Below are 119,128 nucleotides of genomic sequence, written 5' to 3' on the forward strand. Positions count from 1 at the left end.
AAAAGGTGCTTTAGCCTAAATCTAATTACTCAAGGGTAGCTGAAGAAGCTAACCAAACATTCTCAGTAAATATTCTGTCTACCTGAGAAGGCAGAAATGTTCACCATAGTTGAATTTTTAAAATTATTTATTTGTTTATTTTACAAAAATTCAAATGTGACTTTAAAAAAATGTTCTTAATGTTCTGGTTAAGAAGCTCAGCTTGCTAGCAAGCTTTAGCATGAGCGTTTTGGAACAAACTGGTCAGAGCCAAAAACAGTATATTTATTTCAATTTTATCTAATTCTATTAAAATACTTCATTTATACCACAATAAAATGAAATGTCAAAACTCATATCATCCATAGATCTTTAAAAAGACAAGCGTTAATATTTTATGCAACTTTCACTACCTGTCTGGCAGCCATATTGGAAAGAGAACCTTTGACTGCTCAGCAAGCTCTGACTTTTCCAGTCACAATTCAAGTTTCATGGAGCGTTCTTTTCCCACTGGGAAGAAGGAAAATCCGACTTTCAAGTGCAACGCAGTGGCGCCATTAGGACGGTTCTTAATTATTTTTACTGAATTTATCCATTCATCCTTGATAGAATCAATGTGGGCAGGTTATTTGCTTTTACATTTTCTGCTGGACACCACAGCTAACAGCAGACTGAAGTAATTAATATCTCCAGTTGAATTCCAGCAACAAATGTTGATTTGTTGCCTCAACAGAGCAGCTAAGGTTGTTAGAATTTAACAATTTTTGAACACTTCATTTATTAACCATATGCTCAATTCACATTTTAACCAATTTACTGTCAACCTGAGTATTTAATACAAATTTAGAACTTCTTGGTTGCTGAAAATATTAGTCTGCAGCTCCATGAAAAGCTGCTGGGGCCCAAAATTTTTAAGCTACTTTTTAGAATAACAAAACTAGCATGTGTGATGTGGCATACTTTAAAATCTTATTTTTCAACAAACTAAACTGAACATATGAGATTGTAATTCTAGATAGATAGATAGATAGATAGATAGATAGATAGATAGATAGATAGATAGACTTCTCTGAATTTGCTTATATGCGCGCTGCGACTTTAAGACCCGTCCCCTGTATCTTTTACTTTTCCTTTTTTTTCTCTCCCGTCCTCGCACAAGGGGCTCTTTAAGCCCTGGCACGGTCACACAGAGCCAGCATTCATTCTCGGGCTGCGAGCGAGGGGGCTGGGGAGCGAGCGTCACTTTGGAGACTCGGGAACTCACGGATCTTCGTGCTAAACCGGCGACCTCCTTTTCTTATTCCCGAAGTAAGGCGCTTAGCATTTCCAACTCTTTGCTCTCTGCTGACGGCGGCTGCTCTGGCTCCGCGATTTGATCGTTTTCTCTTCTTCACAAATAGAAATGTAATGTGATCGCTTTTGATTACAGATAAAGAGTTATGGAGTAGTTTTGTTTTGTTTTGTGTTTTTGACGTTTTATCAATTTTGCTCTGAATGGCTTTAAGTCCTGTTTCATTATTGTTAAGATTCCTGGAATCATTAGAGCGACAAGTGCTGCTGTTGCAGACGGATTTCTTGATTACAACGTCGACCATTTATTTTATTTATTAATTAATTTACTTATAAAAACTTTGCGCACTTTTTAAAATCATATTTTGTTTTTTTATCGTGGTATGTTGCAGCTCGGATGAACCTGGCATAGGAAACAAAACAAAACAAAAAAAAGTTTTGCAGCGAGCAAATTAAGGCCAATTTATTGGCCAGTCAGGCGGTGATAATGAGATGCCGTCGCCCAAATTCATTATGCCCAGTAAATGTGCTTAATAGCCTAATGAAAACTAGCAGCAGATTCTAAAGTTGTTCTGTTTTTTTCTCTCCCGAACACAGTGTTGACTATCTGACAATAAAGTCGGACATAAATAAGAGACATAAACTGCGGCGCTATAAATGTCGTTTGGTACCTTTTACGCACGGCTTTTACGCACTGACATCTCTTGGGACCTGATGACAGCCTGCTAATTGGGACTTGTAGCCCAGGTGGTGAGCGAGTTTCAAGAAGTTGGACAGGTGGTGGAGCTTCATCCACCCGTTTTCTGGAAACGAACACCGCCGACACCCGTTAATTAAATGCTAGTTTTTCAAACACGTTTATCGAAAGATACGGTTAATGCATCCACTTAGGTTAACGAGAGGAGTCCATTTCACTGAGAAAACGACTGTAGACCTTTATCTCGTTTTACAAAAGCGCTGTCTAGTTTGCTAACACGTAAAGAAAACGCACGCGCACGAGGTTTATGTTTCCAGCCCCAGTCGGTCCCAATCTTTTCCGCTTCCTGTAAGTAATAATAGATAGCGAAAAAAAAACGAGAACCATTTTGTGACTTAATTAAAGGCGTCTTGCTATGCAAAAATGCTCACATTATTTAATAATAATAATAATAATAATCCATCTTAGGAACTTTTAAAAAAAAACTTTGAACTCCCTGTGGTTTGTGCTTTCAAGTCAGCTCATTTTAGTCCCTAAAAGCAGTGTCCATTTAAAATGCTAGAACAAAGACCATTTCTCATTTATTAATTTCAGCTGTTAATTTCATATTTTTTTCTTCATGGTTGGCTAAAAGATTGAGCGGAAAAAACGAGAAATGAATGAATAAGCAAATAAGTCAAGGGATTACATTCTAAATTCTTCTAAATCATGAAATTCATTTTTGTAAAGAACATTGTGCATACTTTCTGAAAAGTTATGCAAATTTAAAGGGGCCATGGCATCCACTAGGTGGCGCAGCAGCTTGTTTGCGGGGTTGGCAGCAACATTTTATGTAGAATAATGTAGAACATTGTTGTATAGCTTTATCTAACTGTGTCGGAATGAAGATAATTTTTCAGTCATTTCAAATTGGCTTTAAAATGTAGGCAACGGAGAAGCGCCTAAAATCAGTACACATAGGCATAATATTTTTATTATTATGAATTTAAGAGTGGAAAGGGCAAGTTTTAATTAACTTTACTATTTATTTATGTGGTTATTCCGCTGTGATAATTTTTCTCTCTTTTTTTGCGTCAATTTAAGATTATCAGTGCCCCCCCGCCCCATTAGGCAACTTTTTTTCGAAATTTTTCGGAGACGCCCATGTTCAAGTCACACAAACACTAGTGAAATATTAATAATAATAATAATAATAATAATAATAATAATAATAATAATAATAATAATAATAAAAGATAACTTTTTCCATATGTGGTGGAATATTGCACGATAAACCAGCGGGATTTGCTTAGTTGATGTTAAACTCAAACATTTTCTGTTCCAGGTCCTCGCTGTTGGATTTCGACCGCAGGACACCCGCAGGAGAGAGAGAACGGGAAGTCAGGAAGGAAGTGGGACTAGGTGAGTTTGGCACGGACCGCTGTCCATTAGCAGGTAAACTGGGGTCCAAGGTGCGCACTGAGCCGCCTATGATACCAACAACACGGATGGAAAGAACTTTAATGTGGAACCCTCACAGAGTTTTGCAACGCAGGCTCAGAGTAGAGACAGACTGGCAGTTTATATTATAATTTCATTGGAGGCCAAAGAGACAGAAAGCAGAGCTGCCGCTCGGTGAGTCATTCTAAGGTAAAGAGGGAGAAGCCGGAGCCTGACAGGTAGAGCTGAGCTTTCAGGAACAGAGTTTGGTACTCCGGAGGAAAGAGTGTGTGTGTCTGAGAGAGAGAAATAGAGAGGGACAGAAAGAGAAAGAGGGGCAAAGAAGATGTCCAGAGAGGAGCAGAGCTTTTCAGAGGTGGAGCTCAGTCCCGGCATGTCGGACGACAGTCGCTCCCTGTCCCCGGGTCATTCCTCCAGCGCGGCGGGGGGAATCGACTCGCCCCTCCGCGGGCAGCAGCCGCAGCTGGCGGCTCTGGACGACGCCTCGGCGGGCTGCTCCTCCGTCAGGTCCGACGACGAGGACGAGCGCTTCCCCGCCGGCATCCGCGAGGCGGTGAGTCAGGTGCTCAACTGCTACGACTGGACCATCGTGCCGATGCCCGTGCGCGTGAGCGCCGGAAGCAAGAGCAAGTCGCACGTGAAGAGGCCAATGAACGCCTTCATGGTGTGGGCGCAGGCCGCGCGGAGGAAACTGGCCGACCAGCATCCCCACCTGCACAACGCGGAGCTCAGCAAGACCCTGGGGAAGCTGTGGAGGTGAGGGCCCCACACCGCGCTGCTGGTGTCTTATGCTACCGTGTTGAGTTTTTGCGGAATCCCATGAACTTCTCAATATTTTTCAGATCTCACTAGGTGCTACTTATATGGAACGTTTTCTGTTTACTTTCCCCGAACTACTTTCTCTGGACTTAGGCTACTTTCCAGATGTTTCTATATATTCTCTATTATCAGCAAAGTGACAGTCCTAATTGCTAAAAACAAACTGGACTTCTTTTCTTAATTCGAAAAATGTTTCACATCTAACCTGGAAGCCTTCTTCAGTTCTAGCTATAGGCTCATAAGTTGTATTTAAGTAAATAAATAAAATAGATTAATCCTGAACGGAAGTTAAATGTTGTAACTTATCCAAGGGTTTTCAAAGAGTTGTTGTAGATGCTGATGACAGTGGAAAGGAAGAAACTCCTGTAGCGGTCTGTGTTACAGGAAATGTGACGTAGCTGCTCTCCAACATGCTGCCAGCTTGAGGTGTGCAATTCTGGAATACTCTAGAATTGTAATAGATGAAAGTCTATTAAAAAGCTGATGAAAGTCGCTAGTAAGTTTCTGGAAAGCAACCACAAGGTTAAAAGTTCCTGCAAGTTGCCCAAAAGCAAACTCTTAAGTTCTAGGAAGCTACAGGAGCTGTTAACATAGTGCCACCAGCAAAAACCCCCAAACATTATTAAAAAAAGCTACGTGAAGCATTGAAACGGAAATGTGCATGAAGCATTTGCATTCGCCAGTTATCAGGAAAAGGGATGATCTACGTGTTTTTTAATATCCCATCGTAAAAGCTGTTTTTACATGTCACACACTCTATTTACATTTGGACAAACAAAGACACTGAAAGTGTGACTTGGTCAGTCCTGTTGATCATCTCCAATCACTCATCAAATACCTTTAGATTTAATTTTCTGGATATTTTTTTTTACTATTCACTTTTTTAACATTATTAGGTTGTTTAGATGGAAGGCCACCTTGTGTTTTCTGTCTGTTCGACAATTTTTTTGCTTTGGAGAGAGGTTACAAATATTTATTATTTTTCCTCTTGGTACATGAAGATACCTGCTATGCTTATTTAAGAAAAAAAGAAATAGTCCAACACTCACTTTTTTCTATTTACCTTGTATTATCCCAAAGCATCACTTAGAAACACAGCTCTGCCGTTAGCATTTTGTTGGCCTCGTTTGGTCACAGCTCACCAACTTACATCTATCGTGATCACATGGCCACGGCAAAACATTGTTGAGGGTTTATCCTCTGTCAAAAAACTACATGTTTATTTCAAAACTTTGAACTGAAACCAAAAGTTATCCCCAGAAATCTTATTCTAAATTTCATGCTGTGTCCAGTAGCTGAGAATGACCCATCTTCACATGTAAACAGCTAACATCTAAAGTTTCATTTAGGCAGCTAAGTGTGATAGCAATACTCAATCCAAGGCATAAAGGTCACCAAAGTTAAAGGAATCAAACTTGATCGGATCAAATATTAATCAGATAAAAGCTGACCTTGGGCTCAGTCAGGATGAGTTAATTGGTCCTGGAACACGATAAACAGGGAGGCTCAGGGAGGTCAGGGGTTTCTCATGCCAGTCGTAGTAAAAGAAGGAGCTCAGTTCCGTGTTCGCAGACAGGATGCGACCTTGGCCTTTTTATTTCATTACTGTCCAGCAGTCAAAAGCCCCCTGGCAGGCAGCTCAGTGGTGCACTTGGATTAAATTAAGCTATCTGGGGGGAAAAAACAAAGAGAAAACGATACGCGGCACAGTTTGTTAAAATGCAAAAACACATTAAATTTATCTGAAGTAGATCATATTTGAATTGACTTGTCCTTATGGTATACAGGGATTTGCAAAAGTGATTCTAATAAAGCGAAACAAAGTACTGCATAACTGTGTGTTTATACTTTTTATGTTAAGGCTCACCTTCCAGACAAACACTGACCCTAAATGCCCTGACCTACAAAGTGACGGCTTAATTAAAGCCGTCACTTTGGAATTAAAGTTTTATCACAATAAAGTTTTACCACGATATTTTGACAATAAGAAATATTTATTACATAGTTTTTAGGTAACCATATGACTGTAACTGTGTGTCACAGCAATTATAGCCCCACAAACACAAATACAGCTCTTGAAAAACTTCTATATTTCTAATGTGTTTCTTTAGGACACCAGTCACATAAAGAAGTTTAATTTGTATCACTAATCTTCACATGGTATCTGAATTTTCAAATTTATTGGTATAAATTTATTGGTATCCCTTTAAATCTCTTCTTCTTGTCCAAGGCTTCTCAATGAGAGTGACAAGCGACCGTTCATCGAAGAAGCCGAGAGGCTGAGGAAGCAGCACAAGAAGGATTACCCGGACTACAAATACCAGCCGCGACGCCGCAAAAACGGAAAGCTCGGCTCCGGGTCAGGAAGTGAGGCCGATGGCCATTTGGAGGGTGAGGTCAGCCACAGCCAATCCCACTACAAGGGCCTCCACCTGGAAGTGACCCACAGCGGGGGAGCCGAGTCCCCTCTGGCTGATGGGCAACACCCTCATGCTGCAGGTGGGCTGCAGGCTCCCTCCTGTTGATACCCCCCAGATACTGTCTCTGTAACACTGTTAGAGTGTTTTCACACCTGATAGTTCGGTAGATTCGGCTCAATTGGGGAATAAAATTACAATATTTGTTACATTTTCAACTGGTCAAATGAAACAAACATTTAGAAAAACCTGTTCCCCTCCCCACCTGTGGGGGCACTGCACCGAGAACCACTAGAGGAAACGGTATGAAAACATCTGAAGAAGACAACAAGTACAACAAGTACAACTTCCTTCTTTGTGAAATGTAAACAAAAACGGAGTAGCATTGGATTCTAGCAGTTGTAGGATTTCTCTTTTAACTTTTGTAAAAGAACACAAACCATTTCACCCACTAGCGATAGACACATTTGTTTTGGTTGTATTTACCAAGAATACCCTGCGTTATAATCTACTTCCTGCTTTTGGAGGTCCGATTGCATCCACCCATGCAATCGGACCAGATTTCATTTTTTTGGTTTTTATCAGAGTTCACTTGTGTATACATCCCCAAATGAATTGAACTTTCTAGGCCAACTAGAACTGGAACTGGATTCCAATAAAAATGGACTGAACAGGGATTGTGTGAATTCACCCTTAGATTCAACTGCAAAAGAAGGCACAGTGAATGTTTTTAGTCTGCAAAGCTAAAAATGCGGTAACAACCTTACTGTGTCTTTACAGGTCAGAGCCACAGTCCTCCCACACCTCCCACCACTCCCAAAACCGAACTTCAGTCTGGAAAGACAGGAGATGGTAAGAGGGAGGGAGCTGGGAATGGCGGCACGCGGAGCACAATGGCAGCAGAAGGAGTTCCTGGATCTGGCAAACCTCACATTGACTTTGGTAATGTGGACATCGGTGAGATAAGCCATGAGGTGATGGCCAACATGGAGCCATTTGATGTCAATGAGTTTGACCAGTACCTTCCCCCCAACGGGCATCCAGGGGTTGGTGCAGCACCAGGAGGAGCTGCAGCAGCAGGAGGAGCTGCAGCAGCCTCTCCGGCCTCTCCGTATGCCTATGGCATTTCATCGGCTTTGGCTGCAGCCAGCGGTCACTCCGCAGCCTGGCTCTCCAAGCAGCAGCAGCAGCCGCCGCAGCAACATCACAGCTCCCCACTGGGCTCAGATCCATCCAAGGCGCAGATCAAGAGCGAGGCCGGAGGTTCTGGGTCTCACTTTGCGGAAGCAGCCTCAGTAGGTGCCCACGTCACCTACACGCCGCTCAGCCTTCCCCACTATAGCTCTGCTTTCCCCTCATTGGCCTCAAGGGCTCAGTTTGCGGAATACGCCGACCACCAGCCTTCGGGGACGTACTACGGCCACTCCGGCCAGGCTTCGGGGTTGTACTCTGCCTTCTCTTACATGGGGCCTTCGCAGAGGCCTCTGTACACCGCCATCACTGACCCAACCAGTGCATCGCAGTCGCACAGCCCCACGCACTGGGAGCAGCCCGTCTACACAACATTGTCGCGGCCATGACAGACGGCCAGAGCAGAATGCGCCGGTGCAGGTTCAGCCCCAGTGTCAGACCAAAGCAGGAGAGGCGACTCCGTTTGCTACGACAGAGATAGAAGTGCTTTGGTCTGGGGGGAGTGGACCGGCACTGGGGAAGTCGGCTGGAGACCCAGAGGGGGAAACACCTTCTGATCTCGGCCAGGTGGAGCGCATGCTGTTACAGCACATGACTGAGTACCGAGTGTGGAGCTTTTGAATCGAATTTTAGTTGCCGCCGGCACTCGGTGTAGGAGTCTGGGATTGTAATGCCTTGGGTAATGCAAAGAAAAACACCCACCCAATACGACTGCAGCAGAGTTTCTGACTCTTCAAACATCGAAACTAAGCATGGGGATCAGGTTCCCGTTAGTGTGGAGACTTTACGTGAATTACAGCGGGCACATTGTCTTTTACAAGCCTCTTCCACAGTAATAAGGTCTTTATCAGGGTTTGAATGGTGTGACTAAATGCAAGCCAAATTCCTTTTGTTACGAAACACATCAAATGCCACACAAACCGAGGGCCAATTCCTTCGTTGGCTTTCCACTCTAACTCAGGATTGACCTTTAATTACACAGAAAACCTAGAAAGCAGGATTTTATTCAGCTTAGACGTTAAGATATGTTAATCTGACGTCTCTTTGTAAACAAAATGAACAGTTAGACAAAGTGCATTGTGTATCTACACAAAACCAACTTTACAACTTCGCACTATCATCGAGAAAGACGACGCAGTGCATGTGAAGTTATAAATGCAAATGTCATTTATTTATGTAAACTTTATGTAAGCTGACCAAAGTTTTATGACCAAAACTTTTGATGTTTTCTAAAGAAGAAACTGAATTTTTTTAGATGTTTCTCCCAACGTGACATCCAGAACTACCTAAGTAGACCTTTCTTGTTTGTTTTACTGTATAATTTTACTTGTGTCAAAATCAACTTTTGCCTCATTATTTGTCCATTAGCACTAATTTTGATGACAAATTTTTTTCTCAGCATGTCGATGAACTATTTTTATTGGTGGTGGAGGTGGGCCATCGAGAACACATTTCTAGCTCTAACTGTTGAATTTATGTTGAATTTATGACTAACTACACTGGAAGCCTTCACTGCTGTCTTTGCTTTTTGCTAAGAGCGTTATTATTCATTGTTTATGTAAAAGTTCAGTATTCAGTGTTTGACAGGCCAATGCTAAGTCGCAGCTGCCACTTGTGTTTTAATGCAGTCTGATATCTAAAAAAAAAAAAAGTGTTGTCCTTAATAATGCATGCTAATAATTGGTATAGAGGGGTAACACCTTCTAGACTATGTCACGTTTTTGTCATTGAGTTTTTAAATTATAACTTTTATGTCTCTCTTTCAGTTCATGCCTAATGTTTCTCTTCATTACAAATGTTTCTTTTTGTAATTCTGACATATCTGCATTTTCTGAGGACCTAATTAACCTTAAACAAAGGTCAAATAATAATAATAATGATAATAAATAATTTGCCATGTGTTGTTTGTATCACCATTGGACAACATATCCAAGCTGTTTATTTTCATTCTCTATCTAACCTGTTTGTGCTTAATTGAACATTTGCCTTTGTTTTCTGAGTGCTGCACTTCTTATTTATGTGTTTCATATTATTTTTGCACTGCTTTTTCTCTTTTTTTATGACCCATATTACTAACATGGTTTGTGTTTTATGTTTTTTAGAAGCAGAGTATGGCTCAACTACATAAAAACAGGAACTAAAAGCCTTAACATGTAAAAATGTGCTGTGCTCCTTTACTTTCTATTGGAATAAAGCTATTTGTCTGCTTGAACATAACACAGCCTCTTTAATTATTTATGTAAGAAGATAAAACCTGTTTAACTGACCATAAACTAAAAAAAAAAAAATCAAATAAAACTAATACCACAGCTACATGGTATCAGTATTTGCACAATTGTTTGTTGCCTGATCTAAATGCCATTATTTGAAACATAAAATTAACCAGCCAGGATTAGGTTACCTTTTGCAAAATACACATTTTAGACATGCCTTTGAACACTATTTACATAAAAAAAACAAAGACACACGGTAAAACACCGCTGATGCCATGATTCATCTGCAGTCTGGACACCAAGGCGTCTAGAGAGGCTACCGGCTGAGAACTGCGTCATCTGTGAGCGCTTTGGGACGGGGGAGGTGTCCATGGCAACACCCGCGATTTATTTAGATGAGTTACGGCGATATCTTCTTTTACGTTACACTTTCCAGGAGCAGAAGATTAAGTTATCAACCTATTTGCTTTGTTTGTATAAGTAAAACCAATGTGTTCGATACATTTGAAATCAGATTTTACTCACGATTCTAGTGATCTTGGGGGCCCCCTGCTGGTGTGGAGACCCATAGCAGCTGCTTAGTTTACTTGAAAGTTAAAGTATTACGTTTTCCAGGCACATAATGCTATTTCATAGCATAATCGAGTAGCTCTGTTACATTCAGTTGTAATAAAAAATGCTCTATATATGAAATATGATTTAAAATAAATTGTACATTTTGATTTAATGCTTTGAAATCAGGCCTCTGCCACTTTAAAAAAATCCTGCTCTTTCTGAAACCAAGTTATCTGTTTTTCAATGAATAATTGTATTGAATTTCTACAACAGAATGACACTAAAAGTACCAATGATATATTTTAGATCTATTTTTCTGATTTATTTTTCCCACAACTATCAACTCTCCATAGCAGAAAATGCATAAGTTTATGCAAAAGTTTTGTTATTCTTCATTTGAACACCCAAGAATAGAAATATGTCATGTTTGAAATCCTATAGCAAATATTTACCAAAAATAATGAATTGTCTTTTAAGAAAAAAAGAAAGTCATTAAACATTAACTGTTTTGAGTTTTATGTAGCTGAACTGAGGGATAAAAATGTTCCACATCCTATTCCACTGAGTTAATAGGAGCCACCTGAGCTGTGAATCGCTGCAGCTCTTCCAAAGTTAACATGGGCCTTTTGGCTATTTCTCTGTTTATTGCTCTCCCTAAGTTGAAACTACTGTGATAAAAGAAGGAAGTATAAATATTAATCCCAAAATTTCCTCCAAGTTGACTCACATGGGAGATTCAATAAAGTCAAGACCCTTATTGCAATCATTGTAATTTTATCAGGGTTTTTTTTATTGAAGGTATAAAAGCTGGCGATAAATAGCCAGTTTACTCCAGCTGATAAACAGGTTTGCTAACTGAGACTCCCTGCTCTTCCCTCGTACAACCACCACGCACATGCAAAGTAGCCAAACAGTCCCTGTATTGTTTTTTTGTTTTTTTTTGTGGGAATGAGTTTGTTGTTTGGGTGGAAACATGCAAGCTGAGGTGTGTGTGGGGGGGGGGTAGAGGAGGTTTTAGAGTTTGCAAGAATCAGGATTACCAGCTTTGTTGTAGAAAAGACTATTTGTGACTCCGGAGAAAAGATGGAGGAATCATCTGCAGTGGCGTGAAAACTGTTCCGTCACAAAATGTCTGCTGTTTTTGCTTTGTGGTCACGTTTGAAATCAGACGGGAGTTTTTAATTTTACTTTCTTACTTCTGTCAACAGATTTTCAGGGCTTTGTGTCGGCCAATGTAAAATACTTTTTGTCCCTTTGTAATTAATGTGGAGGTGTGACTAGGACTCCATTTGGAAGACCCAATTTTAGGATTCAGAAGCGTTTCTGGAGTCGTTGCCTCAGGCTGACGCTTTGCTCGTCTCATGAGAGGGCAGCCCATGTGACGCTCACCCTACCAACCACCATGAGGTCGTCGGGCCACCTTAAAGCCAGCAAACAAGATGATTTTGTAGCCGAATATTCATGTTTTGATCATTAGTTTTCTCAGTTATGGTTGCTACGTTCTCTCTGTTTGGTTTGTTCAGATCAATCACGTTTTCTCTTGTTGACTTGTTGCACTTTAGGAAACAGGTTTTTATGGTTTCTGACCAATTGGCCCAAAGACAATTAAACTCATTGAAAATGGCGGACTCGTAATATTCTGGGTTTTAAGTGAAGTTGTTGGACTACATTGTTGTCGCTCTGTTCCGCGTCAGATTTTGTCTTTCAACTCAGTACATTTCCTTGGTGCGATCCAAATTCTGCTTCTTTGGGTTTCTGACAATGATTAGATACTTAAATCAAAAAATTATTTTAAAAAAAGGTTGCCGGCCTAAATATCCCTTCTCCAGTGTTGCAAACTTTACTAAACGTTTTGCGTCTTTCACTCCATCACAGAGTGAACCTGACAAGCAAATTGGGCTTATTTCGTAGGTAAGCACTGGAGAAAGCGACGGGGAGGGAGAGAGCAGGGAGGACCGCAGAGAGTAATGGTCCCTTTGTGTCCCAGTGAAGCTACAGGCGAGGTAGTTAGTTGGGTAAGGCTCCCTCTTTCCTTCCCTCCTCCCCCAACGTTCCCATCAATGGCCCTCTTTGTCTTTCCAAAGTATCACACAGCCGATTAAACGGAGGGAATTAGGAGTCGGGCTTAACCCGCAGTACATCGAGAAACACTAACAAATGTGCAAAACACCAGAAATCTAAAATATCGATCCAGGAATCCAAAGCCAATCATACGTCCACAAACAAAATACGTCAAAGTCTTCAAATTCACAAGAGCCAACTTAAGGGGGCGGTATCGTGTAAAATCAATTTTTTTCTTTACATCATGATGTAATGTTATTCCCTCATCAACAACACACCTGGAGTGTTGTTTTGATTCTTTCACGAATGTTTGACAAATCTTTTGATCTCCATGGCAACCATTCAGGGACCTAGCGCCACCTTGATTAGTGTAGTTCCTCCTCGGAGCGGCAATTTCCAAACTTCTGTAGCTTCCAGCTCACAGAGCAGCCGTCTTCCTCTATTACTACCTCACTCAACTCCTTCAGACTAGCCAGCAGCAATTAGCAAATACATGTGCATCTGTTCAACTTATTATATGAGCTACTTCTCATTGGAATGCTGGGGGGGGGGAAAAACATTGTTAAAGGGTTAATAGAGGTTCATAGTGGCTCTTTGGATGATTCAAAGTTGAAGATTCAGGATATTTTGTGACAATATGGCTAATCCTGTCATATTTATTGTGATTAACCCAAATCTTTCTTATTAAACTCTTCTTTTTTCCTGTTGTAAAAAAGTTGGCACCATTAACTCAGAGCTTTAAGACACCTACTGCAATTGAGTCTGTTAGATTAAATCATATTTATATGTCAAATAAAAAGACTCAAGAACTGATGGTCCCAGAACGTCTCCATCCACTTTATAATCATCTTGCTGTTTTGTGACACAAAACAAAATAAACTGAAGTTTGTGGTCGCAACAGGAAATAATGTGTTCAGTGGGTGTGAATGGTCCACCGTGGAAAAACACAAACGTGACACGGTCACTGCCTAACTGCATATTTATGCAGTCAAATCGTAGACAAATAACTGATATTTCATGTGCAAACTGGAATCCGCAACAAGCCTGCGTGACACGCCGCGGTGTAGTTAAAGCAAACCAGAAACCGCATCTTATAGAAAAGAGTTTATTCATAACAATAATAATAAAACATTTATTTTACACAAATTATGTCTCTGGGAGAAAACAACTAATGGAATCTTACAACACAGCACCACTACATGAATAATAAAAAAAAGCTATGTTTCCCTCTTGTGGTGCTTCCTGGCACTACAGCTGTTAAAATGGTGAGGATAAATAAATTCTTCTACTAGTGTCCACTCAGGTCAGTGTGAACACGTGACAAAATGCAGCGCAGAAGCTCGTGAGACGCCGGACGTGACGCGAGGAGCTGAGAGGCGATCGGTCCGATCTCTAGTCGGTTACGATGAGCTCGTCGCAGCCCCAGTCCTCGTAGCTGCCGTCAGGAAGGTACCGGCGGATGATGATGGGGATCTTTCTGCTTCTGTTGGAACGGAGGGATAAAAAGACTTTAAACAAAAAAAAGAGGAATTTGGTTCTCAAATGTTGTGAGAAAAAAAAAGTGAAATAGGACTTTACTTAAGCTCCTTCATGGCTATCTGCAGGGGGTCCGTTTCTCCTTCCAACTCCACCATGACTGGAGCACACATGCTGCCGAAACAAGACGTCAGGATGAGCTTTTATTATGAGAATTTAGTGGATCATAATTTCAGTATCACGTTGAGACGGCGAATGTAAACACAGAACTAGGAATGTAGCGTACTTCCCAATAAGCACGATGGAGCCTGGGAGTTCCCCTACCGTGTATAGCAAGCAGGAAAACTTCCAGAGAGAAGGTCATTGTCTGGGCCAAACTTTAAAAAGGGCAGTAGTCCAGGAGAACAATTTTGTGGGGAAATTCCCCACAAGATTTTCTTTTTTTTTTTTTTTAAATAAATGGATGTTTTGCATTACTCTTTATAAAAAGCTAGTAGGCCCATATCAGATGGATTGTGTTGACATTCTGGGATTTTTATGAATATAAATAATATTAAAGTATTTGAAAATTATGACATTTTAATTGTTGAGGAACAACATGGCGCTACAGCTCGGTATTAAACTTATCATTCATCAATTCATGTATAGGACTACCTATTTATGCACTGCAATTTGCATTAGTAGGAGAGGGAACCAAAGCTGGCTCCAGCCCAGGGTGATGTCTTTGTGCATCCGGCCCTGGTCATGGTTTAAATGAGTCCTGGGGCTGTAGAACTGTCCTAGATATGGCTAAGTCAGTTCCATAAGCTCATCTCAGGTTTGTTGACAAAAATTCTTAGAAAAAATGACTAGGATTAATGAAACGAAAGGGAAACTTTAGAAAGGTTTTGAAGGCGTGCATCGTTTTACGTCTGGCATAAAACTAATATTGCGTTTCAGAAAAACTAAGGTCCTCCAGGATAAGTTTCCATAAGGGGAATAATAATTTAAAAACGATTTTTTTCTATTTACTCAGGTTATCTCAGTTGGACAATATTCGTTTGATAACCTGAAATATATTAGATTTATATGGCATAAATGTAATATATATTGGAGACGCTGTGCTGCCTGCATATGTGCAAACACTCACGCTATCTGCAGAGCTCGGGTCCCCAGCACTCTGGCCCTCTCATACTTGGTCATGTACGGCGTGGTGATTCTCTTCTGGTTTGCCTGCTGACCCTCTCCTGCAGGAAGGATCTGCACATTCTCCTGATCTTCCTGTTCGACAGAGAGAAATCACACAGATTCAGACTGAACTTGATCACAAATATAATAACAGCCAGGTTGGAAATAGCCTTAGTATTTATCTAGATGTTTCTTTTTTGTTGTTGTGGTTTTTTTATCGGTACTTACGTCTTCAACGTTCTCGAGGTCGTCTAATCCTTCATCCTCCTCGGCGTAATCAAAATCCCCATCATCGAAGCTACAAATGTATTAACATGTTAGCTAAATTGCTAACAGCCTGTTAGCATCAAAGTTAGGTCATATACAATATTTCCGAAAACACCAAGCTTAATGTTCACTGTTTGTGCTGAGTGAGTACTTACTTATCTTCGTTGTCGGACATGTTTTATTTGGAGACGTTTGTGTATTCCTGTGTTATTCTATTCTCCTTCAGGTACTCGTTTTGTTGTCAACATTGGCCCACATGAGCGGTATGTGTAACATCCGGTTGAATGGTACGCCGGGAAATATTCCGTGCGCAATGACGAGGACGTTTTGAGTTCCGTTTATTTTTGAAATCTCATTTACCATAAAGTTCGATAGTCTTTACACATTTCTTGTCCGTATTATGAATAGTTTTGCTCAAAATTATTAATACCCCTTGCGAATTTAGACTGAATCTTAATTTTGTTCCAATCAAGCCAAAAAAGTTTATTTGTTTAAAAAAAAAACAAAAAAAAAAAAAACTCGTGCATTGTTTTAAAATAAATGAAAAATCTTTTAAATTATTAGTCGTCTCCTATATGTCAGCTAAACGTTATTGTGGATAAAGATATGTATTCACAATTTCTGTATTTTATTTCTTGTTGACTTGTTTTTCTGGATAACTTTTGCTCATTATCTCGTTTAGATCAGAGTATAACCGAAAAGTACATGAATTTTGAGTGATTCAATTCCTAAGGTGAATCTTTTATTTACTAATTATTTATTATTAACCTTTTCAGTTAATTAAGACTACTTGACTTAGTTAACAGAATTTTTTTTCTTCAGAAATTGCAAGTTATAGTAAACATATAATTATCCCTTTCATTATTGACCTCTCTTGATACCTTGATTCCATGTTTCAACACAACATAGGACACCAAAACTGTAAAAAGTGCATATATTTATCATTGTAGATCGATGAGAGAATACAGATGGAAACACATCATAATATGAACTGGGGAAAAAAAACATATGAAATGTGAAGCAGCAGACAAAATGTAATTATGAAGCCAGTCGAACGAAGCTGAATCATTTCATGAATTAAAATATTACTGACCAAAAAAATATGAATGACATCACACCATCGGGTATCAACGGGCTTAAATGGTGAGGCAGATACTTTGACAAAAAAAAGAAAAAAAAGTGATATTTTACAAAAATAAAGAGCTTAACTACATAAATGTAGCACACTGATGTTGCATGTTTTTATGACAAACTTGAGATGAACATGGATTACGGGTTGTAATTGCGGTGGGAATGTTTTTTCAGCTCTTTTTCTCGGCGGGCTCCTTGCTGCTTTCCTGTTTGTGGTTCAGCATTTTAAAGACTTTTGGGGCCTTCAGCTTTCCTTTGGTCTTCTTCAGCCCGTCCTTCTGAAAGCCTGATGAGAATCCAGGAAAGATATCAATTTATTCACAAGCTAACGCAAAACAAGTGACTGAATATTAAAAAAAAAAGCTTTTTATCTGACTCACTCTTATTTCTTGTGCTTTCCATGTCTTCATCTCTTTCTCTAATGACAAAAAAAAAAAAGTTTTCAAGCTGTTACTATAAAACACTTTTTATTTGTCTCCATATACCTGTCCTGATCCAAGCTGCTGATGATCTGGTTCCTCTGTTCAATGATGGTGACCAGCTCAGCCATCAGCTGCTGCTCCTGGCCTCGGTCCTCCTGATCCCAGTCTTTCTCTGATTAGAAAACAACAAAAGGAAAAACGCGAAAAGTCAACAGAGACCCAAATCGATCGTGTTTCCATTGCCAAGACGGCCGATGTTGAGCAGAAAGGACTCAAACCTACCGGGCTTATTGAGGAGACATCTGAGCTTGTACTCCACATCCGCTTGTCGGTCCTCTAATATTTGCTGTTTTGTGCTGAAAAAACAAAACGAAACGAAAAATTTGATCACCAAACAATTACAAGTAACTTTTAAGCAAGAAATAGCAGCTTGTTTAAAGTAAATTATTCCATAATATTGATGAAAAAGTATCAGTTAATCAGAAGTACATTAGTCACGATAACAAATTTTGTTGGACGATATATATCGTCCCTGAAATTATCGCGATAAATAACGTGCTAGCTGCAGGCTGTTTCACTCGTAGCTAACATTTCTTCATCAATATTAAGGAAATATTAAATTAAAACAAGATTCTGTTTCTTGCTCAAAAGCTACTTGTAAGTTAGCTTTGTCTTAATTTAGAAACGAGACCGAAAATACTCAGTAAGGTTTTGTGTTTTTGCAGTGCGAGTCGGGAATTCAGTCAATCCACCAACACAAAGTAGCGCAGAAGTTGTGAAATGGAAGGACGACAAAACACGATCGGCAACATTTTCACTGATAAATATATGGAAACGGTTTTTATAGGATCGTCGTTACAGATTCAGATGCAGCTGTTTTGATGGGCGTTTACATCAATCTGACCACTGAATGTTTCTCCTGTTCTTCCTTGCAAAATGCTCTTCGCAGAAAAAGAACTGAAATTAGTTTTTGGGTGTGTTTGGGTAGCTTATTTTTTTTCTTTATTGTCACAATATTTTTGGAGGCAATAATCGGTTTTACCAGAGGAAGATCCCGAGAAGGTTTAACGGTGTTTGTGTTTTTAATGTGGGCACCGCATCTCACAGCCGGAACCTCCGTCTGCTCCACTTACAGGTAGACCAGTTCTTTGTTTCTGCGCAGCAGAGTGTGTTGCTCCTGGACGAGGCCGAACCACTCGGTCAGCATCTGATCTTCTTTACCTGAGACAGAAACAAACACATTTGCCAGAAACCACGGGAAGCGAAGTTCACGTAGAAACCCTGACGGTACGGAGCGTCAGCCGAACCCGTCCTGCCGTCTCGGATGCTCCTCTCCAGCTCCACTCCTCGTTGCTCCAGCGCCTCCAGGTCGCCGTCCAGGCTCGTCATCTGCCTCTGCAGGTCTTCCGTGGAAACGTCCCGGTCCGTCCGCACCTGTGGCGGCGACAGCAGGTCGTCCGTTTTGCTGCGGGAAAGCGTCGATTACGTAACACATGGAAGGTTTTTTCTGTACCTGCCTCCTGATGAGAGGGAAACCGTGTCCAGGCGCCGACCCACGACCGGACGACAGGTTCTGAACCGTCTGCGACCGGGTCATCTCGGGTTGCTCCGAGAATGGATTTTCTTTACAGGCAGACTGAAAATAGGGAGAAAAAACTTCAACAGGGATGAATGATGTATGTGTCAGAGCTTACGGTGGAAAAAGAGCAGCAGCGTTTGGTAGGATGTAATATTTCAAGTGACATTTTGCATGCAAATAATGTGTCACTATCACACATTTCACTGACGATAAATCATTCCAGGAATTATTGCTATAAATGATAATTTTGTCATTTTGAGACCATTTTCAACTAATGTAATAATAATCATAACATCATATTAATGCAATTATGCCCAATCAAAAATACCTTAAAAAAAAAAAACACCTTTAATTTCTGACGAATATTTGACACCGTAACTGGAAAACATTTTAAATATCCAAAATTAAAAAATAACTATAATGTATTATGAAGTCTCTGTAACCAAAATTTAAAGAGAAAAAGAAAAAACAGGCAAAATTGGAAATTAGGATTGTCGTAAAAAAAAAACAACAAAAACAAGCCAACTGCTTCGTACTGCATGTCAAATGTTTGCAGTGTTTCACAAAACGCCGCCTTTTCAACGACGTTAAAGGGGAGCATCTCTTTAACGACTGCAAATGATCAGGTTCATTTTGATTTATCATGCCATTAATTGACTTATTGCAGACATGACTCAGGTTTTGCTTGCAGAAAGGGAACTAATGTCAGACAGTGAGGAGAAAAAAAGGTTGTGTGTCATTTTGTAGAGCGGGTGTGAAACACAGGAAGCCTGACAGTCGCTGCTGAAACTGATGCTACTGGGCAACTTGTTTATAGAAATGGAGAAGAAAACGGGGCCTAAAATAGATCCCTGAGGAACACCTTCATGCAACGTGAGAAGGCAACGGAACTTACTGCAAGAAAAGTTTCTTAACATAAAACCTTCTGAAACCAAGCAAACAAGTACTAATAATACATATTCACTTCTTCCCTGTAGTAGTTCTGTGTCGTACCTTCCCTTCACACTTTGAAGCCGACCAGTCGGCGTCACGCAGCCCTGCGGCTGCTGCGTTGGTCTCGGAGCGCTCAGACGGGATCGCTGGCACGGACAGACTCCTGGGTAGAGCGGCGCTCCTCCGTGCTTCAGAGGACCCCGGCTCTGTCGCGTGTGACGGACCGTTCTGACCCCCGTCTGCGGGTTCTCCGCCAACGGTTCCCGCCGAGTTACCGCCGGTGGTCGCTGCCCAAGCCGTGTCAGGCTGCGTTCCTTCACGTTCCTTCGTAGAGACGCACGCGCGCCCGTCATGTCCTCCGTCGGCGTTCCGCTCAGACTCGCCGCCAGGTTCTTCTCGAGCGATGCCGCTGTCCTCCAACGGACCAGCAGAAGGCCCAGTTGGACTGGTCGCCTCCTGCTTAGGAGCTTCATCGACCTCCTCCTCCTCCTCGTCTTCCTCGAATGGATTAAGAGAGGGCATCCTGGGTCTGTTCCACAGCGTCTGCGTGTTGGAGACGGGTTTGGACCGAGGGACGGGTACCGGAGGTGGGGCCGGAGGCAGCTGGGTCCAGGGTCCAGGATGGACGATGGCCATCCAAGGATGGTTGGTTTTCACTTTAGAGCTGGAGCCACCAGGAAACAGAAAACAGGGAATATTAGAGGTTCCTCATCTCCTTCACTGCAAAAAACAGAAAACCACACCAGGTATTTCTGGTCCAGTCTTAGTTCACTTGAAATGAGACAAAACTAACTCAAAAGTAGTTTTTCATCAACATATAGGAGCTTCTTTTAAATCATTAAAACAAGCATATTGTTTCACTTGTAACATTGGAAAGATGATTTGTTAGAAGTGAAATAATCTTTCGATGAAACAAATACTTTTTCTTCAATATTAAGGAATTATTGACTTAAAACAAACTCATACATCTTGCTGAAAAGCTACTTGTAAGTTAGTTTTGTCTCATTTCAAGTGGATGAAGATATTTACAGACCAAAAATACTTGGTAAGATTTTGTGTTTTTGAAGCCATTGTTCATTTACACATTTCCTGTTTGACCCGTGAACTCTCGCTCAATATGATCGTTTCACTTCTTTAGTCACACTCTGTGACTTTGTGACCTTTTAGGCTGTTTACATAAAAAGCAGCTGGAGCTCCGCTGAGCTCTTAAATGAGACAAAAAACCCCCCAAAAAAACAACAACAACAAGCGATCATGAATGAAATCTCTTTTCATCATTTTTAGTAAAATACTTCAGGGATGTTTGTAAGCTTCACTCCTGAAGTTCTGATTGTGAAACCAGAACGGTTCCAGGTTCAACAGACCTCGACTGAGGAAGAGGACAAGTTAAACTCTCACACCTGAAACTCTGAAGCTCTCGTGTCAGTTGTCCGTCTTTCAATTCCCTTTGGCTGTAAAGTCGAGCTCTGATTGGTGGAAACACTTCTGGCTGACCTGGGTAAACCCTGGCGGTCCGGTTCTGGACCGAACGCTAAGAACAGCTTTGGTTTATGTGACTGAGCCACACAGCACCGATCAGCCTGTTTGAGCTGTGATTACGATAAATGTTGAGTTTGAATTGTACTTTACGTGTCATTTATATTTTTTTGTACATTTTAAGCCTCTTTTTGATTTTGTGCTTTGCCTCACGGCCTGTTTACACATAAGATAGGCACATATCATAGCACATTCTCGTCATAGTAACAATTTTGACTCATCGTTGTCACAATAAATTTCGGTTAATAATAAAAAATAAAAAAAAACAGACTGAAATGTGAATTTTACTATTTTCTCCCTGTTTTTTTCCACAGGAGGATCAATAAATTTGTAAATATGATTAAATGAATTCTGTCTGTGCAGATGATTTTTTTTAAATAAATCAGACTTCTTTAAGAAGCATATTTCAAGTAGGAATGTTTTATAATAGCATCATTTATGTTTGTGGTGCTACGAATGCTGTTGCCTCAGAAAATACAAAATATTGTGATAAAATTCACTCCACCCAGGTTTTGCTCTTTAACAATTTTTATTTTTACAAAAACCAAAGTGTCAAAGTGAAATACTGTTTTTTTTTGTTTTTTTTTTACAAAATAATTACAATTAAATCAAAATATAATGCATATAATAAGAGACGGCATGAATATGGCTTTGTAGTTTCATACGTACTTTGTTTCTAGTTTTCTATCTTCCATTCTGCAAATACTTTTCATCAGTTCTTTGGTTTTTATCACAGTTTTGATTCATCATTATTGTTTTATTTACTTAAGTTTATTTAGTTACTTGCTGCACTTAGTTTTCAGCCAAAGCTCTTTGAGTTGCATTTAACTGAAGATCTCTAAATAAGATCTGACAAACTGTAATCAGATAGAGATTTTACCAAAAGTTAAGTTATCAAAAGTTTTAAGCATTTAATCCAAACTAATTCAGATGATATAAAAAAAGGGGGCAACTTTTAGATTTCTCTTTCTGCACATTTTAGATCCTTATATTGAAGAACGCTCCGGCTGACGCATTTTTTTTTCAAATCTCTTTTGGGTCTTTTTAAGATTTGATAAACCAGCCGCTGTACCACTGGTAACTTAATTAGAAGGTAAAAATGTGCTTTATGTCTCTGTCATTTGTAAATAATAATAATAATAATAATAAAATGTTCAGTACACTTACAGGCTAGGAGGTTGAGGTGAAGATTCACGCACAGCTTCTGATATCCATGCACAGAAAAAAGAGAAAAAAAAATAAATGTATTCGTTTTAATTTCTGAATGCAGACGCGCGGCGTCATTTAGAGAACAATAATTGAAGCAAAAACTCGCATACCTCCAGCGGGGGAGTCGCTCATTGTCTGAGCGGTGCTGGACCTGGCCGCGGGAACAGGAACCACAGAGGAGTCCAGGCTTCTCCTGGGAGCCGGGACGGGAAGCGCGCTTCCCTCCGAGGCTCGGCGCGGCTCGGCGTAGCGAGGCACGCTGCAGATGGCCGACCCGCTCAGAGAGTAGAAACCCGTCTGGATGGGACGACCGGGCCGATGACCGGCAGGCCTGAGTTGCTGCTTGCTGTAGACGCCGGCAGCTTTTCTGTCCGTTGCATGATGAGAGCAGACGAAGGACGTCTGATCACGTCCTGGAGTGTAGGAGCCTGGTAAGAGAGCGCAGCGGCACACCATGCACCTGCAAGACGACGGATCAAATACAAAAAAATCTGATGTAACATTAAAGGTGTTGCAGACTTTACCGTTCAAATGTGCTGCTAGTACCGAGTCACTCAGCGCAAAAACACAAAACATCAACAAGGAGTTTTGGTCTATTTTCTAGACTAATAACTATAAAAGTAACTTTTCAGAAAGATGTTTTAACTCAATATTTCCTTAATTTTGGCGTTAAAAAAGTACCGGTGCTACTGGTAAACTATTTCACTTTTAACTAGTAATTTTTCATCAATATTAAGGAATTATAAACTTAAAACAAGCTCCAATGTCTTCCTGAAAAGTTACTTTTAAGTTAGTTTTGTCCTTTTTTCAAGTGTAATAAGATATTTGCACAAGAAACTAGAGCAGAAATTACTTGGTAAGGTTTTGCCCATGACTGAAAAGGACGCATGTCACATGAACTTTTTTTCAGCAAACCTTGGTGTATTTTATTGTGATTTTATGAAAAAACACACAAACAAAAAAAAACCAACAACACAGATTAGTGCAAAGATTCTAACAAGGAAAGGAAAAGAACAAGATTTTTCACAAATCATCTGAAAAATGTATTGGTTGTTCACTCCACAAACGGAGGACAGGCTGTAAGAAACCCGTCGCTGAATGGTCAACATTAAAGTTTTCACGAGAAGCAAATGATGCATAACCTGTGCTAAAACGGCCTAATCAAATTCCAGAGCTAAAAAAATCAAAGTCCACACGCGCCCTATGTCCAATCTGACTGATCTTGATCTACTTTGCAATAAAAGAATGAAAAAAAGAACTTCAGTCTCTCCAGATGATTTTTTTCCAACTGCTTAATAAAAAGCAATTCCAAAAAAAAAAAAGAAAAACAAAAATCCCAAAGAACTTGGCAGATAAATCACAAAACGCATCAAGAGGTTTGGACACTTCAACAAGGCACTGCCTAATCACAGCCAGGTGTGGAGGTCAAATGTCACCAGAGGTGAACTGAGGCGCATTAGAGACAAACGTCGAGTTCGTTCCAACCAGGAGAGATGAGCGTCTCTCACCTGAAGCAGCCGCGGTGGTAAACCTTCCCGTCGCTCAGACGCTTCTGTATGAGGTGAACCGGCTTGGAGCAGAGGGAACACAGCGGCCTGGGCCTCGGGCCGGCATGACCGTCCTCTTTACTGGTTTCCAGTTCAGTCAGGCTCTGAAAGCAGAAGAGAAACCAGGCAGTCGGACGCGAGGCGAGCAACAGAGAGAGAGAGAGAGAGAGTGAGAGAGAGAGAGAGAGAGAGAGAGAAGCGAGGAGCCGCCGTACCTTCTGGCTTCTCAGAGTTTTTTGCACCTTCGTGACGTTCAAGACCTGCGACGACCACGACCTGCAGGGACCTGAAGTCAACAAGGACAGTTGGAGAAATGAAAACGTAAATGTATTACAGTTGATTTAAAAAAACAAAAAACAAAACTCAAGGTCGCTTTGTAGGTTGTTGCTTTGAAAACAACACTTTCCAAAACGCTGCTTGTTTTTGTTTAAATCCTGCTGCACACATGCTGGCAGCTCTGCTAGCGTCGCTAGCTAGATGAAAACAGCTCTTTGTTAAGCACAGGTGGGCAGCAACTAGTTATATTTACTAGAGTAACTTCTTACTCAAGTAGGTTCAGAAGTAGCTTAGCTACGCTGTACTTTGTACTTTTACTGGAGAAATATGATGATAAACTACGAGTAAAAGTCCTGGATACTCGATACAAGTCAAGAAAAAGTAAATATATTTTAAAAAAGAAACGTATGAGACGCAGACACACACCTGCAGACCTCTTGTTTATTAACCAGCTCTGCTGTGTTAATGTTGTTTTGAGCCTATTTGAAGATTAATATGACACAGGAAACACAGCATATTGTCACTGGAAGTAGATTAAATCGCTCCAACATAAACACTTTACCTTCTGTAAGTAATGCTTTTAAGTAAAGTTTAATATTGGAAAAAGTGTTTCTTCTGCCTAGATTTGTTAGAATGTATGTATTTATAGTATTAGCTTTTGTTTTCGTCTTATATATATATTTATTTTATTTATTTATTTTTTTAATTTAACCTTTAACTTTAAGTTGATAAGAGTTTCTAGAAACGTCCAATTAATAATATATTTCTTTTAAAACTGGGGTACAAATGTGATGTGACACAGAGGCCTGTCCCTTTAAGGCTGGACTCTGACCTGTAATAATGTTTGCAACCAAAAAGATAACAGAAATCTCTAAAGTACTGTTAGAAATCTGGAGTACAGTGTCTCCTTGACGACCGAACCATTAGGCGCCATCTTTAAGCCGCCTGACCTGAGCTTTTCAGCAAAGTGCTAAAGTAAAGTGGAGGATCTGTGATGCTAGAGCGTCCAGCATCGTGAACTTTTAATTTAAAATAGACTTTAGGGTTTTAGACTTTTTGGACTAAAACGTGTCTGCAGTCATTAATGGTTTTACTGAAGCTTCTTTAGGTAGGGAATACGGTTATAGCTCTTCATTAGCAAAAGGCCAGCAGAAGTGTTACACGACATTTTGTCCAGAATTTCACCGTCGTGTCTTTGTGCGACGACAGTAGAGTAAGTCTAAGGAAGTGAGGTAAGCAGTTTGTGCCAGGAAGTCCACAAACTGAAAGCGAACCGGGCGGCTTAACCAAAGAGCAGCACATGAAATCAAAGACAATCACACAGAAACGCGGCAACGCACCGGGAGATTCTCCGCCGCTGAAGAGGTTGTAGTATTGGGAAACGTAGGTGATGACGGTGAGAAAATCAGGCGCGTCCGTGGAAACCATGTCCTGTGGGTCCAGCAGAGGAGGGATTCCCAGCTTCGCCTCTGCGACCTCGAAAGCCTGCAGGGTCGAGAGGATGAAGGAGTTTTCACCGACACGCGGTCCGGCGGACACAATGCTGGCCGGGAAACTCCTGCCGGCTTGAACAAAGACGCGACTGACTCACCAGCTTGTTGTTTTGGTAAACATTTCCCCTGGACAGAGAGCTGAAGTCTCTAGAGCAAAGCAAGAATAATAATAAGTTAGAAACTGGGCAGGAGAAAAGAAGGTCACAAGTGGTTGGAGTATCATAAAACTGAAACAAGCTAAATTTATGAATGAAAGATTAAACGTTAGATTAAACTGGAGTCTGCAACATTACTGATTCTTAAAAAGTATCAATGTGAACATTTACGACTGTGTTTTATCGCACCCTTCACCGTGCTTTATTGTGTGGAATCTTAAAAATGTTTTTATAAATAAAACCTTTAAAACTCAGGCCTCCGTTTTCATGGTGGCTCCTCCTGTAAACTGATCCTGCACCATGATTACATCCAGAAGTCACATAATTACCACAAAGGACGGACGCACTGATAAGAAAAATTGGGCCAATATTGATATCCGATATTAGTATTGTTGTTAAAACTAGTAACTGTACAGTTTTTACATGGTATTACTAATAGCTCACAATCCTTTGCTGCATCACTATTACATGCCTGAACAAATATGGCCGACCTCTCCTGAAACACAAATAGCAACAAGATGGAAACAAACATTGGTTATTATCGTAGATCCGGTTTTACTCGTGGGATCGATGTCGCTCTGTTAAACATTTACTGGGACGATACCGAAGTTAATGCAGGGATAGGCCTGTCGCAATAAGCAATAAATCAATTAATCACATGAAAAATTAAAATGCGCTCCATTATTTCCAACTTTTGGCGTCCAGAAACTGTTTTGCTGGACGATAAATTGTCCCCGAAGTTATCGCGATAAACGATAACATCGTTGAGACCACTTTCAAGTAATGTGATGGCAATGACATAATAATGCATTCTCAGGGATTGGTGCACTTTATATTTAAATAAACATTTACCACTGGAACTGGAAGACATTTTAAATATCCAAAATAAATAAACAAAACTACAAATAAGATGAATTATGAAGTTTCTGAAAACTTTTTTTTTTTACATATTTTGTCATCCTGTTTGTTATAGAAACAGAGAGAGAAACGTGAAAAATGATATTTCAGATGGAAATTATTGATCATGTTTTAATTTACCATGCAATTAACTGATTTACTGCTTATTGGCGGGCCTATCTACAACCAAAAAATAAATAAATAAATTATTTGCACAAGACTCGATGTTGTACCCGCAACAAAAAAACGATTCTGTTAGGTGAGCTGAATATACGTATACGCCACACTTTTCAGATTATTATTTTTTCTCTAAAGTTTAAATTGTACTAAGATTTTTACAGTGAGAAAACACATCGGATGATCCGTTCAGTCTGGGTCTGGAGAGGTTAAGAAGAGGGATTAGTCCAGCAGATTATAGTCTCCACTCTAAACGAAACGACCCAGTCCTCTTCAGCTCAGTTTGAACTGAAGGTCCATGTGAGGAGGGGAGAAAAACAAAAAAAGACAAGAAAAGTACAAGTATTTCAGATGAAGGGCTGAAGCCTCTGGTCTACTTACATCAGGTCGGGTCGGTGTTTGTGGATGATGGCACAAAACGCCAGCCCATCCCTGAAGGAGGCTGACATGTTCTTCACTTCCACACCGGGGTAGCTGGCGCATGTGACGCGGCACCACTCCAGCAGAGCCTTCGGTGATGCTGCCATGTTTTTGCGCGACTTTCAGTTGCAGACGGGAAAAGCATTTCCCTTTCTACGTGTGAGACATCAAACAGAAAGAAAAGCAGAACGGTTTGGTTTGATGAAGAGAACAGGAAACGTTCACCCTCTTCTGCCAAACCACCAAACTGCACAAACAATGCGCCGACCCAACGAAGCAACAGGAAGGAAGTTATTTCTTCACACTTAAATGTGCATCTTCACCACCTAAAGGTATCCGCACTGCGTATAAAGAGCGTAGATTTTTTTTTTTTCACACCCGCAGATTTTAGCCACGACCAAAGTTAAAGAAACGGTTCTTCTCACACTCACTGAGCTGCGGACTCGGTTTCTCCGCTATAAGAGAGTTCAACAGGGAGGGGAGAACTAATGTCTGAATATGTCCAGTGCCACGAAGCCTCCCGAAAGACCTGATAAAATAGGTGTTAATTTGAATAAAACCCAGCAACTTGCTCGCTCCTCCTTGTTGTGCTCCACAGCCCACAGCACGCCGCCGCTAGAGGGAGACGTAGAGCCGCTCTTTTTCTATAATTAGGAGGGAAAGGTCTCTAGTTACGAGATTAATGTCAGCAGTTCAAAGCACATGCGCTTTCTAACTCACGATTAAATCTTCTTTCTTTCCCATTATGAAACCAAATGTGTGTTTTTTTTATATCTTTGTATGATGACGTTCTTTATTCTTTTCCAATGTTTTTTATCAGCTTCCCTGTTTCTGCTAAAAAAAGGAATATTTTTTGCATTTTTCCACTCAAATAAAGTCAAGAAAATAGACTAAATGTTGCTTTGGTAGGTTATTTGTACTTATTACAAGTTGTATATATAAAACAATGCTTGACCGTGACTTCCGTGTGGATTTTAATTTTCTTTTTAAAAAGGTTTTGCCACATATTTGATTTTCTCCAAAAAAAACTACGTTTTTGAAAACAGTATTTACTATTAAAGACTGCCTTGCAACCTTCTATTATTATCCTGAAAGTTGTGAAATGACATATTTGATGGTAAATATAGTTTACTGTTAAACTATGGAGCGCAGAACCTATAATTACACCATCATTACTGGACTGGAGTTGGCTCATATGGATTATACAGAAAATACTTATATGTTTATTATCGTATAAACAGAAATACATGTATTCCAGTTATATGTATACATATTTTAAACCTGAAAAAAATTAAACATTAGATTTAATTGCAACGTTAACGTTTTTTTTGTTTTCATTTTCCTTTTATAGATTAAAACACCTCTTAAACAAATGTGTTTTGTTTCAGACCTTGCATTTATTACTAAGTGTAACAAGTTACACTTAGTAATAATAGCATTACCAACTTGTACTTCAGAAATACGAGTTTAAGGCATTACGTAACTCCACGTAACGCAACTAAACGTGTTTTTTCTGTCCACTCCTCTTTTACGCAGCTTCCGCCTCGCTTTACGTGCCCTTACGTACATAAATCTCGCAGTGATGGCTGCGCCGCCCGATACGGAGAGTCTGGAGTCTCATATCAGTAAGTCTTTCAAACGTACCCCTCAGAGTCGGCGTTGTCTGTTGCTCCGGACATGAACTAGTCATTATCCACGAGCTGTGGGTGAAATAGCGGCTCACTGCAGGCTCACCGGGCGCAGCAGCAGGGGCTCAAAGCCCGCCGCCACCTCCAGGATGCTAACCTAGCTGCGGAGATGCTGTACCTGCCAGCTGTCAACACCACCGACCACAGTCAGGGTAGCTTTAGCTCCCCGGCGGACACCTGCTACCGGGCTGTGTGTGTCAGAATCACCCGGGCAGCCTTTTTTAAAATCACGCCGGTTATAAAATGACAGTGATTTCATCTCGTGAGAAAAATCGAGAAAAGACTACAAATGCCAACTGAAAGCTAGCTACAGTGACACTGTTAGCACCTGAGCTTCACTCAGGTGACACTGGCAGGTTTGTTCCTCTTTAAATTGTGAAGTCGAACAGCTGGTCGCGTGCCTTTTTGAGCTGAATAATTGCGCATATTTTCATTGGAAAAAACATTTGATGACAAGGTTTAAATGACTAAATTATAACACGTTTTTGAATACTATATTATTAGCAAACCTAATCTCGTCTATGCATCTTTTATGTCATTCTTAAATAGTTATTCAACTTTTTTTCTGCTTTCTTGGCGGTTGATATGATATTTTTTTGAATTTGCAACAGTGCTTATGTAAAAAATATATATTTGATGGATGGTATAACAGAAAAAAATGACATTTGTCTACAGGTACATCCCCATGTATATGTTTTCAAACAAATTTTATGAGATGCATTTTTGTTCAACTTACTGTCTGGCCTTGCTTTGTTTGCTGACATTTCAGACAGAGCCACAAATCCACTTAACAGAGACACAGACTGGAGCAGCATCAATGCCTTCTGTGACCAGCTCAACAACGACCTGGAGGGGTAAGAGGAGACTCGATGCCTTTTGAGCTATTTTACAATCCCCAGACTGACTTTTTTTAGGTTGTTTTTTTCTTTTTATAAAGAAATGTCTTCTCACCTTGAGAAATTGATCCCGTTCCAGACCTCAGCTGGCCACCAGGCTCCTGGCCCACAAAATCCAGTCTCCTCAAGAGTGGGAGGCCATGCAGGCGCTATTGGTGAGCTAACACCCGCTCAGAATGAGCTGCCTTTACATTAACCACACATTTCCTTCCTCCCAGCTGCCGCCTTTCATTGCCTGTGTTTACCGTTTCAACTCCAGGTCCTGGAGACGTGCATGAGAAACTGCGGGAAAAGGTTTCACAGCGAAGTGGGCAAGTTCCGATTTCTCAACGAGCTCATCAAAGTAGTTTCACCAAAGGTACCGACAGTCTGTCAGACTTAACGCGTAGCCTTTTATTTTATAACGGGTGAACTGACAAGCACGGCGTTTTGTTCTGACGCTCAGTATTTAGGCTCTCGCTCTCCAGAGGCAGCAAAAAAGAAAGTTTTGGAGCTGATCTACAGCTGGACGCTGGCGTTGCCTGATGAGCCCAAGATCTCAGATGCTTATCAGATGCTAAAGAAACAAGGTAAGAGGCTGCTAGCAAATGCTACTTCTTTTATTTAAGCTTTTCTTGTAAAGTATTTTAAAAAATTTTTTGTTAGAGTATAAAATTAGATTCTTTTTTATTTTTTTACTGTGTCTGTAAATCAGGTATCATTAAACAAGACCCAGAGCTTCCCCCAGACAAGCTGCTGCACCTTCCTCCACGCAGACCTAAAAACACCATTTTTGAGGATGAGGAGAAGTCAAAAGTAAGAGCCTTCTGTAACAATTATCGAAATTAATGATTTGACGCGGTGAAAAGCCATTTTCAGTCGGTTTCCTGCTGCCTGTTTAAACTTTCCCTTTGCCGTCATTGTTTGTGTTTCTGCTCTGGTTAATAACATTTTTCTTTTCACTGCTGTTTGCTTTAATAGATGTTGTCCCGCCTGCTAAATAGCTCACACCCTGAAGACCTGAAAGCTGCTAACAAACTCATTAAGGAAATGGTCCAAGAGGTAAACCTTCTGTTTTATTTCTGCATTTCTTATCATTTTTTTATTTTGGGTTTTAAAGCTTCTAAACGCTGCTTTTTAATCTTTCTTTCCTTAATTTGAAAGATCCAACGTTGAATTTTACCAGCAAGAATTGGATGCACAAAGTGTGAATCTAATGCAAATTTTCTCTACTGTTTACAGTATCAAAAGTATAAATACAGGCTGAAATGTGCATCTGTGTGATGTTTGTTCTTCAGCAAGTTGAAGAGAAGCCACACAGCGCTCCGGCGTAATTCTTGGATTTATTTAAACTGGTTTATTTTCTCCAAGAGGCTTTCAAACGGAGGAATGCTGCTCTAACTGTGAAGCATGGTGGTGGTAGCATCATGCTGAGGGTCTGTTTATGCTCCAGTGGGTCTGGTGTGTTGTACAAAGTGGATGGAATAACGAAGACGGACGACTTCAACCAGGACGTCCACGCATCCTTAAAAAGTCTTAAATTAGTTTAAACAGATGTTGCTGGTATTTATCACAGGGGTTAAGTTGCTCTCTGCCAGGACTAGTTAATGTTGTTTTTTGCACAAATTTTCTGTCAGGCAAAAGTTTGAGTCAGACACAAACATCTTTGCTTTCCGCGACTCAAGACGGTTGAAGCTACCGCTAACTAGCAGCTAGTAAACCCTTGCTAGCTAGCTTTTCTGTCTTTATCATGGACACAAAGTTTTTTCCCTACGCTTTGTTGACATGGAGCAAATCCCCCCCAGCCATCCCTTGTATTTATATTTTACTAGAGTCTTAAATTTAAGCTGCTGGCGACCGAATTCCTCAAACCTCATCTCAAAAGGAGCACACGGCAAAACAGGTTTTGCAATTGTAGGAGGTAAACACTACACTTCTGTTCCAGGAAGCCAGACAGTGAAATGAGTTCTGGCTAGAGGAGGAGCGGTCAGAATCATCCCTGGAGCTTCAGAACGTTTCTTTTGTTTTGTTTTGGGGGTTTTTCCTCTGCTGCCTGCAAAGAAAACACAGTCTGCGGCGAAAACCCCAACCACATATTAGTGAGGATGCCCTTCAGAGCCTGTATGAATACTTTTGGGCAAACCGATGTCCCGACTGTCTGCTCAGGATCAGCGGCGAGCGGAGAAAGTGTCGAAACGCGTCAACGCCATCCAGGAGGTGAAGGAGAGCGTCACTCTGCTGACTCAGCTGCTGCAGGACTACGACGGCACGGCGACCGACCAGGGCAACGCCGACCTGATACAGGTGAACCAGACAAGCTCACACAGTGATTATCACTCAGTGTGTGAGTGATAATCTATCAGCCACACAGTGAGATTGATTATCAATATGCAGGGTTTGTACTGGTGATTAAAAATCCTTGCCAATGCTTGAATTTCCATCAGGTGTTTTCAAGGTTTTGGAAATACTTGATTTCTGTACAAAGTGCTTTGATATCCAAACTGCACAGTTTTGTAAAACGGTGCAATCAGATACAGTTAAATCAATCAATCAATCAATCAAATTTTATTTGTAAAGCACATTTCAGCAGCAGGGCATTTCAAAGTGCTTTACATCATAACAAACACAAATCCAGATATTTACATACACCTAAGAAAAACGGCTACATTTCTTAGTTAAATCAGACGAAACTTTTCTTGTTTTTATTTGCTAAATGCTAGAAAATACCCAGAATGTTTTTTTTTCCTTTTTTATATTGTGTTTAAACATTTAATTTGAGCAGAAATGCCATTTACATTAACGCGATTTGTTTGAATTTGGTTTCAAAGTAAAGTAAGACATTAATAACGGTAATGAAATATTGAAACCGTCTTCTTTGGTTCGTTTGTATTGTTTTCATCTCCAAAGTGATGCTGGAAACGTTTGAATATTTACTTTAAAAAATGCTTGAAAAGTGTTTGAATTTCACTGAGGGAAAAGTGAACGAACCCTGAACATGAAACCCGTCTGACTCCATCCCGTCTTCGCCGTCAGGATTTGTACCAGCGCTGCGAGAAGATGAGGCCGACGCTGTTCCGGCTAGCGAGCGACACGGAAGACAACGACGAAGCGCTAGGTGAGCCGCACGCCTTCTCCTGGATGAGAGGCGTCCATCTTGGTGGCATGAAAACCGTCACTCCTCACTCTGCTTTTTTCTGCGCAGCCGAGATCCTGCAGGCCAACGACAGCCTGACTCACGTCATCAACCTGTACAAGCAGCAGGTGAAGGGCGAGATTGTGAACGGAAACAACACACTAAACACACAGAAACCCGCCGGTGGGTCAGCAGTCGAGACGGAACTGAAGGAAAATGCTTGTGTTTTGGTGTAAGCTGACTAACATGCCGCCCACTGATTCAGGGACGGCTCTGCTGGATCTGTCCGGGTTGGACACGTCGCCCCAGTCGCCTCCTTCCTTCCCAGAGTTCCCCACTCCCACCGACGGCCTCCAGGCTCCCTCACAGGAGACGGGGATCAGCCTGCTGGACGATGAGCTCATGTCACTCGGTAACGTTCCCATCTTCCCACTCGAATGTGAACGCTTCCTGTCATCTTTTTTGTCATTTCCTCCAGTAGTAACATCTGGTTGTTGATCATGTGACTGGTGTGATGTGAAAAAATGTTTCCATTGCAGTTCTGTGAAATACATCTATTATACACAAGCGCAAAAAAATTACTGAAATTTTTTTTTTTTTAATTGGCACGTTCCCATTAAGGAAATTATTTTTTCGTAACTTCAAGTTGCGCAATTTTACGTTTTGTGAAAACGCAGCTAACTTGAAACGTCTTCTAAGCTCCGTCTCTTTTCTGAAGGTTTGAGTGAAGGGACGCACACCTCCAACCCGTCACAACCGGACGACTCCACAGCCTGGGACTCCTTCCAGGTGAGCCGTGGGAAAACGTCGCAGAGCTTCACAATCTGCTGCTCCAGGTGCAAGAATCTAATGAAAACTTATTTTGTTCTTCTTCCTCCTTCCAGTCCTCCGACAGCATCGACGCGGATGTCCAAGCAGCTCCTCATCTCCTGCTGAGTCCTGACCCTCCGTCTCACTCCCAGCCTCTGTCGTCCCTGGATGAGCTGGACCTGCTGGGGAAGACGCTGCTGCAGCAGTCGCTGCCTCCCGAGGGTCTGCAGGTCAAATGGTACGCCTCTCACACACACACTGCCTGGCTCGACTCAGACTCCAGCTTTGGGACGGGAGTTTTGGAAACGGTTCACACCTTCTGTGTCTTTTGTGAAAATAAGCTACAGACCACAACTCTGACCGGGTTAAGCCTTAAAAAAGCTCAGAGGGGACAAATTATTCAACATTCTCACTACCTCTTGCTTTCTTGTTGATTGTGCAGGAGGCTGTACTTTTGCTTTTCAAAGATGTACGGTTGTATAATTGCGCGTCTGTTTGCAGTCATTTTAACGTGGCCTTGAAGACACAGAAGATGTGAATTAAGAGCCTTGAAATGTCTTAAATTCATTAGAAACAGAGAGTAGGAATACAGGACAATTTCATCTTGTATATTCTATGTTTTGTTTTGGGTTTTTTTTCCTTGCTGGACTTTTCTGTCAGGTAAATGTTTGAGTCTTCATTGTGTTCTGTGACTCAAAGCAGCTGAGGCTACCGCCAAGTAGCTGCTAATGTACCTCGGCTAGCTGTTTTGCGTCTATCGTGGGTGAATGCAAAGTTTTGACCAGTTGGCTGGACGACGTTCACACATTTCTGTGGTGACATAAATTCTGTTCATAATGATCTTACAAAGTCTTAAATTTGAGTTGGTGAAAACTCGCAGAGACCCTCCTATGAGCCAATAGTTGCTCACAGCAATCTGTTTATGCTAGCTGTAGCTTCATAATGATCAGTGATGCATCTCAAAGTGGACACTGACCAGGACCAGCTTAACCTTCATCTTGTCACCAAGGTGGAAACTTTCCTCTGGTCTTATAAACAGAGAAGTGTTTTCTTCATTGGAGGTAACGGTGGTTAAAATGTGTTTGTGCTGCTCGTCTTTCTTCTCCAAGGGACAAGCAGCAGTCCAAGCCGACTCTGAGGGATCTCCAGTCCAAGTCGGGAATCAACACTAGCGCTCCTGCTGTCGTAGCCTTAGCGGCCGACCCCTCTGCCTCCAGCCTGGGAGGAACGCTGCTGGACAAATCCCCGGCTCACGCAGCAGAAGTCTCCCTGGCCGATGTTTTTGTACCTCTAGAATCCATTAAGCCCAGTAAGTGCAGAGAAATCACTTTTTTTGCACATGTATGGTTGTTTTTCGAACTTTAATGATTTAGCGTTTTCCTGACCGCTCCTCCTCCAGGTAGCCTCTTACCCATAACCGTGTTTGACGGACACAGCCTGCGGGTTCTCTTTCACTTCGCCCGCGACTCGCCCCCGTCCCGCCCCGACGTGCTGGTGGTGATCATCTCCATGTTGTCCTCCGCCCCTATTCCCGCCACCAACATTCACTTTGAAGCTACAGCCCCAAAGGTCAGCAGCGATGACCTATGAACTCTGTGTCTCCTCCTCAGATTCTGACTTTTAGACTCACTAGATTAAGGGAAGTGGTTGCACACGGTTTTATTTAGGGGTAACAGAGTAACGGTAGCAGTTAACGGAGGCTGTGGACGGTTTGTGGTTGTAGCGTGACGATGTGGGGAACAGTTGAAGGTGTGTGAAGTTTCTGTCCTGCCGTTCCTGCGGTTCTGTTTGCAACGATTGCAGCTTTTCTGCACGACACATTTTAGAGCTGAAATAATAAAATGAAGCTGGTGTTTTTACCAAAGGTCGTCTATTCATACCGGCTCATGTCTAATGCGAACACATCTGGGTTAAAGCTTGCTGATGTTTTTGTGTTTTTATCTGCAGTCTGTGGGGGTGAAGCTGCAGCCTCCATCGGGGTCAGAGCTCCCAGCTTTTAACCCCATCCTGCCCCCTGCTGCCATCACGCAGATCCTGCTGCTAGCCAACCCTAACAAGGTAGCTACTAGTACAGGCTTTAATGTTCCTCCTAAAAGTTATTTTAATTGGTGTTCTACACTAACAATAATATAGTGCAAGCAAGAAACTTTGTCCTATGTTTTTCATGTTTCCATTTTTCAACATGGCCGCCGTTTTTGACTCTTTTGAAGCAGCTATTACCATGAGATGTTACACGTTTTCATGACCTGGATGGACTTTGTCACATCATATATTTGGTCGTCCTATGAAGTAAGAATATGGAGCAAAATTAGAGACTGAGGACTTTTGCTGTTTGCAATTTCACTCCAGTTGATGAAGATGTGAGACAGACGGTTAGCATTAGATGTGTTTGGCAGTTTAGCATTAGTGGAGTTAGCTGTGGCATTAACTACCACTGATTTTAGTCCAAACACATATTCTTCATCACAACCCCGGCAGCCATTTTGAAATATGTCCACCACAAAAAAGGAAACAGGAGATGAAGAAAATCTGATTTCTATGGCTCAAGACATGCATGCTATGATTTGACACCAAATATTTGCACTAAATTGGCAATTTTAGTGTAAAAATGTATTTTCCATGGCAACCATCTTGAAAAATTGACAGCAAATCTGATTTTTACGGGTCCAACTGTGTATAATTTGGCATCAAAAATATTCATCTGTGATAAATATTGGCAAAATCCACAGCAGAAATAAATTTCTCTTAACAAGCACATTGGACCTCTTGATAAATCTACATTTTTTGCAGCTGATGTAACTTTTCTTTTTGTTTTTTTAAATAAACATACTTAGCTGGATTCTTGTATCCGTCTGTGAAAGATTTTCCTCTCTTTTCTTTGTTGTTTTTTTTCCCCGTGTGCTTCAGGAGAAAGTCCAGCTGCAGTACAGACTATCGTTCTCCATGGGCGAGCAGCAGCACAGCGAGAGCGGCAGAGTAGAACAGCTTCCTAACCCTGAGAAGTGGGGGAACCTATAGCACCTGAACTCACCCCGACAGACTCTCTGCTTCCGGACTCGGCCGCCCGTCCTCCGCCATCGGCGCCGTCTTCAGACACGTTTCCTTTGCGGTCATCCTGGCGTGCGTTGGTTTGGATGGCGGTGATTTTTTTTTTTTTTTTTTTTGAGCGGTTCTCCTCACTCACTAGTCGGTGTGATGATGACGTACGTCTGCTTTGCTCTGAATTAGCCATCTTGTGTCTCTAGGTCTAGTCTGTTTTGTTTTTTTATGTGGCCGCGTCCAAACAAACCTGCAACCGCTCGTCATCACATTCTGAGGGGAAAGAAAACAACAAATGTGTGCATGTTTGCTCATTCCGTGTGCTTTATCGTTGTTTTTTTTTCTTTTTCTAACTTATCTGCGTTTACCTCGGCATGCTCTGCAAACACGGGATAAATGTTTGGACGACTCCTGCACAAACGAGCTACATTTGATTAACTCCTTTTAGTGTTTTTTTTTTTTGTGTGTGATTTCTTGCTTCTCTCACGGTGGCTGAGTCACTTTCTGATTGCACAAAGAATGATTCTTCTCATGGTACCGTTTCCCTTTCGTCTCGTGTAAAAAACAAACTCTACTGTAACGTCGGAGCTGTGTATTTTCTGCCATATGTGCCTCTTTTGCTGTTGTATTATTTAAAGTTTGAAGCTTTTGACTGGAGTTTTTTTCCCCTCCTCATCTGTTGATTATTAGACATCTTGAAGTATTCAAACTGTTTTATTGCTTTGGGTTTTAGTTAACATGGAAGCCGTTGGCAGGTGAAACTGATTATCAAACTTAAATATATGCAAAATGAGCCGAACTCTGATGCTCTCTGCGCTACAGCGTCTCCTTCAGACATGTTGGACTTGTTTTTTTTTTAGATCAGTGATGCATGATGGCCGCCTCCCCGTCCCTTCACAGCCTCAGTCACATTCCACTGCACTAACTCCCAGTAAAAATGCTCTGCAGCGAACAACATTGGGTAAATTTGACCTGCAACAATAGGATATTCCAAATGGAAAATAAAGGAGTTTTTTTTTCCTTGGTGATCTTAAGAATTTGTGCTGATGGTGAAAAATATCCAAGCTCTACAGAAGGAGGAAAGAGAAGAACAAGGTTTATCTCTGATTAACTAGTGATCAGCTGCAGACCCCTGAGTCAACATGGCTGCAATGATTAATAAAAATATGAAGTTCAGGTGAAGAAGTGACTGAGGAAGAGCTGAAGACTGTAAGATGATTAAAAACTTACATTTAAGTCCTCAGCTCATTAACCAGAGACTCGCAATGTGAAAAATGACGGAAACTTCAGAAAGTATCCATGCTGATTAATCTATTTCTGAATAGAAATATCTTTCAGAGACATTCAGCCCTTCATCCAGAAGAAAAAAAGAAACGCATTCGACCCTCTTTAGCCAAAAATGCATCTGAACAATGCCTTAATGTTGTTCAGAATGGATTTTTTAAATCCTTGTTTTATTTTAGCATAATCTAATGTTAAATTTTCATTGTTTGTCCACCAGATGGCGCCACTTTCCCCTAATCTGAAATATGTAACAAAATTACGCACTGTTGACTGCTGTGGGCCAGGAAGAAACAGAAACACGCACACACACAGATATATACATATTTTAATTTTAGGGAGCTTATTTCTCTTTTATGTTAATGTAACAATTCAGCTATGTCAACAGAGTCTGTTTAAAAATCACAGTATATTATTTTACTGGAAATTTTTGGGGAATTGTGAACTTTTTTGTTCTTAATGGTTGTTTGGATTTTAGAAAAAAAAGTTGACAAAACCTTTTGTGCATTTGGTGTTAAATAGAGATACAATACATAGACTGTTAACTGTTATTATAGCCGGTCTAAAGTGGCTCTAAACAGCTCACTATGTCCTGTTTCTGTTCTATATCTGAGAACTGGGACGGTGAAAGGAGCAGATTTTCTAATGGTGCAGTTTGCTCCAAATGCCTCCCAGGACATTTCCGATGACACTGGTACCACAGGGCCCGACTTTTCAAGTCCAGCAACAAGAAACAGGCTTTAAAGGGGGAGAACAGGGCAGAGGTTCAGAAACATTTTTAGAAAATATCTAAGTAGCCATGTGTGGTGTGCAAAGAGCGCCTAGCAAAAGTTTGCTGCAACAAACTTTGTGTTTTTATTTGCGTTTTATGTGATGGACCAACAGAAAGTAGTTCATAATTATTAAGTTAGATATTAATTAGACATTTATGTGCTTATTTACAGAACGCATTATCTCAGCGATTCCACCTCATTTCTCACTAACTTGAGCAACTTCCATCTATTCTAGTTTAAAAGCTACAATTTTCTTACTCTTCAAACCTGCTGTGATTGGCTGAATGTTGCCCAACATGTTGGAAATGTGGAGTAATCACTACATAATGTCAGATTGTTAAAATGATTGTCTACAGTTGAAAAAATATCTTAGGAAAAACATAAATTTTCCCCATATTTTCTTTATTTGCTTTCCAACACCAACTGAAGTCAACGTAGCATCGAAACAAATAACCAATATACATATTAAAAAGTATTTTAACCAAAAAACGTCAGCAAATATAAAAGTGAAACAACTTGATGCTAAAATATTCAAACAGAACACTACTGAGCAATTCCTCACTCATTCATCCCCTACAAGAGTCGCACAGTGCTTTATATACACAACTGATGAAGCTCCCAGCTTTGTGACAGATGTAATACAGAAATTAAAAACTATTTTTATAGTGTTTTAAATCAAGATTCTACCGCCAGATAAAATATTAACAGAGTGATGAAGTTTATGGAGTGAGTTCGACTGAAGGATACACAAGCAATGCATTCATACAAATCATAGCTTAAAGAAATATATTTGCAGCCAACCACTGCAAAACTGCTGAAGCAAAAATATTCTGTGGTATAAAAATTCAAAATAATAACAGGGATGTCCTGATCAGGACTTTTTTTTTTTTAAAGAATGGAGTTATTTTATCCCAATTAGCTCCCAGTGGTTTCAAGTGCTGCGTTATCCCTTTTCTGGATAGTGACACATATTTTATCTAATCTCTAAAGGTAAGTGTCAAGACATAAAACTACAGTCCTCTGTGAGCTGACATATTAGTTGTTGAAATTGTAGGCTAATGCTAGCATCATTCACTAGCTTCGTTTCCATTACAAATGTGCGCAAAACGTTATCAATATTCTGATAATTTCGAGAAAAAAAAACAATTTAGCAACTGCAGTGTTTCCCTTAGACAAGAAACGTAATTAAAATCACACCTAAATAGTTTGTTCACGCCACAATCCACTTACCACTTCCTGTCGTCTCCTTCGTCTTTTCCGCCAGTAGTAACATCCTGCTGTTGATCAGTGACTCCTGAGATTCGGAAAAAAGTGTTTCTATTGCAGTTTTGCAAAATACGCTAATTTGGTTACGGTCGAAAAACCACCTCATCCCAGAGCCACAAAACTTTTTATCCAAAAAACGTGACTTTTTTCGAAATTTGTAAATTCACTATTAAGCGGATTTATTTTGGCGATTCCAAATCGCGCAGTTATATGGTCAATGGAGACGCAGCTGTGGTGAATATTACTGTAAACGTCAGAGACACTTGATTTGTGAAGGAAACCCCGTTTCTTCAACGAATCCCATTTTGCAAACTGAAACCATGAGCATGGGCTGTGGATTTAATAAGTAGTGTAGTTGGGTTTAGTTCAGACTCAAATTAAAATTGTGACACTTTGCATCAGATCAGGACATCCCCCAAAATAATAAAGTTCTCATCAAAATTTCCATCTTCACTGTTCATCCACATGAGCTGCACTATGAGGTACCTTGTTTTTGTCTGCAATAATTTTATACCTAAAATATGACTGGATTAAGCATTCATAAACATAAGGCTTGACAAACACCGGGGACTAATGGCTGACATGGAAACGTTTTCATCATGTTCTGGAGAAAGGTCATTAAAGCCAGCAGAGGACAGCAAAAACACCAGAAATCACGACTTTCCTGCTGAAACACATTTCTTTTAACACCTTTCAAAAAAAAAAAAACAAAAAAAAAAACATTTTTTTTTTTAAATCCACGTGTTGTCATGATTATCAACTCCATTAAAGTTAAAGCCTTTCCTTTATCCAAAAGTAGTTACGTCTGAAATGCGCTGCGGCGGAGATGCAGTAACATGTGGAAACCGGCAGGGGGCAGCAGGCTCTGTGGCGAACGTGACGGCATCAATCATAAGATTACAGAGTCCAGCATATCACAGCTGGGGCAGCTCAGCAGGAAGCATGGCTTCTTCGGTAATCTGTAATCTGCGTGGGCGTCGTACTTCCGCCCCCCCCTCCCGCCACCTATCCCGCCCACGCCAAATCAAAACAAAACAATCTCTCCTCCAGCTGTCCTGTCTGGGCGGACAGCTGGGTTCACTCTCACTGGGTCTCATCAAACAAACCTACAATAATAACAAAGTACATAGTATATCCACAATATATCTGACAAACATTTCTCAAATAGTGTGTTAATAATGCGTTGTACACACAGCATGACATATGAAATTATTTATAATAAAAAAAACACCTCTAATGCCAGCAGATTGAATCTCCGTACCTTTCTCTATAAAGCAACTCTACGCTTAAAAATCAGTGGAGTTCAGATTTCTCTCTCTCTTTTTTTTGTTTTGTTTTTGGCAATGTTCATATAAGAAACAAACAAAAACAAAAAACTAAGAAAGCTGTGTGTTTTAGATGAAGATGGCACTTGTTTTCTCTGCTGTACCATCTAAAGTGCATTAACCAGATGCTATAAGCAGGCGCGGTTATTTAGTACTAACCCATATTCTGATGTAAGCAGACATTTAGCTAGCATCTGTAACCATAACAACCACAGCTGCTATATGACATCACCACGAGTAACAAGTCGGCCTTCAAAAAGCCTCGGATGGTCCCTCCGTGACGCCTCCGGTCGCCACGGTTTCCGACCAGAGCTGTCGTTCTCATCTGGAATGGAAACTAAAAAAACAACAACAAAAAAAACCCACCGCTGAAAGTTAAGGCTTAAGTAAAACGTCAGGAGGTCGGAGGTCAGAACTCGTCGTCAGAGCTCAGCAGGAGGGTTTTCTCGTTGTCGCCGCGGGCGCTGAGGTTGCTGTGGCTGCGGGACAGGGACGGCCCGCCGCCGCGCTCCAGCGTGGACTGCTGGGTGTACTGCTGGTAGGCTGGGGAGAAGTTGTGGATGGCGTCCTGGACCATGTCCCCCGGGTTCATGGTCTCCTTCAGGCTGCTGGAGATGCTCTTCATCGGAGCGCAGCGACCTGCAGGGCGAGGCGCGAAAACCACTCAACGATGGGCGAGACGTGAAGGGGAGGGGGAGGGGGGGTGTGAGTGACAAAAAGAAAAAAAAACCCTACAGGGATCGTTTTGCAAAGTAATATTTTTTTAAAATGTGCAAAAGGATAAAAAAAAAAGTAAAACACAAAGCAGCTGAAAATCCTGCCTGTGCTGACTTGAGTCTTAATGCTCAAAACTTTCACTTTGTGATAAAAAGTGAATGTCAAAGTTGACACACATTTGATTTATTTATTTTTCTTTCTGGAGGTAGAATCAGTAACTGTTTCAATCCAAAGGACAGATTTAGCCCTCAGTTCAGCTGAATAAAATGAGTTTGGAAACTTAAATGTTGCCTTTTTATAGTACATTGGCTTTGATTCTTTTTTAATTCAAGAACTAGATGTTATTAATATATGTTTGGAAAAATATTTACTTTTATAGTGCATCTATAAAAAATTTTAATGACATGTAATTTAATCCCCAATTAAAATAAAAAAATAACTACAGGCAAAAAGAACATTTTTCCAAATTATATTTTGGAAACTGGGTTGAAAAATTGCACAAAATGCATTTTAAAAATGCTAAAACAAGCATTTCTATGACCTTAATTTTTAAATCTTTTAAAATGAGCACAGTTTAAATAAAAGTAGTTTTGATAAGCATTTAGGCTGCAGGATGTTTGCTACAGCGAGAGGAAAACCAAGAAAAACAAACGCATGTGAAAAGCAATAAAGACGGCACGTTTCAAATGGTGAAATAATATCCCAGAATGATCACAGACAGAGTAATGAATGACTAACCACAGTTAAATCAGCCTGTAGAGAGACAATACAGGGAGGGGAAACGGCGAGGCAGAGTCAGACCTACCGTATTGTCCATAGATGGGAAATGAGCCTTTAAGTGCAGCAGAACGAGGAGCAGAGAAAGAGAGAAGGAACAAAAGAAAGTCAGGCTGAAAACAGCGGCAGAGCAAACAGGAGGAGAAAAAGGAGAGCGGCTATCAACGGTTCGTTGAGTTATGGACAGGAGTCAAAGTGAAAAGCGGGCAGAGGTCGGTTCTGTCCCGAGCCGCGGCGCGCCGAGCCCGAGGAAAATGAACGGAGACGGATCCTCCACCCTACCGTACGAGTCCAGCCTCTTGTCCATGTAGACTTTGTAGGTGAAGGCGTGGCGCAGAGCCACGGCGGCGAAGAACATCTCGATGCAGATGATGAAGTTCTGGTAGCCGGCGGCGACCGTTCCCTCCCCCACGGAGAAGTCGGTGGAGTTGATCTGAGGGATGGCGCCGCATTTCTCCAGGATGGCCAGCAGCATGCCTGCGTTGGAAACAAAAAAGGTCAAGGAGAACCATTTACAGACGCTTCTGAGCGTAAAAGTGTTGTTGTTCACTATCAATGATTTTCCTGAACCACTTTTTCCCCCAGAGGGGAATATTTATCCAAAACAAAACTGCGATAATGACCAGATCCATCACAGCATGGTGGGAAGCTAATGCTAGCTTTAGCTTCATGAACTTTTCTGATGCACTTTGGCCAAACAAAGAAAGCTTCACCACTCTGCAAGTTGTTTTCCCCCGTTCTGAAGTTACTTTATGCACTCATTGGAAGATTAATAAATGTTTTAGTCTTTGTCGGGAGGCTTTAAATAATGCAGAAATATTACCGGGCCTTTTCTTTTTCCAGATTCATACTTCGACCTGAATCTGTCTCTTAGGCCTGCTGCACGTGGCTCCAACCACAAACGTGATCAGCCACACTTTCTGGTTAAATGTTTTATTTTTTAGAACAAACAAATCAGTCAGAGCTCAGTGACACTTAATAAATTATTATTAAGATATTGAATTTTAGGGTGAAAGGTACCGATTTGAAAATTTGGGCCAATATCAATAACCGATATTAATTCCCCTAAACTACTCAACAAGACAGGAATCAATATTAGTTATTAATATTTGTAAATATTTACCTACTTAAACACAGTTACGTACGTCACTATTTGAAAAAACTTTTGTTATATTTAGGGATGCACAATATATCGGCACCAACGTCGGTATCGGCTGATATTAGTTTTTTTTTTTTTTGCTATAATATCAATCCGATAAATAAAGCTGGGCCGAGATTAACAACTGCTATTTATCTCCATCTTGTTGTCGTTTATTTCTTGGGCTCGGCAAGACGGTACGGAATATCAGTAAATATCAGTTATCGGCCATAATCGCAACGTTATCGTACATCGGCAGGAATCTTCACATCGGTGCATCTGCAGTAACATTTCTGCTGACTCTGTTGTGGCGTTCTCACCCTGCCAGAAGGAGAGGAAGATGACCGACTTCACCATGAAGAACTTGAGCACGGGGTTGTAGGGGACGAGCAGCTCGCGCGTTGCGAAGTAGAAGAGGAAGAGCGCGTAGAGCGACAAGCTGACAGAGATGTTGTAGATGATGGTGACGTACAGATAGCCGCTGGCCACGCTGGAGAGCAGAAACACAGAACGGTCAGATGAATGAACACACAAACTGAGGCCATCCAGGGATGAGGCTTGAGGTATACAATATTAGTTTATCAAAACACTTTGGGTATTGAGTGTTTTTGTGTGAGCGGGTTTTGCGGTCGACTCTTACTTGAAGTCTCCGTCTTTGTATTTCCCAAAGGCCTGAAGAATGACGGTGATGACCGCCATCAGAGGTTTGACCACGCAGAACTGGAGAGTGGCCTGAGGGAGCAGGAGAGGACGGTTACCGACGGCGGTGGGCACATAGCAACAAGGAAAGGCAGGTGAGCTTTATAGGCACAGAGACGCACCAAGAAACCGGCTGGGGAGCCGTGATTGGCCGGCCAGAAGGAGCTCAAAAATAATATTTGTTTTTTCAGATCTTTGAATGTGTAAGTTATCAGGTTCTGATCTATTCACTATGAAGAAAGGGTGACTGTATCTCAAGAGTTTCCATCCATCCGTCCGTCCATCCAAAAGGCAAACATTAAAAATTGACATTTCTGGGTTTTTTTTCTTCCAGTTCTTGACTTTAGAGGAAAATTTTTTGAAATATCTTATCAGTTTTATTTTTCTGGGCTTGTTTTAATGGAGAAGGTTGACTCTCACATCATGCAGCAAATGATACCTGTTTGCAAAACCTGAGGAAACCGATGGAGTAGGCCTTTCCCCACAGACAGCAGGTCCCGTACATGCAGCTTGACCTATGGGAGGACACAGGTCAACACAGGAAGAGTTCATGGCTTTGGGGTCATCGTCATGTAAAATAAGAGAAGCAAAGATTAAGCTGAAAGCTAAGCTAGCAGCAAATGAAACTTACTCGATGGGTTTCCCTCTGATTTCAGCCATGATGGCGCTCTCTCCTCCCAGATATTCATAACACAAACTCAGGAAGTTGTAGATGACAAACGCTGCAAAGGGAGGAGCGCAGAAATAATCGTATATTATTTTTCAAACCTTTAAAAATAACTGGATTTATTCTTTGGAAAACAAAGCGGTTGCTGTGGCATTACTCAGTTGTGAAATCTCCACAGTGCCTGACACCTCTCTCAAAATTACAGCTCAGTTTTGCTGATTCTGCCAGATTCCGACTTGGAAATGAATCCCATCCATCTGCTGGTTTTGTCTGCGCATAAATACTAAAGCGCCGGTCTCTAGTGTGGCGGTGGATCAGCATGATAAGAGGGAACCTCTGGGAATCCTGTTCATGGAAAACAAACTCCTGGGAGAGCTGGTGTTCTTGGAACGCAGCCATGGTACAGAAAAGTAAAGCTGATGTCATGCGCAGGCTTGTTCAGGCGCCGTACTGTATCCCTGCTTGGTGCATATGTGTGTCTTTTGCAGGCAAGGACCCTGGATTTCAGCTGCAACACTAAGATTTTAGTGGATTTGAGGATTTCTGTTCTTTATTCAACCCATCAGCTGTAAAAAACAAACAAAAAAAACCCTCGTCTCCCATTGAGCCAAATAAAAATGGCGTATCGGGAAGTATGTTTTGGTTTGAAACGATTAATCGGATTCATTGTGATTAATCAATTATTGAGATAATTATCAACTAATTTAGTATTCAATTAATCGTCAACTGGAGTATACAGACTTAGAAAAGGGCCATTTGCTGAAAGAGCAAATCAGTAATTATGCCAAAACTGTAGAAATTATATTTGCATTTAGCTTCACTTGCTTCAAATTTTGTAAGAAAGAAAATGTCCCATGAACTTTTTTTTGTCATTCCTTCATTAAACCAAACCTGGAGTGTTGCTTAAATAAAAAATCTACAGTGTGCCAGTTTCCAAAAAATCTGATTAATCGTCTGAATAATCAGTAGATTAATCGATAGCTAAAATGTATTTGAGACTTTTAGCACCTTGCAGAAACCCTGAATGCTGTTGGAAGTACAGAGGTAGTTAGAAGTTCGGTTGTCAAGCGGCTCGTCGATGTTGTGTTTAAAAGCCTGCAGCCGGCTGGCGACCGTTATGCTGCTTGAGCAAACATGTCAGGCTCTATCTGCTGTTGTGTCTTTCCAGTCAGGCTGCAAAAACACCTTAAGCTAACATAAACATCTAATTTTGGGTAACGGCCCTTTTGCAGGGGAGTAGATAAACGTGGAAGCGCTGCCTGCTCCCCCTGGTGGAGCCCGCAGATGCTGGCTCCCCTCTGTCTGCGCTCTGTCTTTTAATTTTACTGTCCAAAGTGGCTGAGCTCAACTGTGTAGCGCAGTGAAAATACTCGCCAGAGCACAGTCAGCAGCAGCGGCGGCAGCAGCACAGAGCTGGCTTTGTTAAGAGTTGCATAATCACAGATGCTGTGTTTTTCCCTCTTAAACGAACTCAGGCCTTGTAGCTTGAAAAGGTCAAGCAGTGCATGAAAGCAAAACGTTAATGCAAACGCTCCGGAGAAAATTCTCAAGAATAATAATCGCAATAGTGCATAAAACAATCCATTTTTCTTTAGACTGTTATGTGATTGTTAATATATATGAAATGCTTCATGTCGGATATTAAAATAGAGAACAGAAAAACATGAGGCGAGTCTAAACCACAGTTGTTTTCAGGTGTTGGTGGAAGAGACGCCCCCTGCAGGTTATGCGGTGTACTACACCAGCTGTCAGTAATCCGTATTGCTCCTTATGACTTGCACATGTTTTTTTTCAGCTTGCCAAAAAGTTCTCCTGTTCCTGCTTTGAGAATTTTCTGACACTAAGATCATTGTAGGATCTAAAATACGAGCCTGCAGTCACAGCTTATAAAATCTGAACTCTGTTTAAGGCTGTTTGGGATAAAACTTCCAGGTGCAGCGGATGTTTCTGGGAAGATTCTTTTATGGCGAGTTGCTGGATCTGCTTCGCGTCACTGGTTAGTTCCTAAACCTCCTTTAATCTAAGTATTCACTTTCACTATGGCAGGCCAAAACAGCACATTTTCTTGGACAGATCAAGAGTCAACTTCCAACATTTATCAAAACTAAACGTTCTAAAATTGTTTCAGAAAACCCAAACGATGACCAGGGAGCACCAGGGTGTTTTTTGCTGTACAGGTATCAAACGGAAAAGTTTTGGGTGACGGGTAAAAACACGCTGCAAACACGTAAATTACACAAAATCTGAAACACACACAAAAAATAACTGCAAACGAAAAATGCTGCAATCGCAGCAAACAGAACTAAAAGGGAAAATACTGCAAATAGCTAAAACAACGGCAAGTACAAAATGTTGTAAATTTGCTCCACCAAACCAGAAGTCCTCCAGGCCACTAGGGGTTGTCTGGAGTCATTAACGTTACCTGTGTAAATACGCTGCTGTTCAACTGTTCCTGTGCTATGTTGTAAAGAACTGTGTGTTTGAAAAAGTCAGTTTCTCTTCTTCCAACTTTCTTCAAAACATCCTAACTTCACTCAGGGTCTGATCCCGTATGATTTGGTGGTCGACTCCCCCTAGTGGTCTGGAGGACTTCCATTTTGTGGCGTGAGTTTGCAGCGATTTATACTTGCTGTTGTTTTTGCTATTTTCCTTTTTTGCTTCTATTTCTTGTGGTTGCAGAATTTTTTATTTAAATTTGTTTCGCTAGTCAGTCACGTTTATATGTAGCGCACATTTCAGCAACAAGGCAGTTCAAAGTGTTTTACACCACTAAAACATAAAACATGGATAATTTATGAAACAAGCAATAAACATCACTTTTTTCCAAATGACATCGAAATCATTTCACATCAAACATTTTGATCTATCTTCTAGTTATTCTGAATCAACAGACACTACAAACAGGTTGCATTTTAAGAACTCAGTGTTTCAGCGGTTTTGTAGTTTTCTGGAAGTTTATTCCAGATTAGAGGATAATAGAAGCTGAATGCTGCTTCTCCGTGTTTGGCTCTGGTTCTGAGAAGCAGAGCCGACCAGAACCAGAAGACCTGAGTGGTCTGGAAGGTGGATACCATGGCAACAGGTCTTTAATGCTGATGTTACTTGTCAATTTTTGCTTCTGTTTATTATTATTGCAACTTTTTTATTTGCATTTGTGTTTTCTTTTTTGTGATTGTGTATTTGTATTTGCATCATTTACTTGCAAAGGCGGATACCCTAAAAGACTTGAAGCTATAATTGCAGCAAAATAAGATTCTGCAAAATATTGCTTAATACAAACAAATGCCACACTTTTTATGTTTGTTTATGAATCTCCTTTCTTCCACTCCACACTTATATTAATACAATTTTGTGCCTAATAATTTAACCATCGTCTGATGAGATTGACTGGACAAGTTATGATCAATCTGCCCAAAGGTGGGATTCTTTCTCAAGGGGTTGTCCGTGTTCACACAGTTGCTAGGAAACTGGTTTCCCCCTCCTCTGCAATCCCAACAGGCCTTGGAGACGTGACAACAAAGATGGCAACCTTTGTAAGCGAAGACATTACAAAGGCCATCTGCCACCGGGGTTTCACATAAATCCTCCCGGTCTCATTTCTAGCAGGAGACGCACTCTGAAACACTCAGCTGTTCATTCTGCCCTGACGTTTTTTTGTCTACCGGGGTCAGCTTCGGGCTCTGGCTGTGCACCAACCTTCATAGCAGTCTCTGACTGTGTCGAAGTACACGTAATACTCCTCATTGGTGAAGAAAAGCAGGCTGAGCCAGGAGTCAAAGGCGTAGATGGGCACGATGAACAGGATCCTGACTATGTGTCTCTGCTCGTTTGGAGAGCTGTAGTAACGGAGGTGCATGTAGATCTAAGAAGAAGATTTGGAGAGAAATAATAAGACAAACATTTCTACTCTGACATTTATACAAACTTAAGGTTTTGCTCCACCTTAAGCTAGAAATTCGCACACAGAGGTGAAGGTAGTGTCTGAGTAAACAACAGGTTATCTGCAGGTTTCAGCAAGTTACATTTAAGACCTTTTTAATGCCACCTTGAATCAAATTTAAGACCTGAAAGCTATAAATATAGGAGATGATTGGGGGATTTATGCAATATTTCAACAAAAAAAGCAAAAACAGAGACATTTCTGGGGTCGTTTGTGGCTCTTAGCAATGGCTCTCACATTGCACATGTCTTTCTACAGCCTTAACCCCCATAGAGCCTAGCTTTTTTTTTTTTTTAAAGAATACACCTAGCCTCACACATGTTGGCAACATAAGTGAACCAGTGGCGAAGACGAAGGTTTGTACTTACCCATGATAGATGCAAAAAAAGCTAGCTAGCAATCTTATATTAGCATTTAGCTAACGGTAGTTACAGAATGCAATGAAGATGTCTGCATGCAACTTAAACTTTTGACTCACAGAAAGGTCCCAAAAGAAAAACAAAAAATTGTATGAGATTAAAAGTTCTGCCATGGCACAATTTAAGACCTGTGACTAACACATTTAAGGCCATCTCACATTTTATTTTATGAATTTAAGATATTTTAAGACTTTCATTTTAGATATATGAATTTCAGACTTTTTAAAGTCCCTTCAGGGAGGCACAGACGCCCTAAACAAGAAGCAAAGGGTTAATTGCCTGGCAGTAATGGGACACTGGGAGGAACCTGAGAACAAAGTGCAGTAACTGGGAAGACTGTCAGTCAGAGCTCTCGGGTGTCCGTCCCACTGTTTTAAAAAGTTGTTGTTATCGAAAACTGTAAACAAACTGAGCCTGGATCGATCACCCCACAACATCCGGGACCTAAACCCAAGCATGCACGCACCCAAAAGAGACGAAACGCAAACAACAAACAGAGGCGTTATGAAAGTCTTGAATGAGTAGCTCTGGTTTGTGTGAATCTAATGTTTTACTGTCTGTTTTTGGTTTTATAAACAAGCTGTTTGACACTAAACCCAACCTGCTGAAACCAGAATCTTCGCGGACAATGTTAACTTGTCGAAATCGGGCACTGGCAGGATGTGTGCGTGTGAACCGACGTGTGGGGGGGTTGTTTGTAGGAAACTGACACCAAGCTTTTATCACTCCTATTCAGAGCAGCAGACGGCAGGAACAACAGGGTAATCATTCATCAGCGGGACTCCTCTGCCTGCTCCATCCGGCCCCCCCACCTCCTGCTTTTCCCTCCTTACACAATGTCCGCAACTATTGCCCACACCTGGGGTGCAGTGACAACAAGTGGGTGACCACACACCAAACGAGCTGGTCCATTTACACACATTGTTCATTAGGTGGCCTTGGGCTGAACAGGCACGCCCACAAACACGAGCAAAATACACTCATCTCCTGATTATTGATGAGGTGCTAGTGGAGCACCTGTTGCCTGAGCAACAACAGCCTATTCTTTAACTCTGAATGTGAAGAGCACCGGCAAACAATGAGAGACAAGTGATCTAGCCTTCGGGGTATGACAGATCTGCAGGTCATGAAGGCACAAAACAAAAACTGATGTAATAAGCTCATCAGCAGAGCCAACACTGAACATAAAACATCTAGTCGCTTCAAAACAAACTGGATCCTTTGAAATCTGGAGTAGACTTTGCAAATTTTGAAAGGTCTCCACTGCAAATAATAGAACTTTTTTCTTTTTGGTCAATTTTGAGCAATAGAAACATGATTCTGGTCACTTTTGTTTAAAAGTACATAGCAAAGTTTTAATCGTTTCATTAAAAGCAGAACCTGCTGGACTCCTCACAAGAGAAGACAAAAATGTCTGGTTATTGTAGCCAACATTTTCTATTTTAAGATTTTAATTTGCTATAGTTTTACCCTGGTTAAAAAGAAAAAGTCTCCATCTGCACCAACCACCTGTTGGCAAGTTTGAATCATTCTTGAATTGAAGTCATGGGCTGCACAAAATCACTGCAGACGCCACAAATGGCCCCTGGGCCGCACCTTGGACATCCCTCATCTCCAGGCAACAAAAGACTTTGGGTGTGCTTGGGTGTTTAGTGTGCGTAAACATGAATACAAAGATTAAATAAAATCTCTTTGATGGTGCCAGTAGCAGTTTCTGATACGAGTGAAGTGGGCAAACGCCCAGGGCGGCTCCTCCTGTAGGGCGGCATCAGTTTCCACACTAGGAAACGATTCTGCTGCTAAACCTGTAGCCTGCTTCTTTCATGAAAAGTAATCATCTTATTAAGATTAAGACTTTTTATAACAGTTGTGCAAATGAACTTGTGATTCCTGAAGTGCAATATAGTTTAACATGCCTTATTTAAGAAATTTGGATTGACAGTTGTGCAGTGAAATTTGTGAATTCATCAGAATCCAACTGCATCACAGATGATTATATAAATGTTGGACTAATGGTGCAATTTATTTAAATTTTGTACTTTTAAACGTTAATTGCAAATACTGTGTCTGTCATACTGTGTGCTTACAGTACTATTCTTGTTTCTCCCACAATTTTTTTCCAAATGTATATAAATACATTTTATGCAAATCAGCAAATAACTGCCAACAGATATTTTCTGTGTTTTTTTGTCTTTGTCTGAAATGTTTCCATTTTACTGTGCACCTCCTTTTTTGTTTGTTTATTTTTATTTAATTATTTTTATTGTTCTCTTATCTTTGTTATTTTGTAGATCAATACTGCTGATCAACGACAGGTTGCTAGCCTGTAATGTTTCTGTTTTATGAACTGATTGGTAAATTAATAAATAAAAAGAATTAAAAAAAATATTACAATAAATTTTGAGTGTGTCTCTGATGTTACATGGCAACCTAAGTGATCCCACGTTGGAGGATATTGGATTGGGCTCCAAAACGGGCTAGGACCGCCCCTGGACGGTATCGCCATCAGGAGGCCAAGGACGGATTTAGCTCAAAATGTCCGCCTCTTACCTGGTGACACGTGATGAGAAGCGCTGTCCAGACAAAGAACCCGGAGATGGTCTGGGCAGTGGATGTCATGAGGAAGAACTGCTCCTCTGGCCTGAACACCAGGGGGATGGGAGCCCAGGAGGAGTTGGACCCCTGAGGGGCCACGGTGCTCGGGAAGCCCGGAGGAAGGCCATCGGGAGAGTCGCTTCCCAGCCTCTCCGACAGGCGCTTGGCTCGCCACCAAAGCTGACTCATCTGTTCAGAGACAGCGGGGCCTCGTCAGTGATCATGCTTCATGCGACACAAATCAGCCCAAACTCTAGCGGTTCGTCTAAACGACTTATAAATCCCGAATCAAACAAACATCATGTGAAAATACAGCTGAACAGAACTACACGAGCCTGAGCTGTGACCTAAATCTGCAGCCAACGTTCACTGATGTTAGAGAGAGAGGGAGAGGGAGAGAGAGAGAAAACAGTGAAAGTAGGACAGTGCACAGATCTAAAACGCAAAAGGCATCGGGTGGATGTGACGTGAGATGAAGACCGAGGGGGTGAGAGGAGATGGCATGAGGTAGGTGGGAGAGGAGAGAATCATGGGAACGCAAAAAAAATAACAAAAACCACAGATATTAACATGAAACAAACTGAGATTGGTTATTTCTCTGCGCAGAGGGCAGGAAGAGGCGTGCTAAAGATAGAAACACCATAGAAACGAATTTCCACAGAGAGCAGAAATCAGCTCAAAACATGATACACACCAGAAAACCTTCGACCACCTTTAATTATCTACATAGAAGCAAATAAATAAGGTGAAATATGCAAGTATCTCATTTTCGGTTTTGTTCCATAAATGCAGAAAGAAAAGGTTCATCACAACTGATTTCACCACTGAGTTCATTAGAAAGTTTCAAACTTTTCCAGAAGTAAACACTTTGCAACCCGTTTTTAAGCCGATAAACGAGCAGGTTAGACGGATGGATGCAATAAGTTGCAAAAATACAAATTTTTTTCCATACCTTCTTATTTTATTCCACATACTTTTGGAGACTTAGAAAACTCGGTTTCTAGATTTTAGATGTTTCCCTGACGGCTTTCACTGAGACCTTTGATGCGCTCCACCTATTCGCACAGCAGGAGGGCCAAACTTGAAACCTCGTCGCATCAAAAAGACGCCCAACATGGCCGACGTGCATCGCTCACCTTGACGACTACGTCGGCGTCTCGGTGGCGCTTCCAGGAAGGTGGCGATCGACTAGTTCGCACTGAAAACTAATTTTCATGATTACTGCCCGAGCCCTTCTGAGTAGCAGCTAAATATAGGCATCTGTGTGTGTGTGTGTGTGTGTACGCTGTGGTCATGGGTGACTCATGCCCCTTGCCTTGAGACTCAATAAGCTTGTGACAATGCAGAAGCAGGGAGCGCATCAGGAAGGAAGGGGGGAGGGAAGGTTGTAACAAATGAAACAGAAAACGAGGTAGCTCAGAATTGAAAAGAAAACGAAAAATGTAGAAAAATCCAACATTTGATGTATCAACAACCTCCGTCAGATTTGTAGCAGTCTGAAAAACCTGTGTCATGTTTGTAGGCTAAGAATGGCAGAAAATAGATTTATTTTTAAATTTAATCCATTTAATAAAACTATTCTCCTGCATTTGCTCAGTGACCTGGATCAGAAACCAGAGCCGATTCAATGAAAACAAACTCATTCCCATTATTTTTCATCTCCCATTATGAAAAAACAAACAAAAAAAACAAACGGGTGAACATTTTAACTCTATTTTTTTTTTTATTCATCATCTTCACCTACGTTTTTTCTTTAAACTTATAGAGAACAAATCTTTCTGGATGACAATTCGTTGCTCTGAGACCAGTTTTCAACCAATATATCGATAATGGACCTTTGCTCTCTCAAAGACCAAAACGCTTTAATTTTGCAAGGAGCAGTCAACACTGGAACTGGAAGACAATGTAAATATCCAAAATAAAATGAACAGAACGGAAATAAAAACAACCCAGAACCAAAACCGTAAATAAAGCAGCTTTTGACTTTCCGTTCAAAATTAACCATCAGAACAGAAATGATCAATCTAATTTTAATTTATCATGTGACTCAACACATATATTCAATAAATTTGATTATGGGTGCTGTCAGATTAAAATTACCCTGCGAAAATTGATAACTTTTAAGCATATATTAAACATACTTTTCATTAAGTACACACTCTTATTTAAAAAAAAAAAGTTTTTTTATTGATCTCATGTAATAATATAATTTTAAATGTCATGTTTTCATTAACGGTAAGTGAAAAATCATTATAAATTACAGAAATAAAGTTTTCAAACATCCTTCTGTGTGTAATTAATCAATATAATGTGATCAAGTTCCTGAAATAAAAAGGATATTTCAATAATATTCTTGTTCATTGAATGGTTCTGTGTATCAAATCCATTTCTTTACCAGATTGTTCAGGAAACTTGAGTTCAGGACAGATCAGACAATCCATCAATGTCATTTTCAAACACCAGCCTTGTTTTTCTGCATCGTTGTACTTCTCAATATGACCACCATGTATAATTCAGCGACTCGCTTTTGATTTTCTCCACACACTGGTTAAAAAAAAAGCAGCGGTCTGAACGTTTGCCACGGCCAACAAACTCCCTGGAAACCTGAGATGTGCAGAAAACGTTTAAATTGGGACTGAAGACGTTTTTGTTTACATCAGATTTCAATAAAACAAATCTGACCAATCAACTGCTTGTCTGGTGAGTGATTAAAGCATCAGATTTGGATTTAAATTTATATTCAGTTTGGACTTTTAAATCTGCATTTTAACATTTGTTTCTTTGTACGCGTTTGTGACACAGTAAACTAACTCTTTTAAAGCAAAAATTTATTTTCTTTTTGCTTTTCCTTTAAGCACTTTTGGATTTTTGTTGTGTATCGATACACCTGCATAACTATTGGCTAAATTACAAACACAGCTGAAGTTCATTACATCCATTCGGAGCTTCAAATCTGAACTAGATTAAGGCGTCCAAATGATGGATTAAATAAAAACAGCAAGTTTTAAAATTTTAAACTGAAAGGCAGTGATTTTAAGGCTTTTTGTCTATTTTTTGATTCTAGTTTTCAAGCCAACAATTAACAACAAATCCTTTAAACTTTAATTTGTCACATATTCAATAAATATTTTTTTTAAATTAAAACGTGTTCCTCTGTAATTTACAATAACCTAAGATGGTCTTAGATCATAGAAATCAACCTTAATGGTTCTACAAACCCAATGAAAGTTTCAAAAATTACTACCTGTATTTTTCAGTCAGTGTAGAATAACTCTGTCCAATAACTGGTGTAGTTTTCAAACCGAAGTTCCATGAAAACCCCAAAAAACATGAATCTGTTTTTGTTGTTTGTTTGACTGGTATAAAATAATCCACATAAAGTTGAATTATTTAACGTACTTTAGTCTATAAATACAGCAGAATGGCCCTTAAAAATGAGAGATGGATAACAACCAGAATGGGTTAATCTCTCGAATGAGGCAGCTTGTAGCTCCAGTAACGGCTTACTGGTTCCCAGTGGGCCACAGACAACAGATAGGAGCAGCTCATCGATCCTGCTGACTTCATCCGAGGATAGGTTTCACAACACGGGTTGTACTTTGAGCTGTATCGAACCAGCTGCCTCTGGGGTAAAGCATTCACAAATAAATCTGCTGTCACGTCAGCAGGAATGAACAAAATCATTTAATAACGCAGGAAATTAGAAACGTATACGCTACATGTGGGGAGAGAAATAACAGATAACAAATAACAATATTTACCCTAAAGCTGATATTGATTTTGATTACGGATTCAGAAGTTGAGCGAGCTTGGAGACAGACAAAACAAAACGGACTAATATTTCCTGCTGAATGTCTCCGTGTTGCTAATGTCAGCTTACCTCCTTTGTAGATGTTTGAATCCAAGCATCAATTTAGCTCTTCATCTCCAGCTGAATGGTGAACCTTCAGGAGTCCAAGCTAAAAGTTGAAGGGCTAACGGCTAATATCGAGTCGACAGCGAGCCACGTATGTAATCACAGCATTATTATCGGAACACCGGAAGCTTCTCCCTCTCTTCCCATAAAAGCTGTGAAGTATCGCCCGCTCGGCAGCTGATCCGCTCGCTGCTAGCTAGCGAGTAGCAAAGCTTCCCACCGCCCAAAGCCTCGCTTTACATGAAGAGATAACTAAGAATTGAAGTCGAGTAAGAGACCCCACAAAAAAACGGTAGTAAAAAGAAAGATAACTGGGGTTTTTTTTAGAAGAAGTCCAAAACAGAATGACCACAGACCGTTACTTCGCCCACATCATAAAGCTGTGTCAACAGCCGCTCGCTAGAACTCTGCTCCTAGAGCGCATGCGCGCCCAGTTGATGGTTGGTTACGACCAAGTTCTCAACACCACTCCCCTCCTCCTTCAACTTCCATTCAGAGAACCACATATTTTTAATGGCGAAGTATAGATTAAACTTGTCCAATATTGCGAATTTCCGAGCTTTACCTAATCAAATTTTAAAAGTTTAAAACAAAACGTCCTTATGAAATTATGCCAAATATTTTAAGTAGTCATGTTTTAAATAAACGAGAAAACCCTGACTATAATGAAACAAGATCAGGAAAAAAAAAATCACCCGTTTTGATGGACAAATGGGTGGAAGACAGGAGTGATAATTAGGTAAAGGAATTGATGGAATGGACTGACAGGTGTACAACTTTTAAATGAGGGAAAATGTAATAAGGCCTGGACATATTTCTAATATCCTCTCATATGTATCCAGACCCTGCATGTTTTCCTCCCTAAACGCAAGAGTCCAGCTCATTCATTCATGCAGGTGCAAATATAAAAAACAGATTGTCAGCAACATTATCCATTTTATTACTTCATAAAATATACACAAATACTGTAAATAGTGTTAAAGAACTGTACAGGATATCGGTACACAATACACAATGTGAAATACCTTTTGCTTCATCCTCTTGTACATCATCCTCAAATCTACAACTGCAGTGCCACTGGGTCATGGTGGCCTGTACAATGGCAACTATACACATTTACACACACACACACACGCCAGCAGATGCATCTAATGACAAAGTTGGAGAGGGGTTAAATAAAGACAATGCAGTGTCAACTAAACCAATTTATTTTTCTGTAACAGAAATACTGAAAGTCATTTTTTTGGGGAATAAAGGAGGATCTGAACAGATGAAATGATGTTATTGATCTTAGAGGTTTCACTGAAGCACTCGACTCACTCACACCTGTTGGATGACCCAGCTGGCACAGCAACAGTCACCTATCTCCACGTTTATTTCGGATTCAACGCCCTATAAGTCATTAGTATGCATTTTTCTACTTTACACCTTTACAATAACCACATTTTGGCTTTACAATGAAATAAAAAATATTTACAGTGGAGTAAACGACAGAAAAGAAAATAAAGGAAAAAAAAAAAAAGGTTGATGCCCCGACCCACCCTCATGTTCCTAACAGTGACTGCCCCCCACCCTCACCTCTTCTTCAAAGCCCCAAATAACAAATGAATAAAAAAGGTAACTTTTAAGAAATATCATAAAAATTGCATCTCCTGTTTGTAAGCCAAAACGGGCAGCTGTGGTCTCAGGTCGAATATCGGTATGCTGAGATATTTCCTGAGGAGCTTCGCTCAAGACTTGGGAGTGAGTCCTTCGAATTTCCACAATCAGATTTTTTACCGCCATGGATTAAAATCAAAGCAAAAAAAAAAAAAAAAAAAAAAAAAAATTAACAATACAAAATAAAAGCTTGTAAAAACAAAAGGATAGGCAGAGTAGATGTGCAGAGGATTTTTTATGTCTAAAAGTGGATGTGAGGGTTGAAAAGCAGATAACCAGATACTTCACCAGGGATATTACAACAGCTAAAAAAAAACAACAAAAAAACATCACTACTCATTCGCTTCCTTTCCTCTCTGGTTGCCACCCTCCAATCTACATGCCTCGACCGATTTAGCTTTCAATTCTTAAAATAAAAAAAAATACAAAGAATAAAATAAGAAAAAAACAAACAAGGGATACTCAACCTTCGATTTTATATTCCTTCATGAATAATGAAGATGACAGTCACTTTTTCTGGGGTAAAGAAAAGGGGGGAATTTTCTAAGTCTGATCAACCATCAATAAGAAACATGCATGTTCCTGAAATCTTTTTTTTTGCTCCTTCAATGCTGACTGTTTTCAAGGGAATGTTTAGAGGAAAAAACAAAAACAACAACAACAGGGTGGGAATGAGCAACTGTCAAGGTGCAGCATTGTCATTGGTTTCATGTGTTGTGGTGGTGATCCTATGTTTAAGAACGCATGTTGAACACCTTCGTGTATTTTCCTAAATCCTTTAAACATTTAATATCTCGTTGCAGCAAAAAAAATAAAATAATAAAATAAAACAAAACAAAAAAAAACCTGCATGTCCATTGAACAGTTTTGCAATAAACAAAGTATAAAGAACGTTGGGGGTAAAGAAAAAAATAGTGACAAAAATTCCTTGCAGCCCTGCAAAAACAACAAAGGATGAGAATTAGACTTTGTATTTATATTTCTAAACAATAGAAAATGTCAAATTTGAACTCACCTGTCATATGTGTGTGCATGAGGAGCTGCAAAATCTCACTTCCCAATGTGCTCGAATGGCACGCTGACCTGCAAACGACGACGGAATAAAGTTTAAGCCAAATAGCTTCCAGTTTACACTATTAAACTGAAATGTAAATGGATGGATTTAACTTCCCATAAGGTAAACTAGAGCTGCACCGATTGCAGTTTTCTGGCTGATCACTGATCCATAAAAAGCCTGCCCTGCCGATTCTGATTTTGGCTTTTTTGTCTTAAAAGTCACTTTATAAACTCCCAACTCAGCTGTGGCTCCACACAATGCAGTAGGGCAAGTCAATAAATTAATAACTATATATGTTGCAATAGACACATGATCAATATCTGATAGAATATTCAATATTCATTATTTAGAATATTCGCTGAATCGCACAGCATTCTGGGAGATGTAGGCAGAGGAAAGACTTCTCTTTCAACCACTCTCAGCTAGCTAAGCAAGTAGCATCAACGAACTCACTCACTCTTTGGTTACCTAGCAACAACCCTATTGAGTAACTTTGCTTATGTTCATATGGAGAATTTAAAGTGAAGCACCAAGTAGGGTATAATTGTGAAGTGAAGGAAAATTATACATGGTTTTAATTTTATTTTCAATTCCACAAAAAACTAATTTTTAACTGAGATTTATACAAGATTCGCAGCAATTACAGATGCAAATCTTGCAAAACTCTCCATTATTACTAAGATTACTCAGACATTTAATGCTAATGAGGAGCCTTCACAACTGAATGAACTGAATTTTACTGAGGCATGTTTTATTGCTACACCTCTTCACAGTCAACCATGTGATACACCGAGTTTGTCCATCATATCAAACACATCAACGTTTGGAGATGTACTGTGGGAAAATGTAGCAAATCTCAAGGGGAATTAATTCTATTGCTGAACACTGAAACGGTAAACTGTGATTACCTCCAAAATCTCATGAGATTAACATCAGAAGTTAGAGGTTTAATGTTGGAGTTGATCCCAGCAGGGACAGTGCAAACAACACTAATCTAGCATATGAGTAAATCAATTCCATGTAGCTCTTGTTTTAAAACAATATTGGTCAGAAAGGAGGGTTCTAATGTCAAGGAATATTACAGTTTTGCTTAGAAAAACTCAGTGCCTTGAACGTCGTCTCACCTGTGACGTGGAAATCCTGGACTGGTCTTGTCGGGCCGTGAGGTCAGAGGACGATACGTTGGCAGGAGCGCCACGGTGTAAACGCATGCTCACCTTCCTCTCCCGCTCAGCGCGGGAAATTGCACGAGGTGACGTGTTGCCTGTTGGGAAGAGAAATAAGAGAGGGCTTCTGATGAAGATTTTCTAGAAAACATCGAGTCAGCAAAGTTTTCTCTTCTAATAAAAGAGATTTAAAGGGGCAATATGCGTTTTACAATCACATGGTATCATTTTACAGAACAATCAAGTAACTGCGTTCTAAAAATACTGTATACATCAAAAATGACTTCCTAATTTAGCGACTTTAAATTGTCCTGTCTCTTTAAGAAACCCTGCCTTTAAGAAGTCATCACATCATAATTCTCAATTAACCAGCATTTCATTGAGAAGCAGCTACTATAATGAGCACAGCAGATGGGAAAATCCACCAGGTGTTTGCCAATTGCTGCTGGCTAGTCTGAAGGAGCTGAGTGGGGGGAGGGCTGCTCTGTGAGTCGGGAACTTGTAAAATGCAGCTCTGAGGAGAAGCGTTTGTCCTCGAGGGCGGGGTTAGGCCCCCCAAAGCATTTTGCACAAGTTGAACGGTTGCCACGGGAGATTACAGGATTTCTTAAACGTGCATGAAATAATCAAAAACACACTAGGTATGTTTTAGATGAAGGACTAATAACATACCATGACGTAAAAAAGTCAACTTTGCATAATACTGCCCCTTTAAATTTTAAAACTGGAATGTGTTTTAGTCAGTAACCCACCAGACTGCTGGACCCGTGAGGCCGGGTTTGAGATGGCTTGCTCTGGTCCGTTCCGGACTCTGTTGGGAGCACCTGGGGCGGGGCCCGAGGGGAGGCCCCGCGACGCAGACCCCCTGGGGGCTCCTCCAATCCGGTCGTCTCGTTCGTCCCCAGCCCTTCTGTCACGATCCCCATCCTCGGTTGATCGACTGGCGCCCTGAGAAATGCAATCGGCCATATTAGGAGATTTCCACTGAAGGTTTCAATAAGCAAGGAAAGTTCGGATACAAAAAAAGAAGAAGAAAAAAAAAAACATACAAATTTGAGCATGTTCCAGTCAAAGACGTAATCGTAGGAGAATCCTTGTCGGTGGAAGAGATTCCTGAACAGTTGGCGTAGGTAGGAGTAGTCCGGTTTGTCATCGAAACGGAGTGAGCGGCAAAAATTCAGGTATGTAGAGAACTCGGCTGTAGAAAGAAAAACAAACAAACAAAAAAAAAAAAAAAAAAAAAAACAGAACGAAAGAGAAAGTGAATATACAGGAAAGTCAGAAAACCAGCAAGCGTCGACACAAATACTAGAATCCCCGGTTCCATTTTAAGCAGAACAAACTAAACAACAGAAGCTGTGGATGGTTTCAGGAGCTGCATGAGGACTCACAAGGATATCCTTTGCAAAGAACTTCGATGGGTGTGGACATCTTCTTCTCGCTGATTCGCTCGTACTTCTGTCTCTTGGTGGCAGCCTTGAGGCCCTGCCAGGGCAGCGAGCCCAGGTTGAAGTACATGAGGACGTAACCGAGGGACTCCAGGTCGTCACGTCTCGACTGCTCTGTGGACACGAAGCGCCAGGAGTGCATGAATGAGACAGAACTAAACCTGATGATTTTAAGGACAAAAATCTGGGGGTTTAAAGAATAGTTGCAATTTTACTTCTTGGTAGAGTTCAACTTCTGGCAATATTATGGAGCTAAAGTATAAGAAATACTCGCTTGAAAAATCTAATTTGAAAGAAGAAAAAAAGTAGTTGGTTAATTGTCCCATTTGAGATGATTGTCAGCTAATGACAATAATAATTCTTGTTAGGGTGGTCGACACAAAAATCATTGAAGGAGCTTTTTTCTTATTGAAACTACTTTTTTCCTTAATTAAACAAAAATTCTTCCAGACCTAATACAACTCACAGAAAGGATGACTGAAGGCCAGATTTTGAAAATGTTTTCAGTCATTCAATAATTAGTTTTAAGGAAAGAAAGAGAAAAGTCCTCTTTTTATTTTTTTTAGAAGAAATACATTAAAATCAGAATACTATGAAATAAAGTTTTAAGCCAAATCTACAGAAAATGATTAGGGACTAAAAAAAACGACTTCTGACTTTTTTTGGAATTGTGAGATAAAGTCCGAATTCCGAGATTTTTTTTTTTCAGTGGCTCTAATCCTCTTCCATACACATCACCCAGCCAGTCACATTATTTTTAAACCCCTCTTAGCTTTATTCAGGCATTCTGATTGATCACAGGAGAATCAGTTGCTGTGACCAATCAGAATGTCTGAACAAAAAGGAGCATCGACTGTTCATGAGATGGTAGCAGCAAACCTTTCCACATCTGAAAACCATCATACACCACCAATACATTTTCAACAAGAATAAAAAAAAATAAAATAAAAAAAAAAAACACACACACAGAAAACTCCAAGGACAATTAGGTCTGTGCATCCACTAAACTCAACCACCAGGCAATGCGACCCAGATTATCAGGTAGCCGTAACTGAGCCAGAACAGAGCGACCCTGATAAGAGGAAAACCTTTGGGTTTGATGCGCAAACACAGTGAAACAAACGATTATGGCATCATTCTCCCTCTGTAGATATCGCAGTAAAACTCGCGTCAGGGTCTCACCGATTCCAAGATGCGTGTTGATGGAGGCGTAGCGCGCCGTTCCCGTCAGGTTCTTGTTCTCCCTGTAAGGGATGTGCTGGTGCGTGCGCGCGTCACGGTACTTTTTGGCCAGCCCAAAGTCGATGATGTACACCAGGTTGCCCTTCTTGCCCAAACCCATGAGGAAGTTATCTGGCTTCACGTCTCTGTGGATGAAGTTCTTGGAGTGGATGTACTCGATGCGACTGATCTGGAAAGGAAACATTTCTGTTACGCCGACAGTCGGCCGCGCGAGAGCTTCTTAGGTGAACGGACAGAAGGAGGACAGATTGGTTTTGGCAGCGGGACAAATCAGGACAGGAAGGTCACGACCCCGCAAGGCTGAAAAGCAGCCAATAGGATGGCCATATGGACATCTGACACGCCAACACGTCGGGGGCAAAAGGTGAGTCGAGAGTCTGATCTGTGATATGAAATATCTCAGTCAACACAGAATAAAGCCGACAGCAGACAAGGGGAGGAAATCGAAACATCCGGATCCTCTAAAAAGATTTCAAGGGAATCGTATGCAATGTTTACACACTGAGCTGCTGCAGAAAGAGTCACTCCTATCGTGCTTCTCTACTGGCAGCGTAAATATCTCGTTCACATTGATAGCGGCTGACTGAGTGTTTCTGTAAGGCGAAGTTTGAGTCTCACCATCTGGTCTGCCAGAAGCAGGACCGTCTTCAGGCTGAACTTCCTGGAGCAGAAGTTAAAAAGGTCCTCCAGGCTGGGCCCCAGCAGCTCCATCACCATGACGTTGTAGTCGCCCTCGGCGCCGCACCACTTTATCGACGGGATCCCGACTGGTCAGATAAAATAAAACAGGAGTATGTAGGGTTGAGTGGCAGAACAACAGCACGTCTTGAAAAAGAGTCATTAAAACTGCAGCAAAGTTGATTTAAGTTGGGTTAAGGTGAATTTTAGCCTTTATTTATACTGAAGGACTGGTTATTCTGCTGTTTCTTTTGTGTAGCAGTATTATCATCTCAACAGTGGTGCTTTGTGTTTAGGAAGTAAATCAGTTCACTAGAATAAACAGTCACTCTGCCATGTAAACACAGACAGGTTGCTCGTTCTATTACCCATCTCTGCTTCCCACACAATCATGTTTTGAATAAACACTAAAACTGCAAGGGTGGTAAGGGAAAAGTAACATTAACTGAATATTGAGGAATATGTGGAGATGAAACATAGAGTAATACATAAACTGAATTCGTGCCCAGGTAGGGTAAGGAAAAGTTACATGACTTTTAACGCATTAATTTTGATCAATTAATGACACAGATTTAACAAGTTTGACTTTTTAACACAAGCAGAACTAAGTTTTAACTCCGATTTGACAGCATCTGGAAATTATGCAAGCAGAATCTGTTGAACTGCTTTCTTTGCAACTGAAAAAATTAAGAGAATTTAAATTTCATTGTTCAAGCGTCACGTTTAGCAGGATGTTTTTGCGCCACCACAGCAACGTCTGTGAAGGAATGCGCTGAAAAATCCTGCCGAGCGCGTTGAAGCGGCAGGCGGCTCACCTCCCCCCTGCATCATCTTGTAGAACTTGCTTTCAATGTGCAACTGTGGGTGTTTGGTCTTAACACATTCCAGCTTGATGGCGACTTCCTCGCCCGTCGCAATGTTGGCACCTGAGGAGAAGCAGACAGAAATAACCACATCTGTACGGGACGCGCAGGAGAAGCAGGTTGAGCTGCCCGACGATGGAGGAAGGTGAGGAACAGTCTCCCTCCCCTGCTTACCGAGGTAAATGTCTCCGAAGGATCCACTCCCTATCTTTCGCCCCAGTCGGTATTTGTTCCCCACTCTCAGCTCCATGGTTGCGAGGTGTCACTGTCATCAACGGACAACGTAGATCTACAGGGGGGGGGAAAAAGCAACATATAAACACATACTCTCAACTCTGTGGCTCGTTATTAAGACGTAGTTTGGGGGTCAAAATAAGGGTGGTCATTCAACGTGTCGTTTGTCATCTATAGTGATACATTTATTTTAAGAGTTTTGTTTTGTTGGCTCGATAAATTCAAATTAATGTGTAAAATCCCTTAAAACTGTCCGTTGTCCGTATGTTACCAATTTCTCCGATGTTTGTTCAACGAGTGCATCAATAAATATACGTTGTTTTTTTTTTTTATTAAATATGGTTATATGCAGTTACTGTATAATCATTTTTTGGGTTTTTCATTATGATTCAGTTTTTCATTTTAACTGCTAGTTTTGACTAGTTTTTAGAGCATATCTGCTAGTTTTTCTTAATTAGTTAAATAATTTTTTTGTTTTTATTAAAGTTGTAGTTTCCCTCATTTGTTTTCTAAAAGGTGATTATGTGTACATCGATTGGTTAATAAATGCTTAACAGAAGATACTATTTTCAAAAAATGTATTCAATTATTGTGGAACAACAACCGACTCATGGCGTTTCCTCCAAACTTTTGCTGTCGCCATTTTGTGGGCTAGCTTAAGTGCCGAGAGGAGGAAAAAAATAAATACAATAAAATAAAAAATATATATATATATATATATATATATATATATATATATATATATATATGAATAAAAATTTATTTCACATCAGATCAAAAAGTTAATCAATAGATTCATAAACACAAAGCGTAGTACATCTCTCATTTCAGAATGTTTTAGTTTTACAAGTTCCACCTGGTTATAGTTTCTCCCCATTAGTTGCTGTTTTTATTTATTTCAGTCAACAAAAATGTTCTCTCCATTTCAGATTTCATTGTTTTGTTCATTTCAGCTAACTACAATAACCTTGGTTTAGTGGCATAAATCACACTTCTCTGTGTGACTTGTGTCCTGAAGAAACGCCTTATAAAAAGGAAATGTTAGTCAAGAGCAGAATTTGTGCATGAGAGGCTACAATTGCTGTGCCATGCAGTCACAGCCTCAGAGTTACATAAAAAGTAGTAATAAACAGCTCTTATCACTTTTATGACATTACCACCACGGTTTTGTAATAAAACTAAGTTCATATCAGTCTCCCCTTGGTCAAAAACCATTCAGTGTTAAACGTGGAGCCAGTTTAACTTGAGTCATTTGTTTCTTAACAAATGACTCAAGTCTTTGTTGAGACTCGGTTTCTCATATGATGAATTTATACCAGCAAAACTCTCCACGTTTACAAGACGATGCATCCCATTAGCTGGAAAACACACATCTAGACTCAAGAACATAAAAAAAAAGAAAAAACAGTGGAACTTGCAGGGTAGCTAGGGATGATGGGGTGGAGGACTGCTTTGGGCTCAGCAGAAGAAAGGAGGAGCGAGAAAAAAAAAAGAAAGAAAAAGAGGCCAACGTATAAATGCCGGTTTAAACTTGGAAGAGGAACGAGGAGGACCTGATGCTGCACGAGCACGAGGCTTCGGGATGCATGAGGAAATCGAGAGCAATGTCTGAGCCAAGCTCGCACGGGATGGCGGCGCGGGATCATCACTTATTTAGCGCTGCGCTCGACCACGCCAAGTTGAGCAGCCACTGCCAAAAGCGAGGCTGAGCTCTCTGCCACGCCGGGCTGGCAACGCCGAAGGAAAGGAGGCATGAGTGGCCGTGGCGACGGAGAGCAACTGGCTGGCTGGATCTGTGTCAGAGCCCTCGGACCGTTGGGTCTGTGTAATGAACTCCAGAAAGCCCAGAGCTGCGGAGCGGCGCTCATTAGACGAGGGTTTACTCCCAACGTTAATCTGGGAACGCCGTGTCGACAAAATGTGCCGTTTCCAAAATGCAGAGAATACGGAGAACACAGACTGAGCCTACAAACACATTCATACTGAGGGAACAAGCACACAGATAACATATCGATTCCTTGGATGGGTCCACAAAACGACCTCGGCTTATCTTAGAGAAAAATCTGAATCTTCAAAACAAGTTCACTTTGAAGACAACTCGAACAAATCAGGCAACAATCCTCGGAGAACCAGTATGGCAGGCAGTTTTAACATAAAATCAGTTTCGGTTGTATTCCAGATATTAAAAATTGATGCATGGCTAGACACATTAGTACATTAAGGTATCTTTAATTATGTTTTGATGAGACAAAATACCCATTTGCGATGTCTCTCAAATAGATTCTGACTAGAATAAATGACATCACAGCTACCATTAATTTGTGTGGGAGCTTTAATGTGAGATAAACGATTAATTACTGACCATCAGAAACAAATATTTATGATATTAAAAAAATAAATTATGACTAGTCATGAGGTAGATTTAAGATCTCACTTTTTGTTCTGAATAGTCAAAAATATCTTGAATGACACCATGATTCAAACCATCTTGAGATTGTTAGATTTGACTAGTGCAAATTAAATTGCAGACACCTTTAAGAAAATAATGACTAGGCAAAACTAAATTAGAAATATATGGATCTATAATTCTGACTAGTCTAAATTCCTTTCAAGACATCTCCAAATAAATTAGGTGACATCAATTCATTCATTTAATTAATTGAGATAACTTGAATTAACATTCTGACTAGCCAGAATTACATTAACTGGTATCTTGAGTTAGTATTCGTCTAGCCAAAACAACTGATTTCCATAGCAATTTAAAATTTCAATAAAATAATGAAAAACAATAAGTTGTTTCTCCACCATTAGCACACTTACACTGTGGTTGACTGACAGCGCTTAGACACTCCTCCTGGCTCTGATTGGTTGTTTTGGACCAGGACCTGTACATTTTAACATTAACAAATCAGGGAAGATCTTTTCAAAGATTGTCTCATATTACACTGGCCCAACGTGGTGACAATTTTAACAAATGTATATGTAAAAAAAAAAAAAAAAAAAACTTTTTTCAGGAAAGCTACACACTGCAGCTTTAAAGTTCTGCTCTCTCTCAGCTTCAAAAAAACTATAAACACACCTTCAGACTTAGTAAAATAGCTTCCATTTAACCTCTTCTTGCTTCTCTGTGTGTCATCTTGCTTGATTTAAAGACAACTCACTCACTACATATGGGATGTTTTGAAAGGTTGATCACTGGTCAGTGATGGTTAAGCTAAAAAAAAAAGTCCAATTAAGGTTTATAAGTGTATTTTTTTGGTGCATCTCTGATTATTTTACTTATTTCATGTTTTTATCCATAATAATTTAACATTTAGTACCTGTTTAAGATTCCAAAGAAGCCTGTTGTATGCCATTAGTTAGAAAACGAACCCACAAAACTGTAATTATTTAGAAAACTTTGACTACGAGCAGGTGGATAAATACATCCTCTGGTTTTATGATAAAACTAGTTAATAGCAAAAAAAAAATAAAAAAAATTCCAAAGCACATGGGCAACAATTAAATTTTTTTTTTAATTGAATGTCAGCAGCTCGCCACAGCAGATGTGACAGACGCAGACGGATCAGAGTTAATAAAGGGTTAGGGCCATGACACGCAAGAGCGTGGAACCAGCGTTGCAACAAAAGACCAGAGTTGAGGAGTAAAATAATTACAAAACTAAAACAGAGAGCACTCAGTTCAGAAACAAGAGACACACAACGCTCAACTCTATTCCTCTGTATCCTCCAGGGTGGTGCATGTACTGTTAGCATAAATGTATTCAAATAAATGCTTTTATATTGGTCTTAGCCCTGCCTTATGACTGGGATTTTAGGATTCTCAAAGGTGTGAGTATCATAAGCTCCACAGCAATGGGAGAAATTCATCATTTTCAGGTCTTGGAGACAGCGTGAGTGCATAAGGTGAAGCGATTGGAATTAGCCTGTCACACTGCACTGGAAAAACAACATGTGCTATTACGGTAGTAATCGTCTCCAGGAGAGTGGATTGGTCAAGATGGTACAGTACACATCTGCTGGTTCAACGGGAGTCTTAGTAGTAGCTGCGAAAACATGATGTACTAAGGAGCTGAAATGCTTTGGTTTAAGCTTTAATACCTCACAGTGACGACTGTAAAGCAGGAAATATTTTCGGTTTGTTTGTTTTTTTTCAGCTTTGCATCAATCTAAACAACTTCTGTTTGGAGCACTTTTACAGGAAATTACATCTACTCAGAACTCTTAAAATAAAAAAAGAAAGAAAACAATGTCAGTCACGCAAAACCAGATTATTTCGCAATCACACGAACACTGCTAACGTTACGCCCCTCACAGCTGTCACTACAAACAACTACTTTGTTCTGAATTCAACGGATGCCACATTTTGTGCGCATTTTTTTTCTCTCCCCCATTTATGCGAACAAAACGACGGTTTTGTAGCTGTAGTGGCACAATTCAGTCGGTGTTCCTTTTGACAAAGTGCTGCGATATGATTTTTAGAAAAAAAAATGTATAAATCATTTACAGTCATAATTTGACAAAAATAATAAATAGGTGACTTAAACAGCTTATGTCTGCTTTTACTAGTTTGCGTTAGAAATACAAGCCACAGGAATCAGCGTAAGTTGACTGTTAGCCGCTACGACTATGCTAGTAGGAGGAATACGTTACCCGAACCGTGGGACGTACTCCTGAAAAGGTTCTACATTTAAGAAAGCTTCACATTAATACAGTTGAACAAGTCAAAAAAAAATTTGTCTTACTTACAACCGCACCCTTACATGCATTCAACTAGCCAGGGTAGACAGCCAGTCCAAGTACTTGCCCCCTCCCCCTCTCCTGTAAGCCGTGAATAGGAGACTCCGCTTCGGTCGAATCGGGTCTCTTTTCCCCCTCGGTTTTAATGGTTCCGCGACCCAACACTCACCCGATATCGGGTTCGTCCGACAGCTGGTTAAGTGGAGCTTCTGATCCGATGGTTGTCAGTCGGACAAGAAACCGACCAGAGGAGGATGGGAGCGGATTATGGCAGCTCTCATACCCCCAGCTCTGAGCTCAGTCGTCGGTTGCGCTCCCTGTTGATAGTCCCTGAGAAGCTCCAGCAGCACTAACGGCCGTTCTCCACTCTGATTTGCCTCCCGTCCTCTCGTTACTTAACGACGTACGTGCTCACAACGTCGATGATGTCACCCTCTGGCTGTCACCGTCAGTACTAAAACTGGAACGTCAAATCTAACTACGCCTCCCTTATTTAATTTCACCATTCATTAAATTTGTAGTTACCGTTATCCGCTCCAAAAGGAACTACTTAATAGAATTTTGACAGTTAAACGTGTTATCTTTTTTTTATATCGCGTTAGTACTTTACAGCAAGTAAACAGTTAACTGTAAGCCATTGTTGACTGTAGTTGTGACGTTGGATTTAAATTGGATTGGTGTGTTGATGGTAAAACGATGACTGACACAGGGCTTGCTGCAAGACTATTAGTTGTAATACCCATAATATATATATATATATATATATATATATATATATATATATATATATATATATTTTTGCTAATAATATGAGGTAGAACAAACGAGATACAGTTGAAAATTCACATTTCAAATCACCAAACAGGAGAGAAATTTCACATAATTCTGGTTAGAAGACTACAAACATTCATAGTTAGCATAAATAGCATCATTTTTATCTTTTAGGTATTTTTAGCTGTTATTTTTAAGGTGAACCAAATCGGTTGAGGATATACAACCTGGTGTCTTTTCTAAATGGAGTGTGTATATTCTGTGCATAAGTGGGTTCCTCTCACAGCCTAAACACAGAACCACAATTGTAAATTGTTTCAATTGTGTTTTATACCTAATACTAAATATTTAAGTGGAATATTGACATTGTATAGAGTACAGAAAAATTCCCCAAAAATGTAAACATGGGCACTCAGTTCTTGGGTAAAAAAAAACAAAACACATTTAAGTTGTCCTTGCATGACTCAACTGCATTGAAAAGCACACAATTAATCTGAACATCTATGTCCAAGATGAATTTATGCAAATTTCTGACGGGAGCTGCGTACGTTTCATGGAAAAATAAAAATAAAAAAATAACCACAAGGACAAACTTAGAAGCCAATACTTTCATCTTTATTAATCTTGTTCTCATTGTTTAAATAAATTTTTCTTCTGTAAAATCTCAAAACGAAAACACTGAACAGGAGTGTTAAAGCCTGTCTTAATTTAAAACAAATACACAACAACAAACCATTAAAAACGAACGGTAACGCTTACACTGTATCTGTAAACAACCCGCCCCACCCCTCCCCTCCCACTGCACACAGTTTGATAAGATTTGGCATGTCCATTTTTCTCAACGCATATGCCTTCAGCTCTTTGTGTCATTAAAATGTTTTTTTTTTTTAATTATTGCAGGTCAGACAATAAAAAAAGACATATCTACTAAAAAACACTTCAAATGAAAAGGGGAAAAAAGCATTAGTGCCAATATTTCTTAACACACAGTCAGCAGAATACCAAATGCACTCATAACATTTTTTTGTATAGACCTTCTGTATAAGTAAGCAGCCTTGCCCACATTATGACAGGCATTACCATGCGTACACACATCGTCACATTCTCACACACATGCACAGCGACTGCGGTGGTTTATAATCCACTTACTTGGTCTCAGTCTCACTCATACTCATAGTGTGTGTGATGCCGCACGCAGCATCGACACGTGGAGAAATGCATCGTAGCCTGAAAATGCCAGCAATTAAACATGTATCACTGCAACAGTAACAAACATGTTTGAGAACGAATAACAGAAAAAAAAAACTAAACCAAAGAGTGCGTGAGATACAACAGTAGGAGGTCAGCATTTCTGAAAACAGATCAATGACTTTTTTTCTAGTTTTTTTTTTTTCTCAAAATTTCACTATTCAAAAATTAAAATCATACATCCAAACGAAACAAGAAAAAAAAAAACAACAACCCAAAAAACAAACTTAACATACACAGTAAGATACAGCCCTGATCTGGATCAGAGCCGTTTTGCATGTGTTTGGATTCAATCTCTGTCTTTAAGGGGATGTGAATACAAACTGCGCTCCTCAGTGTTCTCTTATAATGATGAAGGTAATGCTGTTTACAGTGCCTGTCTGTCTGAAGGCTTCTCTGTATTTGGTGTGTGCATGTTCATGTAAATCGGTTAAAAAGTCCCCCTACTTACTAAGCACATTGCGATCCAGTCGAGTCTTTAAGACTCACTGACTTTTCTTTTTTTTCTTTTTCATTCTTTTTCAGGTTTCAAGTCTAAGCAGTTGAAATCTTCATGTGTGGAAAAAAAGGCTGAATACACATCTAACAGTCCCTGCATTTGTTTTTTTTTTTCATATATATAATAGCTTAAGTCTGGCCATGAGAATGTGTGTAAGCATGTCTCACATTTCTGCTTTAAGTGTGTGCACGTTAATATGCATACTAGTATATGTACGCACGGGTATGTATTCAGTACATCAATATGCATACCATGTAAATATGTGTGCCATATTAAGTACATATGTATCCCAGTGTATGCCCTATCAGTGTGTTCAAATCCAATCGTACTACTCGTTAGGTGGGCTCATCAGATGGAGTCGGCCCCTCCCCCCAGCAGGTCGCCAGGCAACAGTCCGGCAGAGCCGTCCATTTGGTGCCTTTCCTCCATTTGAGGCGCTCCCCACAGGCTGCTGCTCAGGTATCCTGTGTTTATGCCGCCCCACAGCCCAGACCGCCCGCTCTCCACCCCGCCGACGCCTCCTTCCCCGGCCCCGTTGGTGCTCCACTGGGAGAATATTGCGAGCCCCGGTCCTTGGGCCGAAGACGCTTCCGAAGACGCGCCTGTACCGTCGAGACTCTGCCACCCGGAGCTGGACGACCTTTCCCCTCCGCCGCCGTTTCCGTTTCCGCCTGAAGACGAACCCACCGCCGGTCGCTCACTCCCAGGGGAGCTCCCGCCGCTGCTGGCCACGGCCGCGCCCGTTCCGGATGAACCGGGCGCGCCGTTGCCCGCCGCTCCTCCCGAGCCAGCCCCTTCGGCCTGGGAATGTGCAAAATAGCGTGCAACCTCTTCTTCACTCACAAACTCAGCCAGGATGGTGGTGTTTCCCAGAACACACCTGGAAGGCAAGTAAAGGAAGACGTCTTTTAGGAATACAACCGAATGCAACATTATTCAGTCATTAAACTTCTCAAAGTTTTCTTATGTTATAACTAGAGCCGCAAACAACTATTTGACTTATGATTATCGATTGGAACTAATTTCAATCTAAGAAATCAATTGATTAACTAATAATGTCCGCTTAGACCATGTCTTTGTGCTGTAGGTCAGCCGCCATCCAGCAGAGGGCACCCTGGTCTTCCTTAATTGGAGCCAGATGATACAGGAATTAAGATGGCGGAGACATACAACAGGAAAAAGAAACGGTCCAAACGGAGTCTGGAGTGAGATGCAAGATGCACCTTATATTTCAAAACAGTGCTAGGGCATGTCAAGACAACAAAATATTAAAAAAAATATATAAAATTATCAGAATATAGTCATAAAAGTGGGGAATTTAAAACAAGAGGAAACTTGGGTTCTGGCCGCTTATTAGTTGACTGATGGGAATAATCAACTTTAGATTAACTCATTAATCGGTAACTTCCTCCCTACTTACAACCATAAGCTCTAAAGCATCTATTGCGTTTTATTTTTATAAACAATATTTGAGAAGCACTGGATCCGGGGTGCTGGTGAACTTACATGTGAAGAGCACCCTGAGCCTTGGCCGCCTCCTGCCGGCTGTTATATCGAACCAGAGCGCTGCCCTGGGTTAGGCCCAGGTGAAAGGTCAGCAGGGGGCCGTGCTGCATACAGATAGTCCTCAGCGTGGAGCCGTCAATCTAGAATCAGAAAAAGAAAAAAGAAAAAAAAAAATTAATGTTTGGTGTAAAACATTTCACCAGGTTCATTCAGTATTGGGCCAGAAAAGGTCAAGGAATGTCAGCGGTTGTGTAAGAATGGTTATGCAGAGGAAAAGCTGCGTGTTAATAATGCAGACATCGCACTTTGCATTGAATTCATTTATAATGTCTTAATCATTACGGTGAGATGGAGCGCTACAACGTCTCCAGCGAGATAATCGGTGTGCATTACTAATGTAAGCCCAGAAGTGTTTGAGGAATGTCCTGAAAAAGTAATTTCTGTTAACCCTCATTAAATGGCTGAGTTATCTCTGCAGCCCAGCTCTAGCAGAGTCTGTTTGATCTGATAATACTTATTTTAGAGTGTGAGAATGAATATGCTTTTATCTAAACTATCCTATTTTCTTTGTTTATGGAAGTTGGTGAGGCTGAATCCAAATCCAAAGATCCACTTCAGATTTTTATAGGTGAGAAATTTGGAAAAGTCCAGGATTTTATTCCACTTTAAATTTACATATCACATTGTCTGGCTCATCACATAAAAGTTTCTTGAGTTTGTCCGCAGCTTAAAGGGTGTGCCACTTTTGAAAGGGACTGCATTATTTTCACACAGTAAGCAGTTGCATCATAAAAAAACAATGTAATCACTTTAAAAATATGATAAAATTAGATTAAAAGTTGGTCATCAGTGAGCAACATTCAGGATTTTGCATAAAAGGGATTGTAACCTTCTGTATCCCACAGATCTTTTATCAGAAAACCTTTTATGTGAACCTGCCTAAATATAGTTTATTTAGATGACTAATTCAAAGACTGACGTTGACTAAAATATAGAGGTTACCGACAAGTAAATCTAACCTACCTCTGCTACTGTAATTATTGTTCTGAGTTAAATTTCCAAACAATGCTGATATTTTTAGTCTCCTGTGTCCATGTGAGCGTCCTCTGTCCTTACCTGAGGGGTCAGGTTTCTCAGCAGCAGCCAGCAGCTGCTTCTAGAGGTACCATCACTCCAAGCTGAGCCTAGATAAAACAAACACGTAACAGGAAAAGAGAGGATGAAACAGAAACACTGTTATGCTAACCATGCTAGTCAGAAGCTATGATACATGAAACCTTTTCTTAACAGTATAAAATCAAAACAAAAGCTGACAAAAAAAAAAAGAAAAAAACTGTTATGAAACCAATTCTCTCTCCAAAGTACCTGACCCAAATCTTGACTCTTGATTCATCCCTCCCCAGCTCCGAGCCAACCGCGGCCCTCCAGTTCCCCACGGGGAGGGCGAGGCCTGCTTCTGATTGGTCAGGCCAGGAGGGGGACGCGGCAGCTGTGAGCTATTGCGATTGGTCTTCCATAATTTGTTTTGTCCGATGGGCTCTGGAGGCCAGCTGGGCTTGTACTCAGAGTACTTTCCTGGGAGTGGGAGAAATAAATGAGTTATGAAATGCAAGCTACACAGAGGCAAGTTGCAGATATGACAGCTTAGCAGAGAGAAAACCTGGGGAAACTTTTCTAAAACACAGAACATACGACCATGTAGTGATTTGAATTCCAAATTAATGAGTGGGGGGGAAAAAGGAGTTGAATGCAAAGAAGAAGCAAAATAGAAATCAGACCTGTGCTGTGTGCATTGCTGAGGGGGCTGTCTGAGGCACTGTAGGGCCAGGCACCAGGTGAAGGCAGCGAGGTGTTGAGGGAGGGGTTTGGCCCTGCAAACGGTTCAAACATCAGCAAAAAGAAAGTAACAGCCCAAATACCGAGCCATTAAGAAGATTGTCCTCGCGTGAGGGCTCCAGGAAACGGGCTGGGCTGAGCTACAATACACAGAGCAGTGAAGCTTCAGCGATAAGGAGTGTTCTCGTTTTTATTTATTCCTTAGAAATGTGGCATTTCCTTTAGAGTTTATCTAAAATCCTCACAGGATTTACAGTACGGCAACAGTTGCTGTTAGCTCGACTGGGTTAATTGGCTGCACCTGAGAGAGCACAGATTAACGGCACGCATGGAGAGAGGGCAGATCTGCTTGTTGACGACTTTTATTATTGAACGGCTGTCACAAAAACTATTACCCATTTCCTGTTCAGTTGTCCATTTGACGCTGAAACTCAACAACCTGAATCAGAACATGAATTGGGGGCTCGTCCGGGATATTAACCATGAGCCTCTTGCTTTTGGTAGCTACTCTTCAGCTTCACCATGTTTTAGGAAAAAAAAGCTTAAAGGAATCTGTTTTATTGACATTTTATGGGATACACATGAAACCTGAGAAGTTTGTAGATTTAGTCCCGTACTTTAACTGAGCCATTGTAAAAAAAAAAAAAAAAATAAAATAAAGTTTTTTAACAGAAAATAGGGTCATTCCCTTTTGGAAGGAACTTAATTTATGCTTTTATATTCAACCTCAAAAATACTTTAAGACATTTTATAAAAAGTGTATTTCTACTCTATGATTATGTGTTGCTTTCTGTTAAGCTATCACATAAAATCCTGATATTTGGTTATAATGTGAACGAGGCTAAGAGGTTTGATAACATTTTCATGATGAAGCAAGAAAACTTCAGAAAATCTTGTTAAACTACCAGGGCACTATCATGTCTCTGCCTGTCTTGGTAAACTATTTTATTCAAAATTTTAAAAAAGTGATTTTAAAACATTGACTATATAATAAATACAATATAATCCAACAGCAACTAACAGTACATGTGGTATAATAAGAGTTTATTATCTTTCAGTTGGTCCAAACATCATTTTTAGAGTTAGTACATCGTGTACTTTTGTCTCAAGGATAATATGTAAACACTCAAACCAGGAACTTAAAAACTGGAAGATATTTGGCAGTGAATTACCTATGTTGTCTCGTAGTAATGGGTGGTCCGGATCATTGAGATTTGGGGATGCAGGGGAGCCGAGGACTCTGCCAGGGGTGATGTAGGGGTCAGACTCTGGGTCCCCAGTGCTCTGGATTCCTTTCCATGGCACACCGGGCTGGAACTCTGTCGCAATGGAAACATGAGTAGCTTAAAATGATCTGGCTAATTTGCATGTATTAAAATTTAAAGCCTTGGCTACGTTCTACAATCCTCAGTGTTCACTAATTCTGAATTACAATCTTTAATCTGCTGTTATTTAACTTTAAGGCTGAAACAATTAAACAGATTATTTGTGATTCATTGATTATTGAAATAATGGACAAAAATTTTTTAGAAATCAATCGTTGACCTGCTGGAAAAACAGTATACTATGAGCAGTAATGAAGCCAAAACTGTACAAAAATATATATACACTTGGATTTAAGGAAAAAAAAAAAAGTAAATACATTCTACCCAGAACTCCTAGTTTTAGCTTCACCTGACTCAAATTCTGTAAAAAAAACAAAAACAGTCTTCTCTTAAGCACCTTTTGCTATCCAGTTACTCAATAGTTAATGAAAAAAAAAAATCTACAAATAATCAAGGATACACTAAATGAAGGTTGTGTTATTACATTTTAAACAATGAAGCACTTTCTTATTTAAAAAGGGAATTTATTTTTTTATTTTTTGATATTATGTAAATAAAACACTGCAGTGGATCAATAAAAAAAAAATCAGCAGAATGTGCCAATTTATCAATTCAATTACTAAAATAATTGAAGGTTGCAGCTCTATTTAACTTGTAAAAACATAAGTGTAAAGTTTTCCTCAGACTGTCACTGATCCTGTAAGATGGAAACAGATAAAATGATAAAGAAGCAGCATGTCCACACCTGGAGGCCAGCTTGAAGTGGCAGGTTTGTTTGCCATCTTACTACCAGGAGTTCGGTGCCAGCTGTCTGCAGAGCCCTGAGGTGGGATCCCTAAACCTTCACTGCCCAGCATTTCATACTGGGAGTACGGAGACCCTCCTCGAACCTTTATTGTACTGGGTATAGGGCCTTGCGGATAGCAAAAAAAAACAACACACAACAACTTTAGTCATTTGCTGCGTCACGCTCAGATACACTGTGAATGGCGAGTGAGTAATGGAGTCGCGGCAGCAGCGGAGGTGTGACGTTTGGAGATGCAGGGGAAAAAAATCCCAGTGGGAACCATCTGCTGGCCTACCATTCTTGTGAAGGGCTGTGTCTGGAGGAGACGGAGCAGGGGAATGTCCCTCCATCATCCATTTAAAGCGGGACTGTTGTCCACTCATGTCCTTCATGCCCCCCATCATGGGACTGAGTTCTAGTGTCGACAGGTTGCCACCAGCTGTGAGCCCTGACCAGAAAAAATAAAAAACATCCTGGATCAATCCTTTACTCCGGCTGATGGGCGAGTAAAAACATCAGCTGTCTGGAGGAACGTACCAGAATACATTCCTTGTGATTTGGCATGAAGATCTGATAAGGGACCCCCCATTCCAGTGTGTGGGAGGGGGTCTACCATGGATTGTTTGGACACGCCTCCTCCCAGGTGAGAGGGGGACAGCTTGGAGTTCCCTCCTCCAGGTGTTGCTCCTCCAACTCCAACCTGCTGCTGCTGCCTCTGCTGGAGAATCGCCATGATCCTCGCCAGCTGAGAAGAAAGAAACACAAAGGAAGAAGAATGAGAAAATGTGCAAGTACCATAATTTCTGGACTAGTTAGCGCACCTGAATATAGGCCACACCCACTAAGAAACAACAACAAAAAAAACTTATTGGCTGCACTTGTCTACATACTTGCTTAGACATGTTTCATCATCTTATGTTTTATTAACTTTATATTATAATCCTTTATTTATCTGTAGTTCTATAAATCAAAAACAAACTAAAGTCTGGGTACTTGTGTACATTGCCTGTATCTGCATCATCAGTCTTGTATCATTCAGATTTTGAACTGGAACTTAATTAAGGGTCATCCAGAATCATCCACAGCGATGAAATGGCTTTTAACCCCAACGTCCAATCGGACGACCTCTCATGTCTTCACTTGTTTCACTGCTGCGGTGGCTAACGCTTTAGCAAACAGAAATAAAACTGTCTTCACTAAGCAACCATCACTGTGAATCTCATCGTGTAGTCATGTTGCTTAGCAACACAATAACCTAACTCAACCTGCTGAAACTTAAGTGGGGGGGGGGAAACAAAAAAACAAAAATGCAACCATAACAACCGTCTCCGGAGGAGTCTGTCCACGGAGGCGCCACGCCTTGCTCTGCAACACTTCTGAATGTCTCTGGATGACGTCGGCTAACAGTGGCAGCCCTGACAGAGTGGCCTCTTCTTTGTTGTGTGATCAAGGAAGAGCAGCTGAACCAAAGATGTGTATGATTAAAAAGATCTCTGAAATGCTCACCTGCTGCGGGTCTGTCTGCTGCCTGAGAGGCTGAGGTTGGGGGAACTTCCTCTGGTTCTGCAGGAGCTGCTGTTGCTGCTGCTGCTGCTGCTGCTGTTGTATCAGCAGCTGACAAGCCTGCCACAGACGACGGCAAGAAACGTTTTTTAAAAATCAACGTTCAACAATCGCTTGAACGGCCGATTCGTTCTTGCGAAAGGGTCGCCAGCGGGTGACTCATGTTGGTGAGCTGCGTAACGTTTTAGCGCGTACCAGATGGAACTGCTGCATGTGGGGGTAAATGTTGCTGAGCACTGCAAGCTGCTGCGGGGAAATCTGAGGCGGGAACACTCCTCCACCGACACCACCGACCCCGCCGACACTTCCAACGCCACCGACACCTCCCACTCCCCCTACGCTGCCACCAGGAGAGGGCATCTGCTTCAGCATGGGACCCGGCACCTGTAGGGTTAAAAAAAACAAACAAACAAAAAAACAGAGCGAGAGATTACATATAAAAAGGGGGCTTGGTGACACTAAAGAGAATCATGATAAAAAAATAAAAATAACAGAATCGAATTGATTCCAGGTGCTTTGGGAACGTTATGTACTTTTGTCACTAAACAAGACTTTCTACTCAACAGCTGAAATACACCACAGTCTATAGGCGCTGAGGAATGAAAAAATAAGGAAAATGTAACAAACTTTGCTGCCCCAGTGATTATTGAAAAAAGATAATTTTGTCGTTTTGAGACCATTTTCTTGAAATTTATTGATAATGATGCAACAATCCAATTTCGCCCAATCACAGACCGGAACAACTGAAAAAACGACGAATCACTTTATGTTGTCATTGTTTACACAACGTTGTGATATTTAAATATTTGCAGCTGCAAGTGCAAGCCACTTGTGTTTTTGACCGTCTCCATAGCAACAACTCTGAATCCAGCTGGTGTGAAACCTGTATCCCGATGCTATGGCGCATTTCTGAGTTAAAACCAGAATCAATAATGAACGTAGCGGAGAACATCACAGCCCGACAACAGGTTACCACGGGAACCAAACAAACAACTAAAAGATGCCAGCAAAATTGCAATGACTATGACTCTCATTGGGTACCATAAAAATTAGTGGTACCAGCGAGACAAATACTTGTTTTGTTTTTGTTTGGCAAAAACAAGAAGAAGAAGGAGAAGATGATGGAGGATAGCCAACCTGAGCAGACAGGAACTGATGAGGCACTTGAGCCCGTAACCCTGGGGACGCGTTCATCGAATGCATGCCAGGCTGGTGCATCCCTCGAGGCTGAGACATCCCTCCTCCACCTGCAACAAACACTCCATGGCCACCCATCTGGAACAACAACGTGCCACCAACCATTAGCAACGCTGTGCTGAGAGTCAAACTAAAGGCTTTGAACAGTTTCAAGTGACTTGTGATTCCAATGTGATGTTGAAATTACGTAAATATAGCATAATAAGACTCTTGCCTTATCACCGTAGGGTCCCATGTCACCAGGGCCCATGTCTTTGGAACTAGGCATGCGGTACCCTCCTCCGCTTCGTCCTCCTCTTCGCATCTCTCCATTGTAGTCATTTATTCCTCTCTTGTCCCCGTCCATCTTTTTATCCACCCCAGGATCATCACCCTAAGAAAAAAATAAAAATAGGAATGTTTTTAATGATAACTTCTTATAAAAGTGAAGGGGTTTGGGACTTTTGGAGAACTTCTTACCAGAAGACCCATGTTGGAAAACTGGCGTGATACTGGATTCATCCAGCTGTCACCTCCTCCACTCTGTAAGAAACCCAAACATCGCTCTCAATCAAAAACAAGCAAAAATGTTTTAAAAATAGTTATTTTTCCATAAATAATGATGTACATGGTTAAAAAAAAGAGGAAATCAAGATGGACGCAACATGAAACATCCATCATTGGCTGTGCGATTATCTGTTTGGATTGAAAGACTATCGACAGTGTCTTTGTTTCCATCAATGTGGGAAAAGAGTAAAAAACAAAGTGAAAAAATAAGCAAGTAGAAGAAAAAAACGGTTCTGTTCCAGAAAGGTCGCCCCGTTCCTAACCTTGATGTTTCCTCTCTTCCCAGGGTGACTCTGACCCCAGCCTCCAGAGTTAAATGACGAGCCGCTTCCCTGAGAACCCGCGCTGTTCCAGACTCCACCACCGCCGCCGCCATCCTCGTCATCCTCCCAGCTCGGGTGCCGGGACGCAGCGATGGAGCCGTCGCCCTTCCCGCCCCAGCTGTCCACCGACTTCACTCCTGCAGCAAAAACAAAGCAAGACGGCTTAAGAAGCAGCCCAGCCTAGAGATTCTTGAGAAGAACTGGGTATTGGTGCTAAACAGTGGATTAAAATCTTCGAAAGCCACTGGAGCTGCATAAGTAAACGTTTCGGTTCCTACCAGGTTTGCTGGGGTTGGGTGAAGGGTTCCTCCAGCCAGATGATTTGCTGGAATCGTCCGGTTCTCCCCAGCCGGTCGCAGCGTCCGACGCCTGGCCCCAAGCCGCTGTACCATCATCCACGCTTTGTGCAGCTCCACCCCACATGCCTGTAAAGGAATTGAACATTTAGTTTTATAATTTGCTATGGAAACGGACGCCTTGTAATCAGTCCCGATTGTTATTCTGCTTCCCTTACCCACTGCTCCACTGCCGGGGTTGGAGTTGATGCTGTGCTGCCGTCTCGGAGGCTGCTGTTGCATCGCTGGCGGCGGCGGACCCTGTGGGCCTTGATTCGACCCCGGCGCGGTGCTGTTCTTGTCCCACAGGTTCACATTCTTGTTGTTGTAGCGCGTTGGGTCCCCCCAGGCTGACGTGCCGTCGTCGATCTCCATCTTCCTGCTTATGGACTGAGGTGACGGTTCCTCCCAGCCACTGGGCTCCAGCGGGTCCCCCGCACCTCCGGAGATTTGAGGAATCGGGCCAGAGGTCCACCCCAAACTTTGGTTCTGGTTCTTTGAAAGTTGAGCTCCGCCTCCGACACTCGGCTGGCTGTTCCACCCCCCCGGTGATTGCTGCTGCTGCTGTTGATGATGATGATGATGATGATTTTGGGCTTTCGTTGGTGCCGCTTGGCTGTTTGGTATCTGTGCTGCGTTGGGTTTGGCGCCCCCCCAGTCCTGGTGGGATTTGCCTCCACCCACATCTCCTCCACTGCCCCACCCTCCTCGCTGAGATCCCCCTTCGTCCACGTTTCCCCAGGAGGATCCCTCGTCGGAGTTGCTTCCGACTCTACTCCTCCCGTCTCCCCACCCGGCCCCAGAAGCAGAGTCTCTCTTGCCCCATTCCTCTCCCCAACCACCTGTTTCTCCTCTTGTAGATCCTTTCCACCCCCCTGTTCCTTTGTCTTCTGCTCCGTCTCCCCACCCGCTACCCTGTTGTTCAAAGTCTTGCCAGTTTTTCCTTCCTCCTCTGTGACCTCCCCACTGCTGGTCGTCCGTCCTCCATCCTTTGCCCTCTTTGTCAGGTGGGGGTTCCCCCCATCCTCCAGCTGCCTTTCCTTGACCGCCCTGCATGTCGTCTTCCGGCGATCCTGGCTTCCTCATGGTGCTGCTAGGCATAAAAGGACCACCAGTAGACTGCGTAGCGCCACCCTCCCAATTGTCCCTGGGCGTAGTGGGGCCAGAGTTTAGGCTGCCGGACGACACATCATTGGACGCAGAACCGCTCTCGGAGGGGTACCTGGAGCTGCGGATGGTGGTAGTGTTTATGGTTGCTGATGAGAATGCAGAGGAAGATGAAGGGTTTCTTTCGTTTCTGTTCCCTACACCTTTTGAGGTGTCCAGGTCCCAGGCCACGTTCTGCTTGATCTGAGTCTGGCCCCAGCCCGTGTTGGACAGAACCCGGGGGTCCAGGTCGGATCTGTTGAGCATGCTAAGTAAGGCCACGTCTGCCCCGGAGGAATGGTCGGAATGGTGCCGCGCGGAGCGCTCCTTCTGTCCGCCTCCGCTTCCAGCAACGGATCCACCGCCGCTCGACGACGAATGTCCCCCACCGCCACCGACAGCTCCACCCGGCCCTCCTGGGCCTCCCCACTCCCCGACTGTCCCATCTCCACCTTCCATCCCTTTCTGATTGTCCCAAGCTTTTGTCATAGTTGCTAAGTTTTGCGAGGCAGAGTCCTCTAAACAGCCGCCGCCGCCGCTGTCCGTGCTGCTGCTGATGCTGCTTCCATCCACTTCTCCTCCACTTCCTATTGCTAAGTTAATAGAACCTACACTTTCTGTGGTGCCGCCCCAATTCACTTCTGTACTTCCTCCTTCCCAAGCTCCCTGAGATACAACTGGGTTGGTTGACCCCCCGCCATTCCCCTTGCCCCACCCGGCTTTGTCGTCCTGGCTACCAAACCTCCAAACATTCCCTTCGTGCCCCTGAGCTCCAGTACCCCCTCCGCCCCACCCATCCGCCTGCGAGGCACCAGCGCCAGGTTCGGAGGTCACCGGAGGCATGGCGCTCCAAGATGACGAGGCAGCAGAGGAGGAAGACAGAGACCCAGAAGTATTCGCCTCACCTTCACTGCCAACCTCAGAGTTTCCCTCGTTGACGCCTTCCTGATTTGGTCCCGCTTCCCTCCCCGCCCCGCCCGAACACGGCTCTGGCCCTGGATTTCCTAAGTGCTGCTGCTGCTGTTCTCCAGTCTTGGCCCCCACAGCGGTTTCAGTGTGCTGCTGGTAGAGACCAGTTTGATTCACAGATGAAAGTGTCTGAGTGGTGATGACAGTGGTGCTGGCAGAGAATGAGGAAGCTGAAGTCACGGACGAGTGTTGCGATGAGGCGCTACAAGCCGGAACGGAGGTCCCGCTCTGCCCCAGGGCGGGCCAGGCAGACGGGTTCACATTAGGGTTGAAATTGGCACCAGGGACGCTGCTGCTGCCACCCAACGGGCTCTCCTGAGGCCCAGGAAGAAGATGGGAGACTTTGGAATTGTAAGATGCTGCCGAGCCTTGGCCTACCTCCACTTGGGACGCGGCGGAGGAGACCCACACACCACTTGGCTGAGCACATTCAATAGGCGAGGAAGAAGAAGAAAGAGGAGAAGAGCGAGGTGGGGAAAGATTGTCCATGTTCCCTTCTCCTCCTCCTACTCCTCCTGCAGTTCCTCCCTTCTGCTGCATGTTTCTCTCCCCCCATGAGGCACTACTGTTGTTGTTACCAGGGCAGTCCTGCTCCTGCATCCCTCCTCCAGCCCCTTCAGAAATCAGTTTGGGGCCAGCAGTGATGCTAGGCCAGTCATCCAGGTCAGTCCCATCCATAAACACCTTCCCGCAGCCCTGAGAGGAGGACTGGCCGCCGGAGCCGGCCCCCCATGTGGAATTTGCATAAGTTGAAGTAGTAGTAGAAGACGACAGAGCAGCAACACAAAATGAGGATGAGGTGGGGGGTGAAGGGGAGGATGAACCCACGTTGGAATCTGTGGACAGAAGTTGAAGAAGTTACTGTAACTGGGAGTTTAATTGAACATTTCACATGTTGGGTTCCTCCAGTTTTCAACCGAATCTATTGAAGGATACGACAGTTCTGGAGACTTGGTCAGTTTTATTCTGAGTTTCTGTGGAGGATAATAATAAAGGGAGTCATTTTGATAAATCAGATTATTTGAATTACGGCTGCACCAAGGAATCGGCACAGGCTTCCTTATTGTTTGGTGATTCTTGCATGAGAAATCAATCTTATCTACCTTCACAAAGGTCTGAAAATCAGTCACTTTTCCTTTTAGCTCTGCCTGAGGGAGATCTGACCGACTGACTCGCCCACCAGGTCACGCCTGCACATGTGCCGCTAACAATAGTCGTCCCACTGCTGCCGACTTGGCAACTTTGTTAATATATTTAGCAACTTTTCAGACAAAAGAAATCGGTATCGGCCAAAATTGGAATCGGTGAGTCAGGCTTACTAAATATTGGTGATCGGCCAGAAAAGGGCAATCGGCGCTCCCCTTATTAGAACAACACTGTGATTTGTTTTTCAAAAGGCATTCAGTGTTTCTTCTACAAAGTTCCCATTTATGGAAAACTGCTTTTCTCTAGATTTATGTTTTCAGTTAACATCAGCTAATCGCACATCGAAATACAGAAATCTGCATGTTTAATTTTTCTGCTCTACACCTGGTTGCCTTTAGCCTCACCTGTATTTCCGTCGGCGTTTGCATTGGGGCTTTCTGCCCCCTGTAAGGATGGGGCAACATCCCAGCCACTGCCTCCTCCCACCCCTCCCGTACTGCTTTCCCCTCCCCCCAACAGCATGGAGGACAGCGGCGGCTGGCCCCTCTTCAGTAGCACTTTATGGTCCTGCTGGCAGCGAAATCGCGGTGGGACTTCTCTAGACATGTATCGCTGCTGCTGCTGCTGCGAACTCTGACTTCCAGAAGGAGACGAGGCGGAGGCGGAGGAGGGCTGTCCGTTGGCCACAGCAGTTCGCTGCTTTGCATTGTTCCCGCCACCAGGAGGGACTTGGGCGGAACCCCCACCTGCACCAGGACTGGGGGACGACGGGGAAACGGGGCCAGGGCTGGGGGACGCTGAGCCTGGGGTGGCGAGCGGCTGGGAACAGGAGGGCTTGGCTGGTTCTGGCACTGAAACGTCAGAAAAGCTTGTTTACGACATTGGAATTAATGTAAGATTCACAACGAGGCCCGTCACGATAAACTGCTGCACGATAAATTGTCCCAGCAGTTATTGCGATAAACAATTTTGTTGGTTTGAGACCATTTTCTAATCATGTGGTATAATAATGCAAGTTTGCTCTCTCAAAGACCAATAAACTTTTAATTTAGCAGAAAACAGATAACACTGGGACCAAAATAAAACAACAATAAACAGAAATAAAAAACAAACACAATCGAAGTCATACATAAAATGGATTGTGGCATCTCTGCAAATAAAATGCAAATAATAAATCTCATTTTATCGTGCGATTAATTATTTGCGACAGTTTTATTCACAATGTTAATGCAGAGCAAATCTTTACATTACTCACGATATTTAATGTAATCCATGAATAATAAAGTCATGATTAAAAATATTTACATATATTTACCTTTGATTTTCTGTTCTGGCACCTAAAAGAAGAAACAGATACATAAAAAAATAATATAAAACATCATGTTTTATTCATAAAACAGCATAAATGATACACTTTCAAATGGTTCCAAGCAGAAATCCATAAAGATCCTCAAGATCTTTCGCTCATCTTTGGATTTGTGCCTTTATCTGGAGAAAAATCTACAGTAGCTGCACCAAACTCTTCTAAACTTCCTTCTATTTTATTTCTACAATCTTTCACAAGCTCAGAATAAAAATAGAAAGTTTGTGGGTTTTCTCAGAGCAGAATGGAAATGACAATCTCACATGTAAAAATAAATAGCTACCAATACAGCAAAGCTAAAAAAGCAACTCAGAGCCTGAGTAAAAAAGAAATACTAATTTCTTTCCTACTTGCATAAATGACCTCTACAAGTAGTTAGAATTGGACAATTTTGGTCACAAAAATAAAATAAACTGTTTAGTTTTTCGTCCATAAGACGCCCAGGTATTAATGTACATGCTTTAGTGTGAGCCTGATTCAACTTCTGCTTTTATCATCTGGACAAATCAGTCAGACTGAATCCGTTTTGACTAATGAGAAACATTTCTAGATCCATCTTAAAATATAATTTCACCTCAACTACATTTTTTTTATTTTTTTTTAAACTAACTGAAAATACACAGCAGGAGCTCGAGGCTGACCTTCTGAGAGGTTTCCCTTTTCTTTTTCTCTTCTTTCTTCTTTTTCTTGTCTTCCATGAACTGCTGTTCCCCTTCTTGATTCTCCTGCCTGCGAACAAGAAATGCACACATTCAATTATTCATGCCATTAATGCCACTGCAGTTTAGACGCACGTGCGTCCGAGTCGCGCCGTCTTCAAAAACAAGCGGGACGTTTCGACGCGTTCATCAGATCGTCTCCGACAACGTCGGCGTCGTAAAGAGCGAGAGAGAGAGAAACGGTAACCGGGGCTAGACAACTTAGAGAGCAGGCCTTGGTACTCTGGCGCTGCGTTGCATAATTCATTAACCAGCAAACCATTGCAAGTCCAAACGGCAGACAGTGCAGACTGCAGGAAAAATTTTTTTTTAAAAATACACACGTGTGGACTCGTATGTTTCTGAAAACGGCGCCATTTGACGCGTTTTAGCAGCAGAGGATAATAGTTTTCATGTGAGCTTATCACAGGTGAGTCAGCTGAGCAAAAGAGAGAAAATTAACAATGAGAAGGTTTTCTTTTTAAAAGAAAATTTCACCAGAAACCCAAAAGTTTCTGAGACCTCAGTAGAACGTTGATCTGAAATTATTTCACAGCTTTGTTTCATTTAATTCATGAAGCAAAAATAAAAATCGTGACTCCTTTAAGTCCTCTGTAAGAAATATAATGCAAGAATAGAAACCTTTTAACTGCTACACTGACCTAGACAGCACGTCCTGTTATTGGAGCTCAGCTTGTGAACACATCAGAATACTTTTGTGTGTTTTATGTCGCAGCAAAACTATCCATTTTTTTTTACGTTATCGCAACTGCAACATAATTGAAATTCTGTTTTTAGACGCAGGCGTTTGCAGCGGAAGTATTCGAGAGCCCCTGAATGCTCGTCGTTTAAAACGACAGACTACAATGCATGTTGGGGGATTTTAGTATTTTAGAATGTAGTGCATGAATGCGACATGGAAAGAAAAAAGGTTTTACTTTTTAAATGGAAAAATAAATACAAATCTGAAACGTGTGGCATGCTTTTGCAGGGACATAGCAGAACATGGCTCCTTATTCATTGGGGTATGTCTCAACCAGAGTTTTGGGGATCTAATCTAAGTCAAACTGGAAAGAGAGCATCAGTTTGACTCTTGCTTGTTTGATTTAGCTCTAAACTTTGACTGGACCGTTCAAACACCTGAAATGGTGTTTGAATATACTGTGATCGAAATCCTTATTATCAAAACAAAGCAAAGTCCTGCTCTGTCTCAAATAAAAAAAAAAACTAAAAAAAAACACAGCCAGGTATGGAATACCAGTTGTAGCTCTTGCTGCTTTTAGGGTCGATGTCCTGCTGGAAGGTGAACCTCCGCCACAGTTTCAATTATTTTTCTACTCCATCCATAATCCCTGTCGCTGATAAAGTAAAGCATCCCCACAGCATGATGCTGCCACCTCCATCTCACACTGTGGAGATGATGTGTTTTAGATGGTGTGCAGTTGTCAGTGCTCTACAACAATATTTTGCATTTAGTTCAAAAGCCCTATTTTGGCCTTTAATGGCTTTCTTTTGGTTTTTGTTGTCGTCACTATTCACATGAAGATTTGTGCCAGCTGTGCCGCACTGTTTCTATTTTCAGATGGTGGAACACTTTGCTCTACAAAAAGCTCAAACTACCCAAAGGTGAAACATGCTGGCCATTTAAGTGACTTCTGAAGGGAGTTGGTAGCACTGCAATTTGTTTGGGGGCTTTAGGGGGGGAAGTGGTCTCAATGGAAATACATGCAACACTTTCCTTTTTTTTTTCTGCAAAATAAAATAAAAATTAAAAGTCAGGTTCCACTTTCCTTCTTCAAAACTATGCACCACCTTATGTTGTCCTATTACATAAAACCCAATTTAAATACATTGAATTTGTTATGCCAGAGGGACAAAAAGTTACTTTCGCAAGCCGCCGTCGTTGAACCGTTTCAGCTTGTTTAGCTGCACCTAATTAGCACAATGTTTACGTTGCTAGCGCAAGCTAACTGGGTAGCTTGTGGGTTTAATCCGCCACTATGTAACACACGACGTGTCTTTACATTGTTTTTAAGTGCACGCGAGAAGCCGCAGGAAAAATTAATAAGCCTTATCTAAATAATACGCTAACGAGGAGCAGTGGAGGTTTGGGGGTAGCTGTCAACAGAGCAGCTTTACCCGAAGAAGCTCAACATGGTCCCCCGTGAAGCAGCGGCTGAGCACCGTCCTCTGACCCACAGAGCCGGGGGTTAGAGGCGGCGAGCTGTCAGGGAGCAAGGTGTCTCCCTGCGGCTCCGCACAGCCACATCCTGAACGCAGCCGACAAACACCAACGTCACGTTAACTTACTAACAAACAATATGCCGCTTGTTCTCGTTCTCCCTCCTACACACATTTTGCAATTAGACCCTCGACAACCTTTTAAGCTTTTCAAGCGAGTGGCGGGTTAGCAGGCTACCAGGGTGCTGGGCTCCAACATTTGCCAGGGCCAAATTTATACGACGAAACTTGTATGACGTTTGTCCAAGCGAAGCTACCCTAAAACAGCGTTGTAGCTCGCCGTGTGAATGAAGGAACAGCTGCGGGTTTAGCTGCGTCATTTGCGATGTGGAAAGACTCCCGGAGCGCATAAACATTTAAAAAGGTAATTACTCACCTCGGGAATCACACAGGACATAAAGTGCTTCTGTGCAAATATTCTTGCAGACCCACCGCTAGCAGGCTAGCAAGGTAGCTAGCCTAGCGAGCTAGTTCTTCGAGGCTTTCAAGGCTAAATTGAATAAGAAATGACATCACCGGCAGGCGAAAAAATGTTAATCGTAGAAAAAGTGGAAAAAAAACCGCAACTACCCTTTTTTTGCGCAAACGTAGTTCTCAAGCTGTAAACAAAAAATACATATCCTCTTGATGACTGTCTATCGCTGTGTGATCGGTTAGTTTACTATCGGCCATTTTGCTTCTCTGTGGAGGTTCAGCCAGTGTATTATATCACCAGGCTGCTTGTTGATCAGAGAGGGGAGGAGGAGCACGGCGAGATCGGCCGTGGACCAGCAGAGGGCGCCTTTGAGCTATGAGCGCATTCCGCGAGGGTAGCAATTATACGTTTGGTCCACCAGAGGGCGCGTTTACCTTTAGTAATGCACCCAGGGGCCCAATAAAATTGAGACATTTTATTAAATTCAGCCTGCTATTACTTAGTTTTGATTCAGAACGAAGAAGAGGAGTGTTATTATTATTAGAATAGTGATGATTGCAATTATTTAACATCTTTGTAAGTAACTACCATCAGTTATAATAATTAATATATTATTATTATTATTATTATTATTTAATTGTATAAATATATATATTATTCACATATATAAATAAATTATTTTACAATTGATATTATTTTACTTAGGAACCGGTATTAATATCAACACATTTTAAATGAGTTTATATTATATTATTTATATATACTATTTCAAAACTTCACATTTGTTTGCTTAACTGCGTCACTGAACGCATTATTTATAATCACAGCGCCCTCTGGTGGATTGTGTTTAAGTTACTATGCTTAGAAGATTAATACTATTAAATAATAAAGTAATAAGGATTTAAGCCACTCATCTTGAAATAGAGGGATTACTTAACCCACAAAAGTCCTGCCTTTTATTTTATTTTGAAATTCAGTGTTATTTTAAGCTAACAGTAAACAGAAATATTACAATGCAAAATAAAAATCATGATTTTTTTTCAAATGTATATTTATTTTTGTGAAAAAAGTGACCAGAATAATAAAAATAAAAAAAGATTACAATAAACACTGGGTTTAGCACGTTTCACTTAAAGACACAGCAGAATTCACAGTTGTTTGAGAAACACGTGCTTGCTTCTTTTTCTGTACAGACCACACATTAACATTTTCAGCTTTAGAAAACGACACGTCTTTAATTGTAGTGAGGAGCCAGAGCAGAAAAGCAAAATTGCGTCATGTAGTATTTGCTACAGGTTGGCTTGTATTCACAATTTATAACAGGGTATGTAAAATAGTTAACATTACTACCAGCACAAGGGCCTCATAGTCTGACTTCCTCGCACAAATACATTGATTCCATCACAGTCACTGTAAAGATCCTGCTTTGGTTAAGCGCCTGCTCTCATAACAGGACGACCAAGTTTGCGTCTCATTAAATACAGTGTGCACGCACGTCCATCTTCTTCTACTGCAGCCTGTCAAGTTCCACCCATGCTACCGCCCCCTGCTGCCTGTGGACGGCGTTGCGCAGGGCCTCCAGCAGCTCCTCGGTGCAGCTCCAGGTGCTCGGCTCCACGGTGTAGTAAAGCAGCGGCAGCGTTTCCAGCTGCAGCTCCTCAGCCTGGCACACTTCCTCCATTATGCTGTCCTCGCCGCACCTCGGGAAAAGCTTCCTGTTCGCGTCACGCGAAGACAATTTCAATTAGAATCGTTACTCACTAAAGGGTAACATCCCGGCTTCGTTCTGCCGACACCGGTAAAACCCTACCTTAGCTTCTTGTGCTTTTTGTTTTTGGGGCGAATGTGGATGACAATGGGGTAAATCCCCTGCCTCAGCAGAGCCTCGACGCTGGGCAGCCCCAGCTCTAGCAGACAATGCCTGCCCTGGTGGAGATAAAGGGAGAGAATGGGAGGATGTGTGACAGCGTGCATTCAGCAGCGCTTTGGCCGCTGCTTTGTGCGCGGCGGCGCGACAAAAGAACGGCAAGTTGTTTCTTTTTACCTGACTGATCACATCCTGTATTGATTCCAGCCGTATTCCCAGAGTCTGCTCTGGACTGCAGGAATCCAGCAGAAATATCCTTTTGTCCTTTTGTTCCGACGCTTGAATGGGCTCTGAAAATGGGAAACAGAATGAGGTGCATCATCGAAACGTACCGCCTGGTTGTTGTATAGAGCATCATGTCGATGGAAAGAGAGAAAAACTTCTATTCATTTGAGTTGGATGTGATATAACAACACAAAGCAGTGCACATTTGTAAAGTGGAGGGAAAATTGTACACGGTTTTCAAATGAAACTGTGGTATCCAGCCTCCTGTACTCTGATTCCCCTAAATAAAATCCAGAACAACCAACTGTACTGTTCATCAGAAAGCATTGTTGATCCATGCTTTGTATGGGAGGCTTGGTGCAACAGTGAGAGTTAGGGAACATACTAATACATTTTTTATTCAATCAAATATCTTGAAGCTAAGGGACTTAATTAATTTGAAAATGCTTAGTAAAGAGACTAAGGCAACATTTGGAAACTGATATACACTCTCCACCAAATTCGACTGAGTTTGAGTTATTTGGAGTAATTTTGGTAAATGGTCTCTAGATGTGCAGTAATGGTAGAGATAGACCCTCTAAAAGACTGTAGTTATGGTTCTACAGTGTTGACTCAGCAGTGTGAGTTCAAATGCACACAGAATGTTTCTTAGTGAGACAAATGTGGAAAAACCTTAATAATTTCAATTCCACCTCACAATTATTGTCTAATTGACGCATTTTGATGTGTTGATCAAGGCTTATGAGTTTGGCTGCGACTAACAATTGTTTTAGCAATCGATTATTCTGGCAATTAATCGATTAATTGCACAACAAAATGGCACATTCTCCAGATTTTTCATCTAATCACTTAAGCTTATTGCATACAATATTAAAAACACACAAGAATGCAAATAAACAATGAATTAACTTCCTTATTAAAATAAATTTAAAAAATACAGTTGATCATTTGTAATAAAGGATGCGTCTGCAACTAAAGATATTTCCAACATCAACAGGGAAAAAGTTCAGCCTTTTCTGCTTGACTTAAGATCAATAAAGTGTAGAGATTACCTGTTAATTATTTTTTGGATAAAATAATTAATAGTTGGGAAGTCAAAGGTGCTTAATAGGAGATTTTTCTTCTTATAGAATTTGAACCAAATGGATCAAACCTATTTACAGACAAAGTTTTTTTTTTTTAAATACATAAAGTTATTTTTGGTAAAAATACCAAAAATATATACATATTTAGTATTTTTGGCTGAATTACTCCTTTGAGTATTTTATTCTTTCAGCAAATGTAATTTTTCTGTCTCTTTTTGCTCCCCTTAACGATTAATCGATTACTAAAACAGCTGACGATTTCAGTAATTGATTCATCTACATCATTCATCTTTTCAGCCTTTCTCGCGACCACTTTAAGCTGCAGTACGTTTCTACATGACCCTCACCAGGTGGGCAGGTGTTAAAGTTCAAACCGGACTCCGCCGGCTGCAGCAGCCTCTCGATCAGCCTGCGGGACAGAAGCGAGGGCGAGAAGATGACTGGCCGCTTCGTCTGGACCTTCACCGGCTTCACCAGACTGTACGGGATCAAGTGGTCCTCATGACCTGCAGAGGGGGATACCGACATGAATGACACACTGCGGACGGATAGAAGGAGAATACTCTGGGAACAGCAGCTCACGTTTGCTGAGAGTGTAAAAAATTTGCTTGGAGGAACCAGAACCCCGACAGGTGGGATCCACCGCCTTGACCAGTCGGACTCGGTCAGATGTTTTCTTTACAAACTGCAGAAATTAAGCACAATGAAACAGAGGGAAATGTTATGGATTTAGAGGTTCAGCAATAATTTGGTTACCACCGTTATCAAACTCAGGGTGTTTTCACACCTGACAGTCTGGAAGACTCGGTTCGATTGGGGACCAAAATGCAACATTTGCTACATTTTCAGCTGCTGCGGTTTGCTTTCACACTGCATTGTGTCAAACGAACTAAACTCCTTGAAAAACCTGTTCCCCCCATCACCTGTGGGGGCACTGCACCAAGAGCTATTAAAGGAAGCAACACAAATACCTCATAAGACATGACCATAATTTCATCCTTAATAAAACTGAAGCAGCCTCAGATTTTAGTGGTTGTGGGATTTCTCCCGCGTTTGGAAGGCTTCCGCATTTGTTTTGGTTGGATTTACCCAGAATGCCCTGCGCTATAGCCCACATCCTGCTTTTGAAGTTGACTTCGGTCTGCTTGACATTCACACATTGAAGCGCACCAAGAATCAACTTCAACTGAACCAAGACCAATGTTTCAAGGTGGACTAGAGTTTGCTTGTTTTGGTCGCATCAGAGCTCGACTGCGTATTCACATCTCCACAAACAAACCAGAGTTTTCAGACAAACGAACTAGAATTCAATCAAAGTGGACTAAACAGGACTGGTGTGAATGCACCCTAAGTTTCATTACAATAGGAACAGACCTACCATCTTCTTCTTGAAGTCCTTCTGCTCCACTGACATTTTTCGTAACCTTATGAGCAACAACTGTTGTGCCCTGGAAGAGAAAAGGTGTCTTACATTTGAAAGTTTTTGAAAACTACAAAGTATGACTGAAATCAGTTGACGTCTTTCCAAATGATTTCTAACAAAACTGCTAAAACCCATTTGAATCTGGCCCACCTGTTGTAGTTGGGCATGGTTCCCGTCTGCAGGGGTACGGCTGTTTCCCGGTTCACCAGCGAGCAGCGCCACTGGTACCTCCCGTTGTGCCTCGTGTCTGTGACATGTATGATGTCATCGCAGGACACGGCCAAAGTCGGGGGATCGCCATGAGGCTCCATGTTGAGGTTGACCCGCGCATAGAAAGAGTCGGCGCCCGCAAAGGACGGTGAGGAAAGCTCTGAGCGGAGCTTGGAGTAGCCTGAGAACGGACGGCAGGAGAACGATTGGCGTACAGGAGAAAAATGAAAGAATATGACCAATAAGGCCTGAGAGAAGTTATTCCCCACCACTTTCTTGAAACTGAACAAAATTGGACGGTTGTGCTACATTTGAGGAGCAAAAATTTTCATTTCAGTTGCTGTCATTTTGTAGATATCAATAAATGTTCCTAGAGGTCATCACAGATCTACCTCATGCCAAGTCTTGAAACATTGACAAAATCAAACAAAATGGTTTCAATCCACAATCTGTGCAGCTGAAAATTTAGTTTGTGATGTTATAATTTTTAAAATAAAAAAAAAAGTTTCCAGAAGTCATCACAGATCAACCGGCCCTTCCCGCTACTCCCATATTCACCCTCCCACAGTTTTAGCACGACACTCAGGGAGGAGCATGGCAAATATCACTGGAGGTTGTCCCATCAGACTGTCAGTTCCCAAAACTACACCAATCCCCCCCCCCAAAAAAAAAAGAAACAAGTAGAGGCGCACACGGGGTCAGTGCAACGCAGCTGGACTGCGGGGTCTCTTAAGACTCCGGGAAGGTTAACAAAACCAAATTAAATGGATATAAATCAAGTTTTGTAGCGCAGTTCATTGACACCAAATTTGCTTGATTTTTTAAATGTAGACTGGCTGGTTGACCTTCAATGACCTCTGGTAACATTTCTTAAAATTTTTAAAATGATAGCGATACAAATAAAAAGTTTTGCTGCGCAAATGAGGAGAAACGTGGCATAAAAGTTCTGACACTAGTTTTGTTTCCTTTGAAGAAAGCGAAGTGCAGCTATTTCATTCAGGTACAGACCGGATCAGAACTTCTCTGAAGTCTGGGACATTTTCCCAGAACCTTCAGGTCTTTTTGAGTTTTCCTTTTGCGTCAGGTAAACCTGCAGACTCACCCTCCGGGTTGCTCTGGTGTTTGAGCGATGAGGGCTCGGTCCAACACTGCAGGGAGAAGTGGGCCACCTCAGCGGTGCACTGAGCCAGCTGCACACTCGCCCCGCCAAACAGAACCCGGTCCAGCTGGACACCATAAACACAAACGGACGCATGGCGTTACGGTCTCCTTTTCGTTTACAGTTTAATGACATAAAATCTGAAGTTAGGGCGGCAGAGACGAACCTCCAGCAGCTCGCAGCCCTCCTTCAGCCCACACTGCTCGGCAGGAGAGCCGGCCTTCACGTGGCTCACGAAGATCCCGGTCCGATTTCCTCCAACTATGGTGATGTCGTCGGCCAGGCTGGCTCTTCCGAGCTTCGGCGAGGTGGAGGGGCTTGAACGTGGAGAGCAGGGTGAAGGTGGCTTCCTGAGAACAACAAAATGAAACTAAGTACAAGTCCAGGATCCTTATCCAACATGCAAAACACTGCTGGTGTTGAGTACAGGCAACATCTGCCATTATATCTGTAAAATGCTCCCAAAACAACAATATTATCATTTATCGGAATAATTTCTGGGAGAATTTATCGTCTTGTAAAATTTTGTTATCGTGATTATATTTTGTGCCCTACTTTGTTACCTGGGAACAATGGGGCTGGAGGGGGCAGAAGGAACTGGGGGCAGGTTGACCAAATCTGGGGGGAAGAGATGGGAGTGCAAAGAGGTCCAGGAATCCCACAGAGACGGTTCAGTCTGTTCCCCTAAAATAACAAAACAAACAAAAACAAGACAGCGTTTTATAACATGCTTTATGTGAAAACTGTCACAGTTTGATCCTAAATGTGTGGAAACACACCTGGAATTAGAGCTGCAACAACTAACGATAATTTTAGTAATCAATTATTCTGACGATTAATCGATTCATCAGATAAAATAATTTATTTGTATTAAACCACTTAAGTCTTTTTTAATACAATATTAGAAATACATTAATGATGCAAATAAACAAAGAGCTCAAATCCTTGTTTAAATGACCAAATTTTATTGCCTAAAATACAACAACATTCCTTTAGTAAATCTGAACCAGGCGAAGCTGAAACTTTGTCACTTGAAGAGTTTTGGGTAAAACATTTGTACAGACAAAGGTGTTTTTCTTTTATCTTAAGCACAAACTGTATATGTATATTTTGTTAAGTTTTTTGTTTGGCTTAATTATTTCACTTAATTAGTTTTGGGTTTTTTTGTCTTGTACGGCAGCTGGCAATTAATCGATTGCTAAATTAGTTGAGGTTACCTTAGTAATCGATTAATCTGATTAATCGCTCCAGCCCTACCTGGAATATTATCGTTCTCGTCGCTGCCCCAAGACTCCACATCAAACCTTTGAGAAAAAAGAACAACAAAGACGGCAGTGAGCTGAGACAAAGTTAAAACAGAGTAAAAAAACCCGTCAGAGTGGCGATGAACTCACTCCGTGTGAAAGCGCCTGTTAATGGAGTTCACACACGGAGGGAAGGGGAACGTGGACAGGCGATTTATCTCCTTCTCGCTATCTTTAGACTGAGGAAACCAAAGTAAATGTTAAAACATGGATTCTATCTATTCACATAAAGAAAACGTTGAAACTCACTGAAGACAGCAGGTTCTCCTCTGAGTTGTAGATTGAACCTTTAAGTGATTAGAGAAAATGATTAAATTAACATCTGAAAATCAGCTTCTTTATGTAAACAAAGGATTACTAATGAATTTTTTCCCCCAGATCAAAGCGCTTACCCTCAGAGTTCTCGTTGTTTTGGCCTCTAGGGGGCGTCTGTGACACACAAAACAAGAGACGTTGCATCACTTCGGGGCCAGTGAGACGGTCAGACATGTACAAACAGGCTCAGGGTTACATAACGCCGCATTACACCCAAAAACAACACGACTTCGCTTTGCTCTTCAGAGGCTACATTCCTTGCATAACATAATAACAGCAGGAAAAAAAAAAGAAACATGTCTGTGCAGAAGGGCAGAGAGGTTCATGGAAATCCGGTCTCACATACTAGGAAAGCAATACTGTCTGTGGAAACCGTGAGCAGAAACCACACAGCATGTATTAATGATCCACATGTATTATAATAAACAGTTCAGCTCAGAGAAAGTTCATAGAACAGAAACCTGTGGAGGGATAATTGGTAAAATTTTAGCATTTTTGTTTGAACATAAGTTTCTGCGTTACTTTAAAAATGTACTTTTCCATTTAATATATAGTTTAGTTATTTCATTTTACATTTTATTCACACTTACAGTTCACATACTATAATATTGATTTAAGCATCTAAATCAATATTTACTCATCTAAATATGTTTAAAAAGGAGACAGGCAGACGTATAAACTTATTTGACACTGCCCCCTTTCTTTTACGTGTCTTACTTTACATATTATTTTATTTAAAGTAAATAACAAAACAATTTCTTTCGCAAAAGAGAGATAAAATTACCCAGCAGTTTTTATGAGAACTTTATGCTTTATGCTTCTTCTAGTTGCACAATTTGCCTGAATCGCAGCCGTAACAGTGAGTCCAGCACTGACCTTCCTCAGAACAGGCTGCAGGCTTAGATCCAGGTCCAGGGAGCAGCAGGGGCCGAAGCACTGGTCCTCGCTGCACAGGGACAAGTGGGACTGAGGGAGCAGAAACACGGAGGAAGCGATGTGTAAACAAAGCTCTGTGGTCGAGTCGACCGGATGGAGCTGCGTGTGCGTCCAGCTCTGACTCACGCAGTTCAGACAGGGACTCTGCTGCATCTGCTCGCGGCAGCGCTCTCGCTCCCTCTCCAGCTCTCTCTGCTGCTGCTCCAGGTTGGCCTGCAGCTCTGCGATGTGTTTGCGCAGCCGGTTCTTATCCAGCAGGCAGTCGGTGTACTCCAGCTGCAGGCTGTCTCGGCTGCGCAGAGCCTGATCAAAGGACAGAAAAAAAAAATATATGAACGCAAAACCTCAACAATGACTGGAGGTTTTGTCTGTCCTTATTTTATCCCCTCAAAATATTAACTGTCCATAAACATATTTTTATGGCTGTTTCAGAACACAAATATTGTCACAGGTTAAAGGGTTAGTCTGATTTTTTTTTAACAACCAGGCAGAGAAGATCTCATTTTAAGTCTTACTTTGAGTTTGGTCATGTTACTGTGTTATAAAGACCATTTCATACAGGATTAAAGCTGAGCTGTAATGTCAACAGTCAGACCTTGAAGGGTTTTACAAAGCATGCAGTGATAGTTACTCAACTTCTTAACGTCTTTAGGCCATTCGTCCAAATTAGACTAAACAATGATGTTTAGTATTTAGACAAACTCTTAATATTTGGACATTAATCGACGTCCAAAGCTTTTACCTTTCACCTCTGATGTTTAGACTGAAGGCCTGGTCAGACTTTAGGAAAGGTTTACACACAGGCAGTATTTTTTGGGGGGAGGGGGTGCTACAGTTTTATAAATGTTATTTTTCATTAAATTTTTTTTAAACGAATGCGTGTTTTGAATATAGTATACTTTATATAAGAATTATAATCCCATATAAGGTGAGCCGTAGTAATATTTTAGGATTGTTTACGATTGTGAGCAATACTCAAGTGTTTGAAAATTATGAAGTTATAATATTTTCTTACAGAAACAACATAAGAAAATATGTTGTTTCCAACCTACCATCATCAGTTGGTATCATAAGTTCATATGTGTAGTACTACCTATTAATATACAGTAATTTCTTAGTGAAATGGGCACCAAAATGGTTTGCAGCGCGACTCAAACCAATCAGCTCTGTGGCTCCATCCTCCTTAGTGAGGCATGGCAGTGGCAGCATCATGCTCTGGAGCTGCTTCCAAACCATTTGAACAGGCCGTCCACTCCCAGAGACTCACCTGGTCTCTCTCCTTCTCCAGTTCCACGGTTTGGTTGAAGTAGGACAGACTTCTCTTCTGCTCCGTCTCCCAGTCCAGCTGGAGAGTCCTCACCTTCAGCTGCAGCTGCTCGCACTGCGCCTCCAGCTGCAAACACGGTTCACCGTTACCGCCTTTACTTAGAGGCAGAAGAGTCGTGTTTGAACTAGAGCTTCAAATAGTCCTGGAAGTAATCAATATCGGAGCAAATATTTATAGATATAGTGCATTCACTGCGCTTCAGCTTTAACACATTCTCTGTTAAATTCTCATGGCATGACGTCTTTTTATTTCCTCTCATGAAAACAGTGGGAGCCTTTGTTAAAAATAGCAGCTTAGTCACCAAGTGGCTAAACATCAGTGGGTCAGTAGGTGACACAGAGGTCACAGAGTTAAAGGGGCAGCATTGTGTGTTTTCCAGGCACAAAGCGCCATTTGTTACCTTGAGTCGTTATACAAATTCTAAATATATCAAATGTGACTTAGAAGAAGTTCGACTTTGTAATGTCACGTCTTGAATTTGGGCCTTCAGGAAGTCATCATAACAACATTCCTCCATTAACCCTTCAACAACGTTTTTACCAGCATTTCATTGAGGAGTAGCTCCTATAATGAGCTCAGCTATAACGGTGCAGTTCTACCAATGGTTTGCTAATTGCTGCTGGCTAGTCTGAAGGAGCTGAGTGGGGGAGGGCTGCTCTCTGAGGCGATGTCCACCTTCAGTGGCTAGATGATAAGCTCGGCCTGTAGCTTAATTAGGAAGTGCAGTAAAACCTCCACCACTATTAAGACCAGGTGTGGGTTCGTTCACATATCCACACTGCTACTGGGTTTGTTTGGTTTTATGTTCAGCGCAGACGGAAGAACAACTTTGTTTTTCTTTTAAGGAAATTTTACAACTCTGCCCATGTCAGTGCATCTATTCTGAAAAAAAAAAAAAAAAAAGACAGCTCGATGCATTCAAACACACATCATGATCGTATAAAATTAATTTGCACCCATGCAAACAAACTAAATTCAGTCCGATCCAGGAAATTTGCAAATGTAAGCACAGCTGCTGTTTCAGCTTTCCAAGACGTTTTGGAGAATTTAATCCTTCTCACCATTCCTGGTCAAACAGGACTGCGAGCCTGACAGAAGACCTCTGGACTGAATTAGAGCAGACTGTAAATCCGGCCTTCTCGTCCAACATCAGTGTCTGACCTCAGAATTGGTCCTCTGAAAGAAGGGCTATAAATTCCCACGAAATTCCCTCGACTAAACTTTGTTGGTTTCATTCTCATCGTTTTGAGGAAAAGAAAATTATGTAACCAGTTTTGGAACAACTTTGCAACAACCCGAAACAGGAAAAGAAATGCACAGTGTTTTTCTTTTTTTTTTTTTTTTGTGTTTGTTTTCTGGACCTTGGCCCGGTTCTCCTCGGTGGCCTGCAGCTCTCCCTGGAGTCTGGTGATGATCTCACACAGCTCCTGTCTCTGCTCTGCAGCCTCCCTGCGGTCCTGCTGCAAGATATCCATCAGGGCCTGCGATAGGCAGAAAAACTATTTATAGAAAGCAAAACAAACCCAACGAGCATCAAGAGTTTTTGTTTTTTTCTTTTATAAATAAACACAGACTCACGATGACTCCAGTGGAGGGATCGGACTTCCTTGCCTTCCTCTCTGCTTTCTGAGCATCAGTGAGGTGCGGCGGCTCCTCCTGTCGTTCTGGTGCGGAGCCATTGATCCCGTTGGAGAGGGCGCCGTTTGTTGTGTTGATCTCTGGGCCGCCCGCGTTTTCTGTCCTTTTATCTGCCTCAGTCAGTCTGGACTTCAGCTCCTGCACCTGGAAGCAGAAAGAATACAACTACACTGCGAAAACACAAAATCCTGCCGAGTATTGTTTCGGTCCAGTTTCTAGTCCAAATATCTTAAAACACTTGAAATAAGACAAAACTAATTTACAAGTAACTTTTCATCAAACTACAGGAGTCTGTTTTAGATCAATAATTCCTTCATATTGATCAAAAAGCAACAGCTATAAGACAAATAAGACATTTTTCCTATGGAGATAAACTGTTTTGTTCCACTGGTGTATTATTTCATGCATAACTAATTTGTTTTCATTAATTAAGCTCCTTTTTATTGCTGAAAAGCTGCTTGTAAGTTAGTTTTGTATTATTTCACGTGCTCTAGAAACTAAACCAAAAACACTTGGTAAGATTTTGTGTATTTGCAGCATAAATGAAGTCATAATAAGTTTATTAACTCTCTTTTCAATGCAAAGCTGTTGCTTCTACTGTGGTATATTTCTATAGTAACCACCAACATATACAGGCACGATACGTGCAGACAATTAGTGGTTGCGTTGTTTCAGATCAGAACACAAATCAGAGAAGCGGGAACAACAAACCAAGCGTAATGATTCTGTCGACAAGATCGGATCGGCTGAGTTGCGTGTCAACGCCGCGGTTGTTGATTTTACCCTAGAATAAGAATGCTAATAACAACAATAACGCTTGTGTTCATGTGCAGCCAAGCGAATCATAACTCAGAGGAGCGGATAACATCTGCAGGTGCCCCTCGGCGCTCGGCTCAGATCGTTTGTTGCGCCAGCTGCTCTGATTGGGCGCCGGTCGCCTCCAGCGTTCCAGGTAAATATTCACGTTTTCCGTTCTGTGAGCACATTAAACGTCAGGTCCAACCTGTTCACGTTTTAGAAGCTCACGTGAATTTTAATGGGATTTTACACGACAGGCCAACAGAAAGCAGTGCATAACTGTGATGTTATTTTTTTACTCAGATACCCCTAAATAAAATCAAGTCCAACCTTCAGCATAAACAAAGCCCATTTACTTATTTCATGATGAAATAAGCAAATGGCCAATGTGACCCCATTTGGGGTCACATTGCTATGATTCTGACAATCATTTCTCGACTCCCTCCACTTTGGGAACCAATGTATCAGACAACTAACAAACACTACACCCACTGTGGAACATGGTGGCGGCAGCATTATGCTGTGGAGACGGTTTTCTTCAGCAGGGACAGAAATATTAGTCAGGAGTAACAGGAAAAGTTAAGAGACACACAGCAAAAACACAAAATCCTACCAAGTATTTTAGTTCAAATATCTTATAAATAAGACAAAATTGACTTAGAAGTAACTTTTCAGGAAGATATAGGAGTTTTTTTTTGTAAATAATTCCTTAATACTGAAGTTCTAGATCCACTGGTGGATCTAGAACAATCTACCAGTGGAACAGCAATCCTTCAAGAAAATCTTTTCGAAAGAATTATTTAGCAAGAGCAGAATTAAAATAAGCTACACCCTCTCTTTTCTTTTTTCACCGTACAATAATTAATGAGCTGCTTTATGCTGCATACAATTTCAGTAAAGTTTGCAGTTTTAACATACACGTCAACAAGTTCAACCAGTCACTTGCGAGTCCAGGAGGTGAAAGTGATGAACTGAGTGTGGTTTTCTCCCCGGTGACGGCGGACCCACCTGCCTCAGCAGCTCCCTCTCTCTGCTGGAGGCCTGGCCCTGCTCCTCCAGGGCCCTGGAGTACTTCACTGCCTGCTCCAGGTGTCGGTCCTTCAGCTTACCCAGCTCCCGACTGGCCGACTCCCAGTCCTGACGCAGCCTAGACACAAGCGACTGTTAGCGGGTTCGGTTTTGAGAGAGCGAGAGAGAGACGCTCTTTTCAAAAAAAAAAAAAAAACACAAAGAAAACCCCCGACACACTTGATGTGTGTTGGGCGGCAGACAGACCTTTCCAGCAGCAGCTTGTCGTGCCGCAGCTCCTGCGCCTTGTGCTCGGCTCGGCTGCGCTCCTCCTCCGCCATGCGACAGCGCTGCGACAGCCGGCGCTCGCACATGCGGCTGTTTCGGAGCTGCTCCCTCAGTTTGCGAACCTCCAGCAGCAGGAACTGAGTCAGACCCTCTGGACCTTCCTCATCTGTCGACATGTTGCTAAATCAGTACAGATGAACTACAAATGTCCGACACATGTGCATTTATTTAAATTTTTTCTTTGGAAAAATGAATCAAACACTGAACATTTATAATAACTGCAATTTATTTTCTGTTGTATAGCTCATTATTATTATTATTATTATTATTATTATCAGAATATAATTGTTATTGTTAATCTTGTTTTTGACACTTTATGAACTTTCTTTGTCTGAATTTTTAACCTGATGCTGCTGTTGCATCTGAATTTCCCCTTTGCGGGACAATAAAAAACTATTCTAAAACAACCTATTTTAAAACTGAACATTAATTTAAAACAACATATTTTTCTGCTATGTTGGTTCTTATATATGTTCCTCTTTTCTCTTTGGTCTTTTTCTGACATAATGCTTAAAATATTCTTGTCGACGGTTCCAGCTCAAGTTGTTAATCTTTATTAGTAGCTTCAGGTTTGAGTTCAAAGAGCTCATAGTTCACCTTCAGCCGGGGTAAAAACAGCCCCCGCCCTCATCTACCAGAGCATCTGTTACTCATCCACAGTAACTAAGTAGTTTTACGGTTTGCAGATGTAAAGTTAACAGCTTCTTGCCGAGTATGAGGGAGCATCGGTGAGTGGGTTTTTTCCCTGTCAGCTGGGTGTACTGCTCCGGGTGGTAAAACTCCAGGGACTCCATGAAGGCCTGGAGGCCCCTCTGGCCCTGAGCGCGCAGGATGTCCAGCAAACGACCTGAGAGAGAGAGAAAGGTCAGAACAAAATTCCTCTGCAGAGGCAAAAATCAAAACTGACTGAACAAAGTTTCAGTTCTGTCAGTTTTCACTGCAGTGTAATTAGGATCTTTGATGTGTGTCAACTTCCCTGTAGGTATTCAGGATGAACATGATGAATGACTGACATGAACTGACTCACTTACACAGAAAAAATCAGCACTTAGGTAATATTTAAAATATATTTTATCTGTATATTTGTATGCAGCTCTGTGAGGCAGAAGCTTGGACGCTGCAGCTCCGAGGAGGCGGAGCTAGAGCTGACCAGGCGTTTTGGACAGCTGAATGGTTGCCATGGGAGATTAAAAGATTTCTCAAACACACCTGGAGGCAACACTCCAGGTATGTTTTTGATGAAGGAACGACATTATATAATGTAAGGCTCAAAAAAGTTTATTTTGCATAACTTACAGAATTACTGACTTAAAACAAGCTCCTATATCTTGCTGAAAAGTTTCTTGTAAATTAGTTTTGTCTTATTTCAACTGTACTAATATTTCTGCACTAGGAACCAGACAAATTTATTTGGTGAGATTTTGTGTTTTGCAGTGTAATCCTGCGTTTTCTCTTGAGCAGCTCCATAAAAGAACCACATGACGCCTCCGACCAGCGCCGCCCCCCCGATCGGACGGACGGACATCCCCCCCACCCTCACCGGCTTTGCTGATGCGCAGCGGATACTGCGTGGAGTTGAGCACCTCGTCCTCGTCCTCCTCGTCGATGACCTTGCACTGCCGCAGGTACGGCGTGAGCTTGGCCGGGTTGAGGATGCGTGTGATCTTGTGCCGCACTCCCTCCACGCGCTCCCACAGCTCCTCGCAGCGCTCCTCCGACCACTGGGGGGCGGACCGGGCCTCCTCCTGGGCGCAGTCGCCCTCCAGCCAGTCCGTGTCGCCTGGACGGGACCAGAAAACAGGCGGTTTAAGGAGCGAGTTATCACGGTGCTGATTAGCATCGGCTCTCTGAAGCGCATTCCTGCCACTTTGCGACATGTCTCTCTTTCTGTCCTCGCCGGGAGTTTCAGACGCAGCCCGTGTCCACCGCCAGACTAAATACATTCCCCAAAAAGGAAGTTTGTTTTTATGTGCTCTCCTTTATCTCTATGTCGGCTTCCATGAAACTGGGTCACGGCTGCAAGTTCAGGTATTTCTAACACAGATCAACCACCTAGACTTACAGCACTTACTTAAGATGTTCTGAAATGGAGAGACGGTGGATAAAAATCTCTTTTTTTTATCTTGTCTCTTGAAATGATTGTAAAAGTGTGTTGAATTCCTGACTGATAAGGTGTGTATCTCTATAAATCTCTTCCAAACAAATCACAGTGAAACTTAAGCTGCATTAGGAAGAAGATGAATTATTCAGACTTTATGGGGGAAGCAGTTCTGGGAAGACGTTTCCATAAACTACTTTTGTGCTTTTAAAGGATTTCTTTCCCACGCCAAGATGAAGCAAAGTGATTTACTCCATCCTGGCAAAATGAAACACAGAGGCTCAAATATACTCATACAGCCCCATTAATGTTTGGTTTAATGGAAACTATGTGACTTCTGTCGCCATCCAACAAGCTTCTGGCAAATTTCTGACTGGATATTTGACTAAAACTGGAAGAGTCGTTTTGAACTGGTTGGCTTCCCGGCACAGAAAATGCTTTTAGGCACCTTCCATAAATTTCCAGCAGGGATAAAATCAAGGAAATGAGCTGCTTAAGCCATACTAAAGTCTTTTGAATGTGAGTGTAATGTGAACTCTCACTATGAGATGAAAGGAAATTGGTTGGCGTATTCAGAAACCACAGAGAAAACCACAGTGATGCTAGTTTAGCTTCAACAACCTGCAGCTTCCAATACTGAGGCGTTTGGATACAGAGAACATGTGGCTGATTAGAAACAGGGTCCAGCTGAGAGGGGAGGCCAGGCAGGCAGGCTGAGGGAAAGAGAAATGTTACTAGAAATAAACAGCAATCTAATATATGAAAAGCAGGAATAACTAAAGCACAAGGAATAATTAAACCAGAATAAACTAAGCAGAGAACAACATCATGAACTAATGAGATCTATGCTCAGCTTAAATAAAAATACAAACACAGAAAAATCTCAAAATCACCCCAGGGAAAAAAACCTTAATAAATCCAAGTGATGCATCTAATGACTGAAGTTAAGAGGTATTTTATCACCACAACCTTTAGAAACAACAAATCATATGAATCATTAAAAGCCTTGTATTATTGAGTCACTCATGCCGGTAATGAGTGCCCTTCAGCCTGTGACTGGAGCCATCGGTCTGGTTGTTTTATAGTGACAAAAGGTCCAGTGGGGTGTGCTCATAAGTGGTAGGGAGTACCGCATGTAGGTCATTATCTCGGAGCACAGGAATGCGAACAATTGGGTGACTCATCTCACACACCTAGAAACACTCCAGCCGACCCGCGGCCGGAGTTTTTTCTCTGTCCGTCCGCTTCCAGGGAGCGACACGAGAAAGTTTCAGTGAACGCTTCAAGATGGAGTCCCACGTAGTAAATGTGTCGTCGTTTTCGGTTTCCTCCACGTTTTCCAGAAAAATCCAAACAAACCACAATCCCATCGACCCGGCTTCGACCCAGAGCCCAACTCACACCCCACACCCTTTTTTTTGATAGTTTGCTATGACAACTCAGATTAACATTGTGGGGGAAAATAAGTTGTGATTGAGGCTATTTACCCATCACACCTTTGTTGTTGCCAAGTGTGTTACTGAGACACTCTGTGACTAAGTGCCAGCAGCTGGAAGGCTCATCAGAACCAGCAGGCAGGTCGGGGCACGTTTCAGGATACTCAGGAATCTCTGATATTACCCAGAAACCAGACCTGGTTCTCATCTGATCAACTCTACACTATTTATTTATTTTGTGTGTGTATTTCTTTATCTGGAAACTGAGTACAAATTTCGTACCACAAACTCCCAAGGTGGTATGACAATAAAAAAATCCTTGAATCCTTGAAAACAAGACAGCGTGCAAAATATAGCAATATCTGTAAATTAATAACAGTTTTGCAACTCAGAACAGGTTAGAGCTGGTTAATATTCAGCAAAGAAAGGAGGACTAGAACAAAATACTTTCATTTTTAAAAAGTAAGCATAGAAAAAAGTACTCTATATGAATAATGTCCATTCATATTTTTGTTTTTGAAACATTTATTAAATTTTAACCACTGTTTGTGAATGTGAAGTGAAATCAGTTTTTCATTGCTTTCCACTTTTCTTGTCTTTTTGAAACATTTACATGTTACATGTCACATTAACTTATAATTTTAAAAAAATGATTTTTCTGTAAAAACCAGTTAAATGTGTGACCTTATGCGAATGCTAATGACCTCTGAAAGGCTCTGACGTTGTTTTAAGGTTGCCAGGACTGGATTTGGGAACCCGCTCCCAGTTAATCCTATTACCAGCCAGTCGCCATAGCAACATTTAAGTTGTTTGCCCATCTGTGTGTTGGGCCTTTCATAGTCAACTAGTGAGTCGATTTTTGGAGAAAGTCTTTATGGTCACATGGATCCAATCACTCACTTCAAATTAGATCAACCAATAACACTAAAAATGAAGTATTTTAGGTTCTAATGAGCATAAATAAATTATTTTTGGTTAGACTTAAACTGGTAATTCTTGTTTAGATTTATCCAAACAGAGATATGGGACAAAATGCAACTTGAGCGGAAACAAAATGACAAAAACTGAAGCATTAATGAATAACTAAACATAACTATCAACATCTTTCTACACATTTTTTCTTAGTTATGTTTTCCATTTAATGCCACTGTGTTCAACCCTTGTGCATGAGTTTATTTGATTTTTAGGGAAATATTTTCATGAATTGTAGAGAAAATATCAAATTCCATGGACATTAATATCTTTATAATCAACTAAAACACTTTTATTACTCTGCATTTATGACCCTGATCTTGGCCAAGTTGACTCCAACCCCAGATTGAACAAAACCAGCTCCTAGTGACCTCCTGTTGCTAAGATATTATTTTTGGAGTCACATAACTATATTTCTGTAGATTAGGGAATCATTTTTCACCCAAACAAGTGAGGAATGACTGGACCAACACTGCACAGGTCTGGAGTAGTAAGATGACCGCCTACAACTAGCAAACTTGTCATTTTGCTTAAGTATTATTTAAAATTTGAATTTTAAATAGCCTTAAAAAGGAAGCCGAGTCTTGATAAGTTTTATTTTGAGATCTACTGTATATATTAAGTGCAGGAATTTAAGAACTCTTGGTAATGAGGTTAGATGGGTTCACAAAAAGTCATTATTTCAGTAAATAATGTCTGAAACAAAGATTTTTCAGTAAAAAAAAGTGTTACAAGTTCTCATAAAATGTGTTAAAAGCTAATGATGCACTCCGTGAGAGTATTTAATGTGTGTTTATGTATAAAATAGAAAGATCTGAACACTGGTTCATGTCAAGCGTTTGAGCAAATCAAACAAACGTGACTCTCAGCGTTGACAGTGTTGAGAAACCGAGTTTTAAATCATCACCCAAAGCCCTTATTAAGTGGGAAATGTAAACATCCTCAAGGCTCAATAGAAATTACAACATAACGAAAAAAGGCTCAGTGTGGCAACTCAAAAGGCAATGTTGAATTTCTTAATGAACATAATCTTCACTCTAACAGTGGGGATTTTTATGAGCAGGAAGTGTTTTTGGTTTGTAATGATGCTGCTAGCTTAGCAGCCACAGAGTGTGATGTGAGTGAGACGTGGTATTTTTGTTTCCAACGGTCATTAAGAGAAACCTGAGATTGTGACGCCACATCTAACATGACGTTAAATCATTTAGAGCTGGAACGACAGAGGATAATAAATCAAACAAACCGTCTCACAGTTAATTGGTGTCAGAGCTGCTGCCTGTTGCGACTTGAGTCTCAGACTTAAAGTCGAAGTCAAGTCTAAAGAATTACTTTTGTGACTAAAATCCAAATCTGAACCCTAAGTCACCATCTCTGGCATGCTGGCGGTGTAACCCACTCATATCTTGAGCCGATTTTGTGATTTACAGATAAAACCCAGAATTATTTACACCCCTGGAATATTAAGGTTTAAATTAGTCTTTGAATCTGACCGCCATGTTTGTTTTTTTCTGATTGAAAGTAATGCTTACATTTTGGAGTGCAGAACCCTGGCCTGACTCTCATAGAGTCTGGACATAAAGATTAGGGTGATGGTACGTAGGTCTTCCAATCCCCAGCAGTGAAAAATCATCACAAATACCCAGAGCTGGGCAGTAACTATCAACATTCACCTGAGTAACTTTTCTGAAAAGAACGTACTTCTAGGAGTGGTTGTACTTTACATCAGTAATATTATTATGAAGTATTGCTTTTCTTACTTAAATAACATTTCTAGAGTCTCTGCCCACTATGGGTAAGTTCACTGAGTGTACAGCCAACAAGTTTTACCAAAGACAAAAAAGAATGCACCAGACACAGACCTACAGCTTATGTTGAAGTGAGACCTCTTGTTTGTTACTCTGTTATTTTCTATCTGCTGAGCCCTTTATTTTGGAAAAAAAATAACTTAAATTCTGCCTGACTTTGCTATTTTGTAATTATGCTCATTTGTACTGAATTTGTGTATGTTTTATTTGTGTAATTTATTTCATTTTAGTCTTTTACATGACAGAACTCACACATACAGTATATTATATGTTTCATCATCTGATGACATCAACAGTTACTCAGCATTTTAACAGAAATACATTTTTACTCTTACTTGACTCATTTGACTACTTTGTACTTTCACTTGAGTAAAAATATATTGAAGTATTTCTTACTTGAGTACAATTTCTGGGTGCTCTACCCAACTGGAAAGTGATTCTAAAAAGGGTTTCAAAAGGGATAAATAATTCTCAATATGCCTTTTTTTTAATTGGAGATAAATAATAATAAAAAATCGACACTCATTTTTCTGGGCTACTAGTTGCTTTACAGGTCAGTGCGGATCCCCTGATAACCGCCTTATCGGTTATTGTTCCAGTTTAAAGCGCATAAGGATTTACCAAAACAAAGCCGGGTGTCTTAATACGTATTTCCTCGTTACGCACTGAGCGCAGATAGAGTGAGAAACTACTCCAAAAAAAAAACCAAAAAAAAAAAACGTTTCTTACCGCTCATCTCTTCTTCCTGCGGGGATCACACCGGGTTGAAGACAGAGTAATCAGCTCCACATCCCTCTTTCAGCTCTAAATACGAGTTTCGAGTAAAAACCGAGGAGTGACAGCAGTGGGTGGGTGGGCGCCTCCTGAGACCGGGGAGCTCCGGAGCGCACACAGGCCGGTTTTCCTTTACGCGCACACTCACACGGCTCTGCGCGCCGCGCTGCTGCTCCGTGTCTCTCCCTGCAAAAGTCAACAACCCACAGCCACAGGTGGGGGGAGTGGATCAATGCGCCATCACTTAACAGCTGCCGCAATCCCCGCGGTCAGAACCTTTGCACGGATTGGGCTCAATGGATTGGAAGTGGTCGTGTATTCTGCATCCGCCAGCACCAGATGGCGCTTTGGACTTACGCATGGCCCCCACAGAAAGCACGAGCTCTGTGTTATTAAAACGATTGTCCAACGTGACGATACGCTTCCTGGAGAGCAGATCCGCTCTCAGCCCCTTTAGGCTTCAGGGTTCAACTGAGTTTCGTCGTGAAACCAAGCCTCTTACAAAAGAAAAAAGAAAATAATGACTCACTATACGCTGTTGGCTGATTCAGCTGCTGGAGTTTTCCCCAGGAACATGCAGTATAAGACATAACTTTAACTAAAGCAGCTAATTTGGAAAGTAACCTGAAAGTTGAATATACTTTAATTTAGACCATTCGGTTGTGTCTCTGGATCTTGTTCAGTGAATCATGTTTGTTGCCGTTTGACTAAAACATTTCCCATGAAACTCAGTAGTTTTCCTCTCTTTGCTGAAGAAAAGCATCTCCACAGCATGATGCTGCCACCGTGATGCGTTCAATGACACGTGGAGAAGTGGTAGTTTTTGTCATTTTGTGTCATTTTGCATGCCGGTCAAAACATTTTCATTTTTGTCTGAAGAACTGTGGTCATCTTTGTTCACTATACTACTACTACTAATAATAATAATAATAATAATCAGTTTTATGAGAACTAATGTTCTATAATTCTTGTGTAAATACTTTTGCTGGCATTTTAATATAATTTTTTGTTAAATAGTGAATTTTTGCGCTTTATTCCTGGTACGGTGGAATAGTACGGTGCACCTCTGCTCTGAGGATGTACTTACTTTTTCAACAAGCACATCATCTTTGGCTCAAGCGACTCTGCAATATCGCATGGACATCGGGGGCAGTTCCCCTGGATTGGCAGACTGGGGTGGTGGTCCCCCTGTTCAAAAGGGGGACCGGAGGGTGTGCTCCAATTACAGAGGGGTCACACTCTTAAGCCTCCCTGGTAAGGTCTATTCAGGGGTCCTGGAGAGGAGGGTCCGTTGGATAGTCAAACCTCGGATTCAGGAAGAGCAGTGTGGTTTTCGTCCTGGTCGTGGAACACTGGACCAGCTCTACACCCTCAACAGGGTCCTGGAGGGTGCATGGGAGTTCGCCCAACCGGTCTACATGTGTTTTGTGGACTTGGAGAAGACGTTTGTCCGTGTCCCTCGGGGGGCCTTGTGAGGGGTTCTCCGGGAGTATGGGGTACCAGGCCCTTTGATACGGGCGACCGGTGTCAGAGTCTGGTCCACATTGCCGGCAGTAAGTCGAGCTCGTTTCCGGTGAGAGTTGGACTCCGCCAAGGCTGCCCTTTGTCACCGATTCTGTTCATTACTTTCATGGACAGAATTTTTAGGCGCAGCCGAGGTGTTGAGGGGATCCATTTTGGTGGCCTTAGGATCGCATCTCTGCTTTTTGCGGATGATGTGGTCCTATTGGCTTCATCAAGCCATAATCTGCAGCTCTTGCTGGAGCGGTTTGCGGCCGAGTGTGAAGCCCAGGCTCAGTGCCTCCAAATCTGAGGCCATGGTCTTTAGCCGCGACCCGACCCCGGATAAGTGCGGACGGAAGATAGATAGATGGATGGATGGATGGATGGATGGATGGATGGATGGATGGATGGATGGATGGATGGATGGATGGATGGATGGATGGATGGATGGATGGATGGATGGATGGATGGATGGATGGATGGATGGATGGATGGATGGATGGATGGATGGATGGATGGATGGATGGATGGATGGATGTTTTTCTTTGATGTGTAAGGAAACTATTACCAATGACATCACACTACCTCACTTTTGAAAATAACTCTTTAATGTCTGCATGTTCTCTCTTTTCACCACAGACTTGTTGGCATCACTTAATTTACAAATGGAAAGGAAATTAAAGGGCTGTTCCATTTTTAATTTTCTCATCATCTCCAGAGCCGTTACCGTCATACATAATGAACGGTAACACCGACGGTCTGCGGAAAACAATTAGCACTTCGCTCAGTTCACTTTCAAACTACTTCGGTAGTTGTCTGTAAAAAATAGAATGAAATAAAATAAATTATTGGGTTTTTGGCTCCAGACGAGTTTAACAAGGCGGCGGGGGGCATCAGTTTATTTTGGGGGGGCAAAATAAATCTACTTAGCAATAAAAATATTACTCAAGTAAAATAAAAAGTTACAGTGCAGTAAAACTACTCTTACAAATACCTTTTTTCAAAAAAAAAAAGTTACTCAAGTGAATGTAAGAAGTACTGCCCACTTTTGAACATAAACACATTGCAGCCGGCTCAGATCACCTCTCTTCTCCCGGCTCAAGTCAAATCTCACTCACTAATGTCAATTTAGTAGCATAACTTATTTTATCACACAGTGATAAACAGTTATAATAGCTATAATCAAAATAATATAATTGGCTTTAGTCCAGTTCCACCGGTACTGCAGCCCTGTTGTGTTTGAATATAACTGAGGGCAGCATCAGCTGCACCTGATGTCATTATTTTTAAAACTAAACAATGGTTTCGATGTAGCAGCCAAAGCCTTTTCCTCAGAGATGCGGCAGAAAACTTTCTCATTCCTCGTTGACCGATCTAGTTCGTTCTGTACTCGTTCATCAGGGAGTAAGGGGGGAAAATTACCTCATCATGGGACCAGGTAGCAGCAGAATATTGAGAGGAATTCATTGCAAATTAAAAATAATAATAAAAATATTAAAAAGAGCACTCTTTACAAATACAGTAAGAACAGTTTAGTGAGAGCCAGCTAGAGCCGATCAACGTCTGACTGCAAAACAACCAACGGCTGACCATTGGTGGGAAGTAACGAAGTACAAGTACTTCGTTACTGTACTTAAGTACATTTTTCGTGTATCTGTACTTTACTTAAGCAGATTTAATAATGGATACTTTCTACTTTTACTCCACTACATTTTACAGTAAGTATCTGTACTTTCTACTTCACTACATTTCTACAAAAACTGTCGTGTTTCTTGTTATATCCAAGTCGCGTTGCACTTTTTTCAGTGTTCAATAACACAGTCGTCCCCAAACTACGGCCCGTGGATGTTTACTTTGTAGCACTTGGTTACCAGAAAATGTGCTAATCTCCTAGCAAAAGATTAACAAATATTATTGTTAAAAAAAACATAAGATTTCTTCTGCTCTTTTGAAATACTACTTATCTTAAGAATTGTGCAGTTGATGAATTTTGCAGAAAAATCAAACTGTTTTTATTTTTTTGGTCATTGATGGAAAATATATTATAAAGAGACATTCAACAAAAAGTAAAAATCTTTTTTATACTTTGTGGCAGTTGGTTACCAGAAAGAAAACAAAAAACAAAAAAACAAACAAAAAAAAAACGCCCATCTCTTAACACCAAATTAATATCATGTAATATTATTGTTTATAAAACATAAGTTCTTTTTAAATACTGCTTATCTGCTTAGACACAACAAATCTGAAGTTGGTGAATTTTTGCAAAAGAAAAAACCGGATGTTTACTTCGTGGCACTTGGTAACCAGTTCATCTCTTAGCAACAGATAAACAACAAATATTGTTATTGTTAAAAAAAACAAGATTTCTTCTGCTCTTTTGAAATACTATTTATCTTATACTAAACATTAAACAATTGGTGAATTTTGCAGAAATGAGAAAATGTTTTTTTTTGTCATTGGTGATAAATATATTTTAAAACAGACATTCAATACAGAAATAAAAATCTGATTTATACTTCGTGACAGTTCGTTACCAGAAAAAAAAATTGCCATCTCTTAGCACCAAATTAATAACATGTAATATTATTGCTTATAAAACATACGTTCTTTTTAAATGCTGCTTATCTGCTTAGACACCACAAATATACAGTTGGTGAATTTTGCAAAAGTAAAAATCAGATGTTTACTTCGTGGCACTTGGTTACCAGAAAACATGCTCCTCTCTTAGCAACAGATTAACAACAAATATTATGCTCACAAAAACAAGATTTCCTCTGCTATTTTGAAATATTATCTTATACTAAGGATTCTGCAGTTGGTGAATTTTGCAGAAATGAGAAAAGGTTTTTCTCACTTCTGAGAAAAATATTGTCATTGGTGATAAATATACTGTAAAACAGGCATTCAACCCAAAAGTAAAAATCTGATTAATACTTCGTGGCAGTTCGGTACCAGAAAATAATGCTCATCTCTAAACACCAAATTAATATTATTGTTTATAAAACATAAGCTCTTTTGAAACACTGCATATCTGCTTAGATACAACAAATTTAAGAGATGGTAAATTTTGCAAAAATAAAAATCTGATGTTTACTTCGTGGCACTTGGTTACCAGAAAACGCGCTCATCGCTTAGCAACAGATTAACACCGAATGTTATTAATGTTCAAAAAACCTAAGTTTTCCTCTGCTGTTTTGAAATTCTACTTGTCTTATAAAATCTAAGAATTGTGCAGTTGGTGAATTTTGCAGAAAAGAGAAAATGGTAAATATATTATAAAACAGACATTCAACACTAAGTAAAAATCAGATGTTTACTTTGTGGCACTTGGTTACCAGAAAACGTGCTCATCTCTTAGCAACAACTTAACAACAAATATTGTTACTGTTCAAAAAACATAAGATGTTTTTGGGCTGTCTATTTTGACAGTCCAAAGTTATTGTCTGTTTAATTAATCAATCAATCAATCAAATTTTTTTTGTATAGCACATTTCAGCAGCAATGCATTTCAAAGTGCTTTACATAATTAAAATAAAAACAGCATGTAATAAACAGTGAGAAAGAGAAAGAGATTTAAAAAACATCATTAAAACGTAAACGGTGAGAAAGAGAAATAAAAAGAAATTAATAAATAGATAAAGAGAAAAGATAAAAACATTAAAAACACCGAAACAGTGAGAAAGAGAAAGACATTTTGAAAAAGATTAAAAAAGATAAAAACATTAAAACCCGCACCCCTTTAAGGACTTCAGTTAAATGTCGTTTAAAGGGGACTCTAACCCTCTGGGACTTTAGTCAAAAACACCGTTTGACAAGGACTCCAACCTCTAGGTTTTTAGTTGAAACGCCGTCAACTGGGACTCTAGTTGACGGCGGATCAATGTTCATGAGTCGTGGAACTTACTTTATTTGCTCTTCTGCCATCTTATCTGGATTCAGTTTTCCGTCAAGGCGGCGTCTCTGTAGTTCTAAACTTCAGCTCAGCCCTCTTCTGTAGTAGATGTTCTGGCATCTCTGTAGTTCTCTACATCCCTGCTCTCCTCTGTGTTCTGTTGCTACGGTAATTAATCCTCTCTGAATCTTCACCTGTTGAAACAGTGGATCAAATTGCATATTTTACTGCCACTTGAAACTGAGGGACTGAACAAGTGATTCCAGATTTTTCTGTAACAGCTTGTCGTTCATATTGCCTCCTGACAGGGTGTGAAACGACATGTCTTTCAGCTACATACAGAACCAGACAGGAAGTAGATGACCGCCCACAGAAGAATTCACCGTTTCCTTGGAATGTTAATAGGAAGCTTTGGGCTGGCCGCCGTCTCTGGGTCTCCTAAGATGGAGCATGCAGGCGTTTAAAAATTGACCTCTTAAAAATAAAAAAAAATAAGCAATAGAGCGGATGTGAAAAGAGAAATAAGTTCAAAAGTCTTTAGGAATAAGATTTTAGAGGATAAAATCTTATTCTGTAAACTTTTAGAGAATAAGGTTTTAGAGAAGGGACAGAGAAGCTGGTTAGATTTGATCGAGAAAATCTGTTGGACTAAAACCTGGAGCAGAGGTTTACTGTCCAACAGAACAACAACCTGAAACATTTTTCATCCAGAGCTACAGCAGAACGCTTTTCTTTTATTTTCTTTAAATAAAAGAAAACTGATGTCTTAGGATCTCTGTTAATGTGGGTGAAAGTGATATTCAGTGTTGAATCCTGAATTTTGATTGGCTGAGGAGATTCTGCATGAGCATTTGTTTGGTTCCGTCTTAGTCATGGTCTGGTTTCCATAGTTACTGAAGATGTGCAAAAACAATAATCTTACAAACTATTTTTGGTCTGGTTTCCTGTGCAAATATCTTGGCACACTTACAATACGACAAAACTTAGTAACTTTTCAGTATGATATTGGGGCTTGTTTGGGTAAATAATTTTTTAATATTGATAAAAAGGCACTAGTTATAAGGGAAGCAGTGGAACAAGACATTTTAACTTGCAATATGGGGGAAATGTCTTGTTCCACTGGCAGATTATGTCACTTATAGCTAGTCATTTTTCATCAACATTAAGGGATTATTTATAGTTTGTTAAAATGACCTGAATTCTGCTCTGTGTTCTTCCTCCCTTGGTTTGCCGTTAGCTTGTGTGTGCAGATAGCACACCCCATCCTCCAGCAGTGTTTGTGTGCGTGTGTGTGTGTGTGTGGTGGCAGTATGTTTGGGAAGAGCATTCCTGCTTCTGTCTCTGAGGTGACGGCGACACAGAGAGGCCATTGAACCAGGCCATCGCCCCACGGTTTACTCATGCTGGAATGTGGGATATCTTAACAGAAATAGCCAGATTTCCCAGAAATCATTTGGCTCATGAGCTTAGAGTTGTAGCTTTATGACTTGTTCTTGTTTTTATTGAAAGGACAAAAATCACCTGTGGCACAATAATTGGCACCAATGGAGCACAAACTCCGTTTACCAACAGTTCAGCACTTAGTCTTTCATAGCAGAGAGCATACAGAGAGAGATCTCTGACCAATCAGTTTTGCTCAGTCTCTCTAGAGCTCTGGATCTCACCACTACTTAGCTCCTCTCATAGGATTTAGGTCTATGGATAGAGGCTGATTTTAAATCATTTCTGGGTCAATTTGATCATGTTTTGAGTCCAGTTGAAACTCTGAATAACGAGCCGGTGTTTCAATAATTTCATGAGGCCATGCACTCAACGCATGGTTCCCGAGACATTTCGAAGACATGAGTTGTGTTTCCATTACAAATGTGTGCAAAACTTTACTGATATTCTGCTAATGCAGAAAAAAAACACAAATTTGCAATTGCGGTGTTTCCAATAAACAAGAAGCGCAGTTAAAATAACAAGAATAAGCTTGATCACGCTTTCATTAAAAAAACAGTCATCCTCCTATCACTTCCTGTTGTCCTCTTTGTCGTTTTTGCCAGTAGTAACGTCCAGTTGTTGATCATGTGACTTTTTATCCAAAAGTGTGTGCTTTTTTTCACTGAAACTGACGTGTTTCCATTAAGCGAATATATTTTCTCAATTTCAATTTGGGCAACTTCATGGTTGATAGAAACACAACTAATGAGGCCCACAACATCACTAATTATCCACCATACCAAACAGAGAACACAATGTGCTTTGCCGCACATTCATCCTTCATTTCACACCAAACCCAACTGGTGTGGTAGTTGCCAAAAAGCTCAAGCTTAGTCTTATCTGACCAGCGGGTAAAGTTAGCATTTGTTTTTGAGATTACTGCATTCAAAAGTCAAATGAATTATCATTTAAAGCTTTTTGCACATCCTTATTTCCAATAAACATGAAGGCAACAGTTTTATAGATCACAATAAAATAAAACATTATTATTTCATCAGATTGAGAACAGATAGAGCTGATAATAAAGAGCTCTGAGGGGAGGCTTTTAAAGCGGGATGAGAGCTACATTCCACAACACGCAGATTAAACTGCAGCAGTGTCTGTTGCCTTTATTCGCGCTGTTTGTCCCACTCTGTTCCCGCTCAGAGCACAACAGACCCGGCTCTTCATCCAGCAGCTGACCCCCCAGGGCCCAATCTATGACTCAAGCCTGGCGGCTGCACAGAATTGGCCCTTTGTGCTGAAGAAGAATGTGTCTTTTTTTTTTTCTCACTTTTTTTTTTGGAAGAGAAGAAAGAGAGTGGTGGATGCATGAGTAACTGGCAGAGATTTAAATCTGCAGTGATTTATGCTCCCTTTGTGAGTCAGATACGGGACGGCGGCTCCAGCTAGTGTGTCGGAATAAAACACCATTAAACACTTCTGATCCAAAGTAAGGGAAGAGAAAGGGACAAACGAAGCACTAAAAAACTTTTGTGTGTGTGTGTGTGTGTGTGTGTGTGTGTGTGAAGAAGTAGAAAGCCACACAGATTGTGCACAGCAGTTTGTGAACTGTTTCAAATTTGTTGCAAAAGACCTCAGACTGAGTTTCACCTTCCAGACAAAATAGAAGAGTGCAGATTACAAACAGATAAAACACCAAGAAGGCAATAGAACAAGAAAGTTGAATTTAAATAGAATAGAACAAAGTAGAATAGAAACTTTACTCTTATTTTGGGTGAAATTCTCCATATAAAAACAATGTCTTACTTGGAAAAAAAGACTATAAATTATCACTTATCCCTTGATCAACGTTAGCTTGAAACTGCACTAACTTGTAGACATAAATGCAGGCAATGTCAAATTGACCGGTGACGTTTCTTAAGGCTAACTACATGTGGGGATGAAAACAACTTAGCTAATGTAGCTGCAGCAGTTAGCAGAGCTATTCCTACTCTTCTGATAAGCTAGCTGTGGATTAGCATGTTAGCCTAGCTCACTAACCAGACCTGAGTCAGACTTTTGAGTTCGGTTTGATTATATTTAATACAAATAAGACTTACAGTGGTATGTGAAAAATATGAACACCAAATTGACCTATTTCTTATACTAAGCAAGAAGAAAACCAACTGATCTATA

General features: G+C 41.1%; 8 protein-coding genes across 11 annotated transcripts; 2 read left to right on the forward strand and 6 right to left on the reverse strand.

The window, feature by feature from the left end:
- The first annotated feature begins 1,113 nt into the window (after positions 1 to 1,113).
- sox10 (SRY-box transcription factor 10) lies at positions 1,114 to 10,050 on the forward strand. 2 transcript variants are annotated; one of them, XM_014983098.2, is made up of 4 exons: positions 1,114 to 1,287; positions 3,291 to 4,162; positions 6,456 to 6,724; positions 7,423 to 10,050. In XM_014983098.2, the coding sequence occupies exons 2-4, from the start codon at positions 3,732 to 3,734 to the stop codon at positions 8,220 to 8,222; spliced, it is 1,500 nt and encodes a 499-aa protein (XP_014838584.1). In that variant the 5' UTR covers positions 1,114 to 1,287; positions 3,291 to 3,731; the 3' UTR covers positions 8,223 to 10,050. The 2 variants fall into 2 exon arrangements, with proteins under 2 accessions (XP_014838584.1, XP_014838586.1); XM_014983100.2 differs by having other exon boundaries at positions 6,456 to 6,616.
- A 3,701-nt stretch (positions 10,051 to 13,751) lies between these two features.
- On the reverse strand, positions 13,752 to 15,880 carry polr2f (RNA polymerase II, I and III subunit F). Its single transcript, XM_014983095.2, has 5 exons — positions 15,728 to 15,880; positions 15,534 to 15,603; positions 15,268 to 15,398; positions 14,241 to 14,312; positions 13,752 to 14,145 (listed from the first exon to the last, which is right to left on the reverse strand). Exons 1-5 carry the CDS (start codon positions 15,745 to 15,747, stop codon positions 14,055 to 14,057), a joined length of 384 nt encoding a protein of 127 aa, XP_014838581.1. The 5' UTR covers positions 15,748 to 15,880; the 3' UTR covers positions 13,752 to 14,054.
- Positions 15,881 to 16,492: 612 nt separating this feature from the next.
- micall1b.2 (MICAL like 1b, duplicate 2) lies at positions 16,493 to 29,067 on the reverse strand. The gene is made up of 16 exons (XM_088008156.1): positions 28,992 to 29,067; positions 27,309 to 27,500; positions 25,797 to 25,845; positions 25,546 to 25,690; positions 24,145 to 24,215; positions 23,891 to 24,033; positions 22,493 to 22,842; positions 22,341 to 22,377; positions 19,698 to 20,301; positions 18,639 to 18,761; positions 18,433 to 18,559; positions 18,259 to 18,346; positions 17,408 to 17,481; positions 17,189 to 17,297; positions 17,084 to 17,121; positions 16,493 to 16,989 (listed from the first exon to the last, which is right to left on the reverse strand). The coding sequence occupies exons 2-16, from the start codon at positions 27,452 to 27,454 to the stop codon at positions 16,874 to 16,876; spliced, it is 2,220 nt and encodes a 739-aa protein (XP_087864282.1). The 5' UTR covers positions 27,455 to 27,500; positions 28,992 to 29,067; the 3' UTR covers positions 16,493 to 16,873.
- Positions 28,888 to 37,929, forward strand: LOC106915475 (ADP-ribosylation factor-binding protein GGA1-like). 2 transcript variants are annotated; one of them, XM_014983089.2, is made up of 17 exons: positions 28,888 to 28,972; positions 29,805 to 29,889; positions 30,011 to 30,086; positions 30,191 to 30,289; positions 30,377 to 30,500; positions 30,626 to 30,726; positions 30,892 to 30,972; positions 32,077 to 32,214; positions 32,944 to 33,025; positions 33,113 to 33,226; positions 33,309 to 33,455; positions 33,762 to 33,832; positions 33,928 to 34,091; positions 34,963 to 35,162; positions 35,253 to 35,422; positions 35,801 to 35,911; positions 36,761 to 37,929. In XM_014983089.2, the coding sequence occupies exons 1-17, from the start codon at positions 28,930 to 28,932 to the stop codon at positions 36,869 to 36,871; spliced, it is 1,917 nt and encodes a 638-aa protein (XP_014838575.2). In that variant the 5' UTR covers positions 28,888 to 28,929; the 3' UTR covers positions 36,872 to 37,929. The 2 variants fall into 2 exon arrangements, with proteins under 2 accessions (XP_014838575.2, XP_014838576.2); XM_014983090.2 differs by lacking the exon at positions 28,888 to 28,972 and adding an exon at positions 29,012 to 29,391.
- A 1,402-nt stretch (positions 37,930 to 39,331) lies between these two features.
- On the reverse strand, positions 39,332 to 56,887 carry LOC106915476 (transmembrane protein 184B-like). The gene is made up of 9 exons (XM_014983092.2): positions 56,370 to 56,887; positions 52,445 to 52,678; positions 49,232 to 49,397; positions 45,500 to 45,590; positions 45,308 to 45,383; positions 44,810 to 44,901; positions 44,490 to 44,659; positions 43,314 to 43,508; positions 39,332 to 42,176 (listed from the first exon to the last, which is right to left on the reverse strand). The coding sequence occupies exons 2-9, from the start codon at positions 52,676 to 52,678 to the stop codon at positions 41,947 to 41,949; spliced, it is 1,254 nt and encodes a 417-aa protein (XP_014838578.1). The 5' UTR covers positions 56,370 to 56,887; the 3' UTR covers positions 39,332 to 41,946.
- A 434-nt stretch (positions 56,888 to 57,321) lies between these two features.
- LOC106915477 (casein kinase I) lies at positions 57,322 to 69,887 on the reverse strand. 2 transcript variants are annotated; one of them, XM_088008157.1, is made up of 12 exons: positions 69,661 to 69,887; positions 67,573 to 67,637; positions 64,693 to 64,807; positions 64,471 to 64,581; positions 63,596 to 63,744; positions 62,918 to 63,146; positions 61,679 to 61,849; positions 61,337 to 61,485; positions 61,040 to 61,235; positions 60,246 to 60,385; positions 59,080 to 59,147; positions 57,322 to 59,000 (listed from the first exon to the last, which is right to left on the reverse strand). In XM_088008157.1, exons 3-11 carry the CDS (start codon positions 64,766 to 64,768, stop codon positions 59,115 to 59,117), a joined length of 1,254 nt encoding a protein of 417 aa, XP_087864283.1. In that variant the 5' UTR covers positions 64,769 to 64,807; positions 67,573 to 67,637; positions 69,661 to 69,887; the 3' UTR covers positions 57,322 to 59,000; positions 59,080 to 59,114. The 2 variants fall into 2 exon arrangements, with proteins under 2 accessions (XP_087864283.1, XP_014838579.1); XM_014983093.2 differs by lacking the exon at positions 67,573 to 67,637 and having other exon boundaries at positions 69,661 to 69,886.
- A 968-nt stretch (positions 69,888 to 70,855) lies between these two features.
- On the reverse strand, positions 70,856 to 89,712 carry LOC106915473 (trinucleotide repeat-containing gene 6B protein-like). Its single transcript, XM_014983085.2, has 21 exons — positions 89,367 to 89,712; positions 86,693 to 86,780; positions 86,004 to 86,025; positions 85,093 to 85,539; positions 81,607 to 84,378; positions 81,371 to 81,517; positions 81,033 to 81,229; positions 80,683 to 80,745; positions 80,438 to 80,596; positions 80,164 to 80,301; positions 79,222 to 79,410; positions 78,970 to 79,086; positions 78,001 to 78,208; positions 77,759 to 77,911; positions 77,422 to 77,589; positions 76,524 to 76,670; positions 75,294 to 75,386; positions 74,881 to 75,090; positions 74,632 to 74,699; positions 73,516 to 73,655; positions 70,856 to 72,889 (listed from the first exon to the last, which is right to left on the reverse strand). The coding sequence occupies exons 2-21, from the start codon at positions 86,747 to 86,749 to the stop codon at positions 72,358 to 72,360; spliced, it is 6,027 nt and encodes a 2,008-aa protein (XP_014838571.2). The 5' UTR covers positions 86,750 to 86,780; positions 89,367 to 89,712; the 3' UTR covers positions 70,856 to 72,357.
- A 726-nt stretch (positions 89,713 to 90,438) lies between these two features.
- Positions 90,439 to 110,518, reverse strand: zmp:0000000896 (caspase recruitment domain-containing protein 10). Its single transcript, XM_014983086.2, has 24 exons — positions 110,089 to 110,518; positions 104,589 to 104,828; positions 103,758 to 103,895; positions 102,968 to 103,154; positions 102,701 to 102,839; positions 100,835 to 101,038; positions 100,618 to 100,737; positions 99,197 to 99,322; positions 98,056 to 98,232; positions 97,870 to 97,959; positions 97,071 to 97,107; positions 96,928 to 96,965; positions 96,769 to 96,857; positions 96,632 to 96,678; positions 95,938 to 96,058; positions 95,541 to 95,724; positions 95,318 to 95,441; positions 94,156 to 94,396; positions 93,961 to 94,030; positions 93,165 to 93,267; positions 92,930 to 93,088; positions 91,450 to 91,562; positions 91,216 to 91,331; positions 90,439 to 91,120 (listed from the first exon to the last, which is right to left on the reverse strand). Exons 1-24 carry the CDS (start codon positions 110,093 to 110,095, stop codon positions 90,913 to 90,915), a joined length of 3,078 nt encoding a protein of 1,025 aa, XP_014838572.2. The 5' UTR covers positions 110,096 to 110,518; the 3' UTR covers positions 90,439 to 90,912.
- Positions 110,519 to 119,128: the final 8,610 nt, after the last annotated feature.

Source organism: Poecilia mexicana, unplaced genomic scaffold (assembly GCF_051168715.1).
Source record: "Poecilia mexicana isolate PSO_F unplaced genomic scaffold, ASM5116871v1 scaffold_8, whole genome shotgun sequence".
NCBI classification, from domain to species: domain Eukaryota; kingdom Metazoa; phylum Chordata; class Actinopteri; order Cyprinodontiformes; family Poeciliidae; genus Poecilia; species Poecilia mexicana.

Bases quoted from the DNA above. Each gene is read 5' to 3' on its own strand.
- zmp:0000000896 (XM_014983086.2), bottom strand. The intron at 96,858-96,927 runs GTGAGTTTCAAC...TGGTTTCCTCAG, and splicing joins AGGAGAACCTGCTGTCTTCA to TCTAAAGATAGCGAGAAGGA. The intron at 94,031-94,155 runs GTGGGCCAGATT...TTTCTCTTCCAG, and splicing joins ACCATGCCCAACTACAACAG to GGCACAACAGTTGTTGCTCA.
- LOC106915476 (XM_014983092.2), bottom strand. From the start codon at position 52,678: ATGAGTCAGCTTTGGTGGCGAGCCAAGCGCCTGTCGGAGAGGCTGGGA. The intron at 49,398-52,444 runs GTAAGAGGCGGA...TCTTCTTCTTAG, and splicing joins TTCTCATCACGTGTCACCAG to ATCTACATGCACCTCCGTTA. The intron at 44,902-45,307 runs GTATCATTTGCT...CTGCTCCCTCAG, and splicing joins TCCTCAGGTTTTGCAAACAG to GCCACTCTCCAGTTCTGCGT.
- polr2f (XM_014983095.2), bottom strand. From the start codon at position 15,747: ATGTCCGACAACGAAGATAA. The intron at 15,604-15,727 runs GTAAGTACTCAC...ATACATTTGTAG, and splicing joins ATGTCCGACAACGAAGATAA to CTTCGATGATGGGGATTTTG. The intron at 15,399-15,533 runs GTAAGTACCGAT...TCTGTCGAACAG, and splicing joins ACCTCGAGAACGTTGAAGAC to GAAGATCAGGAGAATGTGCA.
- sox10 (XM_014983098.2), top strand. From the start codon at position 3,732: ATGTCCAGAGAGGAGCAGAGCTTTTCAGAGGTGGAGCTCAGTCCCGGC. The intron at 4,163-6,455 runs GTGAGGGCCCCA...TTCTTGTCCAAG, and splicing joins ACCCTGGGGAAGCTGTGGAG to GCTTCTCAATGAGAGTGACA. The intron at 6,725-7,422 runs GTGGGCTGCAGG...GTGTCTTTACAG, and splicing joins GCAACACCCTCATGCTGCAG to GTCAGAGCCACAGTCCTCCC.
- LOC106915475 (XM_014983089.2), top strand. From the start codon at position 28,930: ATGGCTGCGCCGCCCGATACGGAGAGTCTGGAGTCTCATATCA. The intron at 33,456-33,761 runs GTAACGTTCCCA...TCTTTTCTGAAG, and splicing joins CGATGAGCTCATGTCACTCG to GTTTGAGTGAAGGGACGCAC. The intron at 35,163-35,252 runs GTAAGTGCAGAG...CTCCTCCTCCAG, and splicing joins TCTAGAATCCATTAAGCCCA to GTAGCCTCTTACCCATAACC.
- micall1b.2 (XM_088008156.1), bottom strand. From the start codon at position 27,454: ATGGCAGCATCACCGAAGGCTCTGCTGGAGTGGTGCCGCGTCACATGC. The intron at 25,846-27,308 runs GTAAGTAGACCA...GCTTTGCTCTAG, and splicing joins AAACACCGACCCGACCTGAT to AGACTTCAGCTCTCTGTCCA. The intron at 20,302-22,340 runs GTAAGTGTACTG...TGGTGGCTCCAG, and splicing joins TCACCTCAACCTCCTAGCCT to CTCTAAAGTGAAAACCAACC.
- LOC106915477 (XM_088008157.1), bottom strand. From the start codon at position 64,768: ATGGAGCTGAGAGTGGGGAACAAATACCGACTGGGGCGAAAGATAGGG. The intron at 64,582-64,692 runs GTAAGCAGGGGA...GCTTCTCCTCAG, and splicing joins CTTCGGAGACATTTACCTCG to GTGCCAACATTGCGACGGGC. The intron at 61,486-61,678 runs GTGAGTCCTCAT...TTCTTTCTACAG, and splicing joins TCTTTGCAAAGGATATCCTT to CCGAGTTCTCTACATACCTG.
- LOC106915473 (XM_014983085.2), bottom strand. From the start codon at position 86,749: ATGGAAGACAAGAAAAAGAAGAAAGAAGAGAAAAAGAAAAGGGAAACC. The intron at 78,209-78,969 runs GTGAGCATTTCA...CTTTCTTCTCAG, and splicing joins AGCAGACAGACCCGCAGCAG to CTGGCGAGGATCATGGCGAT. The intron at 76,671-77,421 runs GTGTGGACATGC...CCATTGCGACAG, and splicing joins CACTTCAAGCTGGCCTCCAG to AGTTCCAGCCCGGTGTGCCA.